We start from the raw sequence: 125,209 nt of genomic DNA, 5'->3' as shown, positions 1-125,209 counted from the left end.
ATTGGACGCGGCAAGCTCAATATCGAGTTTTTTGTGTTATATTGGATGGCCTTCGCCCTGCAGTGGATATAATCCAACTTCTGATGATGTTGAATTCGTTTTTATATATTTATGTATTATTTTACATACTGCAGCCCAATCTGATTAGCGGGAGCGAGGGAGGGGAGCATGTTTAAATAATGACAGGAATAAAAAACAAAAAATGCAGAGCAATCACACAATGCCAATAAACAAACTAAGAAAGAAACAAACGCAGAAAAACTTAACTATTGGGCCGTCTTCATGACATGAACGATATCAGCAGTGGCTGATTACGTAAACAAATTCATGTAATGGAAGATAGCGATATGAACAAGATAGCCTATTACATTCGTCGATCGTACGAGGGAAAACTGTGTTTAAATCGGTTGGTTCTAGCAAATAGGGACTGTGGTTTATCTTAAATTTTTTGGGTTCACTTCGGTTTCTGTTTCACACATTCCGCGTTCAGTTCCAGTTCTAGTTTCGAAACGCATCGCCGCTAAAAAGTTTATAACGAGCATCCATTACTTAATTTTGTGTTCTGCTTTACTTCAAGTATCTAGCCTGACCTGCTTTGGGACGTTAAACCCTACAAACCTCAAACCAAGCTTCAAGTATGCAAACTCATCCCTCTCTCATTTCTCTAGTTACTGACTCAAGTTACTGACATTCCAGTGGAAATTAAGAAGTAATAGGCATGTACAGGACATTTAGTGTGAAATGAGGATAACCGATGGTCTCTAAGATTAAACCCCAGCAGTCCAAGGCAGTGGTCCACTGTTGAAAATGTAGTGGCAAACAGTGGTATTACAGAGGCCCAACTTTGCCGTGGTTTGTACACATCGGTGAAGCCAGTCCGCGGCACATCGAACGTTGGACGAAGGTTCACGTGTTCCCCTCAACGTTGGTGTTACCGTTCTAAAATGTTGGCGATATTGTACCGGTGTATCCCATGCTTTCCCAGTATTGGTACAACCGTCTTTAGCATCTGGCTTCATTGTACCAGTTTGTCGTCCATTCAGACAATGTCGGACGGGCAGCCTTTTATAATGGCCTACATTGAACCAATTTCCCCCGTGTGTTCCCTTATGACCATGCCCGTTTTAAAAACTCTCTGTATTGGACAACTTCCTCTCGTCTGATTCCAACATCTGCCAAGCTGTTCTAAAAAACCACTGACAATGGACCTCGTTGTCCCTCGATATCCGATATTGCTTGTGCCATGCTAAGACATGGCTATATTTAATTCCAAAACAATATTTAAGGTAATTATTCAAACAAAACAGGGATCTATATTAGTATATTTTATACACGCGTATTAGAGCAATTCAATGAAATTTCCGACAACAGTATTTTACTTTTTCTTTGAGATATGGGTACCTCTATAGCCTTTTTATTCTACCATGAACCGCCGGCCACAGCACATGGCGCTACCTATATATTACCCGAACTTTGGGAGCTGTTTTTGAGAAACAGATGGCTGATCTCCGATGATGATGGCTGATGACCCGAGCCACCGTTTAAGAGCTCTTCCTGCATGCATTTCATGCATAACGAACGGTTTCTTATAAGTATTGGGTTACTTTGAATCGCCAACAGTTGAATAACAGTACGAGATGGGCATATAGGTTTCAATAAATACACACTGAATATTGAAAGGCTGTTCACATTCTAATGAAATAGCCAGTAATTGAAGCTTCCCTTCCCATGCGTGTTGTGCCAGCAGGCACTGAAGACATGTTCCTAAGTGTGAAAATGTTTTTTTTTTTTATTTAGAAATTTATCGCCGCCTCATTTTTTAATGCATTCTAGTTGCATGCAGTTTCCTCGTACTGATTGCTACAGAAATTTAGAAATGCAAGTTTCTCAGTGATAGGGGACTTAGCTGTGCGCCCTCCTACACTTTAAAATATGAAAATTTAGTCACCTCAACATGTAAGATATAGTACTGCGAAGCTAGGCAATGCCTATGAAATGCTCATGTTTATAATGAGACATGAATGGAACACCCATTGATATGATAATATAGGGAAACTCCTGTATTTCCAACCTTGGGAATGCCAACAAATTAGGGAGGTTATTATAATTGGGCTATGGCATGGACACGCCAATAGTAATCGCATATTGGCAGAGCCATAGTGGTTTAATGCAGGACAAATCATCACATGAAGTTTCGTCCAGTGTAAGAAAAAGTAGTAGTTCCTCTGGAGGCAATGTAGGCCTGATATTGAAACCCCTGTGTTCCAGCATTGGACCACAGGCGGCCCAATGGTGGTCGAAAGGAAAGCGTAGCAAGATGCGGCAGCAAATTAGGTGGGTGGATGAGATTAAGCAGCACGCAGGGGTGAAGTGGAAGAACCTGGCACAGGACACGGTTAATTGAAGCAAAAATGGGAGATACCTTCGCTCTACAGTCGCTATACTCTGGCTTATGATGATGACCTAATAAGCAAAGAAACTCCATTTGAGAGGTTTTAAATTGTGGTACGCCTTAGAGGATTACAGGGCTTTGCTTCGAGAACTGCTAGTGCAGTAGATTCAAAACGACTCAGAATTTTAATTTATTTACCATGTCTTTCCCAAATTCCAATTTTCATAAATTATTTGTTTATAAGCTTGGTTGCCTCCTGCATCCATTGTTTACGAAAAACTGGTTTAGAGAACACCAGAGGCGGAATAGGACTACTCCCAGTTTAATGACACGGTAGGACTGCAAGTTGCTCCTAGCGCTCTTATTTTCAACTTTTCACTATAAGCCTATCTTGGGTAAACTCACAAGAACAAAGGAAAATACTTTCACAATTCCAAGGGGGATCATCAACTTTTTGCGCTTAGTGTATTCCTTATAGCATGCAGCCCGAAAATTCACCCTTCTGGTAATTACTACCTCTGTTAATAATTACACTGATAATAATTGAACCAGTTATCAGTATTATAATAACAGAAGTAGTAATTACCAGAAAAATAAATTTTCGGGGTACATGCGATAATAAACGAATACACTTAGCATAAAGAGTGGATAATGATCCTTGTTATTGCGAATTTAGTTTCCTTTTTGAGCTTACCCTTAGGTAGGCTTACAGTGAAAAGTTTAAACTCAGAGCCACACATACGCCTACAAATATTTTATATTGCCAATTACTGTGAGTTAGAACGCATTCCTCGAAGCCACTGAGCAATTATTGCAAATTGACATTATGTGCGCAAACCGTTCCTTTCATGAGGGACAAATAAGCAAACAACAAATAACAGTTTTCGGAAACCTCTTAACGCGGCAATGGCACATTCTCATCTCTGTTCCGAGTTTTATTAGTCCCACATATTACACTTTTATTGAAGCTGATAAGCACAAACACTTTGTTATTAAACATGAAAAAAAAAGCTGTAGAAATTTTTTAAAAGTTTAAAGCATGGCTTTGCTGAAAAATTGCATTTCTGTTCGCAAAACACAGCAGCTAGAAATGAATTGGTATAGACACACATTATCGGGGATATTATAAGAGCTTGTTGATAAAGGCGTAGTCTGAGAGATAGTAGGCACCATTTAATGCAGCACCTTATGACCCCGAGAATTTTGAAAGTATTAAAAAGGTTATTTTTATAATACAGCGCCACAAAGATATGAGCCGCATATCAATTAAATAGTAATTAGCATTGTTCACTGCCTAATTTATATAATTATTTGCAAAAAGAAAAAATTAAACCTGTTGATTCGGTACGGGAAACCATACACCTCAGCCAGAAATTTCAGTAGCGCATTTATATTTCATTATGTGCAGCAAGGCGAAACAATTTTGTCCGCCCTCCTGCGATCCTTAGAACACCTCAGATTCTTCGGGAGAGAGAGAGAAAGAGAGTCTCTCTCTAAAGATTCACTCTCTTTTTCACTCTCGACTCTCTCTATACTTTGTAGAACAGGTAGGGCGGCAGACACGGAAGAGGTAGAGGGAAGCGTGAGAGGAAAAAGAACAGAAGGGGAGAGAGTGAGGGAAGGATGGGGGGAGAGAAGAGAGCGAGAGATTCTGTCTGTATTTTTCTTTATATCAAGGTTCTCTTGCTCTCCTTTTCTCTGTGAGAGAGAGGTCTCCCTCTCACTCTCTTTCTCATCATTAACAATCGTTATCTATCACAACTAATCTATCGGTCACTGTATACCAGAACTCTGCCGATATCCTGCACCTCTCGCATTTTTTGCGGACACCACTCGAGCTTTTAAAGGTTTCTGCCTTAAAAACGCATGCAGTATCGTACTTGACAATAGGCTAAGTTCACGCCATTATCCTAGTGATTGAAAATATTTGAAATATAGTCATCTCTTACGTAGCTTTTATGGGTTACGGTAAAAGAATATACTGAATAGGGGCCGTTCATCGGCGGTGTAAGCTGCGCAGTGGCGTTGGCCAGGTATTTTGGCTTTAGCAATTGTCCCTCTTTTGCGTGTTTCTGCCAAGCTAAGCAAAGCGCATGGACCCGTCGCCGGCTTGCGGACTGCCAGAGCAGCTTCCGACACTTCCGACAGGTAGCTCTTTTCATCGCTGCATCTGCCTGGTTCACCTGGGCACAAAGTTTTTGGGTACTAACTGCTATTTTTTCATCAAATAATGCCTGTTTTTGTTAGTGAAAAGCCATCTGAGAATTTTAAATTTTCTGCCAGCAGTTTATATGTGTCGCTTGTCTATGTCCATTCTGTCGGGCAGGAGGAATCTGACTAACACTGAACACCACTCCTGTGAATGTGAATGCCTCTTTTCTGTTGAAACATTACATGGCAGTCACTTTTTATACGTTACAGGGAAAGTAGCGAAAACAGCGGCTTGTTATTCAGTGCGCGGAAGTAAGCATGTCAGATTTCAACTTGATTCGCTCATTGCGAAGCGCACACGGCAAAAACAACAAAAGCCTAAACTCACTTGGTGGAAAATAAAGAGGTGGGCAATGGTATGGTATTTTTTGTGGTATGCTATTGCATGGTGTAGTATGGTAATATGGCATGAAGTTGTGTGTCTGGTGTGGTATGATATGGTGCGTGTGGTGTGGTATGGCAGGGCAGTTCATGATATTGTGTTTTGTGGTACGTTGTGCTGTAGTGTGGTACATCATGGTGTGGTATGGCATGATATAGTTTACTAAGGCACGGCACGGTGCGAGTGGTGTGTGTGGTAGGGAATTGCATGATATAGCGGTATGGTATGGTTTAGTATGGTGTGGTATCGTATGGTATGGAATGACATGGTATAGCATGTTACGGTATAGTAGGCATGATATGGCATGAAACGTTGTAGCATGGTATTGTATGGCATAGTGTGGGACTATGTGTTGGTTTCCAACACCATAATGCGAGAAACGGTATATGATATATGCAGGGCGTCATGGCAAAGCGTTCTACAAACATTTCGACCAACTGTTCATCTTTATAAGTAGCCACAGACAAATGGTTGGATGAAGGTCCGTTCACACTTGCGACTCAGGGAGGTTTTGCGACCGCTTTGGTCCGAAAGCGACGGTCGCAAATGGTTCCATTGGCCGAGAAGCGAGTGGCACTCCGTTCGAGCACGTCGAAATAGGAGCCGTGATACTCCACTGTGAAACACATTGAACCAGTGAAAGACACAGAAATGCAAGAGCTGTACAACGGACAGCGCTGGACTAACAAACTGAGATTTACCCGAAAGAACAACCGGTCGAGGAATCAAATGACATATGCCTATCTAATGCTCACAAGAATACAAGTAAGCCTCCATTCCACACAATATTTTGAGGACGATGACAATATTAGGCAAACTTTCACCTATTCCGCTTTACTATACCTACATGCGCACTGTTCTTAACAACACCACCTCTTTTGGTAAGTAATAGTGAAGTGCACTAATGCAGCTGTGACTGTCGGGCATACTAATGTGATAGGCCTCCACAAGCTCCCTTCCTGCCTACACGTGTTCTTCTGAATACTGATACGCTGTCAAAATCAAGAACGCAGCTTTCGTATTCTCTGCAGTGACGAGAGAGCGTATTTTTCTCTACGTATTTTTCAGTGAGTTCACGTGTGCACGTGTACGGTCATTCACGCATTTTCCATTCAACATTGCAAATACGTGAATGACCGTACACGTGCACGCGTAAACTCACTGAAAAATACGTAGAGAAAATACGCTCCCTCGTCACTGCAGAGAATGCGAAAGCTGCGTTCTTGATTTTGACAGCGTATCAGTAATCAAGAGGAGGGAATCTTATATATCACACCAGAGGCAGAATTAACGAAATTGCTGGCATACTGGACAGAGCTCCCATTGCAGAGGTGGGCATTTGACCTCAAATTCCTCGACGTCACCTCAAACTTAAAAAATATTTGGCGACCTCACACAACCTCACCCTCATAAATTGAGGTTGAGGTCCGCCAGGCAACCTCACCTACTTTTCAAGTGACCATTGGCGACCTCACTCAACCTCCCCTCAAACTCAAAAATGTGAGGTTAAGGTCGGGCGCTCGACCTTAATAAAAAAAAAAGAATCATTAAATTAAACCGTAACCTAAACAAAATATACATTTTTTGGTAATCCTGGGATATATAGCCATGCAAGAATTTTGTCGTATGAAGGCTTTTTTTACTTTTAATTTTATACAGCAAATAATATCCCAGATAAAAGCAGAAAAACTCCGGCGACTACATGTCCAACTCTGCGCTAAAGTGATAATCATCTATCCCTCCTCGCCTACCATTTTGTGGTCAGTTTCATTTTAAGGCCTACATCGGTACCACGTTACTACGCATAGGCCCATAATGCAATACAACAAGTTTATTCCATCTCACCCACGTGAATAAAAGATTAGTATTAGAAATAAAACAAGCAAGTTATTACTATATACAGAAAAGACAAATGCTGTTGACCCTAGTGACGATGACAACAATGACGATATGCTCTTTTTCTTAATTCGAAAAAAAAAAAAGATGATTGCCAAGCTTTTTTTTTAATACACTGTACATTGTCTTACGACCGAATGCATTAAATTAGGAAAAAATACGAATACAGTCGTACCTCGTTAGTATGGACGCTTTGGTTTCCGACCAAAAATGTCCATAAAGCGAGTCATCCCTAATAACGAGTCATGAATAAAAACGAAAAGTATATAATTAAGAAAAAACTCTAAATAATGGCTGCTGTGTTAGTTAAATTTGTAATTCAAAACAGCCGAGCTGTCGATGGTACCTCATTCTCCATGAATTCCTCGACTCGAAACGTCATGTCTGTTCTTAAACCTTGTCAGCCATCCTCTTGAGTAGCTGAAGTCAGTAATGCCCTGACAGCGTAGAATAATATTTCTCAGTAAACTTCACCCTATTTTAACGAACAAAAATTCCCTAAGTCATCTCAGGTAAAACCTATCAAGACTGAGGAGAAGGAGCGGTACGCATCCATAATGTTGCCGAGGCAGCGAGCCTTCTCTTGAAGTATTTAGTCGCTCACAACAGCACCATTTGCGCGCACATTCCCAAACCACATTAACAAGGCTGACTCCATTTCTTCGAACGGTGTAGGCCGCTGCTGGACTGTGGTTGACGCTCCTGTAGTATCGAAGTCCTGTAGTATCGACGCTACCGTCGACCTGGCGAGGCTGAGGCCTAGTTAAACTTGGGCCCAGTCCCTCACGGCTTGAATTGACTGAGATGGCTTTTGCCACTTATATTCACAGATTTCCTGCTTCGCGCCTAAGTTCAGCTCCGTTCTTTTGCGTTTAACTCCCGCCATGCTAAAAGTAAGACTAAAGTTGAGGGTTACAGGCTCCAGATTCTTTGCACTCTTTTTGCCTATACAGTTAACCTCCCTGTTTCCGTTCTTCTGATTCTCTCTTTTTTTTTTTGCCTTGCACTGTTGCTTTAAGGAAGCGAGGGAGTCCAGTTGGCAGGCTACTATACAAAGGGCTATCGAACAGACCTTTCTTGTGTCGTTTGTATGTGTTCCTATAAAAGAAACACTGCAAGCTGAAGTACAGTTTAGAATGATGGCTAGCCGCATAATTGGCTCAAGGCGAAGCCGACATGTGGACCACCTGGGGTGCAAGATGTGCAGTTCGGCAGCACAACAGTGACGAAAACCAGAAGCATGAGAAGGAAGGGCGTCCAGGACGGGACGCCCGGTCGCGCCTTTAAAAGCGAAAACAGAATTGCGCCGGAACTGCGTCAAAGCACTGTGCAGCCAATAGCGCGATAGCGCGCTGCGCCGGCTGCATTTGGCGAAGGCGCCGCGCGGTGCTGTTTGCGTGCTTGTCGCTCTACTTCGTGAGTATGTCATAATCCTTGCCGAAAAGCGTCAAAGACTTCATGGAACAACTTTGTGTTATGGGATAGAAAAACTTCAGTTCCCACCCCCAATTTGGCGCTTGTCTTTCTTTCTTACGCTTTTACCGGCCTCTCTGTTCACGTTCAGCAGAATGTATTGCAACCACATGTTGCTGTTTTCCTGACTGCAGCCTCTCGTTGAGGCGCTGCCGCTGCACCCAGAAATCTCCCGATTCCCTCTTTCCCTCCTTTCGGGGTCGTTCTTAGTTAGCTGACCCTCGGTTTGCTGTGTACGATCCCTGCCTTCCGCCTTCCTTTTCTCTTCCTCCTCCCTTCCTTTCCGCTCTTGCGCCCCCCCCCCCCCCCTCCTAAAACGACCACACGCCTGCTTTGGTTCTTTCCAACTCCACAGGATTCGTTCAGGCATCGGGCCGTATCGGCTATCGCATAGGTTCCCGGCCTGCGCACCCTTCTTTAACTTGCGTTCTGACGCCCCTGCTTTTTTCTAACGATGTCCATATTAACGAGACAAAAACACATGGGCCGAGTGGGCTGTGTGCATTCTTCCCCTGTCCATTGTTTACAGAGCAAGTTTCCATATTAACGAGGCACAAATACATTAAAAAGGTTTCGTCCCCAGAAAAACTATCCATAATTCAGGTCGTTCATATTAACGCGGCCCGAATTTTACATAACTGCCATTCATGAAACAACTAATAGTGAAGACAAAATCCCCAACAAAACAAACAAAAGAGGAAAAGACAGCAACACACCAAATAATCATAAAGCTCGGCCAACGCCGTGTAAACAAATGTACCTTCAGAAAATTTCGAAGAGGAATGCTGTTTATGTTATGAGGTCCCAACCGGCCGCTCCTAGGTGTTTGTTTATAATTCTGTGATCCCGTGGCGTATTCCAAAAATTGGCGAAATTGCCTCTATGAACATCCCGCTTACATTTAAAAAATCACAGAGGTCGGAACTGCTAGGAAAGAGGGTTAAAAGTGAACCACTTTGCTGTCGCGAACATCGGCTCACCCGTCCAATTTCGCCGGAGCAAAATGTCCAACTGCCACCCACCTCAAAAAAAAAAAAAAAAAAAGGAAACGATATAAATACTTGTGCGTCCGAACAGAATACTTGTTACCATTTCCCAGACAAGTCTGAGACGAGCTTCTTTGTGGTATTCACTTGTTTTCCTTTAAAGACGTAACTAATAAATTGCACGGGGGTGTCTCCGAAGCTGCTTCGCCGTAGGCACCGTACGTGCATCCAGAGAAATCATTTGCCTGTCAGTGTCGTATAGTTACAGCACATAAACGTAAAATAAAGACAAGAATAACAGAAAGGAGGCGAGCAAGCAGCCCGGAGGGACCGAGCTCCCTGCTGTGCACGCGCCCCTCCCTTCGCCGTCTGCTCCTGCGGTGAATGTCGAACTGTCACCAATACACACCAAAGGCAGTGGCGTATGTGTGTCAGCTCCGCTTTCAGACAGTACATCGTGCTATCTAATACTTGCAAAAAAAAAGAAAGAAAAACAAAATGACCGCGCCGGTAAGTGGAAAGGAGGGTTGTGCTACAGGCCTCTGAAAAGATGCCAAAGAAAGAGTCAAATATGAGAGAGAAGCCTATTCTCTGTTCGGCAGTGTACGAACCTAAATGACATTCAAGGAAAAATATATAAAGAAATACCATGTTGACAAAAGTAATGACAAATGTCGCACACTAAAAACAGAAGCGAACCGCGCTTCCCAGAGCGTATAGAAGGTTCGAGACATCGACTTAGTACTGCATTCCTCAGTGCTAGCATGTAATTGGTTTCATTCACGTATATCTAAATTGACTTTTAAAGGAAAAACGAAGGACTGAAAATATTATTCCGACATCTGACCACAAAGATTTTCTCCCGATTGATTTGTCCGTCTCGAACAGACGGCAGCACAAACGAGACACGCTCAGTTCGCAACACCAATTCGTCCGTCTAGACACCAAAGTGTCGAGCCGGAAACCATCTCAATACTTTCTAGCTCATAAAAACATCTAGGAGAACACTTTTCTCTTTTTTTTTTCTGCGCCTAAATAAGAGATTTCAAGAGAGGCCTGACATTATGAAGTTGAGAATCCCTTACTCTCCTCCTTCCTCCTGCATTGCTTGATTTCACTAGAATTTGAGAGAGCAACAAACGACCATAGCGGTGCAAAAGGTTTTTTTTCAATGGGCTTAACTGTATACAAGCCCCATATAATTTTTTTGCCTCTTCTATCTAAGCAAATGGTTAACATGCGCAAGCTTCTTTCCTGTATACCAGCTGTGTCTTATAAGCTGTGCCGTCCGTTTCATCCTGTTGCATGTTTTACCGCTACATTGGTTATATAAGGAACGCTAGCACCTTCATCCCATTGCAGTTGTTCGGGGTCACCCTTGAATCTGTTAGAAGAAACAAGCAGCACAAGACTAAAGAGAGGTTATTCTAGAGAATATCATAATATAATTTTGCAGGAGCGGAATATAAAACGATGGCGTACAATTCGAAAGCGGGGACCACGATATAATGCTCAGACGGTATTGTGCCGGTTTTCCTGGTTTGTTCTTGTTTTCCGTTTTTTTTCATCTGTCAGTATTACGTTCTCTAACAATTTCGCTGCACCATTTTCTGTTAAGTTTCCGTGTAATGTACAGAGGGGTCCTTTATTGAATGTAAGGCAGCAGTCGTCACGTTAGCGCCTGGAAACGGGCATTCACACTACAAACAGTTCTGCTCCGCGCCGTCTGCGCAAAGACAATTTGATTCGCTTTTTAGTTTGCATGTTTGTTTGCGGCATACGACAAAAGCACCGCGGGTCAACGTGAGTTATCTGCTTTGCGCGCTCCTGTGTGTTTAAGCCGGCGGCAAGCATCGGTACAAACAAATCAGAGGAAACGGGCTTGGTGGGCGGGGGGCATGAGGAGTTCGTGAAGTAAAAAATAAAATAAAACACCTCCTTCCAAGAAGAGCAGAGAGCAGCGTCCTCGGGCTGCGAACATTAGGGTGGAATACCGAAAGCTGAGCAGGGGCTGCGGCATCCGGTCGTCCGAGCGGGGGGTAACCGAACACCAGGAGTCGGCGGGCACACCGCGGCAGTACGCTCGAGCTCCGCGTCGAAAGGGGCGCTCTTCGAAGTAAGCCGCGGCAACAGCAAAAAGCCTGGACCTCACAATTTTGACCTCACACAATGACGACCTCACTCTACCTCAAACTCACGCGTGAGGTTGAGGCCCAATTTCGAGACCTCACTCAAAACATTTCGAGCTGTCGTCGACCTCACCTCAACCTCACCTCACTCCGTGAGGCTGAGGTCATTTTGAGGTTGAGGTCGACCTCATGAGATTGCCCACCTCTGTCCCATTGGTATCTTGCTTTCCTTTTTTGCTCTTGGAAATTTGGGAACACAGACCTGGAAGCTTATAGGGTTCCGAAAAGACCACTTTCACACCATGCCATTGTTTTTGCCGTTTTAGCTTATTGGAAATGCCATGAAGATAGGGTACAACTTCGACTTTTTTCTTCTGCAGCCTAGTACCTTTTGAGCCCCTCTTGTTCAAAGGTTTCGTTCTCTGCAGCAGAGACTTGACGACAGCTCGCAGCGAGTGATCCGAATAGCCTGCCTCACTAGGGCGAACGGTTTGTTGCCGAAAGCGGTCTTTCACTGCACGTGGGCAACTGTTCTGTCGGACATTGCTCAGGCAAAGGCCCACTATACCTTCTTAGAGGAGGCATACGCCAAACAGGCTTTTTTATTCTGGGTAAGTAGCTCCAGCACACTCAGCATTCGTTAAACGTAAAAGTTAATCTAGAAATTGAATCAAATTATGATCCTTCATTTTGTACCGGACAGTGAGTGCCCGTGTACAATTATTAAACACAATCATTGGCGAGGTTTGATAATTCTCTTCGTTGCAACCTATCTGACGAGCGTGTTCTTCGAGTTCTCAGATATGTGGACGACTTTTTAATCATTCTGAAGCTACTACCTAGTGACTTGCTACCAATAATCATTGCTGATGCGTTGAATGTGTTCAATGATTGTGTACTTGTACTGACGTTCACACACGAAATGCCGTGTCACAATTCCATTCGATTTGTACACTTAACTCTTACGTTTAACGATGACCATGTATGCTGGAGATACCAAGAACAACAAAAGCCCTGTTGCCGTAAGCCTCCTTCCACTCTATACTGACCAAAAAAGGTATAGCCAGCCTTTGGCTGAGAAACTTAAGAGCTGTCCACATATATCCAATGACAGCGTTCACCAACAAGCCATTCGTCCTAGAGAGGCAGGCTATGCGGATTACTTGCTGCGAGCTGTCGTCAAGTCGGTGCTGCAGAAAATGAAAACCGAGAATAGGAGGGGCTAAAATGGTACTAAGCTGGAGAAGGAAATAGTCTAAGTGGTGTCTTATCTTCACGCGGCATTTCCCATAAACTAAAATAAATACCACAACGGCATGCTGTGAAAGTGGTTGTGTCGGCACTCTTTCAATCTTTCAGGTCAGTGTTAGAGAATTTCCAAGAGAAAAATCAAAGCAAGCTACCAAACTAACGGTACTCCGTCAAGCATGCCAACAAATTTGTTAATTGTACCCCTTATGACATATATGATTCCCTCTGTTGTAGTAGGGTACATAAGGGTCAAACGAGCAGATCCGTGAATGACCGTGCACGCGAATACGTGGGAATGTGAACTCATTGAAAAACGTTGAAAGCAAAATAATCTTCCTCACTGCAGAGAATGTGAAAACTGTGTTTCTATCCCTGACAGTATTTCGTAATATGGCGAGGCAAAGAGCAGACAGGAAAGGGAGCTTGTGGAGGCCCAGCACATTAGGATGCAAGGCAGTGATAATGCATAGGTACACCGTTAGTATTACTCACCAATAAAGAAGTTTTTTGTTGAGCAACAGTGTGCACATGTGAGAAATAGTGACATAATAGTGAAAGCTTGCGTGCCTGTTTGCCGTGTTGAATCGAGACTTGCTTGTCTTGTGAGAATTTGGTTCACATATGTCATTTGGTTCTTTGGACGGCTGTTTCTAGTAAACCTCAGTTGTTAGTTCCGTGCTGTCCTGTGTGCTTTATTCTGTTTCTGTGTCTTTCGCTGGTTCAGTATGTTCAATTCATACCAACTAGCCCAAATGGTCACCAGTCTCCGATGTAGTGAGTGTGCGCTCTGCACGGCGACGCCAAATCACCCTAAACGTGATCCTCCGCATTTTAGCGGCGCTCGACGCCGGCGTGTTTGGCGGCACCTGACGCGGTCGGATGGCACCCGGCGCCGAATGTAGCCGTTTCAATGTCGCGCTGGAAGCACCGGGAACGCCGAGGTGTTGAAGTGAATACTTCACTGGCCGCGATGCAGCAATTTCGCCGTGCCACCAACTTGGAAGTTGGTGGCACGGCGGAATAAGAGGCTCCTGGAACATCATAATGACTGTGGGAAAATCAGCCACCCTGGAAATCTTGCGCAGCATTGCTTGCGATGGAAAACTGGCTGCAAACCATTATTCCACAGGACTGAAATTGTAGGCAAACAAAAGGAAAGAATTGAAAGAGAAATCGTAGAAGCCTTCCTTATTGAGTCAGCAGAAAAAGATACGTGTGTTAGTACATCATCTGTGGCTCTCACAAAAAAGGAGCTGGATATGATAGCTGCGCAGATGCGGAGTTGTGGTCGAAGTGATAACGTGCGTGATCACACGCATGAGTGATGTGTTTGTGATTTGACGAGAATGCTATATGTATATATGTACGTGTTTTGCCAACACGTACATATATACAAATATGTACAAGTACGTACAAGTAACAAAATTCCCATAAAGAAAGGTGTTAGGCAAGGAGACACAATCTCCCCAGTACTATTCACAGCTTGTTTAGAGGAAGTATTCCGAGACTTGGAATGGGAGCAGTTAGGGATAGGGGTAGATGGAGAATACCTCAGTAATCTGCGATTTGCTGATGACATTGCCTTGCTAAGCAACTCGGGGGATGAACTGCAAATAATGATTGATGACCTAGACAGAAAAAGTAGAAAGGTAGGCTTGAAAATCAATATGCAGAAGACTAAGGTAATGTCCAACAGCCTCGGCAAGGAACAGCAGTTTACATTAGGTAGCGAAATACTAGAAGTAATAGACGAATATGTCTACTTAGGACAGGTAGTAACTGCAGATCCGGACCATGAAAAGGAAATAACAAGAAGAATAAGATTGGGATGGAGCGCATTTGGCAAGCACTCGCAGATTATGACTAGCAGCTTACCGGTATCGCTCAAGAGGAAAGTATACAACAGTTGCATCTTGCCTGTACTCACCTATGGGGCTGAAACGTGGAGGATAACCAAGAGAGTTCTACTTAAGTTGAGGACAACCCAGAGGGCTATGGAACGAAAAATGGTAGGGGTAACATTAAGAGATAGAAAGCGTGCAGAGTGGGTCAGAGAAATAACTAAAGTTACCGACTTTCTAGTGGAAATTAAGAAAAGGAAATGGACATGGGCAGGACATGTAGTGCGAGGAGAGAATAACCGATGGTCGCTGAGGGTAACAAACTGGATTCCAAGGGAAGGAAAGCGTAGCAGGGGGTGGCAGAAAGTTAGGTGGGCGGATGAGATTAAGAAGTTCGCAGGGGTGAAGTGGATGCAGCTAGCACAGAACCGGGTTAAGTGGAGACATATGGGAGAGGCCTTCAGCGTGCAGAGTGGGTCAGAGAAATAACTCAAGTTACCGACTTTCTAGTGGAAATTAAGAAAAGGAAATGGACATGGGCAGGACATGTAGTGCGAGGAGAGATTAACCGATGGCCGCTGAGGGTAACAAACTGGATTCCAAGGGAAGGAAAGCGTAGCAGGGGGCGGCAGTAAGTTAGGTGGGCGTATGAGATTAGGAAGTTCGCAGGGGTGAAGTGGATGCAGCTAGCACAGAACCGGGTTAAGTGGAGAAATATGGGAGAGGCCTTCGCCCTGCAGTGGGTATAGTCAGGCTGATGATGATGATGATGAAGATGAAGTGTTTTGCCGATAAAAATAAACAGTTGTAAGTTTTGCGCTTCATTCGTGTGTCATCTTTCACTTGTCTCTGTCTATCAAGTAGCGCAGTATTCCCCAGTATGATCAACCAACTGGCTCCCGTGTTTGCATTGTTGGCTTTAGTCGTCGCGCGCTCGCAGAGCCATCTGGCATGTTATCACACCGCTGGGCCGATCCCCTCATTAAAAAAAAAAAAAAAAAACGTCTCCACCGGGAATCGAACCTCCATCCCTCGGACCCCAGCAAAACACTTTACGAACTGCGCCACAGCCAGGATCGTGGGAAGCGTATCTTATTTCCCGTCTAGCGTGATGATGATAGTAGCGATGATGGTAGGCTAGTCAGCGACGCATTTCGGTCCAGCATGTACTCAGCATAGTACGGGATAGGATTAGACTAGATTAGATTGGACTGGAATGGATTGGATTGTGCTCGACTGGACGAGGTGGATTGAATTGGACTGAAAAGCATCAGATTGTATTTGACTGGAATGAACTGTACTTCATTGGACTAGATCTGATTACTCTAGGTAAGATGGGATTAGATTGGATTGGACAGTTCTAGGCAGCCCAGCGCCAGGCACACATCCTTTCGCCACGTATATCGTGGCCTAACTGAGCTATGCCGCGCCCAAGTTTTTTTACCGTGACACGTAGGCTGCTAGCGCGCTCTTGGATGGATGGATGGAATATAGGAGCGTCCCCTTGGAAACGGGGTGGTAGCAGTAGCTATCATGCTCATTGTTTCCCTATAGCTTAATTATTGATTTAGATTGGTTAACTAAACCATCATTCTATTTAATAAATTTTTGTTTCTACATTACTAACATTATGTCAATTCTCTGCTTTTAAGCCACCAATCTCCCAGTCGTTTTTTGCTAGTTTCCACCGCCCGTTTATTCACCCGGCCACCGGTATCTCTAAACCCGCGTGAGCTTCAGGAACAGTGACTGCGCCTGCATCAACTTCCGGATAGATACCATTACATTCGAGTACAATATGTTCAATTGTTTCACTGGAGTTACCACATACAGCGCATGCGTCATCTCCATTGTTAAATTTCTTTTTGTAGCTTCGTGTTCTAAGGCACCCCGATCTAGCTTCAAAAAGTAGGGTACTGCCTCTTAAGTTATCAAAGAAATCTTCCTTCCTGATCTGCATTTTCCACTTTCGGTATAATTCCACACTTTCTTTTCCATCGAATTTATTCAATTTTTACCTTCTGTTTTTTTCACCTGTTGCTTAATGCTCTTTATTTCTTCCTTGTGACTAGCATACTTACTAGTTAGTTTCCCAGTTCTTTTCCTCCATTGTGAGTCAACGCTTTTTAAGTACAGGTATTTAAATACTTTAGCTGCCCATCTGTTATTATCCAATTTCCTCAGGCGTTCCTCATATAATATTTTACTATGAGCTTCCCGTACTTCGAAAGATGCCCAGTCCATATCTATTTGTACCGCCTCATTTGTGATTTTGCCGTGGGCACCTAGTGCTAATCGTCCAACTGGTCTCTGATTTATTTTTAATGTCGACTGTACCTCTGATTTTAGGCACAAAACCGCATTTCCGAAAAATAGTCCGGGCACCCTAATTTCTTTCCAAATACCCCTCAAATCCACATACCTGTTGTATCCCCACAATGCCCTATGCTTCATTATCCCGGCATTCCTTCGCCGTTTGGCCTTAAGTGATTGCTCATGCTTTCCAATGTATGTCAATCCTTCGTTTACCCATACCCCCAGATATTTATATTCTGCTACTCTGGGTATTTCATGGCCTTGTGTTTTAGGAAACTGATCAGTTGAGCCGTTGAAAATCATCAGAGCCAAACTTAACTGCGCTAAAACTGAAGCCCAGAGCGTCCCCTTCGTCTCCGCAATAATTAACTAAAGTTTGCAATTCTTCCAGACTCTCAGCTAGCAGCACAATATCGTCTGCATACATCAAACCAGAGAGGCGCTGCTCTAACGCCTTTCCACCTAATCTATATTACAGGTTAAAACCTTGGTTACTGTCTTGTATCCTCCGCTCCAGGTTTATCATATAAAGCATGAACAGCAGCGGTGATAGAGGACATCCTTGTCGTAATCCTTTGCATACTTTGACATCTTCCGTACTTCTTATCCCTTCCCACGTAATTTCTATTTTGTTATCCCGGTATATTTCCTGTAGGAATTCTATTATCTCATAACCGATACCTTCTTCTTTTAATATGTTCACAGGAGTTCCCTGCTTACGTTGTCGTACGCCCCGTTTATGTCAAGGAAGGCCAAATACAAAGGTCTATTTTCCACTCTAGATATTTCGATGCATTGGGTAAGCACGAACAGGCTATCATCTAAGCGCCTACCATTTTTAAAGCCGTTCTGAAGTTCTCCGAGTATCTTTTTACTTTCTACCCATGCTTGCACCTTTAATTCCACCGCCTGTATGGCCAACCTGTACATAACAGATGTTATGGTAATCGGCCTGTAGGATTTTATGTGAATACTTTCTCCTTTCCCTTTATAAATCAAATTCATTTTACTCGGCCGCCAGCTGTGCGGAAATTGCTTATTCGTTATGACTGTTTCCAGAGCTTTTAACAACGTTTCCTTAATTTTTGCACCAAGTTCATTAATCAGCTTGATCGGAATTCTATCTATTCCTGTAGATGTGGTTTTAGGAATAGTTATTTTTCTGCCTTTTTCCAGTTTAGATTGGTCAGTTCTAAGCTGCTTTGTATTCTGCTACCTTGTGTTGCTTCCTGATTTGCGGAGATTACCCTATCGTCGCTCTTAAATGACTCGGCTATAACTGATGTAATGTAGTTCACTGCGTTGTCTCCCTTTAAACAATTTCCCTCGTTATCTTGAATCCGATCCTGCTTTCTTTGATTCTTCTTCCCTAGCCAGCTTATATGGTCCCAGAATTTTCTTGCTCCGCCTCTAGTGGCATCGTGTATGTCAGCCGTCCAGCGATCGGTGGACTTCCTTATTTTACTTTGGACGAGGGCCTGTACCTCACGTTTCTTTTGTCAATATGATTCCCATTTTTGGTCGATTTCTTCCTGTGATACCTGTGCTTTCTTTGCCATTCGGTGTACCCTTGAAGCAGCCCGTCGTTGTTCAATAGCTTCCCTGATTTCCTTATTCCACCAGCTCCGTGGCTTCCTCTTTCCATTCCAGCGGTTTGCTACTTTAACCTCCTTAATTTTCCTCCTTATGAGTAGAACTACCTGTTCATAATCCCAGTATATGTCTGCTGCTATCTGCGCTATTTGATCGTCGTTAAATTTTGCGTTTACTTTTTATCTAAGTTCCATTTCTCTTTTCATCAAGGGCCCCATCTGCAGACTAATACGTTTATGATCACTTCCCAGACTACACTCCCCTTCTTCGTCTATTTCCATTTTTGTGACCTTGCTATAAATTTCCTGCGACATTAGACAGTAGGCAATGGTCGTCTGCCTGATGCGGAATTCTTCACGTGATTTAGCCTTCACATTTTGTTTCTCTATTTACTATAACCAGATCGTGTCGTTCACAGAAATCTAGCATTAGCTAGATATGTTCTTCACAAGATGATTTAATTCTTTGCCAATTTATTCCCTGGTGTATCAACATACCTACCCCTCCACCCTTTTTTTTCGTTCTCGTTCTGTTGCACCCTTCCTAGACGTAACCTTCTATAAACGGCGTATTTTCTAGATCCCTGTCATGAGTCTCGCAAAGAGCGTACACACCTGTTTTGTCATCCTTCAACTGCTGTTCTATCTCTAGCCATTTAGCTCTTTTTCTACCTCCTTGCATGTTTATGTAGCTGATCCTAGTGTTAAATTTCCTTTTGTACTTTTCTTTCTCGACCTCCTCGCCATTTTTTGGGGCTCAGCCTCCGTTATTACACTTTCTTCTGCTTAACTTCTAACTACCTCTGTGCACGGAGTCCTCGCGGACCCCCTAAAAAAGCTACAGCCCTACCTGCCAGGCGCCAGCCGATCTCTGCTCCCACCCTTCTGTTAAAATGAATGCCATCTCGCTGAAAAGCCCTACCCAAACCTGCTTTATGCACCTCACTGTTTACCTCAACCACTTCGAAACGCTTCTCCAGGCTTAACTTTCTTATGTCCTGATTAACTGTCACCACGTCCTTTTCCAGCTTTCCGTTCAATCCTAGCACCTCCGGTACTGTGCATACAACTATCTGCGCTTGCTGTGCTATCTCCCCGATATCGTCAACTCCCTTAGCTAAACTTTCCACCATTCCTGCAGCGTCACCATATAGGACATCATTTAGCCCCGCGGCTACTATCACCATACTGCGCTCTGCGGATTATTTCTCTTGACACCAGACGCCATCTGCCAGGCGCGCGCAGAAAGCGACCAGGGGACTGCGGGTCGCACGGGAGCCTGCTTGAATGTGTGTTTGTGAGCGAGATTTCATAATTCTCTCGCTAACGCGCTCTACCGCCTATGCATGTAGATGTGAGCTGTGCATCGCTACTAAAATTTGTTCCTGTTCCAGTGGGCTATAGCAATTCAATTTGAAGCGCACTGTTCCGTTGGTGACACAATATATAAGGGTAGCCTACCACGCAGGTTATGAACTGAAATGCTTATGCGCAGCCGTAGTGTTTCTTTTGTAGGGGGGAGGGGGCAAGCTATGTTCACATGTGTGAAAATCCGCACGTTTTTATTTACTTTTAATTATGCGCGAGATCATGTAGATTTTCGAACCTATTTTTGAACCTCGTTCCATATGGAGTAATATTTTACTAGATCTGCGGGCTTCGCACTGAACTTTGCTTAGACAAAACGTCATTTGAAGCGAAGAGCTTCACTACGAGGTTCGTAGCCGAGCTTCGCGTAAGCCGGTGCACAGAGTTTCCAGTTCTGCGCATGTGCGAATCTAGCATTTATATACTGCTGTTTCTTTGGCATATACAAGAATGTACGTGCAGGATAGGAAAACAAGCGTTTTGCTTGACATTCAAGCGCAACAGTTTGATAGGCGCTATAGAGTTCCAGGGATAAAATATTATCCTAATGTGGCGCTGTTCATAAATAAAGCGCGAAAAAATTTGACTGCCGTCAGCTTGTAAGATCAGGTGAACATAAAGCGATAAGTTTTTGATGCAACTGGCACACGCCATGCAAACAAGAAAACAGTCTAATTGCTGAGGTTCGAACTTGTTGGCAAGAAGAAAGAAAAGCGTCATACGCAAGAGTAATGTTCGCAATTATTCACAAATATTTTCACCGGGCGGGGAAAGTATTTCTGGCGATGCTATCTAGTGCTCGATGGCCAGCTGAATGTGGCTACCATGCAGGTGCGGCTGCGGCAATAGCGAGGCCCCGCAGCCCCTAAGAAAGCGCCCGCGCGGCGGCGCGCTAGTGAAGCGGCTAAAAATCTGGTCTATAGCAGAGATAGTGCGCACGCGTGCTCTCTTCCTTAGTTGCTCCTCGCCTTCTGCGCATGCGCCTGTCCAGCTGTGCCGCATCGTCGTAGTGGAACCATAGAGAAACATACTTACGTAAAGAGCGGACACTCGAGCCTTTTGGCGGCCGAGCAAGTAAGGGTCTAACCAACCGCGAGGCGGCGTAGCGATGTTCGCTTCCACTCCACCTCAAAGGTAGATAGCTTATCATACACACACTGGCCAAGGTATATATCTACCTTGCACTGGCTTGCATCAAAGCGTATGCTTTCCTTGCTCTTTTCATATAAACGTTGATGCTGAGCCGGTCATGTGCCGCCGGTTACGCCCACCTCACCGTGCTTTTCAATGCATCACCTCGTTTGGCCGGTAACTTTTCCTTTTGTCTGCAGAAATAATTTTGCTCTTTTTTGAGCTAAGAACGCTTTTAGCAAGTCGTTTGTGGCGCAACGTGAACTTATTTTGCACGTGTAACATAGAATAGGAGCCGTGACGCAACTTTTAGTGTGCAGTTACTGTATTGTTTCGGGCGTGTTTTTCTGAAGAACATGTGCATTCCTTTGATTGCGTAATTTTCTAAGGCAGCTTGAAGACAAAGAATATTTCGGTCACTCCGATGTATCTTAACACAAACTTTTATTCGGCAGTACATGAACTGTGTTTTGCGCATTTGGGATCGTTTTGTGAGTGATATTTACTTCGCTGTGTTTGCAAAATGCTTGGGCTTTTGCCTCTTCGTAAGCACCATTTTTACAAGTCGAAATTCTTGTCATGGCTAAAGCATTCTCGTTGGGGTCCAAAAAGCGCTGCTGCCTGTTCGAGGCCTGCATTTTAACGACATCTACTGCTTTTAGTCGCTAACAATGGATTCCCTGTAATACTTTGCCATATGGGCAGAGGGCAATTTTGTCCGCGATCATGAGTATAAGCATAGCATTGGGTTACTTTTATGTATTCGGTGTGGTGTGTTTAAATTTCTGAACAGCCTACTGATCAAGGCTGATTTATAGAAATTCCGCGCGGGCTGTGCCTGCATTTTTTCCTCCTTATTTGTGTCTACCAGTTCACAACTCCTTTTCTGTTGTTCTCACGGGTGATGTTTTAGAGGAAAAACACACAGCCGGTATGCGAAATTTCTTCATCGTGACACTGTTCCGCGTGCTTGAACATACCTTCAATCTTGTTGCTCTTTGTAATATGATCCAATTTATAAAGTGTGTGATCCAGTATTCTTCCTGTGCCATTCAATATGTAAACAAGAAAATAAACTTTTTTGTATGGAGCCACTGCCTCCTTGTGTGTCACTGAGAAAAGCGGCTCAATAGCGGCAAAAAAATACAATAACAGCAGCATTGATCGCATTATTCTAACCTGCATGAACTAATTCAGCCACGCTTATGTTCTGTGAGAACCTTGCTGGTATTTAATGTAAAGAGGTTGCGATCCGCTACTTTATACGTCCGTATGCATGACATCGTTAAAGCACTTGCGCGCAACTCCAGACAATGTAGTTGAATATTTTAACACCTGAAGGTCATTCAGAATTGAAAGTATTTCTATCGAAAGCGAAACCCAAACAGAGCAAGTCCCATGCCGAAAATCTCGGAGGACGAAATTAGCGGTCTGACCAGCCGCACGCGGCGCTGGCGCTGCTCGGCCACAGGGCCCTATGGAAGTGTCCGCTCTTTACGTAAGTATGTTTCTCTATGGTGGAACCGGTTTCAGTGTAGAGGGTGGGTCTTGCGCCTATCGTGGCGTCGTCGACTTGACATTTCCGACTTCGACAAGCGCTGAGCCCAGGACCGGTAACGTCCGAGCATAACGTCACCTTAGGACACTAAAAACTATGATTGAAAACTATGCGCAGCAGGGAAACGCAAATGCACGCTTTCTCATCGCCGGATGGCGTGTTTTCATTTGCCAAAATATTGATGCGGGGCAGAAGGCTAGCACAGGAAACCACAGCAGGTGAAGGGCAAGCGTCCACCTCACAGTAGAGCAAGTGTTCAGGCAAGTCTCAACGGTTTCTTCAGCTTCGTCTTCCTTTCGCGCCACTACTGTTTATCGTCCTCTTCTTCAACATCCAGCAACGCGCAGGGCATATATATAACAATATTTTTGTATTTTGTGTCACGATCTACGGAACGCTATTTCTGTTCAGTGATAAAAACTTTCATTCTTGAGACGCCGTTGACCCGCCTTTCAGACAATTAAACGAATTTAATAAAAACCACATACTTAAGCCATTCCTGTCTGTCAACTGGTAGATGACGTTGTCGCAGGGCATGAACAGGTCCCATGGCTCGATACGTGTTTCCGCCTTCCACTTCCGCGTCACGCACGTCAGTGTCACTGCAAACCAAAACAGCGCACGCATACTTCACTACGCAATCTCTCAGTTCCAGAAGCCGCTATTGCAGGGAAGAATAAAAAAGCATTCTATACACCAGTGAGGCCAAAAGGGAAACCGCAATGCCACGAAATTAATTCGTAGCAATGCCAATGACGACACATCACTGTACGTTACGGTGTACTGATAGTGATTTTTTGAGTTATGGTTATGCATAGACATGAAGTATTGTTGGTGGCTCGCGGAAGTGAGTAGTGAGTGAGTGAGATTTTGTGAATGAGTGACTGACGAGTTCACTTATCCAATGGGGAAGGGGGAGCGAGGGACGTTTAATGCTGGGTAGGCCCCCGCTACCTTCTAATTTTAATCTAGGACCTTGTCCACATGATCAGGGACTGGGGTGCACAGGGCTGCCTCCCAGGGCTCCATGGAATCGGTACTGAGAGATGTTCACAGAGAATGGCCAACACAGGCCCACTTGATGTGTTCAAGGTAGGTTCTGGGTCGGCAAAAATTGCAAACTGAGAAGGGGTATATAGGTGGGTGAATGAGGCGTCGGAAGCCAGGAGTGGGAATGTGGCGTCTTAAGCTGATGCCACAGAATCCAACCTCCTCCACCTTCTCTGATTCAACGTCCTCTGAAGGGTTGACATCTGTGTTGTCAGCTGTTTTAATGTAGGCACTGGAGACAAGGAGTCAAAAGGCAACAAAAGGGCCGAGGAATATCATACTTCAGCGATATAAAGCCCATAACTGGCACCGTAAAGCCATTATTGAAGTCTTGCAGCCCACTTTGACTTCGTTGTGAGTGGTGGAGAGGGTGCGTGTTTGGTACGCTCATCAAAACGACATTCCACATCGCCGATTTCAGGGTCAGCTCGTCGGCTTTGCCGCGGCGGTGTTCTTGTTAACTCAAGAGCGGACGGTGTGGTGCCTCTTCTTTTTGTTGGTTTACCATGAACTTATCCCTGGATTCATGATTAAACTGCGCGAAAAAACACGGACAGAGACAGAAAACACATACACACATAGAGCGCAGAACTTCCAACTTTTATTTAAAAAACGCTTCCAGCATGCCTTTTACACGCTCAAAACAACCACCACATGACACAGAAAAGTAGTATATGCATAGGCTCATCCGTGGCACCAGTTTTATGTAGTATTTTCCTTGCTTCTTAAAACAAGCGCTTGAGAAGTTGTCTCTCCGACCAACGCATTGTGCGGATATTTCGGTACGCTGATGATTATCACGTGATGTTAAACCTCTCTCCTAACTCTAGTCTGCCTGATTTAGTTAGTATTATCCTTAATAATTTCAAGTGTGAAGGAAAAGGGCTTGAATTGTCCAAAGGTAACCAAATCCAGTTTCTGGATAATAATCTAGAATTTACGCCCTCACATATCTGTTGGTCATACAACCCCAGAATGAACAAGCAGTTACTACCCTTTGACAGTGCACATTCAAAGTTGGTTAAAAGAGCGATTGTTCAACTTGCCTGCCGCTCGGCCCTAGAAAAGTCATGTGAGCACAGAATGGGTTCAAGTCCTAACCGTCAGATTGAGAAGATATATGCTGCTGGGTATCCGCCGCAACTCATAGTCTGTGTTTGCGAAAGTCTGCTACAGAGGATGAAGAATACGATCCGCCAAATGAACGAAGACCGAAAACCAGTGTGTGTTATGCCTTACCTGCATCGAGTGTCTCGCAATTTAAAGGAAGTTGCAGGAAGATACGGCGTCCGGCTCCTGTTCGCAGCGCCGTGTAAGCTCGCTAAACTGTGTACAATCATGAACCGAAATGATAGGCAGCAAAGATGCACCTCAAATAACAGCCTTGAGTACACTGAATGTGCCAGAGAAGTTATTTAACAGGTGCCATTAGCCTGTGGCAAGATGCACATCGGCCATACCGGGCGATGTTTCAATGACAGGGCGGCTGAACATGTTCGCGACCTTTCTACCAACTCAGGAGGAAATTTAGCTTTACATTCTAAGAAGTGCGAAAAAACTGATTGTCACCAGTTTTTTGAAAGCACAGAGTTCTTTTCGACGGCTAGAACAAAACGGAAAGAGGGATAATTGAGGCGTTCCTAATCGCAAAGAATTCGAAGAATTGTGTGAGCACACCGTTCATTATGCCTTCTGACAAAGAAATTTCGTATTTAGAAAGGAATACTTTAAACCGTTCTTTTTTAACCCTCACCTGTACTCTTGTTAATTGTTGTTTTCATCTTCTTAGATTTTAGACTGGATTTTTGCCTTTTACCTTTGTTTTTTGTCGTCTCCATCTTTCACTCTCAGTTTCCCAGTTTTAGCCTCGGCGGTTTTTTAGTTCTTGGTTCTTCTCAGCTTACGTGTTTTAGTGGCTATGCATCTTCATCGTTTCCTGCTATTACTGTCGGTTCCGCGTCTCACCACATTTGGCTGAGTAAGTTTCGCTAATAATACAGCATTTTGTTGATGCCCTCATTCGTCGTATTGGTAGTATCTTCACTTTAGTATTTTTTTTATTCTTCCGGTTCCCTGTCATCTTTTTATCAATGTTCAATGGTGCGTAAGCTTGCATACACCGGTGTAGTTTAGATTGGCGCTCTGGTGGATCCGCGCATCATGTACACGTATCTGTCAATAATTATCTGTTTTTAATCAAGGCTGTGTCATGTGGTGGTCGTTTTGATCGTATAAAAGGCAGGCTCGAAGCATTTTTTGAATAAAAGTTGGAAGTTCTGCGCTCTATGTGTGTATGTGTTTTCTGTCCGTGTTTTTTCGCGCAGTTTAATCATGAACGAGAAGCACCAACTATCCCACCAGAAAACACTTCTTGAATTATCCCTGGAACTGGTAGTTGCGGATCCCAGACCTCAAAGGAATGTGTGCTCCTGAAACATTCTGGAGATCCCTCTCGCATTCAAGAGCGAGTGCAAATCTCTCCCGATGGCAGGGTCAGATATCAGCGGTGGTATGTGTGTTAGGCTCTGATGTGTGAAGAGAAGCGGATGCGGTGAAACCCTTTCTTCGAAGAGTCTGGTACGCGTTCACGTGATCATAGCCGCTGATCCAAATACTGGAATGTTTATGTGTGGAGCCGTTCTGTGCAGCTCTACAGGTACGAGGAGGAACTGTGCTGGAGACTTTTGGCCCCGCTACGAGGTGTCAACTTCGCTCAAATCGGTGTGAGGGGTTGTCACTTGTCTAACAAGGCTATTTAGATGGGAGTCTCAGGGATTTGGGGGCCGGGAGAGAAGAGGTGTAATAAACAGACAGTAACCCCGTTCGTCTTAACTCCAAGTACATCGTCAAGGTGCCCGGCAACTGTACATTTACAGGTCGCTGGTCAGCGCATCCGAGCACGGAGGGTGAGGAGGCAACCTTTTCGAAGGCCGGCAGCACAACAGACCGTCGTCTCTCTTGATAAGCATGTCGGGTCACAGCTCGGAGAGCAGCTTTATAAATTTGTAATGCTATTGGGTAAAGTACTGTAGGTGTTGTTGAATATTGTAAAAGGTATCGTAAAGGCTACGCTTAAGGATTGAAGTATATGCAAACCAGTAGCGGTACGGGCGAAAGAGGCATAGTTTGAGGTAAATTGAGACCCTGAGGGAGGAGAACGGCCACTGTGTGGATTCCTGCTCGGGAGAGGTCAACTTATGGCAGCTAGTTAATAAATCTGCTAAGTACAACGACCAGCGCAAGATGAAGGAATTCAGACTCAAGGAGACCTTCATGCCAGATATACATGCTCCCTTCGTTGTGGCGTACGTGATCGACAGACTTCGCGGGAACCTTCCGCTTGTTGATCGACCACTTAAAAATCTCGCCATCTTCCCCGGTTGGTTTGGTGTTCGAACGCTGGAGGTGAGGATAAACCTAAAGCGAGCGAAAACCACAACGGTCGCGCGTTGTGGTTTCCGCTCGCTTTCGTTTATCCTCAGCTGCTCAAGCCTTTTGTTTTGGCCATGTATGCCTATGTGGACGCGATGCCTTATGCGACGCTTGCGGTCTTCACTGAAGCCTTCAAGGACGCTAGCAGGTAATCGGTTGTAGCCATTTATCAGCTGAAAAAAAAAAAATTATACTATAAGAGCAGCAAATCCGACGCAACTATACACCGCGTAAAACCTCCTCTTGCTCGTCCAGGGAATTCGATGGGCTAAATCGGAATGCAGCATCGTTTCTTACTAGAAGAATTACAACACAGAGCGAAAGTCTGAAGTGATGTGCAGGAAACTCAACACTGGTTCGTTAATAAGTTAATGTACAAAGCTGGATTAGGGGAATTACCCTAGCGAAAAACCGTATGAGTCACAATAACCTCATACAGATTTATCGTACTGAACTCGTACTTAGCTCATATAAACCTCATACAATCTCATATAGTTCTCAAAAGTTGAATGATATTCGTATGAGATGATATGATATTTGTAAGAGTTTAGTACGAGTTTAGTATGAGAAATCTGTATGAGGTTATTGTGACTCATACGGTTTTTCCACTAGGGTAAGGTTCAGCACATTGAATCGGGTGTGCGTTGAGGTAAGAAAAGCAAAGGTTTAAACATTTGGACCGGCTCACCGCTGATGTGTGTCTCAGCCAGCACTAAACTTTGGCCTGGGCCAGTGGAAAGCACATACTTCGGCCAAACTGAAAGAACATTGATGTCGAGGGGCAATAACGGACCATGCCCAGCTCGACAGTCCCTGCCAAAGTTAGCACGGGTCAGCTACTAAAATTGGTCTGAATTACCAGAAAAGTGACCAAATAAGTGCGACCAGTGAACTGGGTTTTAGCAATAGCTACCAGTGTAATCACATTAAACCACTGTGATGTTGAATACATCTAGCCCATATCAGAGGTTATGGATTTTCATCCAAAGAGAGACAAATAACAAATATTGGTCGGACGTGTAAGCTCCACCGTCAAGGGTATAGTGGGACATGAGGGTTAGTGACGCTAACCTGCAGAACCTCTTACTGATTATCGTTCGCATGCACGTAAGTGTTGGTTAAAAGCTCACAGGCTACACTTCTAGCCTGTCAGCCATGCTACAAGACATTTAACACGCCCCTGGAAATCAAAACCTGTGCTTAGGCTAAAAGGTAAATTATTCTGATTCTCACTTCTAAGGACCTAGGAGGTGTCACAGCTGCCTCCATGGCACAATAATCTGGCTTAAATGTCACTGTGAGCTGTGAACATTTGACCAAGCTTGCTTTGCTGCCCGCTTAATCACTAAAATCTTAATTTGTCGCTGTATTCTTTCACTTATTCACATTAGCTGCCGCATTAGGCCAAGTACACCCCGACATAAGCAAAAAGCACAGTTTTAATCAAGCATCACGAAAGTGCCCGCGTATTCTGCAGGTAGCGTTTGTGACTCGGGATGCAAGGGTACCGAGACATTCAGTGGCAATCTCAAACAGTTATCCAAAATTTGGCTGTTCCTAGGAGGCAATTCGACCATGTCATATATTACGCGAAATCACACAAACCGACCGCTCTTCACCGCCCGGCGATATCACGGTGGAAAGAAAGTTGCACCCTTTCCAAGCCTCACAGCAGCAACGCAAAATAGCTTGAACAAAAAAATGATTTTGTGTTAGCAATGTTGCACCGAAAGTCGGATTTTGTTATTGCTCTACTATCGGGAATAGGTGCAAAACATATGTGTCCACGCTGTCGTATGTGCACTTATCTAAATAGGTAAGCTGTCCTTCCAAGAGGTCAAAGAAGTTAAAACGTTTTATTGGTCAGATACCAATCTGTCAGGGTTGCTTTCTGTGCTTTAGAGCATGACGGATGGGCAAGCAAAGTGACAGTCCCATTAATCAGTCTTGTCGACGAAAAGTATTATATAGTGATGAATTTTGATTAAACAAGACTAGCTGCAGAAGGGACAAAATAAAAGCGTACTAATATGCCTGACATGGTTATGTACTCATCAAATTAGATGTGAGGCTTTCAATATAGTTAGAAAACTTGCCTTGTGCACGCAAGATCAGTCACAAATTTAAAATTCAAGATATAACAAGACATATTCTGCAGAGGAGAATGACCAATCCCGGAACATAATCGCTATCCTGTTGGAATCTTGGTATAGTGGCGTGTTACGAGGACAAATAGCATCTGTAATTATCCATTGCGTACGGCGGGAGTTTATTTCCAGACGAACTTAACTGGAAGGACTGAAGCACGAGTAGCAACAGTCACAGATCAGCGAGACCAGCCAGGCGCGCGCACAGACAACGGCCACACGGCTCGAGGCTCGTCTTCATCTTTACAATGGCCCCAGATACAAAAGGATCAACCTGGAGACTTAAGGAGACCACGGGTCATAGTAGGGCTTGATATGTTGGACGAGTACTGTTTCATGGTCGCGGCGACGAAGATCAGGAGACAGCGTGAGGCACTCTATAACGTAATTGACAGGTGATGTCCGCTCCAAGATGCGATAGGCACCATAATATTTGACAGAATTTTCCTGGAGATGCCCGGCGTACTCGGAGGTATCTATAGCCAGACTAGAAAGCCAGGCGGGAAAGGTGGGGCAGGTGGATCTTCGGTGTTGCGAGCTTGTTGGAGGCATTGGGTAGCCGTCGATCTGGCGGCAATCTTCGGTGTAATTATCAGCGTTCTAAACGGTGGTGCACTCAGATGTGTCAGGATGGTAGGGCAACACAGTATCGATGGGGATGGAGGAATGGCTATAATAAAAAAGGGAGAATGGAGACAATTCTGTAGTAGATTGTGTGGCAGTATTGTACGCAAATGTAATGTAGGGAAAGACAGGTCCCAGTTCGTGTGGTTCGAGCTCACATACATAGGCTGCATGTCGCCTAGAGTGCGGTTAAAACGCTAAGTGAGGCCATTTGTTTGAGGGTGGTCCGATGAATTACGTTGCACTCTCGGAGAATTGCTTGAATGACGTTGGACAAGAAGACACGACCTTGGTCGCTGCCGAGCTCATGAGGGGCGCCGTGTCTAAGGATAAACAGCCGCAGAAGAAAGAATGCCGCATACTGGGCCGTCGCGACAGGGAGAGCGGCGGTTTCAGCGTACTGCGTCAGGTGATCTAAACGAAAATAATCAATAATTTAACAGATGCCGTGTAAGGGAGGGTCCTGTAGAAATAAATGACAACACGGTCGAAAAGGCGAGGCGGACAAAGGAGTGGCTGGAAGTACGGTAAGCGGGCGTCTTGCGGCGTTGGTAGTAGAGGCACGAGCGCACGTACATGCCATGCCAGTAATATCGGAGGCTCGGGCATGTGTACGTCTTGAAAAGGCTCTTGTGACCGCATTGCATGTCAGTGTGAAAACATGACAAATGAAGGCCCGTAGGTGTCTTGGATTGACGAGGACCCAGCATCTCCACCAAATGTAAGGGGGGGGGGTTGTCTACAACTGAACTGAAACTGGAAGAACTGAAGCAGGCGTACAGCATTCACAGATCAGTGTGACCAGGCAAGCGCGCACACAGGCGAAGGCCACGCAGTCGTATTCTTTACAATGTAACATTTTAATTCTAAACCAGGATCCCTGAATTGAATTTCTGTCGGGCCAAAGGGTAAGCGCGCACAAATACATCTTAATACCATTAAAAATCCCGCAATCCTGTTAAGTTGGAGAGCACGAGCCACAGGCCGAACCACCAGCATGCCACTTGACTGCAGTGCTGCCTGCCTTGCACTTAGCTTTGAATGAGGCTCAGTGCTCACCAAGGAATTTGTCGAGGGGAAGCAAACACCGTAACACCTTAGCAACACCAGTTTATGAACCAGTGAACAGCAGTCATCTCCAGAAACAAAGCTTGCTTTAATTATTTCAGCAATGGCAATAACACAGAGCAATATACTGACTGCATTAAGGTAAATTTGAAGGTTTGCGTTGCATGCTTTTTTCTTTTTGTACCTGTTTTTGATGAACCTCGTGTCAGTGCTGATGTTTGGTTGGTTTGTTGGTTGGTTTGTGGGGTTTAACGTCCCAAAGCAACTCCGGCTATGAGAGACGCCGTAGTGGAGGACTCCGGAAATTTCGACCAACTGGGGTTCTTAAACGTGCACTGACATCACACAGCACACGGGCGTCTTGCTTTTCGTTTTCACCACTCAAGACACCGTGCAACGCGACGCATGCTTCATATGCGAAAAAACACTTTAGTCGCGTAAATTAGATCGCCTATTGTGAATGCAGAAATTTGTATCACATAGATACTGGCGAACAACGGATATGAACGTATGAAAGGAGGATATGAAGCGGGTCCTTAAACAAGAAAGCGTCCGTCTCTGTTTCCTAATGATATTGATTTTCATTGAGCCATTAACGAAGATGTGCCAACAAAGCTATGGAACACAGCATGTAGCTCCAAGCATTAAAAATCTGAGCCGTTTAGTCCATATCTACAAAATCATGAAAGAAGATTCAACACTGCATAAAAACTTCACCTACCCAAGCCACCAAACTGAAGGCACCCGAAATTCACTTGAACAATAAATATTGTGAGCAGATTGTCGGAACTGTTTGTGACTAATTTATTGTTCAAATAATTCCAGCCGCACAAAACACAAGTTACTCAGTCATTTGTACCCTGCACCGCACTAGGTTGAACCACCTTCCCGCACATATATATATATGTGTGTGTGTGTTGATGTGTGAAGGAAAGAAGCCAACAGTCGGCGAGGCCAAATATATATATATATATATATATATATATATATATATATATATATATATATATATATATATGTGTGTGTGTGTGTGTGTGTGTGTGTGTGTGTTGGTGTGTGAAGGAAAGAAGCCAACAGTCGGCGAGGCCAAGGAAAGCATTAGGGATTGTACTTTATGTCTTGTTATTAATTTTTACTTCGATAATGACATAAATTAGTAATCTAATCTGTTTAGGAGAAATATAATTAAACACAAAGTAGAAGAAAAAACAACGTGCTGATGGTGGGAACCGAACCCACGACCTCCGAATATCGCGTCAGGTGCTCTTCCAACTGACCTACATCGGCCGCTGTCCCACCTGCTACTTTCTTGGGTATTAATGCTGTCTGAATATGAACCTTGAGAGTGTTCACCAGCGCCACCCTCAACTATATCGGTGGACGTGGAACGTCCTGTGTTACCGCTAGCGTCACGTAGACCGTGACAAAGAGCGAGGGCGAAAGCTGTGCTAGAACCCTCTTATGCTACCTATGGCTTCAAGACTGCCAGAATCGAGACCCCCCGTAAGCTACAAGCAGAAAAATAAAGGGGAAATGAGGGTGCTCGTTATAATACATGAAGGAAAGAAGCCAACACTCGGTGAGGCCAAGGAAAGCATTGGAGATTGTACTTTATGTCTGGTTTTAGATTTTTACTTCGATAATCACATTAATTTGTAACGTGATCTGCTTAGGATAAAGATAATTAAGAAAGGGGATGTTTATTCGCAGTGCTATCGCAGCGGGACAAGGTGAGACCTACTAGCCCTTAAACGCCAACGGAACTTCCTCTTCTTCTGCCACACAATCCTTCGTTGTCGACAGTAGCGGGAAATGTATGCCCTACTCGGCTTAAGCCCACTCGGCATATTCATGAGTGGTGCGAGGCTGACACGGCTTCAAGCGGGCAACGTAAATATTTCGGTTTTGGCAGACAGACCACCTGATACGGTCAGGCGGTGTATTACATTAAATTAGTGATGAATTTGATAACCACATCTGGGCCGTTAAAGTGAACCCAGAGATTTTGATGTAGGCCACGGCGCTGAATTGGACGCCACAGCAAGACTAAATCCCCTAGAGAGTACGTAACACGCCGATTACTGGCATCGTATCGTACTCTGGAACTTTGTTGTGAGGAACCAGATCATAAGCGAGCGATTCTACGAGCTTCTTCGGCGAGCCAGGCGGTCTCAGCCATTCATGAATCTTCATGGCTTTAGAAGGGCAGTATAGTATCGAGGGATTATCATGGTGGTCTATCATACAGCAAGAAGAATGGACTGCACCCACTCATCTCATGGGTGGAGGTATTAAACGCAGGAGGGATGAAGGATAGTATGGTGTCCGAGTTCTTATGCTCTGTACCCACATAGATGCCTAGTATGTGTATAAGCGTTCTGCTGACGCGTTCACTCAGGTTATTTGTCTGGGGATGGTATGGCTTCGAATGCCGGGACGTTGCGGAGCATCAGCTTTTCAGCACCATCAGCGCTGAATTATCGTCCCCGGTCATTGATGTCAATTTGTGGCCGCCCGTGTCCTAAGTAGACTGAGTGAAGAATGAAAAGTGACACATGATGCGCTGTAGCAGATGGAATAGCGGCGGTTAACTGAAAATTATCGGACTAAATATATGCATGTTTTTACTTGTATTCAGTTTTTTTGAGCTTTTCAGGGTAGTGTAGATGTTTTAATAAAATTTCACAAAATCGGCTCAGGAAACAAAATTTTCCTAATTCGCAGGCCTAATTATTTCAGAAATAGGTTTATGGCAGGTTCCAAGGCCAGGTTCCAAGGTCAGCAGGTTTTGAATGTGGCCGCCCTGGAGCCTTGGTGCTATATAAAACAACACCTACAAAGAAAAGTGATGGGGCCAGAGCCTAAGCAGTGAGCATTTGGGTTTCATTGTAGAGAGCATGATTGATGTTCGTTTATCAGTTACCTTTTTAGTCTAGTGCTATGTATTTTGTGCACTTCATTTATAAATTTGTATTTAATTTGCCTTAATCAAAAAGTGCCTGCCACAGTCAGGGTTTGATCCCGCATCTTTGAGCGCAGTAATTTTGTGCCCTAACCTTTTTACCACCGTGGCTGGTCACTATTGGCTAGGAGTATTACTAGCTCGCAAGGCTCACTGTGTCTTCAATGCACCTTCAAACTTAAACTGTATACGCATGGGAGATTACGGCGAGGAGGGATGTGAAAAGGTGCGCGACGTCACCAGCCGGTAGGCAAACTCGCCTCCGCTCCCAAACTCACATATTCACACTGGCGACGGAGAGTTGCCGATAGTAATTCCACTGTTTCCAGCCTAACGCAGCACGACAGGAGCCGCAAAGTACACAGGAGCAGTAAACAACGCAAAATGAAATAAGTTAGTCCGAAAGGGAAGAGGCGCACGAAAGAAGGGTAGCGTACAGAAGACCAGGGTGGGGTAGATATTTGCTCAGACCCTGCTGCCCATTTTGTTTCTCTCTCGGGGACTCTGGGAGCTAATACGCCTGCTGGCCAAGATATGCCGCTGCCCAGAGGTGGCAGCTGCGACGTCGCGCAGACTCTTGAAGGCGTGACATGAATACTGTCCCCCTGCCTCCGCTTAGAGTGGATTTCTGCCGTCGTTGTGAATACTGCAATAAAGAGACTTGCATGCGAAATCTCAGGCTAAGCCAGATATATAGATTATTACCTGGGGACACTACCTGCATTTTGACTGATTGGGAAGCTGTCTGCATTGCTAAGAAATTGTACACAACTCTTCTCAAAGGTTTCCGTATTATGAGTGCGCGTTAAAAATGCGCTGCGGTGATGTCATTTCTGTGACGTTGCTGCAGTTCGATTGATGGAGGCGTCATAGAAGCGTTTTAAGCATTACTTGTTGGTTTATGGTGATTGTTCAAGTTCTTTTGCAGCTCAGTGATACGACACATGTATATACCTCTTTGCTGTCCTAGAAAACATCCTGAAAATTATTCGGAGTGACTTTCAAAGAGCAGCAACATAGATCGAAATTGAGACTACTTTACTTGTCACTTGAGTAATCGAGCCTGCTATCTTACCGGCTGGCCCCAGCCTCTACTTCCTGTCTCAGCCTCCACTGAAAGGCGGATGGCTGTTTCACCCCTGTACTGCATGCATCTGCCTCTCATGTCAGCACGCGTGTGCGCTGTAAATAGGCATTCTAAATGCAAGACTATATAAAGTTATTGAGCTTTTCAACAGGCTAGGGAGCAAACTACTGATCTCGCTTACACACGAAACAAATTGATGATGATGAGAGCGTGTGGTCTTTGGTGTGTGCGCGCGGTTGTAAAGAGTGCTTGGAAACTTCAAGTGGTTTTTGCAGAGACTCGCCCAGTAGTTGCACTAAACGTATTACACTTACACTACACCTGAAAGAAAACATGAATGTGCATTGCTCATCAAATAGCACACTGGAATGGTTTAGCGGCTTGAAGAGTACTGTGCCATATGACCATGTGGTTTTTTTTCTCACTTGAATTGTTCACTAACTGCACTGTGTAGTAAGTAGGATTGTGGGCTACCTTTGGATTGGCTTTTCTGTCATTATAATTTTTTATCTTGAAGTGCACCCCGTGGTGTGTAGGTGGAAATGAATCTGTATGCTAATTCTGCTTTACTATAATCTGCCGCCTTCTGGCTATAGCCATCCCCAAAGGCATCCATGCATAATCGTTACGAACAGTTTTTCTGGTGGTAAATCGTGCCTTGAGCACATCATATATTGTTGGCTGATGGCCTGTGGCGAGACATTTTCTGGTAGCAAGCTAAACAGGTGATGCTACATGTGTATAGTACTTTTCGCATAATTTTCAGCACGTCTGAAAATATATTTACTTTTCTACGGTGAAACAATATTGAGAAGAGCACTCTCTCATCTCATGAAGTGAAAACATTCATACATCCATATGTTTCCGTGAGCCCCTATTGAACCCACCCAAAAAAGAAAATAGAAATGAGTGTGTTAAAATTTCTACATGTTTGCAGCCGTCACGAATCAGCGGTTCGAAGGGGTGGAGTGACAGTGAAACTGCTTTACTGGCAAACTAGCAAACAGGACTGGGCACGAATGCCACCGAGAGCTTCAGTTTAATTACGTTGCTCTGTATACTAGCCACACATAGGTTTTAGTGCTTGTATTTAAAACGAGCCTTTCTATCCAATGTCTGTCTAGCGCATTTAAATGTGACATTTCATTCTTGGCTACCTTTGCTGCTGTGCTGTCTTGATATTTCTTTGGTAGTTGCCCACCGAGGTGGCAAAATAGCCTTCCTTGGCAGCTATCATATTTTCTTGGCTCTGTACAGCTGCGGGAATACACCAGGATACTGTGTTTTTGTGCAATTTTCAGGCTTATTTTTGAAAGCTTTTAAAGCATATTTGCTTTCATGTAACGCTAGCCTAAACTTCATTTTGCATTTCCTTTCAATTTGGTTTAGTGGTACTAGGGGTAGGCAGCGAACGCGATGGTTAGATGGCATTCTCGAGGCATTGCAGATGAAGCTATGTGATGTTAAGAAGATAGTGAGAGACCGGAAAGCGTGGCGTGACATGGTCCATAGGGTCACGAAGAGTCGGACACGACTGAACGCCTGAACTGAACTGAACTGAGCTCATGAGTGATGCTTGAACTGTTGTATACCCTGTAACTTTGTTAGTTACTTTCTGTAGAGTTCAGAGGGGAACTTCGTATTGCACACCAACCGGCTGTTGCCACTGGATCATAAAAGCCAGTTACAGCCACTGCTGAACTTGAAATGCAGATATGGTCAAGTTGTATAAATGGTCAGCCGTTACATGTAGCTCGTCTCAACATAGTATTGGGTATATATTCACGTGTTCCAGGAAATATTACCATAAAAAATCCTGTGCCCTTCTTGGTGACTGTGCCACAGAGCTGGAGAGGAGCCTTCAGCTCTACTTAAATGGGCCCACACGTTAATGCACATATTAATGTTTACTTATTATAAACAGTGTGGCTTTCTCTACTGGCTTATACTCTACTCGGGCACAGTGAACAATTCGAGTAATGGTGCATTACACTGTGTAGAGAGCATTGATTAGGACTCTAGAAGCGCTTTTTCAGTTTTGAGTGTGTTTTGTGGTCAGAGTTGCAGTTGCAAGAGAACTTCAGGCTCGTCGCTCTTAAAAATGTAGCCTGCAGTGATCCATATCAGCATAAAGCACAATAAGCACAATACCCTTGCTTTGCATTTGCTTTCATTTCCAAAGCGAGCAATGGTGGCATCTAAGCGTCGGTTTGCAGATGAATGTGAAGCAGAGCTTCATAGTTGGAATTCTGTTTTAGCTTGGGGCTCGAGTGTGGCTTCTCTAATTGCATGTGCTGACATTAAAGCGTAGCGCTCAATATATGCCTGCACATTAGCGAGTGCAGCCACAGATTTGTAAATAACATTTGGCAGTTACATGGCATTACAATGGGCAGTATAGGTTGGCATTACAATGGGCAGTATAGGTTGGCAATGGAAAGCACAACATCGCTCTTGAAGGACCTAAACTATGCGAATCACAGAGCAAGTATTCTCTTCTAGAGCTTGCTCAGCCCTATCCCACTCCGTCCTAAGCCTATTCACCTGCAGGAATTTGCCACAGATGAGCGAACCGGCCATGAATGCTGGATTCTCAGTAGCTTTCTTAAGAAACCTTGCACTTATTAAGCAAAGAAACAACAATGTAAAAACGAAGATAAATTACGTTTTTTGTACACGTGCCGCGCACCCTGTAGCGGTCACATTTATTGTGTATTCCCTTTAACATTTTCGCTATAACTTTTACTTTTAATGTACCATGCTTTGTGGCATGAAAATGTGTAGCGGGTGCTATGGCAGGCCATGGGATTTCCGAGCGATGTTAATTTTTGCACGACTTAGAGGAGTGGCCCACATAGCAAGGATAAGTGCAGAATGTCATTAGTAGCCCGAAATGTTTTCTTTACTAACCTTTGTGACCTCAAGCTATAAGCTTGAGAATGCTTCACCTGCTTTAGAGTGCTCGGCTACTGAACTAAAGGCCACTGCTTCGATCGTGGTTGTAGTGGCAGCATTTTGCTGGAGCTAAATGCACTCTCCCATGTGCTGTGTGTTGTGATTGCATTAAAAAGAATTTCAGATCTCTATATCTTCAGCTTGCCACTCTGCCGTCGTCATAGCACGTGTCGCTTCAGTATGTTAAACTGCACAATATAAATTATTATTGCATTGCAGCCTGATTATAACAATTCTCTAAAATGTGTTTACTATTGCAACTAGGCTTACTGAGAGATGTAATTTCTTGTATAAGTTCACACCTGCCAACTCTGCCGAATTGTGTGGGAGTCTCCCGAATTTCATTACGTCTCGCGATCGTACGCGCGTGACTTCAAACCTCCAGAAAAGTGACTGCCACAACACCCACTGTTCAATCGCTTTCACTCAAGGTACAACAAAGGAGAAAATGCGCACGCGCTTATAGGATAGCCTGTCTTTCCAATAACAGCTGAAAAATAACATGCCACGGCTGCTCGGTACCTTTTATAGGATTTTCAATGTGGTGCCTGAGATGCCGAACAATTACCGTAATATTTATAGTAACCACTGCAGTAAAAAAAAGTCAACACTGCATCACCGTAGCTGCTGCATGCACCTTTAAATGTGCATTATTTTTATTGCCTGTTTTTACAGACGCTCGATCTCTTGCTATTGGCTTTGATCAGTAAGCAACCGCATTTAATTGCTTCAATTCCTATCTCTCCGCCAGATTCATGTTGCTCCGAGTGTGATCATTTATTTTATCACGTGTGAATGATTTTGCCAACACAGTGGATGCTTTCATTTTTTTAGATGCGCATTGGGAGTGTTTTCTATGTAGAAATGATGGATTGAGTTGTATCACTGGTGCGAAACCCGACAGTTTGACACCCGCAAAAGACCTGTGTTCTGTGGTTGGAAGGGAAATAAAGAAGAGGATAATCAGTGGAAAATCCTGCCTAAAAATTTACAAAGAGGGCGCAAAAGCGAAATGCTCATCAGGGTGAGTGTTTTATTTCTTCTGTTATCTTGCTTCAGTTGCTAGATGATGCGACTATATATGAAGCACCTTAGTGTAATTTTGTGGCATACTCGCGGAAAATTGCGTAAACACTAAATATTTCCTCGTTCATTTATTTTGAGTGACGCACGAATTGGAAGAAAACGAAGTCATCCACACATCTAATGCCCATAGAGATTAGATGCGTGGATGACCTCATTGTGTTCCTATGTGAACATGAAATAGTTTGTAGAATATATTAATATGTTAAAAATCGACTTTTTGTACTGTTAAGCGGAGTAATACACATGCTCCATATCATATCATTAATTTCCCTATAGTTAGTAACTCCTCTTTTTTAAACTGTATCCAACCATAGCATACATGTGTCATCTCGTATGCCTACTTGTGAACAGGCTGCAATCGAATTCCTTTGTGATGTTGTTTCAGTTACAAGTAACAAATGACAGCTGTGGAAATACATGTGTCTTTTTATAACGTATAGCGCGAAAAATATATGCGATTATATTTTTATTCACCGCATTGCCAGAACAAGCCTGTTCGAAGAGACGAAATGAAAATAAATATGGATGTCTTCGGATAGGAGCAGTAATGGAGGTGCCATGACCATTTTCGTTTTCAATGAACTTTTCATATGTCGTGGGCTAATGTATTGACACAAAGGAATGACGCTTAGTTTTGCAAGATGCGCATAGTTTTCTGAAAGTAAAAACGTATATCACTGAGGATGAAAAACGCGGTTTTGTCATTTCAAAAAGTTGCAAGTTTAGAGACCAGCTGCTTGCGCACTAAAATTTTGTCACCCATTGTTTTTTAGTCACCACGTCTGCGTAAATATTACTTGTATAATAAGTGTTAAAAGCTTTTTTCGTTGATAAAGTTGATTTAGTAAAAAATCGCAAACTTTGCTTCAGGAGCAACACGCTACAAAAATGTTCATTTTCAACCTAACATACTGGCATGATGCGTTATGTTGTTTGCACTAAAACATTTTGTGTTTGTTACGCAGGTAATGTTAATTTAAGGCAGAACCTGGAGCTCTTAGCCGCTTGATGTGTTCTCAGCAACGCCACCAAAATTATCATGCTGCAAAGTGATTTGCTTATGATTGGAATTAAAACATTCTACACATTAAAAAATCATCTTCAAAAATATAGTTTTGTTATTTATTCTCAAAGCTAAAAATTGAATGATATTGTTACGTGGTGGCATGACAATAGTGATGGAACACGGCGACACAACAGAAACAGAACGACGTGATGACATGACAATGAAATATGCTTTAATGGCCAGCGGGCCTGGCGCGAACGCTCCGCCCCGCGCCACTGCCCTCTTCGTCATCTTTGTAGCATTACCCGGGGCCATCGAGTGATCGTCCCGATCGATTGCTAGAAATCCAATGCATGACGTGACGATTAACACAGACACAGGATTGGGACATATCCCTAGTAAAAAAACCCTACGAGTCACATTAACCTCATACATATTTCTCATACTAAACTCGTACAGATCTCATACCATCTCACACAGATATCATTCAACGTATGAGAAATATATGAGATTGTACGAGATTTGTATGAGCTTAGTATGAGAAATCTGTATGAGGTTATTGTGACTCATACAGTTTTTTTGCTGAAACGCTGGACACCACAATGACTGCGAAGATGGGAAGAATTCTTGCACCGGAGCACCAAGTCCAATCTTCACCGTTTGCCGAAGGCCAAGGCTCATGGACACGCCGAACGGCTTGGGCGGGGCTGCCGTCTTCGCTCGAGTGGTCGTGAGGTCGCTTCGTCGTGCTGTCGGTAGGGTCGGCTTTGGACTCTTTCTGGTCGTCGTGTGTTGTGGTCAGGTTTGGGGACGAGGTTGGGGACAGCGGCTGGTCGGGTCTGAGCAAAAAGGGCTGGGGCAGAGCTGGGCGACGATCTCCACGAGCTTTCGGCAGATGGACCCGGCGTACGGTTGGCTTCGACGGTGCGCAAGGCGAGGATGGGGATTAACCGCACCTCCAACCAAATGTTACGTGGTGGCATGACAATAGCGATGGAACACGGCGACACAACAGAAACAGAACGACGTGATTTTCATGATGATGAAATATGCTTTAATGGCCAGTGGGCCAGGCGCGAGCGCTCCGCCCCGCGCCACTGCCCGCTTCGTCATCTTTGCAGCAATACAATTAAGAAACAAGACTAAATACCACTTCGCCTAGCAATAAAAAAGAATGCAGGATAGAGAAGAAGTTCAGCCTTCACATGCCTTGTGCCATGAAATTGCCAGGAATAACGAATTAATACAATTTCAAGCTGTAGTGAGCCCTTGCCAAAAAGCAGAAAAAGGCTTTATAAGCACTGAAAAGCTTCTGAATATTACCTAAGATACCTGAATTATTCAGGTAATGAGATATTACCTGAATATTACCTAAGCAATATAATTAAGAAACAAGACTAAATACCACTGCGCCTAACAATAAAAAAGAATGCAGGATAAAGAAGTTCAACTTCACATGCCTTGTGCCATGAAATTGCCAGGAATAACGAATTAATACAATTTCAAGCTGTAGTGAGCCCTTGCCAAAAAGCATAAAAAGGCTTTATAAGCACTGAAAAGCTTCTGAATATTACCTAAGATAACATGTAACTGAATTCAGCATTACTAAATCGAGGTTTTGATGCTTACTTCATAAGAGGAAGCCATATAAACACATCTATAAAATAAATTTATATTTCTAATATTATATTTTGCAGAATTCAATATATTTACTGACTCATACTAGCAAAGTACTGTGAATTATTTCCAGAACAGTTGTCGGGCTAATTGGCTTGAATCTTGTAATGCCATCAAAGGCAATGCGCAAAAAACGACAACACGAAACAACGGAAACGACAAGAGGAGTGGTTGTCGTTTCCTTTATTTTGTGTTGTCCTTTTTTGCGCATAGCCTTTGATGGCATTACAAGGTTGTTTCCAGAGATCTCGAGAAAGTAGAAGTTTTGGCAGCTTTATATATAGTAATTAGTTCTCCTGCTTTTGCTATGTTTTGAATTTTCTCCGATTTAACAATATTATGCAGAAAAAACAATCCAGAGCTTCAAATTTCTCCAGGAAGAATGAACGGAACCTGGATAATGTAGAGAAATAGATTCAGTGCCAACATATTGTCACGAAGACAGGGATTTATGGGAATCGGCAACAGGGGCAGAGACACACAGTCAATAAAGAGGTTCACGGGAAACGGTAACACAAAGACAAAGGCTCAAGAGTCCACAGTCCTAGCTAGCCGAAGCGCGCGAGAGTCTCCAACTTCTTCGTCTTTCTAGTGCTACCTCAAACCGTGAGGTGGCATTATTCCCCCCCCCCCCCCCTCGAAAAAAAACCGCAAGCTCACAGAAAAAACTGATCCGGATGGCAAATACGACTTTCAGCGGGTGAAATACAACTTCATGCGAAACACATGCACTAGGTCAGACGAGCGCTGACGACGAGAACTCGGTACAGTTCCGTCTGGAATAACCTCGCACGTAACTTCTGAGAGGTGGCGCAACACTCTGTAGGGTCCGAAGTAACGATTGAGAAGTTTTTCTGACAGGTCTGGGCGCCGGACAGGTGTCCACACCCAGACTTTGTCACCAGGCTGGAACACGACATAGCGATGGCGGTCGTTGCGTGCATCTGTTACTTTGTTTTGTAATGTGATTACGGGCGAGCTGGCGAGCTTCCTCAGCGTAGTTGGTGAATTCTTCTGCGTCAGTGGTAAGCAGCTGGTCGTCAGCCGCACATGGCAGCATAGCGTCGAGCATGGTCTGTACATCGCGTCCGTATACTAGGGGAAACGGAGTGAATCGAGTTGTGTCTTGGACGGCCGTGTTATATGCAAATGTGACATAAGGCAATCTCTCGTCCCATGTTTTATGCCGCACATCCACGTACATGGCGAGCATGTCAGCTATTGTTTTGTTTAGTCGCTCAGTAAGGCCATTAGACTGAGGATGGTAAGCAGTAGTCTTTCGGTGATGTGTCTGGCTTAGTTGGAAAACTTCTTACAGAAGACGCGCTGTAAATGCCTTGCCACGATCAGTGATGACGTATGAAGGGGCGCCATGGCGGAGGACAATCTGACAATCTGAGCCACTTCGGAGGATGTTGCACGTGGCACCGCTATAGTTTCCGCGTAACGTGTCAGATAATCTGTAGCCACGATAATCCACTTATTGCTAGCTGACACTAGAGGAAAAGGGCCGAGAAAGTCCATACCAATTTGGTCGAATGGTACTAGCAGTGGGGGAATAGGCTGCAGGAAACCCGCTGGCCTTAATGGCGGTGTCTTGCGTAGCTGGCACTCGCGGCAACCTCTAACATATCGATGAAATGTGGCGGTAAGTTTGGGCTAGTAGTAGGCCTGGCTCACTCTGGTAAGAGTGCGTGCAAAGCCCAAGTGTCCGGCGGTGGGTTCATCATGGCAAGCATGAAGGATTTCATCGCGGAGATCTGCAGCGATGACTAGAAGATAGGCTCAGTCACTGTTGCCGGCGCTTTTCCTGTAGAGGATTCCGTCGCGCGTACAGATGGATGACAAGTTCTTAGAAAACAGTCGAGATATTGTAGAATCGAAACCCTCCAGATGATCGATCACAGTTTTGAGGTCTGGATCAGCCCGTTGCCGGGCCTTTAACTCAGAGGAACTGATAATGCCAAGAAAATGGGCGTCATCCGTACTGTCATGGGCCAACTCCACGGGTGATCGAGACAGTGTGTCAGCATCTTCATGTTTACGTCCAGATTTATAAACGATAAAGTAATCAAATTCCTGCATACGAAGATTCCACCGTGCAAGACGTCCTGATGGATCTCGTAGACTAGCCAGCCAACACAAAGCATGATGGCCTGTCACAACTTTAAATTTACGGCCGTAGAGGTAAGGTCGGAATTTCATTGTGGTCAAAACGGCGGCGAGACACTCCTTTTCAGAAGTTGAATAGTTTGATTCTGCCCGAGAAATGGTGCGGCTGGCATAAGCGATCACGTTTTCCTCGCCTTGCTGGTGCTGGACCAGAACAGCACCCAGACCCACGTTGCTGGCGTCGGTGTGAATTTCGGTGGCAGCGTCCTCATCGAAGTGTGCAAGAACGGGAGGGTTGTGCAGCCGTTGGCGCAGCTCGGTGAATGCCTCCTGCTGCTCGGAAGGCCAGGCATACGGGACGTCATCACGTATCAGGCGCGTCAAAGGTTCTGCAATCTTGGCAAAATCGGCAATGAAACGGCGATAGTACGCGCACAGGCCCAAGAAACATCGGACTGCTTTCTTCGTGGTAGGGATGGGAAAATTGGCTACAGCGGCTGTTTTGTCAGGATCAGACCGGACACCATCAGCGCTAACCATATGACCGAGAAATTTCAGCTGCTGATATCCAAAGTGACATTTTTCCGGTTTGAGTGTCAAATCGGCCGAGCGAAGAGCGTCCAATACCGTTCGCAGCCGCTTAAGATGTTGGTCAAACGTTTCTGAAAACACGATGACGTCGTCCAAATAAACCAAACAGGTTTGCCATTTAAGACTAGCAAGTACGGTGTCCAGCATTCTCTGGAACGTCGCTGGCGCTGAACAAAGTCCGAAAGGCAATACTTTAAATTCATATAAGCCATCGGGTGTCACAAAGGCAGTCTTTTCCCGATCGCGCTCATCCACTTCTATCTGCCAATAACCACTTTTTAAATCAATGGAGGAAAAGAACTTGGCGTTGCGAAGTCGATCGAGCGAATCGTCGATACGGGGCAAGGGATATACATCTTTTTTGTGATGTCATTCAGTTTCCTGTAATCAACGCAAAAACGCAGCGTGCCATCCTTTTTCTTAACCAACACGACTGGCGACGACCACGGACTTTTAGACAGCTGAATAACATCATCATTAAGCATTTCCTGGACTTGTTCCCGAATTGCCTCACGTTCTTTGGCCGAAATACTGTACGGCTGCTGCCGAATAGGTCGGGCATTAGACGTGCTTGGTGATGCGCTGCTTGGGGATTGAAGTTTGCCGGACTTTCGATGATGAGGCAAAGCACGGGGCGTACTTCAGCAGTAAGGCACGCAGGTCGCGTTGTTGACAGACAGAAAGGTCACTGCTAAAATCGATGTGGTCTAGAACACTAGGAGTATCAATAATCTCAGACGCAAAACATTCAGAAACTTTGTTTAACAGTTCGCCGAAAGCGATGGCAGTAGAGTGATAGAGGTGGCGACATTGATTCGTGAAGTTCGTGACGAGAAGCTCAGTGACCATTGCTGAGAATAATTAAGCTTCGAGCTGCACAGATGCCATGCTAAAATAAAAGCGAACGGTTGCCTTCAGCTATTATCGGCCCGTCACGAAGCCCGTCTCACACAACGCTCACAAACACGCTGGAGCGGGGAGGCACTGAAACACATTCGTTTGAAACTCGTAAGGCACACGTACGTTGGCCGTCGGTGGGGCTGGCACCCGCTTTTTCCGTTGAGAACGAGACCGTTCGCTGTTAGAGATCGATGATGGCTCCATATTCCCACAGAAACTCCACACCGACAATCAAATCACGAGAAAATTCCCGGAGAACGACGCAGCTGACAACGAACGTTGACGTACGAATCTGGATTCTAGCCGTGCACTGTCCAATAGGAGCAATTACATGCCCCCCAGCCGTGTGTATCTGCGTGCTGCACCATGGTGTCATAACCTTCCTAAGATGAGCTGCCAGTTTCGCACTCAAAATCGAAAAGTCTGCTCCGGTATCCATTAAAGCGCTGACGTAATGACCATCAATGCACACAGGGATGTCCAGCGATAGCCGGTCTCGTGAACCTAATGCTGTCGTTTCTGCTCCAAAATCCATATCTGTTCTCATTGGGGGGACTTCTTTGCGCTGACATTTAGCGGTCCCGCCCCCAGATGTCGCTTTACTCAGTTTTCCCGGTGGGGGCTTGGCGAGCGACCAGGCGGTGCTCGAAGGAAGTCACCAGTTGTTGAAGGGGATGGCCGACGTGGGGATGGAGACCTGGATTGTTGGCGCGCCATCCGGAGGCTCTCTTGTGCGAGGTTGTCTTCAATGTCACGAGGTAGTTGACCGAACGTGCGTCTAGGTGCGTTGGTGTAAAAACCCTCCGAGCCGAGTTCCCGATAAGGGCATCACCGGAAAATGTGACCAGGTTCCCCACAGTGGTAGCAAAGGCGGCGGCTCCGAGGGGCCCACCAGACGTTCGTTTCTCGAATTTTTGACCGCGGTGGCCGCACTTACCGCGTTGGTTGCTGTACAGGAATGTATTGCGTTGGCTGCTGGACGGACATGCACTGGGTTGGTAGTAACGTAGAAAACGGAGCTTGGACGGGAACTGGGCGTCGGAGACTGTCAGCGTAAGTCGGACGAGAATAATCAGGAACAGGGGAACTTTGAGCTTCAGCAACATGCCGAGATGGCTGCGTGACTTGCTGAATCTCTTCGCGGATTTTATGTGCGAGAGAATCACGCCTGGGTTGGAACGTGCCACAAACCTTCTGCAGTTCCTCGCGTACAATTGCACGAATAAGATCTCGGAGGTGATTAGTATTGCTTACAGCAGCTGTAAGAGGCTCGGCAACAGTCGTAGCGAGGATTGGGCTGCCGTAAACCACCGAGCCCTGGTGTAGGATCTTTTCCATGGTGACCGCCTCTGTAAAAATGAGGCAACTGTAGTTGGTGGGCTACGCACAAGACCAGCAAAAAGCTGTTATTTAACCCCACGCATCAGGTGGCGCAGTTTCTGTCTTCAGAGATGTTGGGATCCGCACGTCAAAATAGTTTCGTCATGTCCTCAACATACATCATGACGGACTCGTTTGGCATCTGTTTCCGAGATTGTAGAGCACGTTCTGCTCGTTTGCGCCTATCCAGTCTGACAGGCTCAAACCGTCAGGTGGCAATATTATTGAATCTTGCCAGAATTCAGGCTGAATTTGGTCATTATCAGGACAAGCACTCAGTGTTATATTCAATGTTTTATTTTTAAACAATACAAAGCAACACTTTTTAGTCCGTGGTAAGTTTGAGGTACTCAGGATCCTTGAGAGAGATTTTACTGAAAATCAAAGATTATCATTTCTTTAATGCAGCAAATTTGCCCTTTACTGCTGTTTTTCGCATTTTGGGCGATTTTGTTAAGTTGTGGAGGACACACCTAGTGGTAGGGAGCTCCAAATATTGCCTGGAATTAAGAGAATACATAAGAAAGCCAAAAACGATTTAATGCAACCAACTTAACGCATCATATGCCAATATGTAAGGTTAAAAACGTTATATTTTTGCAACGTGTCGCTCTTGAATCAAAGCTTACGATTTTTGCTAACTTAACTGTAAAAACAAAACGAATTTCTAATAGTGTTTGTAAATTTAAAACCTGCGTATACTTAGCGAGTAAAATACAGCAGATGACAAAATCATGGTCTCCAATCTAGCAACTTCCTGAAATAACAAAAACAGCATTTGTACCTCTAAATATATACGATTTTGTTTTCGAGGAAACTATGCCGTATCTTGCAAAACTAAGGTTCATTCCCTTGTGTCTAGATATTTTCCCACCACATATAAACAGTTCATTGGAAACTAAAAATACTCATAGGACCTCGATTAGGTTTCTTATATGAAGGCATCCATATATATGCTGTGGGAAAGCCAATATCAAGGGCGTATTTTTGAAATTCCATATTTCGAACGGCAGTGCCATCTAAGAAAATTTGAAAGCTAGACACGCCTTCGGTGTCGCCATCCCTCACTTTCTGTTACAGCTGCACTTGCTGAGCTGAATTGATAAGTTGAGTACTTGAGTGAGTTGAGTATTTTAGCCACGAATATAGCGCCGTTACGTACGCAATGTTAATTTTCCAGAATGGCCGCAATGACGCGATTCTCGTAGTACTTGCAAGTGAAATCTGCAAATCTTACAAATCTACCCATATATATCATCTCATGCAGGCTTTATTCAAGCTACATTACAGGTGCTGTGCCCGATAGTTTGAGCCAAGCATTAGAAATAAATTATTAGAAACAGGCGATGGAAACCGGTGACGCATTGCTGACAGCCACTCAGGACAGCGAAGTAAATGTTCATTTTGTTAGTAGGAAATTTAGGTTATTCGCTCCAGGTACTAAATATTCACTTTAGACAATAAATAGGACTTACAGTGGCGGTGAGCACCTTCAGGAACCACTGTTTCAATATTTGCAGTTAGAAACCTCACGTGTACCTTTTTTTTATCCGCAGAGAAATTGCAGGTTATGTAGATACCGAAACTGTTACCTGCCCATTCGCGCACCTCAATTATGCTGCTCTCAACATGATTTTTAGGGGACGAAACAACCTGCCGCTATGATGAGTAGCCCTATGCAGAGTAACGGTGATATGCTGGCGATAGTTGCTTCGCTTCGGCCCTTTGGACCACATGAAGGCGTGAGTTAGTGAGCGCGTCGCACATTGCAATGCGGATAAATACTACGAAACGGTAAGGATATAAATGAGGGGAACATTATTTTTTTTGAGCGTAGACAGTTCAAGACGCGGATGAGATGGTCATTCTGTTCATGGAAGGACTTCCAAAATATGACGACATCGTTCAGATACAAAGGCAAATGTCCCATTTTGAGCCGCACAGAACTGTGTTCATAAATCGCTCAAATGTAGCAGTCGCATTGCGCAGTCCGAATGGCATACCATTAAACTCATAAAGGTCGTCTGGCGTGACAAAGGCTCTTTTTTCATTATCCGCAGGGTCCACCGCAATTTGCCAGTAGCCAGATCTGAGATCAAGGCAAGAAACACAAGACGCACTAGAGATGCAGTCGAGGGCATCATCTATGCGAGGAAGAGGATAGACGTCCTTTTTTCGTAACAGAATTTAGACGTCGGTAATCGACACACAATCCCCACGAACCGTCTTTCTTGCGTACGACAATGACAGGGACTGCCGAAGGGCTAGATGAATACTATATCACTTTCTTCCCTAGCATGCCCTCCATTTGCTCATAAACGAGTTTGCGGTCAGATGGGGGACACGTGATATTGCTTTTGACGGATGAGGCGAGCCGAACAGATGTCGATAGTATGATGGGTCCGAGTTGCAGAGTGAGGTTGGTCGATCTGCTTGAAAAACGTCAAACAATCTGCTGTTTTTTGACATTGAAGACTGTTTCTGAGACGAGATCAAGTGCTGAAAAAAAAAAACGCCATAGCGCTATGCAAGAATAATATAGATATTTCCGTTCATCAATCGCAAACTCAACGAGCGCAGAGCATTGGAAAATACGATACGGCAAAATGCACTCCAGTGATGGTCAAATTCGCTCTCTTTAAGGATAAGCAATGGACCAATGATAGTGGTTCAAAGCTTAAAGAAACCGACATTGCACGGTGAGAAGAGATTTCATTCCAGACACGACTGGTCAGAAAGAAGTTAATAGAATTCGTTCAAACAAAAAAAGGTTCAGTATAACCTCAACTTCGATAAACTAAGAATAAATGATAACGTATACATGTACGACGCTGTGAACGACATCGTAACTTTGTGTTCAGAATAGAAAAGATGTAACTCTGCGGCCCGTGTCACCAGAAAAGAAATATTTAGGCCTTATCATAATAGCATTGCACATTCCCAGATCTCTGTATGCTTCACTAACATACGCAGCATCCTTCCCAAATGCATCGAGATTAGTTCTTATCAGGACAGCAGTGATTATGACATGTTAGTGTTAGCGGAAATGTGGTTACGTGAAGAGATTATGCATGATGAAATCTTGACTGATCTGTATGACCTCACTATCTTTCGTATTGATAGGAGCGCCAAAAGAGAAGGTGGGGTGGTGATTGCCGTAAGCATAAAACTTCTTTTCCAGTTGATATTCCTGCTCAGTTAGAAACTTTGTGGGTGTGCGTCACATCGCCGTCTTCTAAACACCTTATTGGTGTCTGTTACAGGCCGCCAGGTAGTCCCCAATCATTCGTTTCCGATTTACATGATAACCTTGCTGGAATAAAAGCTAAATTTCCAAAAGTATGCATTTGACTACTTGGTGACTTCCACTACCCGGATAATGATTGGTCTAGCCTAAGTTCTCAATCTCGCGACACCACTAACTTCCTTGAAATAACTCGCAATTTCTTTTCGGTCCAGCTAGTTAATCAGCCTGCCCCATGAAACAATACGCGAGACCTCGTATTCACGTCAATTCCAGACAGAATTAGCGCTCTTTCCTGCTGTGATAGATTTAGCGATCATGTGCTACTCGATTTTGCTATTTCGATGCCCTCATGTATACACGCCTTAACATATGAAAGCCTTTTTATTACATCTGACCTGACTCCAATGTAAATGATCTTGGCTTGCAAAGCTTTTGTGATGCATACCTACCAACATTTCCTCAGCGTTCAGTCAATGACAACTGACTACTGTCTAAACATCGCTTGCTAGATGTAGTACAGTCTCACATACCATTACGATCTTTTCGCATGAACGCTTCTAAACCCTGGTTTAACCGGACGCTGCTTGCACTAAAAAAAAAAGCAAACACGACTTTTCGAAGCTGCAAAATGCCTTTGCACACTGGCATCATGGCAGAAACACAAAATTGCCGATAAAGTATACTGCAGTGCCATTCGCATAGTTAAGCACAATTATTACTTCCACGACCTTCAATCACTTATGACGAAGAACCCTAAAGCATTTCGGAGAATTATATCGCCTAGTATTGCTTCTCCTCAGATTGCACTGTTCAGTGGCACTGGTCATTCAATTATTCAACATGAATGCCCTCTCACACTAAACAATTATTCTACTTCAGTATTCACATGAGAAGACCATTCATGTATTCCATCATTGGAAGATGCAAATTACCCATACACGAGCCCCATAGAGAATAGTACACAGGTATTGCAGCACTAATTAGCAATCTCAAGATATCATTTTCCGCTGGTGTAGATGATAATAATACAAAAGTTCTAAAGAACACGGGTATACCTTCAGGCACTATTCTGTTTCATATATTTTGTCAGTCACCGTCTTCCGGAGAAATTCCAGAGGACAGGAAAATTGGCGAAATTATCCCTATCTTCAAACCAGATGACAAAGGAAACGAACGTAATTACCGCCCAATATCACTGACATCTGTCCCTTGCAAGATCCTCGAACATATTGTTACGATGCGGCAAGCCGATGAAGAAAGACGACAGAACATGAGTGATGGCGATGGTAGATGACGTTTAATGAATTGCTAGCGGGCCTAGTGCAAGCGCTCCTGCCCACGCCACTTGCCGCTTCTACCTCGCTGGTCCGTAACATGACCCGGGGCCACCGAGTGATCTTCCCGATCGTGGACGAGGAAGTTTATCGATGTTGATGAGTTCATGGCGTCATGATGGGCGTGTTGTCTGGATGCTTGAAGAAGAAGAGGAAGAAAAAAAGAAGAAAATGACTTGCCGGCACCATGATTCCCAATGAACCTTGACGCAGGAAATTCTCAGGCCACACGTCGCCACGACCGCATGGCGGAGGTCAAGGCACGCACCGCATGGCATAGGCAGGAGAGGATGTCTTCCAGTGTAGTGGTGTCTTGAGTCGTGGGGTCGTTGGTCGGCATATCAGGTCAGTGGGGTCACATATGGTCGTTCGGGTCTCTCCTTGTGTCTCGTGGTCATGTGTGGCGTCTCGGATAAGTCCCTCTTTCGTTGTGTCTTATGGGCGGGGCGGGGGGATGGGGCGGAGGAACGGCAAGGTGTTGCTGGGTCCGGCAGGCTGGGGAACAGCCATGCGATGCCTCCACCCCTTCAACTGACGGCGCAAGAAGTTGCAGGGCGCCGAAGCTCCGGACCAAGATGACGGGGTGATGATGAAGTACCTCGCACCTCCAGCCAAACGTTACGATGCGGCAAGGTGATGAAGAAAGACGACAGAACATGACCGATGGCGATGGTAGATGACGTTTAATGAATTGCTAGAGGGCCTAGCGCAAGCGCTCCTGCCCGCTTCTTCCTCGCTGGTCCGAAACAATATCATTGTATCAGGCGTACGTGTTCAGAAAAGGCTTTTCATGTGAGACTCAACTATTAGAATTCACTGAAGAACTGCTATATAATTTGGACGAGAACTTTCAAACAGACTGCATATTCTTGGACTTCTTTAAAGCATTTGGTCGCGTCACGCATTCACATTTAATAGCCAAAATCACCTACCTTAACCTAGATTCATTAACGACCTCATGTATCAGAAATGTCTTGTCATCTCGCAAACAGTTTACTGTTGTTAACGGTCGTGAATCTCCACTTAGCGACGTCTTGTCTGGTGTACCTCAAGGTAGCGTCATGGACCCATAGCTCTGCCTCATTTACATATACTACCTGTCATGTAACATTAATTCACCTATTCGTTCGTTCGCCGAAGACTACATCATTTAACGCTAAATTCGGTCAGTTTCCGATCACCTAGAAGTTCAGAGAGACCTCGATCGCATAACCGTTTTGTGCACATCGTGGCAAATGTCACTTAACACCGAAAAATGCAAATAAATGACATTCAACCGGAAAACAATTCAACTCTTCTTTCAGTTAGCTAATAATACTTCAGCGTCCCACGCGAGTTCATAAAAAAACCTCGGCGTTCATTTTTCAAGTAACCTCTATTGGTCTACTCATGTACAGAAAGTAACAGCTAAACCATCACGCACATTAGGCTGTCTAAAACGCAATCTTCATGGAACTCTTGCCACTACCCGTAAGCTCGCCTACGAGAAATTTGTTCGGTCACAACTCGAATATGCATCTCTCATCTGGTCACCTCATCAGGTTTATTTATTCAATACTCTTGAATCGATTCAGAATCGCGCTGCGTGTTTTATTTCCCTAAGTTGCAACCGTAAATCGAGCGTCAGAAATATCAAATCTTCGATCTCTCTCTCCAGATTGCAATCACGAAGATTAATCGTCTTAATCTGCCTATTTCATACAATAGTCTACAGTCTCTACCATTCAACTCTGCCTCCTTAACAACCATTCCGCACCTCACGTCGTTTAAACAACCTTATACACTTCCAACGCATTGATGATAGAACCATTGCATTTAATCACTGCCGCAGGCTATCTGATCAACTGGAATGGTCTTCCGGAACACGTCGTAAATATATGGGATCCAACTCGTTTTAGGACAGAAATAAAGACCATTTTCTCAAATTACTTGCGTCTCATGAAACATTGTATATTGATGCTCCTACTTTTCAGTTACCAGTACTAACGGTCAATTATTTCTATATAAACGTGTTATTCATACTCCTGCCATTACGCCTATTAATGTAATCCTGCCTCACACAATACTCCGTCATTGGAGCTTGTGAGGTGATATGAATCATACAAAAAGGACCTGCCTGAGCATCGCCAGCGCGGAGTGCACGGAATCTTTCCGGAGCACGTTTCACATCTGAAACGATAAGTCTCTAGGAACCCCGAACCCCGACCCCTGTCTAGTGATGTGGCGTAGATACTTGTCTGTTATAAGGGCTAACTATGTCTGTGCCGCAGGGCAGCCCGCGGGCCGTCCTTAACTTTGCCTGCTTTTTTTGGTGCCGCACAGTACTTGACCGTCTTCGCGACGGGTTGATGCTTACCCAAACTACGGGCCAGGGAAGAACTGAACCCAAAGCTCTGAACCTGGAAGGCGTTTATGGGTTTTGCAAGGAATGCAGCGGTACAATGGGATCACTCACTAATGTTCCCGCCCCACTGCATTGGGAAATTGCCGTGGGACGGCATTACTTGACCTCATGGCGATCGCACAACCTCCTCCGACTTGGACTTCAATCTGTTTAGACTGGGACTGCGAGTTTGTTTTGCTTGGCAGTTTTCGTGCGAGTTTTTCTGTAATCGAACGAGGTGGATCAGAGAGCGCAAGACATGCGCAGTGGTGTGACGACGCGAAGGACAGTAAACAAGAATTCAACGTTCCCTGCTACCTCCTCTCAACCCGTGCTGGAACAGTCCTTGTTGTACGCGGAAGAGCCGCCTACAAGCAGCTCCGCGATATACCTGGACAGTCTGGTATCAAAGAAGACCTCAACGTCATCACCGCGTGGTGATGCTTATCGCGAGTTAACCTATGCTCCTGAGAACCAGAATCCGGAATGCCCTTCCCCCAGGGATGAAGGACATTTCAGGATGCTAGGCACGGCGTACGGCTTGCGATGGTCTAGTGCCCTGCGCCAACGAAGAAGAGGCGCGGAGGGAGCGCGGGGAGCGAGCGAGTGACAGATCCTGAAATGAATCGCCGCTGCGTGTCATGCTTCTCCGGGTCACTTGCGTGCTTATATGGATCTCTCTGGGTGTGCCAACCATCGCTGTACAATATTTACTTTAAAATGGCTGCTATTCAAGAGCCCATCCGCTCTCGTGATCCCTGTAATACAATTTTTAATTTTGTAATGAAAACGACTCACTATTTTGTAGAGAATAAACGCACTACATTTCCTGGGAATTCCTGGATAAAACGTGCCCGCTCACCGTATAATGCAAGAAACAAATATGCATACAACGCAAAAACTTTACAGGGCATAGTATATTGTAACACTTTTGCTAATCCTGAAGGACGCAAGCCCAGTTTAGCAATATATATATAGTATATAGCTATACATATATGCGAAAAACGACTGGTGCTCCTTAAAAAAATTGACAAAAACATCATTACCATACCAAAGAGGTTCTAATTGCATTTTACATACAAATTGTTGTATTTTGCTAATTATCTGAGTTTTTTTTGGTGCGCGATCACCTGTTTAGCCATTGCGTGGTGGGTGAAGTGAGAAGCCTCCAGCCTCGTGCGAAGAATTCTGCCTGCGTCAGTTGATTGTGAGGCATCATAAGGCAACATGTGACGGATGCATCAACAGCTGTCACTTTCGATCAGCAGAGAAAAGTGGTCGCGCTGAGTGTTCGCTGCCTGATGTGCAGTATGCCACAGAGAAGAATGCTCGCGCAGAGGAGTAACGCTCATGTAGCAGCCGCCCGTCACTAGAGAGAATATCTGCGAGGCACGGCGGCAGTGCCGGCTGGCGTCGTGCCAGGAGAGTTATACGGGGAAAATATGGCGCAGACTTGAACTGCACTTATTTATACCACACTCTATTGATTTGCCTTAGTGAAGTGCATTCCACTTTTATTTTAAACGTTTCCCAGTGTTGATAGATTTCGTGACAAACAGCACCAAGGACAGCTTGATGAATTCAAGGATGCGGCAGCAGGCGGCAGTGGCAAAGTACCCCAGTTTCAAACAAGCATCAGTTGCTAAGATGTGGACTTAGCCCTTTACACCGACTAAATTCCTCACCATACCTCAGCACATCGAAAGACTAAAATGTCGGAAAAACTGCGCTCAAATGCAGCATCAGCGTGTAATGCAATCGTCGGCCTTTTGTTGTTGGCGTTTCCTTGAAGGCTGTGATGTACATATAATCCCATATATTGAATTTTGCCCCTACGGCATCATCATCATTGCAGAACTGTCTGGGACACAAATTAAAAATGAAACAGAGTCATCAAAGAATAAAGACAAACACTCCTCCACCTCCCTGTCTACGATGACGACGCCGGTAAACTCCATGTTTTAAAATACTATGTTCCGGTATACTTTTGTACACCTGAAATTTCGCTATCGTCTTTTGGTACAAAACCACGTTTCCGTATTGTATCCTACCTGTTGTGAATTTTCTGTTTCGGTCGTGTAACGCTTGCTGGCGCTACTTAATGCAAACGAGAAATGCAAATTGTCATAGCAAAGCTGAGGATTAAGCAATGCAATATTCGCCTCACCCCTGAACTCGTAGGGCTCCGGCGTCGTCGTTTCTTCAATGTGAACCGCAGAACTGGGCTTCGTGGTCATCGGCGTCTTCTTGTTTATCGCGTTGACTGTAGAGGAAACAACAAAAGCGTAAAATCAACTATGCTGCAGGTTTATGCAATCAGCGTGACATGCTGTCGAAACATTGTGTGTGCGTTGGGAAATTCGGGGAACACGTCTAGGAAACTGAAGGGCTCGTTAAAATATGTATATGAAGAAAGAATACCCAGTCACCGAAATGTAAGACAACATGCAGGAATATTGCTCTTCAAATGACAACAGTACGCATTCTCCATTTAGGTGAAAACTAGTTGCCTTGAAATTGTAACAACAAATCAATAAACGTTTAATTTCTTGGAAAGCTATATAAGGTACTAATCTATAACTTCCGGTAACACCAAGAATTATAACATTATGCTCTCCTTGGTTTTAGTGAGCGGTCAAGTGTTCACAAGCGCATTTTGAACAAAACGTTTTTCTGTTTGTTTCTATTGTTTTCTGTATCCACTAATTTGTGCAACTCCACCCGAACAATGTAACGAGGAAGGATTTCTAACGCCTGAACAATGCAACGAAGAAGGATGGTTAGCCCCACTCCGGCCTCGATGGCACAATGGAACGGTTCTGCAATATTTCATCAAAGTACCTGAACAGCGGCTACTGGCATATTCAGGTGGACGGAAGAGATCACAAGATGACCGCAATAATCTCTCTGGAAACAATTACAAAGGTACAGAGTTCGGTAGCATCTCTGTTAATGAACGCAGAAATATCTCATTAGCCGTTCTAAGATTTAAATCTATCTTGTGTTGGATAACAACCAAAATAGTCTGTTCAGTCCAAATATAAACCAATGTGAATGGTGAAGTACCCGCAAGGTTAGAAGAATACTAAAAATATTTTTGGTTCACGAGAAGCCATGTCTGTTATGAAGGCCAGCTTGAAGTCTTACCACAAGCATACTGTTAACTGCCTGTCCTTAGGGGGAGGCAAAATGGCGGTATAGTTGTGGGAGGCTTCAGCGCCGAGGTTTCGTTGGCACTTACCGACTACGAAGCCTAGTATTGTGAAGATCACGAATGCCCCAAAGACCGCGCTGATGATGGTGATGTGCTGGCGCATAGCGTTTTTTTCCGCAGCTCTGCATGAACATGTAAAAAGATCCAAAATATTAGCACTCCTTAGTATAACAGCTCTCGGAAGCATCATCCGCTTGCACTTAGGGCCGACACTCGGGTACTTCAGATGGGCCTCTTCATGAACTACTGCATTTTATTTTGAGCCTCTTCATGAACTACTGCATTTTATTTTGATTACTGATTTAATCAGAAACTTTGAGTGAAAAAATTAGGTTAGTAGTTAGATTTGACTATTAACGTATAAAGAGCAGGTTATCCGGCTGTTTGGAGAATCACTTTGTTAGGGTGCAAATAATCATGCGTCTAATGCACTCGTATGTTACGGTCACTGTAAAGCGAAAATACTTTAACTTACAGTACTCTACAACCAGGACAATCTTAGACTTCAATCAAGCAGAAGTGAAGAATATTTCTGGAAAAGGCACTCTACTACCTATCGTATATCATGTACATACCACCAACCAGTTAAAATATTCTCGGAATATAACCAGCCCTTGTATATTGCATTCATTGATTACGAAAAAAACATTTGCAGTAGAAACCTCGGCGGTGATGCAGACAATGCAAAATAAGGGTGTAGACAAGCCGTATGTAAAACTACTGGAAGACATACATAGTGGTTGTACAGCAACGATAGTTGTGCCCAAAAAACTAACCAAATTCTATAAAGAAAGGTGTTAGGCAAGGAGACAATCTCCCCAGTACTATTCATAGCTTGCTAAAAGGTAGTATTCAGAGACTTGTAATGGGTGCAGTTAGGAATAACGGTAAAAGCAAAAAGTTGAGCGAGTTGGTACAAAATAAAGCAAAAAACAGCGCGGCAACAGAGACAAGAAGACGGGACCCAGCGCTGGTCCCGGCTTCGTTTCACTCTCTTGTCTGTGTTGTTGCGGGATTTTTTGCTTAATTAGGGATAACGGTAGACGAAGAATACCTCAATAATCTACGATTCGCTGATGGCATTGCCTGGCTAGATAACTCACGGGATGGGGATTAATTGCGCGGGATTATTGATCACTTAAACGGAAAGCACGAAAGTAGGCTTGAAAATCAATATGCAGATTTCTAAGGTACTCTTCAACAGCCTGGGGAAGGAAGAGCAGTTTACGTTAGGTAGCGAAGTACTGGAAATAGAACGCAAATATGTCTACTTAGTGTAGCCAGTAACCGCAGATCCGGACCATGAAATGAAAATAACAAAAAGAATAAGATTGGGATGGAGCGCGTTTCACTCGGCGATTATGACTAGCAGCTTACTGGTATCGCTCAAGAGCAAAGTACACAGCAGTTGCACCATACCTGTGCTCACCTACGGGGCTAAAACGTGAAGGCTAATCGAGAGGGTTCTGATTAAGTTGAGGGCAACGCAGAGGGCTATGGAACGAAAAATGATAGGGGTAAAACTAAGAGATAGGAAGCGTGCAGAGTGGGTCAGAGAAATCACTAAGGTCACTGACATCCTAGTGGAAATCAAGACGAAGGAATGGGAAAGGACAGGACATGTAGTGCGAAGAGAGGATGACCGATGGTCTCTTAAGGTGACAAACGGATTCCAATGGAAGGTAAGCAAAGCGGCGGGCGGAAGAAAGTTAGGTGGGCGTTGGAGGTTAAGAAGTTCGCAGGGTCAAGTGGATGTAGCTAGCGCAGGACCGGGTTATTTGGAGGAATATGAGAAATGCTTTCGCCCTTCAGTGGGTATAGTTTGGCTGATGATGATGATGATGATGATGATTACACTATTACTGGACATTCCTGAAAGCGGTGTACAGGCTACATTGATTTAGGTGTAGCGAGAATGTAAATTTCAGATTGCACGTCGCATATATATCCGGAGTCCTTAAAGCTTTAAATTTATTGAAGATTTTTGTAAAATAAACAACAAAGATAGCTCTTCACTTACACAGCTTCAAGTAATTTTTATACAAGGCAACTCGCAATTAACAAAGAAATATACACGTTAGAGAGGGAGCTCATCGTAGGCACTTGCGCAAGTCACGATGACAAGAAAGGAAAAAGATTCTTCAGAGTGAATCATTCATTGGAAAGTAAACAAACATTGCGATGAACTAATAGGCGGATTAACTATCGAGTAGGCAGGCACATGATCTTAACTTATAGGTAAGGGGACGCCAAGGACAAGGAAAATTTGAGACCATTCAGCTTACTATCTTTTAAGTACAATGCATTTACGAAGGCAATCGGCGATAGGATCAGAGCAATCTTAAATACTAATAAACCAAAGGACAATCTTAAATTCGGAAGCGGTACTCCACGAAAAAGCATTTGACTCAGTAGAAACCTCGCCAGTGATACAGGCATTGCGAAATCAGGGGGTAGACGAGCCGTACGTGAACGTGCTGGTAGTTCTGCACAAAGTAACAAAATTCCCATAAAGAAAGGTGTTAGGCAAGGAGACACAATCTCCCCAGTACTATTCACAGCTTGTTTAGAGGAAATATTCAGAGACTTGGAATGGGAGCAGTTAGGGATAAGGGTAGATGGAGAATACCTCGTAATCTGCGATTTGCTGATGACATTGCCTTGCTAAGCAACTCAGGAGATGAACTATAAAGAATGATTGGTGACCTAGGCAGGAAAAGTAGAAAGGTAGGCCTGAAAATCAATATGCAGAAGACTAAGGTAATGTTCAACAGCCTTGGGAAGGAACAGCAGTTTACGTTAGGTAGCGAAGCACTGGAAGTAATAGGCGAATATGTCTACTTAGGACAGGTAGTAACCGCAGATCCGTACCATGAAAAGGAAATAACAAGAAGAATAAGATTTGGATGGAACGTATTTGCAAGCATTCGCAGAATATGCAGAATATGACTAGCAGATTACCGGTATCGGTCAAGAGGTAAGTATACAACAGTTGTATCCTGCCTGTCCTCACCTATGGCACCGAAACGTGGAGGCTAACCAAGAGGGTTATACTTAAGTTGAAGACAACGCAGAGGGCTATGGAACGAAAAATGGTAGGGGTAACATTAAGAGGTAGGAAGCGTGCAGAGTGCATTCCAACTTGAGTTCATGCGTTACTCAAGTTAATGACATTCTAGTGGGAATCGAGAAGAAGAAATGGGCATGGGCAGGGCAAGTAAGGCGAAAAGAGGATAACCAATGGTCTCTTAAGGTAACAAACTGGATTCCAAGAGATGGGAAGCACAGCAGAAGGGCGGTAGGAAGTTAGGTGGGCGGATGAGGTTAAGAAGTTCGCAGGGGTCAAATGGGTGCAGCTAGCACAACACCGTGTTAACTGGAGAAATATGGGAGAGGCCTTCGCCCTGCAGTGGGTATAGTCAGGTTGATGATGGTGACTCTACCCTTGATCCTATTCACACTATAAAATAGGTAATAGAAATGTGCTCACAATATAAGCAGCACCTATAAATAGCATTAACTACGAGAAAGCATAATTGACTCGATCGAAACGTCAACAGTCATGAAGGCATTGCGAGATCAGGGGGCAGGTCGCCCGTATGTGGAAGTACTGGAAGATATCTGTAGTGACTGCACAGCCACCATAGGTCTGCACATTTAAAGTGATAAAATATCAATTAGGATAGGTTTTAGGAGAAGAGACAAGGCCTCCCCAGTGTTTTTACAGCTTTCTGGGAGGGTGTATATTGAAAGACATGGAATGGGAGCAGTTAGAAATCAGTGTCGACGGAGAATATCCCATTAACTGCCAATCGCTGGTGACATCGCCTTGTTACGTAACTCAACGGACTAATTGTAACTAATGCCTGATTTTCTAGAAAGGAGAAGCACAAATGTAGGCCTAAAGATTAATATGCCGAAGACTAAGATAACGTTGAACAGCCAGGGAAAGGAACAGCAATTTAACATAGGTAGCAAAGCGCTGGAAGTGGTAGGCAAATATGTCTACTTAGGCCAAGTAGTAACCGCAGAACCCGACCACTAAAGGGAAATAACAAGGACAACAATAGTGGGATGTAGCGCGATTGGAAGGTACTCAAACATTATGACTAGCGGCTTACCGGTATCAATTGTGGGGCCTAGCCGCATCTTTGAATGTTTTAAAGCGGGCGTGCTCTTTCCTATGGGGATTGGTATTTTCCCGGGCAGCGCGAGTGCGCAACAGCGAGCTGCCAATTTTGAAGCGACACGTTATCGGTGTGAAAACTAGGGTAGATAAGCGCGTCGGAAGCAAGGCTCGGGGCTTTTGCCCGTTTGCAGTCCAGCGAGTGGCGGCCAGCAAACGTCACGGGCCAGCGGGATGTGCACGGACGACGGAACGAAGGCCTGCAGGGCTAAGACAGAAGCAGTGCCTGCAGGAAAGGCATAGGCGTATTTGCGTGAGTTGCTGTTATTGAAAAAGAAATGTTTCTCGTACCGCCGTCAGCCCTTTGGCCCTATCGCTCGCCTTATTCGGCGCGTAGTGTGTTTGTCATGCCGCGGTAAATCCCTGATCCTCGTTTCGTTTCATTCTTGGTAGTCCATTGAGCGCACCTGGACAGCATGCTTCCAGCGCAGGGGTGCCCGATGTTTTCTTTTTATTGAATGCCTTCGTGTTTACCGGGAATAAACCGGTGTTTTCAGTAGAGACTGGACTTGGCACTCGTTGCGCGAGGCGACGGCTAGCGAACTCGTTTCTTAGAAGGCGAGGCCTTCACAATCAAGAGGAAAGTGTGTAACTGTTGCATCCTACCGGCTCTCACCATATGGCTGAAACTTTAAGGTAAACGATAAGGGTTCTATACTTAAGTTCAGGACAACGCAGATAGCTGGAATGGAATATGGTAGATGGAACGTTAAGTGATACGAAGCTTGCAGTGTGGGCCAGACAAATAACACATTACTGAAATTCTAGTCGAAGTTACGAAGAAGAAATAGTCATGGACAGGGCATGTAGCATGAGCAGAGGACAACCGATGCTCCCCAAGAATAACCGATTGAATTCTAAAGGTACGTAAGCGTAGCAGGGGACAGCAGAAAGTTAGGTGGGCGGATGAGGTTAAGACATTTGCACGGGTCAGGTGAATGCAGGTAGCACAGGACCATTTTAATGGCAAGTCCTGCAGGTGGTAGTCCGACTGATGATGATAATGATGGTGATGATGATGATCATCCAGCAAAATGCAGCACAACTGGTCCTTACAAAAGATGGAGAACAAACATGTTGCGTTAATTGCGAAAAGCTGTATCCCAACGACGACAAATGACAATATTACCAGACAAATCATGGAATGAGCAATAAATTTAAGTGGTAAGGTAGCTAGTCAGGACGCTGGAATACATACGAATAAGAAACTCTGTTTAATGAAAGTGTAAATGTGAAAGCATCTAACAACACATCTGGAAGAAAACTGGTAGAATTATTAAAAAAAACTAGATTATAAAATATATACATAGGGAATTTGGTTTGGTTTGGTTTGTGGGGTTTACCGTCCCAAAGCGACTCAGGCTATGAGAGACGCCGCAGTGGAGGACTCCGGAAATTTCGACCACCTGGGGTTCTTTAACGTGCACTGACATCGCACAGCACATAGGGAATTTGGCACGGTGTGCAATGAAGGGAGGCAACGTGGAAGCCAAAGTTAGAAAATTAACCTGGAGCAAAAGATCACGTCTGCTGACGATATGGCAGTGGGATAACCTACAAGAACAAAGCTGAAGTAAGGCAGCCGGTGATTGTTACGCGGATTTGAAGAGTTGCACAAGCACAAGTATTGATAAAGCACAGAGGAAGTGGTGCGCAGGAAATGTGGAGCTGGCGAGAAAAAGTCGCCAAGTAGCAAGTCGATCTTGAACTGACGGTGAACGAGAGACGTCATGTAAAAAACACTGGCCGCGATTAAAATGCACCTATCAATATCTCAAATGTATTGGAAGCCCAGCAATGTGAGACCATTTGTCCGGTGTACAATTGAAGCACTGCAGTGAATGGTTTGCGAGAGGTATATTCCGGCATTTCAAATATGGCACAACCACAATTTTTTTGTCTAAACAAATTTTATTTATCTTTAATTCTCAAATATTCCCTTCCTGATGCATCTATCAGTATGTTCTATATAGCTCAACTCCGTTTTACTGATATAGTTCTCGTATGAATCGCACAGATTCCTAATAACCAATCCGTACTTATGTTAACCTGTTGTTTTAGATTCAGGGCTAGGTCGTATGCCCCAAGGAGGACTGCAGTGGCCCGTCTCTTTATCGATTTCCATATCTTGCCCAAGGGTTGGGGGCACGATAGAGCTGGAACAGGCCTCAAAGAATGCCTTCGTGCCTGATTTCGAATGCCTCAGCTCACACATAGCTCGTGGTCGTAGTTTCATTGGTTTGATGCCTCTTGTGTTTTTGCACAACCGAGCGAATAAGTCCTTCCACGTCGTGCATGTCTCCATACCTTTCAGATTCGCCTTGCTGCACAGTTGGTCCCAGTGGAAATTCTTGTGCCAGCTTGTACAGACCGGAACCAAAGAGCCAGCGTTATTACAGAATCACTGAATACAACACAGTGACAGCAGAGAAGGTGTTGTTTTGACGCGAAAGCTCTTCGTCCTCCTTACAGCGGAAAACAGGGCACCGGCACGTCGAGAAAGATCAGGATTACTCGAATACGTTCGTCGTCACACGAGATCCAGTGGAAAGGGTAATCAATCATATGTGTTTAAGAGAAAATTTACGGAGGCTGAGATGGGAATTGGGCCCGGGAGCACTGGATCCCGTGTCCTACACTCTGCAACCTCATTTGTATGTAGGTACTTGCGTACGCCTTGGTGAAAGAGGGGCTGCATATCTTTATAGGTGGGCTTAAACGCCACTACTTACTGCTATATTCTAATGGGCACTTGCGAGTTTTCTGATTCAGTAAATTAGATAGCCTGCCTCACAACCCTTAACCAAATCCCTAAACTACGAAAGATTCGAACCAACAGCTTAAATTATCACTGCTGAGCTTGGACACACCAACAAGAAAGCACGCAGCAGAATACTGAAGCGCGGGACATAAGAATCAATAGATGTATTATTGCAGGTATTCAGGGAAGCCAGGAGCGAGTGCATGTTTATGAGCAGTGATGAAAAAATTACGTCGAACCATGCACACCACATAAAAGAACGAAGACGACTGTGTCTTGCCTTCTTTTTATGTGGTCTGAATGGGTATGTGCAATTTTTTTACCAATTGTAGCATGCAACAACTACCCCAAAAAGAGGGGGCATTGTGAGAAGTATATTGGCGCGAAGGTCATTAGCGCTAAGGAGTGGTACCCTTAAAAGCGTAACTTAAGTTTCATCCATAATTTGTATTTATTTATGGTCACCAGCAGCCATCTATATGAGAACCTTATTTAAGATTTTGTTTTAATAAAAAGCATAGCTTTCAGCGCAATGCGAAGGTTCATGTGCCGAACATGATCTGAGTTGCGTATTCGAGTATTCTGAGACTTGCGCTATGATGACCATGTGTGCGTGGAAAAGTGACGGGAGTCTGAAAAGCGAGTTTAACAAGGTGCCTAAATTTCTGTACCTTACGGCATCCGCACGCATCTGCGTCTTTAGACCCGGCGGAAATTCTTGCCCCATCCTGAAAACTTAGTCGCATTGTTCTTTTATAGTTACTTAGAGCAACGCATTCACAACAATGAGTCCTTTGCTGATTGAAGGCCGCTCCCACTTAAATAATTTTTGAGAGGGCAGCTATAAAACGAGAAGCAGTGCAGTGACAATAACGTTCTCAACTACTTTCATCATCTGTGGTACCATCTAGAGAGACGGTCATTATTGTATCTCTTCACGTCCATTTAGGGTCTTTGAGTATGCGGCATAACAGCAAGTACATTTTACTGTGACAACGTTAAAATACACTTAATCAACTGGTAATAAATCATAAGCAATTATTATCAATGGAAAGTACGAACAAATACACTGTTCACACAGTCATTTTTTAATGTCCTTCCAAAGCATTGCTACTAGGTGCATGACAGCTCTATGCACGATGCCAAAAGCTAAAAAAAATATACATTTCATTCATGCTTTAGCGCCCAGGTTACACAAAGCATTTAGATAAAGAGTCTTGACTGGAAATAGCAGGTCACCAAAGGGATAAAGTCCGTTAGCGACAATCAGTGATTTAATCGTGGATAAAGGCCGTTAGCGAAAATCAGTGCTTTAGTCGTGTACAGTTACTTAATGAGTGAAACCAATTAAAAGGCCCCTCGCGACAGAACATAAAGTTGACTTTTCATAAATATGACGATCACTACGAGAACACAAAACCGGGACGCATAGGCTAAGCAGTGCTGTCCATATTTTATATAACACAATACTGAGCGACATGCAAAACGTTTCTTCTGACTGTGAAGCTACGAGTATGTTTCCCACTACAGTAGCGCGGGTTATGGAGCAGCTAGTTACGGTTGTTTCCTGCTAGCCATTAGACGTGTTTCATTGTCAAAGGAACAGCCAGTGGCTACAGACGAAACAATGTTGATTCCAAGCCATCATTCGCGCAGACGTGAGCTTGAGCTGCCCCGACAGAGGGACATAAATACTTACGTAGTTGTATCTGTAGGAAGGAAATAAATAGATCAATCGTGTGAGAAGCATGAAACCGTTGAAATAAATTTAAAGACAAGGCGTTGCCTATAATTTGATTCCTATTAGAGAGGTTAATTTATTTAGCCATGCATAAACGAAATATATTAGACACCTCATCTCGTCTAGTCTTCGATGTTTTGTCTGCGCTGCGCACGATTTCGAGAAGTTTATACTATAAGGATAGTCTATAACAAGCCTGTGACAGTAGCTGTTATCTATGAAGAGGTTCTTACAGCAGAGACCTAAACTCTTACATATATAGCCAACTACCATGCGAGCAACTGCAGATATAATATATATATATATATATATATATATATATATATATATATATATTAAGGAAAGAAGCCAACAGTCGGCGAGGCCAAGGAAACCATTGGAGATTTTACTTTGTCTTTATATATATATATATATATATATATATATATATATATATATATATATATATATATATATATATGTATATATATATATATATATATATATATATATATATATATATATAGATATGAAGGAAAGAAGGCAGCAGTCGGCGAGGCCAAGGAAAGCGTTGGGGATGGTATTTTATGTTTTTTTTTTAATGTTTACTTGGATAATTACAGAGACTAGTAATGTAATCTGTTTAGGGGAAGATAATTAAACACAAAGTAGAAGAAAAAACAACGTGCCGATGGTGGGAACCGAACCCACGACCTCCGAATAACGCGTCCGGTGCTCTTCCAACTGAGCTACATCGGCCGCTGACCCCCCTGCTACTTTCTTGGGTATTTATGTTGTCTGTATACGAACCATGAGAGTGTTCACCAGCGCCGGACGCGTTACTTGTTTTTTCTTCTACTTTGTGTTTATATAATCTTTCCCTTAAACAGATTCCATTACTAATCTCTGTAATTACCCAAGTAAACATTAAAAAAAAAGACGTAAAGTACCATCCCCAACGCTTTCCTTGGCCTCGCCGACTGCTGGCTTCTTTCCTTCATGTATTATAACGAGCACCCTCATTTCCCCTTAATTGATCTGCTTGTAGCTTACGGGGGTCTCGGTTCTGGCAGTCTTGAAGCCATAGGTAGCGTAAGAGGGTTCTAGCACAGCTTTCGCCCTCGCTCTCGATCACGTTCTACGTGACGCTGGCGGTAACAAAGGACGTTCCACGTCCGCCGCCTTGGCTGAGGGTGGCGCTGGTAAACACTATCAAGGTTCGTATACAGACAACATAAATACCCAAGAAAGTAGCAGGGGGGACAGCGGCGGATGTAGTTCAGTTGGAAGAGCACCGGACGCGTTATTCGGAGGTCGTGGGTTCGGTTCCCACCATCGGCACGTTGTTTTTTCTTCTACTTTGTGTTTAATTAGCTTTCCCCTAAACAGATTACATTACTAATCTCTGTAATTATCCAAGTAAACATTAAAAAAAAAAGACGTAAAGTACCATCCCCAACGCTTTCCTTGGCCTCGCCGACTGCTGGCTTCTTTCCTTCATGTATTATAACGAGCACCCTCATTTCCCCTTAATTGATCTCTCTCTCTCTCTCTCTCTCTCTCTCTCTATATATATATATATATATATATATATATATATATATATATATATATATATATTGTAGCTTGTGCAACAGCAGCCGCTAGGCGGCTGCTCATCGAGAGTCTCGTACGCGGACTCGAAGAAGTGGCCCCGTGGCGTTCGAGAAGGAGCTGAAGTCGGCTGCTGTCACTCGGTGCTCTGGACCTGCTCTCCTGTACCTGCTAGGTCAACCCCCTACTGAAAAAAAAGTCAACTTGATGAATTCTAAAGCAGAGAGAACGAAAATATGAAGCAAGAAACATGCCGTAGGCAGTGCGCTAATTTTCTCGAGAAAAGTACGGCTTCATGCGCACGGCACGGACAACCTCGGATTTCTGCTGGCGACGTGTAGAAGAAAAGCCGTCCGGAAGCACTTCGTACGTGACGTCGCTCAGCTGACGGAGCACTTTGTATGGGCCAAAGTACTGCTTCAGAAGTTTTTCGGATTGTCCCCGACGTCGAATCAGAGTCCAGAGCCACGCTTTGTCGCCCGGTTCGAAAGTCACTACACGGTATATATATATATATATATATATATATATATATATATATATATATATATATATATATATATATATATATATATATATATATATATATATAGCCGACTGTCGGCTTCTTTCCTTCATGTATTATAACGAGTACCCTCATTTCCCCTTAACTGATCTGTATATATATATATATATATATACAGATCAGTTAAGGGGAAATGAGGGTACTAGTTATAACACATGAAGGAAAGAAGCCGACAGTCCGCGAGGCCAAGGAAAGCGTTGGGGATGATACTTTGCCTTTTTTTTTAATGTTTACTTGGATAATCACAGAAATTAGTGATGTATTCTGTTTATGGGAAATATAATTAAACAGAAAGTAGAAGAAAAAACAACGTGCCGATGGTGGGAACCGAACCCACGACCTCCGAATATCGCGAATATATATATATATATATATATATATATATATATATATATATATATATATATATATATATATACAATGAATGGCACACAATGCCTGCTTTCGTCGCCTGTGGTCATACCTGTTACTGTACTTCCTCCCATGTGCCGTGTTATTTTTTTTTTTACTTTCCACCTGCAGGTTTAATCACTCCTCATCTGCACCTGCATTTTACCTCAACAATACCATTGTACTTCCCTCTCTTTTTTAGGTTTTTTTTTCTACTCTCCACCTGCAGTGTATCACTTCCCATCTGCACCTGCTTTTTAACCATACAATACGATTGTACTTCCCTCCTGCTAAGCCCCCTTTCCCTCTTTGCATCTCCGCTACCTGTTTCTTTTCCGCTCTTCGCGTTTAAATCTACCCGCATCGCTTACATTCGTACACCTGATGAAGGCCAGCGTCTGGTCGAAACGTCGAGTCCAATAAATGTTTCTTTAAATGAAGCGTACACTTCGCTCTATAGTTTTTAAAGCGGCCTAGCATGTTAAATGTTCTCGCATCCTATATATATATATATATATATATATATATATATATATATATATATATATATATATATATATATATATATAGCGTGAGCCTCGTCTGTCGGGGCCCCTAAGGTCGCAGGAGGCGATTCTGCAGGACTTGATTCTTCTCTGCTTCCGTCGGGGTCTGATGAGCGTTTTCGGATCTGGTTGACATGACGTCAAACGACTCCGTCCTCAGTAGCCACAGTGACTAGACGGGCACCACTCGTCGATTTCACTTTGCCTGGTGTCCACTTTTCACCTACGCCGTAGTTGCGCACATAGACGGCGTCTCCCGGGGTGAAGTACCAACTGGCGGAATCAGTCTCTGAATGCTTGGGCATTTCGTAGTTCTTGGGAGGAAAACACATATCTAATTTTGTACGCAAACGGTATCCCAGAAGAAGTTCGGACGGAGTAGAGCCTGAAGCTTGTGGCGAATTTCTGTAGTTACAAAGAATTCTCGCCAGAGCAGTTGCCAACTACACGCCCGGCATTTTCTTCAAGCCCTCCTTGACTGTTCTTACGGCCCGTTACGCAAGACCATTGCTCTGGGGGTGACAAGGCGGGGTACGAATATGCTCGATTCCATTTTTCTGTAGGAATACCGCAAACTCTAACCCAGTAAAGGGTGTACCGTTGTCGGTAACTATGGTGCGGGGAAATCCAAACCTGCTAAACAAGGTTCTCATGAAATCGGCAGTGGCTTTAGCGGTTGCGCGAGATACTGGAATGGCTTCTATCCAATTGCTGTGTGCATCGACAATTACCAACAACATTTTGTTTCCAATAGGCCCTGCATAGTCTGCATGCAGCCGTGACCACCTCTCTCTTGAAATCGGCCAGCTGACAGGATTCCTAGGGGGCATGGGCAAAGCCTGCACACAGCTTCGACAATTCGAGACCAATCTACAAATATCTTGATCTAAACCGGGCCACCAAAACTTAGCCCTCGCCCTTGTCTTCATGGTTGACGCACCCTGATGAGACTCGCGTAGCATCGTCAACAGTTTCTCACGCGCCGCACTTGGTATCACCACACGATGCCCCCAGTACAACAGCCCCTTCTCCACAGACAACTCATGTCTCCTTTTCCGGAATTCCGCCACTTCCCTGCTGTCACCTTCTACGACGGAGGGCCATCCGTTAGTCACGTACCTGCATATCTCTTGCAAAAGCCCGTCAGCTGCCATGAGCGCTTGAGTCTCTTGGTTGGAAACCGTTGGTTGGTCCCGTTGGTCGATTATAAGCACCATTTCCGACAGATCTTCTGTTTCCGCTTGCGGCTCCTGCAGCGGTTGAGGCAAACGGCTTAGAGCGTCAGAAATTAGCATCTGTTTTCCAGGTTTACAAATGAACTTGTACTTGTATGACCCTAGCAAAAGCGCCCAGCGCTGAATTCGGACTGAAGCCATGACAGAAGTTTGACGATCCTGTCGGAGTAGACCTAATAAGGGGCGGTGGTCCGTTACAAGTGTGAACTCCCGTCCCAACAGGTAATCGCGAAACCGTGTCACGCCAAACACCAGGGCTAAAGCCTCTCGCTCAATTTGGGAGTAGTTTCTCTCAGCTGAGGTGAGCGTCCGTGATCGGAAGCCAATTGGCCTGTCTTCACCATTTATTCGGTGGAAAAGGGCAGCACCGACACCATAAGGTGAAGCATCGCATTCCAACGTCAACTCCAGCTGCGGATTAAAGTACGTTAGCACTGGGGCTGAACGCAAAGCATCCTTGGCCTTCTTAAATGCCGCGTCTTCTTTTTCGTGCCAAACCCATTTTGCACCTTTTTCAAGAAGGCTGTACAGGGGTGCAAGCATAGTAGAAAGATTTGGCAAAACTTGTAAAATGTAACCATTCCCACGAAGGATCGCAAATCGGCAACATTTCGCGGTAAAGGGGCTAGCCTGATTGCATCCACGTGCTTCTCGAGGGGGTGTAGTCCTCCAGCATCAATACGACGACCAAGATACGTCGCCGATTGTTTTGTTCGCCGAACTTCCACTTGTCGTAACGAAGTTTGATACCGTTCTCGCGGAAACGATAGCACCGCTTGCAGGTTTGCGTTATCAGCATCGCTGCTCTCGGCTACCAGGACATCGTCTAGATAAGCCTGAGTCCCTTTTAGTCCTTGCAGCACCGATTCAATCTTTCGTTGGAATATCGCTGGCGCTGATGCGATGCCAAACGGAAACCTGTTGTAGCAAAAGAGCCCCTTGTGTGTGTTTATCACTGCTAATTTCCGCGAGTCTTCATCTAGCTCAACCTGATTGTAAGCATCGCGAAGGTCTAAAGTACTGAATTTTTTTTCCTCCACATAGATTCGCAAAAATGTCGTCTATGACAGGCAAGGGGTACTGCTCAACCTCGCAAACAGGGTTTAGTGTAATCTTAAAGTCCCCCCAAATGCGCACTGTTCCGTCTTTCTTCCGAACTGGCACGATGGGCGTTGCCCATTCAGAATGAGGAACTGGTGATATTATGCCAGCCGAGACTAATCTGTCAAGCTCTTTGGACACTTCATCACGAAGTGCAAAAGGAATTTTCCTTGCCTTAAAGAACTTGGGGTTTGCTCCGGCCTTGATTTGCAGTCGGGCTGGCGGACCTTTCATGAGACCAGCGCCTTCAGTGAACAGGTCGCAGTTTTGCTGGAGCAGCATCGGCACGTCCTTCCAGGCTTGCTTTGATAAGGAAGGCTTCGAATACATGGTCAGCACCTGAATGCGTTCGTCCGTCAATTTTTTTAGCAGGTCCCGACCGCAAAGACTGGGGCCATTGCAGTCTAAAACAGTCAGACTGCATTGTACTGTGGTACCTTCATAGGAAACTGGCATGGTCAGTGTACCGAGGAGTGGCAACTTTCCGAGATAGCATGAAAGCTGTACTACCGACTTTTGCAGCTGCGGCCATTGATGGGAGTGCACTTGGTAAATGCGTTTGGGAATGACGCAAACAGGGGAGCCGGTATCAATATCCATCATTATTTCGATGCCATTCCATGCAAACGATTTTCTGATGGGGGGTATAAGAGAGCGCGTGGTGGTCAAGGACCAGATTTGTGACGCGCTACTATCACTCTCTTCGGTTTCTGTCGTCTGTGCTGTTAGTGCTAGCGTCCTGCTTGTCTCATTTGCCGCACACATTCGCGCTAAATGCCCTGGCCGTGCACACTTAAAACATTTGCGCTTGATTAGTCGACAAGCCTTTGTATTATGACCATGCTTACCGCAACATTTGCATTGTTGCACGCCCTGTGACTTCGTGCGCGATTCGTATTGGCCAGAGAGCTTTAGCAATCTCGCTTGCTCTTGGTCAGTAACAATCCCTTGCGAATCGCGTTCAGCGCTCTCGGCAGCGAGGGCAAGAGCCTCGGCTTCTTCGAGATTCAGATTTTTCTTCGCTAACAGCTGCTTCTGCAGATTCTTGGATCTGACACCACACACAATACGGTCCCTTATCATTCTGTCTAGCATAGTTCCAAAATTGCAATTGTGTGCCATTTGCCGTATTGCCACAATGAATGCATGTACAGATTCCCTTTCTTGCTGGCAGCGATGGAAGAACTTGAAACTTTCAGAGATTTCATTCGGTACCGGATCATAGTTGCTGCTTAACGTCTCCACAACTTCTTTGTAGGTAAGGTCGTTAGGCTTTCGCGGTGCTACCTTCCCGTTCAAAATTTCTATTGTTCTTGTTCCAAGCGCCGCTACCAGCAGGGCTCTATTCTTAGCATCGTCTATCAGATCATTCGCTTCGAAATAAGCTTGAGCCTTGACAAGGTACGGCTGCCACTTATTTTTTCGTCTTCGAATTCCGCTAGCCTGTGCGCCATGGCTGATCCTTTACGGTGGGTTCCTTCTGCTTGGCTGTCGTGCTTGGGCGTATTGCTGGCTTCCTTGCTGAAGCAAATCCTCGTCGCCACTGTTGCGATCTACCGGCCAAAGGCCGGCAGCTACGCGCTGAAAACCAGGCAGATTCGCAGAGCGAAAAGACGACGCTTTATTTCCGGCTCGGAAATATATAGAGAAGAAAAGAAAGGAGGGGAAGAAGGAAAGAGGGATTATCGACGCATGCGCTGGTTATCTGCGGCATTGTTATCTGCAGCATATATATATATATATATATATATATATATATATATATATATATATATATATATATATATATATATATATATATATATATATATATATCATCATCATCATCATCAGCCTGATTATACCCACTGCAGGGCGAAGGCCTCTCCCATATCTCTCCACTTAACCCGGTTCTGTGCTAGCTGCATCCACCTGACCCCTGCGAACTTCTTAATTTCATCCGCCCACCTAACTTTCTGCCGCCCCCTGCTACGCTTTCCTTCCCTTGGAATCCAGTTTGTTACCCTCAGCGACCATCGGTTATCCTCTCTTCGCACTACATGTCCTGCCCATGTCCATTTCTTCTTCTTAATTTCCACTAGAATGTCGTTAACTTGAGTTATTTCTCTGACCCACTCTACACGCTTTCTATCTCTTAATGTTACCCCTACCATTTTTCGTTCCATAGCCCTCTGGGTTGTCCTCAACTTAATTAGAACTCTCTTGGTTAGCCTCCACGTTTCAGCCCCATAGGTGAGTACAGGCAAGATGCAACTGTTGTATACTTTCCTCTTGAGCGATACCGGTAAGCTGCTAGTCATAATCTGCGAGTGCTTGCCAAATGCGCTCCATCCCAATCTTATTCTTCTTGTTATTTCCTTTTCATGGTCCGGATCTGCGGTTACTACCTGTCCTAAGTAGATATATTCGCCTACTACTTCCAGTATTTTGCTTCCTAATGTAAACTCCTGTTCCTTCCCGAGGCTGTTGAACATTATCTTAGTTTTCTGCATATTGATTTTCAAGCCTACCTTTCTACTTTTCCTGTCTAGGTCATCAATCATTATTTGCAGTTCATCTCCCGAGTTGCTTAGCAAGGCAATGTCATCAGCAAATCGCAGATTACTGAGGTATTCTCCATCTAGCCTTATCCCTAACTGTTCCCATTCCAAGTCTCTGAATACTTCCTCTAAACAAGCTGTGAATAGTACTGGGGAGATTGTGTCTCCTTGCCTAACACCTTTCTTTATGGGAATTTTGTTACTTTCTTTATGCAGAACTATGGTTGCTGTGCAGCCACTATATATATCTTCCAGCACTTTCACGTACGGCTCGTCTACCCCCTGATTTCGCAATGCCTGCATCACCGCCGAGGTTTCAACTGAGTCAAATGCTTTATACCAAATATATATATATATATATATATATATATATATATATATATTGTAAAGATGAAGTTCCAATCAGGCGGACAGATCGCCGAGAAAGAGGAAGTGTCTTTTTTGGTGGACAAGCTGTCTACAAGCTGAGCCACCCCCGTCCCGGTCTTACTCGCTACCAGTGCCCACTACCAGTGCCTGGATACCCGCTTAACACTTGGTGGAGGCCGCAGGATTTCTCTTCTATTTTCTCGCTCTGGAGCTCCGCAGCAGCCGAATTCCGACCGCCATGACTGACTCCAGCACCAACAACACCGGCCCCGCTACCTCGGCCTCTTCGGCCTCTTCAATTCCATGCTCCGGGGTGCTTCGACAGCAGGACCCGCCGTTTTTCAGCGGTACCGACGATAAGGACGTGGAGGACTGGCTTTCGTCGTATGAGCATGTAAGCACCCACAATAAGTGGGATGACGTCTTGAAACTTAACAACGTTATCTTCTACCTTACACAAGTGGCAAAGTTGTGGTTCCCCAATCACGAGGCTGACATTCCAACTTGGGCCTCGTTCAAATCTCGCTTTGTGGATGTCTTCGGTCGCCCTGCGGTCCGCAAGCTTCGCGCCGAACACCGTTTGCGCGAGCGGGTGCAGCAGACAGGAGAAACCTTCACTAGCTACATCGAAGACGTTTTAGATTTGTGCCATCGTGTAAATGCATCGATGACTGAAGCCGAGAAGATTCGCCACATCATGGTGGGCATCCACGAAGGCGTTTTCAACATTCTGTTGACAAAAGAGCCCCGTACTGTAATTGAGGTTGTCACAATGTGTCAAAGCTACGACGACTTTCGTCGGCAACGCATCGTCCCTCGACAACCTGAAGCCACGATCGCGGCTATGTCTGACGCCCCTGTCAGCCCCACACTAATTCAAGAAATCAAAGAATTCGTACGGGAAGAAGTTGCACGGTAATTATCGCTAATTCCTAACGTTCCGCATTCCAGTTCACACCTGGCTCCGACCATACGCCAGGTTATTCAGGAACAAGTTGCCGACGCACTTCCGCCCCCTCGACAACCAAGTCTTCATGCCGCTCCACTGACAGCTCCGCTCATTCATACCGACGCTGTCCCGACGCCCGCACACACTCCACTGTCGTATCCTGAGGTTTTCGCAAGACCGCCACCTCCAACGCTTTTTACATCGTACGGTTCACCTCAGCGGACATTTTTCACCCAGCGCCGTGCGCCACCTACTCTACGCCCTTGGCGCACATCTGACAACCGGCCCATTTGCTTTGCATGTGGTCTCCCTGGCCATGTTGCACGCCTGTGCCGCCGTCACCCAGCCCCGTACGCTTTCGATCAGAGCCCGGTCAACTACGCGCAGCCGCCGTCCCATTTCCGTGCGTCCCCTCAGCCCTCGTCCAACTTTGACCACTTCTCGAATGACAACCGCTCAACCTCTCCGCGCCGTCGCTCTCCGTCGCCGATGCGTCGCCGTTCTACCTCGCCAATGCCGGAAAACCACTAGACGAAGTTCCGCAGGCAAGAACTGCGCTTCCGTCGACCAGTGAAAGTCCTGCTTCGCCACCGAACAATTTAATTGAACTTACCATTGAAAATATTTGTACTCTTGCGCTTGTAGATACTGGTGCTGCTGTGTCGGTTAGTGTCGATAGAATGTGCCGCTTGTTACGAAAAGTTGTTCTGCCATATTCTGGGGTTTCATTGCACACCGCCACTGCTCTGCACAGCGAACCGATCGGTACCTGCACGGCTCGAGTCACCATTCAGAACGTTCTCTACGTCATCAGTTTTATCGTTCTCCGTGACTGCTCTCATGACATTATTTTAGGATGGGACTTCTTGTGTCGCCATCGTGCGCGTAATTCATTGCGCTCGTGCCTAAGTAGAGATTTTTCCGCTGTGCAGCGCACCGACTGCCGCTAACGTTCTTGGGGAAGCCAAATGCCACGTTGCGGATGCTACTGATATCCCGCCTTCATCTGTTGCGATTGTGCCTGTAAACTGTCCCTCTCTTCAAGACTGTACAGTGCTCTTCACCCCATCTTTCCTCTTCGTCTCGCGACGCTGTCTTCCCCTGCCCTGCGCCGTCCTTGCTGTACGAAGCGGATGCACCGAACTGGCCATTACTAACGATTCGTTCTATCCACTCACGTTGCAACGTGGCGAGTGCGTTGGGCATGCTGAGCCTGTCCAATCAGAAAATTTTGTGACCGTCCCACCCGTTTTCTACACCTGTGCCGACACAATCTCCGACAACGTCAGTGCCCTTAGCCCACCTCGTTCCTCGTCTCCTTCATCGCCTCTGGCTACCTTCGACAAAGCCATCGACAGTGCTCTCGCTTCAGACCAACGCGCCAAGCTCCTCGACTTGCTGAACCGATTACGAGCTTCCTTTGACATCCTGCAGCCATCCTTGGGTCGTACATTAACTGTTTCCCACCACATATATACTGGTATGCACTCCCCATTACGCCAACGCCCTTATCGTGTATCAGCCTCGGAGCGCCGCATTATTGATGAGCAAGTCGACGAGATGCTCAGTAGGGGTGTAATTCAGCCTTCCAGTAGCCCTTGGGAGTCCCCGGTCGTTTTAGTCAAGAGGAAAGACGGGCCTATTCGGTTCTGTGAGGACTACCGACGCCTTAATGCGATCACACGAAAGAACGTCTATCCGCTACCACGCATAGACGACGCGCTGGACATTTTGCATCGAGCGGAATTTTTGTCTTCAATCGATTTACGTTCTGGCTACTGGCAAGTTCCGATGGCTGAGGACGATCGCCCCAAGACAGCTTTTGTCACCCCCGACGGGCTCTATGAGTTCAACGTCATGCCATTTGGCCTGTGTAATGCGCCCGCCACATTTGAACCCATGATGGACAATATTCTCCGCGGTTTGAAGTGGCACACATGTCTCTGCTACTTGGATGATATTGTTGTATTTTCATCCGACTTCGCGACCCACCTAACTCGCCTTGAAACTGTCTTTCAATGCCTTAGCAACGCCGGTCTGCAGCTGAAAAAGTGCCATTTCGCCGCTCGCCAACTTACTATTTTAGGGCATTTAGTGTCCAAAGATGGCATCCTTCCAGATCCATCTAAACTTCGCGCTGTCGCTGAGTTCCCGAAGCCAACATCTATCAAGCAATTACGCAGCTTTATAGGCTTATGCTCCAATTTTAGGCGTTTCGTTCGGAACTTTGCGACCATCATTGCCCCTCTGACGCGACTTCTCAGCGCTCACAAAGATCTTTCTGCCTGGTCGCCGGCTTGCGATGCTGCTTTTACGAAATTGCGCACGATACTTACCTCACCCCACGTATTGCGCCATTTTGACCCGGCTGCTCCTACTGAAGTGCACACCGATGCCAGCGATGTCGGCCTCGGCGCTGTTCTTGCCCAACGAAAACCCGGTGTTGATGAATACGTTGTGGCGTACGCAAGTCGAACTTTGACCAAAGCCGAGACCAACTACTCGGTGACAGAAAAGGAATGCTTGGCCATTGTTTGGGCGCTTCAGAAATTTCGGCCATACTTGTATGGGTGCCCATTCGATGTTGTTATAGACCACCACGCTTTGTGTTGGTTGTCTTCACAAAAAGACCACACCGGCCGTTTTGCCCGCTGGTCGCTTAGACTACAAGAGTATGATATCCGAGTCATCTATCGTACAGGGCGTAAGCACTCCGACGCAGACGCTTTATCTCGCTCGCCAGTGTCGCCTGACGCTCCGTTGTCCCCTGCCTCCAGCTCCGCCTTGTCTTCCTTGTCCATCGACGACATGCCATCAGAACAGCGCAAGGATCCGTGGCTTACATCACTAATCGATCTTCTTACGAACTCGTCACTTTCACCGGCTCCTTGCGCCCTTCGTCGTCAAGCGCAGCATTTCGCCCTTCGTGACCGTCTCCTCTATCGACACAGTTATATGCCAGATGGCCGTAAGTGGCTGCTCGTCGTACCTCGCCACCTCCGTAGTGATATATGCGCATATTGCCATAATGATCCGCAGTGTGGTCATTTGGGTGTATTTAAGACTTATGAACGGTTGCGACAGCGGTTTTACTGGCGCGGTATGTACACCTTCGTCAATAAGTATGTGCATTCATGCATCGATTGCCAGCGTCGCAAGCCTTCTCCTCTCCATCAGCCGGCTCCGCTACAGCATCTTCCGTGCCCGTACCGACCATTCGATCGTGTTGGCATCGATTTGTATGGACCTCTGCCATATACACCTGAAGGGAATCGTTGGATCATCGTGGCCGTCGATCACCTTACTCGCTATGCGGAGACAGCAGCACTTCAGGATGCCACCGGACCCAACATCGCGTCCTTTCTTCTTCATCATTTCATTCTGCGGCACGGGTCCCCTCGTGAACTTCTAAGTGATCGAGGAAAGTTTTTCCTATCCGAGGTTATCGAAGCGCTCCTACGCGAATGTCAGACCATCCACCGGACAGCCAGCGCGTACCACCCTCAAACCAATGGCCTCACAGAGCGCTTCAACCGCACACTGGGTGACATGATGTCCAAGTACATCGCCTCCGATCACTCCGATTGGGACAAGATTCTCCCATTTGTAACCTATGCCTATAACACCGCCGTTCAAGCAACTACCGGATTCTCACCATTTTTTCTGCTGTACGGGCGTGAACCTTCGTCTCCACTCGACACCATCCTCCTCTACCGTCCTGATATCTCAGAGTACACATCACTTTCAGCAGCTGCCAGGAACGCTGAAGAATGTCGCAAGCTGGCTCGCTCGCTTACTTCGGACGAGCAAGCCCAGAAGAAAGCGCACAGCGACAGTAGCCACACTGTGCATCAATTCTCTCCCGGTGCTCACGTATGGCTCTGGGTCCAATCGACACCACCAGGTCTGACCAGCAAGTTTACTGCCAAATACCACGGATCATATCTAGTGCTCCAACAGACGTCTCCCGTCAATTACCTAGTTGAACCGCTAGCCGCTTCCACCGACCTTCGTCGCCGTGGGCGTGAGATTGTCCACGTGGACCGTTTGAAACCCTATTACGATCCCGCTATCCTTTCGTCTCCTTGAGTCGCCAGGATAGCTCCTCTTTTCTGCGGGGGCAAGATTGTAAAGAGGAAGTTCCAATCGGGGGGACAGATCGCCGAGAAAGAGGAACTGCTTTTTTTGGCGGACAAAAGCTGTCTACAAGCTGAACCACCCCGTCCCGGTCTTACTCGCTACCAGTGTCCACTGCCAGTGCCTGGATCCCCGCTTAACAATATATATATATATATATATATATATAACATTCAGAACATACCACTAATGTTTTATAATAGTTCCGTATTCATACAGCATATGACTGTAAACGCAAAGACTGTCAGTAATATAATTTCAAACCAGCACACATAAAGCTTCTCCTTTGGACACGGTAACCTCCCTTTTGTAAATTTCTGCCTTACTACAGGACACAAGATGGTCCCATTTCATTGGTATCTTCCGTGAAAAGCTTAGCGCCAAATACGCGAAGCCCCAAAACACAGACACACATCACAAGCGCTAACCTACTCCGTTTATTTCGAAAACAGCAACAACGACTCGACGTGACGTGCAACAAAATTGGGCACATGCGCCAAGAGTCGGAAAAGAAAGGAGAACATAACGAAAACAAAGGTGAGCCGTACAAGCGGACAGCAGATAGGTTACTGATTTTCTGCGATACCTAATTAGGCCATCCCTCCTTCATTCCTCAAGACAGACGACATGCTGACATTGTTGACTTCTAATCGGAGTAGGTGTAGCTGCCTTAATTTCACAAGTTAGCTAGAAGTTGCTGCTTTCCACGATAAAGCATTTATCGAGGTACAGCAAGCGACCCGTTCAAAGATTTACGCACTATATTTACCACAACTGAATTACTGACTTGTTCAAATATCAATAATATTCCTTACTGCACTAATTCATTATTAACAAGTGCAACCATATAACTTTGGGATATCTTGAACTGCTTTAAAATTTCTGTTGAACTTAATTTTCCCAACCAAGAGAGTATTATATCCTCAATTTAGGGTATAAACCAGTCTATGTAAAATAATTTCGCAAACATTTCAGAGAATTGAAGCGCAGACAGTGCATAATGAGTAATAGAGCACAGCTGAGAAGCAAGCTGCTTTCGCTATAAACTTTCGGAAAAGGTTGTACTGCAGAATGGGAACAGACAGAAGCCAACGAGGTGTAATAAACCACCACCCATCTGAGAAACCTTAGAATCAAATGGCATTGCTCGATGGCCATAGCAGACGTTCATAAAATGGCTCGAAGATGAAGCTATAAATTGTCCAAGTTGACTGTTTTAAATCGGTAGTGTTTTCGTAGCCAGAATGGATGCTAAAAGGCGGTAAGAATGGACAGAACGATACACAACGGCCAGGCAAATTGCTGTCCAGAAGAAAGACATATAGATGGACAGCCCATTTTGTTCTACTCTGAACACAGTAAAAAAAATTCTACATCCAAGTAAGTCCAGTGTCTCGTGCATCCGAATGGGACGTCTTGAATTTCGGTGCACTGAGTTCCGCTGTGCAGCCGGTACACTGCATAAAACGAGGTTCAAAGCGCTAAGCGAAAAATGACGACGACGACCTCTTCGTGTGCATGCTTCTGTGCACTAGTGTGTGTATGTTTCTGTCGGTGTGTGTGCGCGTCTGAGTGTGCATGTTTATTTCGACTGAGCAATTGAATCTAACGACTCTTAGATTTTCTGTGCAGTCTCTGAAGTGGCCTGTGTGTTTCGGATTAAAAATGGTTTGCTCACTGTTGTGCCGGTGGGGTTATCACACAGTAGCCCACCGTCAACAGGGTTGTGCCAAGGAGTTGGTAACGCAGCGCTCGTCACCCGTTTCGTGAACGAGTGCTGTCAGCTCCCTGGGCGGTAGCGATGAATCCGAGTCGGCGTTGGTGAGATGAAGAAAAGGCTTTATACACTATTTACATGCATTTACACAACAAGATCGGCTCTGTGGCCGAAAGCTAACATAGCCATACGCGACTGTTCTCGCGCAGCGACGGCCGGGGAGATTCCGCCGCGTCCGCAGTGTCAGGGGGCGAACTGCTCCCGAAGGACGCTCGTGACGAACTCACACTCGGAGTCTCGAACGGAAGCACTTGAGACTCCGTTGCCGAGAACCGTTGACGTTCAAAATGGTCCAATCCGACGGCAGCACTTTCGCAGGGCCAATGGGAGAGCTTGCTGCGCTCTCGCTTCAAATATGCCGCGGGGCGAGAAGGGGTTCACCGTCAGGGCCACGGCGCGCCGTGCTGTCTGGACGTTCAGCGCATGTTGAAACACGTCGCTTCTGTCCCTTTGGTACGGCTCGCCTCCAGTGCACTGGTGCTTTGCAGAGAAGTATCCAGAGTTTGTGAAGGAGGCGTTCGCCAAAGAAGTTTGGCGTCCGGCTGAATTTCTGGGCGGCTTTGGCCAGGCACAACAGCACCCCCGCCATCAGACAATGCGCCGGGAAGACGAGCTGCTCGCATGTGGCTCGGATGCCGGGCGCGCTCGTTCGCCAGGTTCCTCCAAGCTCACGTCCAGTGTCCGGGCGCCAGGTAGCCTCACGTGCCTCGGGTTCCACTCGCCAGGTCAGGATCTCTGCCGACAGCCTTGTTGCCGGGGCACGCCGATCAACTTCGCTTGGGTCGCTCCGATGCCCTTGCCACTCGCCACTGGTAACAGTAGATTTTTCTGCGGCTTGCGAAACCGACCGACAGCAGGCAACACCCAACTCAAGCAAGTACCCTCGGTCACCCGTCAAACACCAGACAGAGGCAAAATTTCAAATTCAATTAGCTAAATTGTTGTCCCCTTTTTGCTCCCACTACAACAAGAGACAAGTGTATACGATGCAGTACACAAGGTTCAAACAACAATTTTTAACATTAGTGGTACATTAAATAGCAAGGAAAATTATTAATCAGTAATGGAAAAGAGTCTCCTTGAAATCACTTTGGCCGTAAACCACAACTGAGGAAACAAGGAGGTCATTCAATTTTGCCCCGATCTGCCTACAACATTACCCTTAGCGACGAAATGCTCGTTGAAGGTAGCTATATGTCTCGAATGCATGGCTCTAAGCATCCCACTTCGCATTGTGCTGCTCTCTTCCGCAAGTGGCAGAATGCGTAGCAGTATTCGGGCGGTTTGGCTCTCCTTCCTCCGCTACAGCCTCGGCTGTCCATTTCTCTACGAGACCTTTCTTTCCACTTTGTGCGTGAAAGAACAGACGAGCCCAAGTTGCTCGCTTCGCTGAACGATCTGTCTCGTTCCTCACGCTTGGCGCACCAATCGCGCATTTTCTCAGCGCGGGTGCATTTGTGCCGCTGGGATCGCCGCTTCTTTTCCTTTCGCGATCGTTTGCGTTTTCTCACCTTTCGGTGACAGCATTCTTTCATGCACCTGCCTTTCCGCTCATTTCGGCGGCTGCACTTGAATGTTTGCTTTCCTTCTTTTTGTGCCAGCTCTTTCAAGCTGCCGGTAATCGGAGCTAGTATGGCGCCGACATCGTCGGAGTGCGGCGCCGCGCCTGCATCGCGGCCAGCAGCGCATGACTCACTGCCAGTCGCGTCCGAACAAGGCTCGCTCACGCCAACCTCCGAGCTAGGCATATCCTCTGCAGGCTCGCCACTCAAGTTACTCTGATCCGCCGGTGTGCCGCATCGCTCAGCGCTAACCGGCGCACGATCAAGGTCGTCCGACAGCAGGGGCGTTTCGGATCGCGTGAGGTCCCTGTTCGCACTAGGGTTGTTTTCGCCAACACAATTGAGCGCGTCAGGACAGGAAGATTCACGGCTCCTATCTAGTCGCTCGCTGTCGACTTCACAGGTGTGATTCTCGACAGCGTCTGCGTCATGGGTTTGCCTTAGCTGTTCAACACTCGTGGGCTGCGCAATTTCCATGAGCGCAACTTCGTTTTTCTGTGTGTCATGATCTACGTCGACTCTGACTTCGGAAATTGCCAATTTGTCGTCTCCTAGCCTGATTACATCTCCGCCACGCTGTACAACTGCTGCTTCTGAGTTGTCAGGCGGTTGATTTACTGCAAATTCCCCACTCTCGATTGGTGGAATCGGATTGCTTACAGCTACGTGAGGCGGCGTGCAGGACGGTGTCACTGCGGATTTCTCGCCGATGGAGTCGGCTCCAACCGTCTCAGCTGCCAGTGGCTCGACCAAGGTAACCCTAGACACTTCTGTTCGAGACTCGATCGACTCGCTGCTGCTATCGCGTTGCTCGGCCGCTTCCCCAAGCTGTGTCTCATTCTCTGGTGCAAGTACAATTTGCTCCGAGACTTCCTGACTGTCTAGCCATTCGGTTATATCGGCTTTCAACTGATACGCCAAATCAAAGTACGACTTGTAACAATGTTTCTCGCTCTCATATCTTTTTCGAAGATCCTGAGGCGTTATCTGATATCGTATCAGCAATGACTCTTTTAGTTCATCGTAATTTTTGAAGCGGTCGCCAACCAATCGCTTGATTTCTTCCGACGCTTCAGCGGAGAGAAGAGCGACCAATTTTTGTGCCCAAGTATCTCGCTCGAAGCGCTTACTTTTGCAGACACGCTCGAAATCTGCCAAGTACTCTGCCATATCCTCGGCGATGAGGAACGGTTGCAGACCCTCCCGCGACTTCGAACTGTTACCTTGAATGGCAATTGAAGCTTTATGCCTTTCAACACTTTTTCCGTGTGCCGAAAGCTCGAGCTGCATAAGCTTTTTTAAGCGAGAAAACCGCTGTTCGCGTTCATTGCGCTTTTGGAGTTCTAGCCTTTTGGCTTCCTCCTCCCCTTTTCTTTCTTGAATATCATCCCAGGCCTCTGCGGCTTCCTCAGCCGTCACGTCCTCGGCCTGCATGATCTCAAGGATTTCCTTTTTTCTTTTTGTTGAGCCCAAATCGATACCCAACTCATCACAAATTTGGAGAAGTTCTTTGACCTTGTAACTCTCCATCTTTTACACCGGCCTCTTGTTGATTGCCTTTTTAGAATAGTGTACTATACGTTCGCTATCTCGCTCCTAGCAAGAGATGCGCAAGCCTTTCTCACACTGATTCCCCTCTCAGCATCGGTTTTCAAAACACTTCCTGTAGGCTTGAAACACGCAAGGTTAACACAATGCTACGCTCAGCCTTTCTCTAAGCTACCCTGTGTGTTAGAGAAGTCTGGCGTTTGAGGGAAACTTCAGGTACTCACCGCGCCGAGGTGCCTGACGCCGGTCGAGCCCGCAGCTGCCATCCAATGTTGTGCCGGTGGGGTTATCACACAGTAGCCCACCGTCAACAGGGTTGTGCCAAGGAGTTGGTAACGCAGCGCTCGTCACCCGTTTCGTGAACGAGTGCTGTCAGCTCCCTGGGCGGTAGCGATGAATCCGAGTCGGCGTTGGTGAGATGAAGAAAAGGCTTTATACACTATTTACATGCATTTACACAACAAGATCGGCTCTGTGGCCGAAAGCTAACATAGCCATACGCGACTGTTCTCGCGCAGCGACGGCCGGGGAGATTCCGCCGCGTTCGCAGTGTCAGGGGGCGAACTGCTCCCGAAGGACGCTCGTGACGAACTCACACTCGGAGTCTCGAACGGAAGCACTTGAGACTCCGTTGCCGAGAACCGTTGACGCTCAAAATGGTCCAATCCGACGGCAGCACTTTCGCAGGGCCAATGGGAGAGCTTGCTGCGCTCTCGCTTCAAATATGCCGCGGGGCGAGAAGGGGTTCACCGTCAGGGCCACGGCGCGCCGTGCTGTCTGGACGTTCAGCGCACGTTGAAACACGTCGCTTCTGTCCCTTTGGTACGGCTCGCCTCCAGTGCACTGGTGCTTTGCAGAGAAGTATCCAGAGTTTGTGAAGGAGGCGTTCGCCAAAGAAGTTTGGCGTCCGGCTGAATTTCTGGGCGGCTTTGGCCAGACACAACATCACCGACTGTATAAGCTTGCTGATATGTAAAATGTTATTCTAGCCCTACATCGGGTGCGAGATTATGCTTGAATGTCCCAAACCAAAGGGGCTGTGAGCAGCGGAAAAGTGAAGGGATTCGGTTAAATTCGACCACCTGGCTCTCATAACGTGCACTGACATCATGGCGCAGGATTTGTGCTTTCCAGCATCAGCGCCTTTACGCGTGGCCCCTACGCAGTTACACAACCAATAAGAATATAGAGCGCGCGTTCTTTGGGCCCGTGTGCTATGAGGCGTCAGTAAAGGAATCTACTCGATTTGCTGAGCTGTTAGTCCGACCCTAAACATAGTGAAGGATTTCTTTCGACTGAAATTTGACACTAAGAAAGCAATTCACACAGAAAAGAGTCTCTTTGCGGCAAATTGGTCTCGACGAGCGTTCTGTCCAATTTCGCTGCAATATTGGAATGGTGTTGGGTGTATGTTTGCGAGAAAGTACGCCGCAAATACGCTGATTGTCGTGCTTATATACGTTTTATTTACACTAAAAATAAATTCGCTTTCTTCGCTACCCCACATCAGTTCTGCACCTTAATTCAAGGAGCGTTTTTGACCCGCGTATTCTCTCCATGTGTAAACCCCATGCATCTGCGCCCCTCACTTTGCCGTCTCATGTGCAAACCTTTATTGCACGCGCCCCTCGCCCACGACGTGACAAGTTTCACTGCACAGCCGCGTTAGTATTATATGTAGAGCCAAGCAAGGGCAAAAAAAAAAAAAACGTTATATGCTGTCTGGCTTTAAAAGGACTGTGAATTTCTGTGCTCATCGAAGCCGAGGAGCAGTGTGGTACCGTCACATACCTTAAACTACAAAGTCCGCTCTTTCCAGAGCAACTAAGCCACGAGAATGTACCTTTCGTAAGGCGCTGCTCTGAGATCGTACCAGTGCGCGCGCTGTTGCTCATTTTGCTACAGATCATCATCATCATCATCAGCCTGATTATATCCACTGCAGGGCGAAGGCCTCTCCCATATTTCTCCACTTAACCCGGTTCTGTGCTAGCTGCGTCCACGTGACCCCTGCGAACTTCTTAATCTCATCCGCAAACCTAACTTTCTGCCGCCCCCTGCTACGCTTTCCTTCCCTTGGAATCCAGTTTGTTACCCTCAGAGACCATCGGTTATCCTCTCTTCGGACTACATTTCCTGCCCATGTCCATTTCTTCTTCTTAATTTCTACTAGAATGTCGGTAACTTGAGTTATTTCTCTGACCCACTCTGCACGCTTTCTATCTCTTAATTTTACCCCTACCAGTTTTCGTTCCATAGCCCTCTGGGTTGTCCTCAACTTAAGTAGAACTCTCTTGGTTAGCCTCCACGTTTCAGCCCCATAGGCGAGTACAGGCAAGATGCAACTGTTGTATACTTTCCTTTTGAGCGATACCGGTAAGCTGCTAGTCATGATCTGCGAGTGCTTGCCAAATGCGCTCCATCCCAATCTTATTCTTCTTGTTATTTCCTTTTCATGGTCCGGATCTGCGGTTACTACCTGTCCTAAGTAGACATATTCACCTACTACTTCCAGTATTTCGCTACCTAATGTAAACTGCTGTTCCTTCCCGAGGCTGTTGAACATTACCTTAGTCTTCTGCATATTGATTTTCAAGCCTACCTTTCTACTTTTCCTGTCGAGGTCTTCAATCATTATTTGCAGTTCATCCCCCGAGTTGCTTAGCAAGGCAATGTCATCAGCAAATCGCAGATTACGAGGTATTCTCCATCTACCCTTATCCCTAACTGCTCCCATTCCAAGTCTCTGAATATTTCCTCTAAACAAGCTGTGAATAGTACTGGGGAGATTGTGTCTCCTTGCCTAACACCTTTCTTTATGGGAATTTTGTTACTTTCTTTATGCAGAACTATTGTTGCTGTGCAGCCACTATGTATATCTTCCAGCACTTTCACGTACGGTTCGTCTACCCCCTGATTTCGCAATGCCTGCATCACCGCCGAGGTTTCAACTGAGTCATGCTTTTTCGAAATCAATGAATGCTATGTATAAGGGCTGGTTATATTCCGAGCATTTTTCTATCACCTGATTGATGGTATGGATATGATCGAAAGTAGAGTACCGTTTCCGACATTCTGCTTGATCCTTTGATTTATTGCAGTGTAAGGTTGTCCTGATTCTATTAGCGATTATCTTAGTAAATACCTTATACATAACGGACAGTAAGCTGATTGGTCTGTAATTTTTAAGGTCCTTAGAGTCCCCTTTCTTGTGAATGAGGATAATGTTTGCATTCTTCCATGGTTCCGGTACCGTCGTTGACACCAGGCACTGCGTATACAGGGTGGCCAGTTTTTCTAGCATGATATCGCCCCCCGTTCTTCAGCAAATCTGTAGTTATCTGATCCTCTCCAGCTGATTTCCCCCTTTTCATAGTTGCTAGTGCTTTCTTGACCTCGTCCTTCGTCACTGGTGGAACGTCTAACGGTTTTTCCCTACCGCTAATCTCATTACGGTCCTGACTACTTTGGCTACTGTAGAGATCTGTATAGAACTCTTCGGCTACTTTGACTATCTTGTCCATATTAGTGATGACGTTGCCCGCCTTGTCCCTTATCGCTTACATCTGGTGTTTGCCTATGCCCAATTTCTTCTTTACCGCTTTAAGGCTTCCCCCGTTCTTTACAGCATGCTCAATTTTCTCCATGTTATACTTTCTTATATCGCCCACCTTGCGCTTATTGATTAGCTTTGATATCTCGGCCAATTCCATCTGGTCTGTTGGATAGTTGGCGTAAATGCGAAATGACAAGTAACGTGCACTAAGAGTAGCAAATATGAAGAACCGAACACGTCAATGCACGCGAAGATGTCAGTATAGACCTATTATGAGTGAAAGCCTTCATTAAGTGAAGGCAATAGTTTCAGAAGAATGATCCGATCAAAGCGGCAGGCTTTGCACGCCTGACACCAAATAAACCAATTTTTGCAAAGCAAGACGTTGAATTATGCCTTAGACTTTCGGCGGATGAGTCAACACACGAGCTCTGAACGCGTTTTGTGTCTCGGCCGAATTCGCAAAACATTCCCCGGATACACCAGTTGTCGCTGCAATTTCCTGGCGACGTAGTGCTCGTTTCGTCATTTCGACACGTCCCAGATTAAGCAAACGCAAAGCTTCAGTATCCAGTTATGTACCCCTTCGATGCCTTATCCATTGGCAAGGCATTATCGCTTGCGTGCGGCCTCAATAACCACTTTGTCCTCCTCAAATTGCATGATAGAAGAGAACTTCTCTATGCTAATTTCTTGCCGCTTATAGATGCCTTTTTTGTGACTTCCGCCAACAGTGCCGCCGATTGTTTTGGTGCCCCTTACACGATAATGTTGAAATAAAGTGACGTATACATTTCCAATCCACTAAAGCCGATGAAATAACGAATTCGGGCAACTGATGGCAAAGTAAAGAGGGTGACGTAAACATGTTCACAAGAGCAGACGCGGGAGCTCCTTTATAACCGCCTTTATGCTTTTTTGAACATTTTTTAGATCATTTAAAGATATTAAAATAAATATTACTGAAAATAAGTACAGTAATAATTAAACTAGCACAGATCACATGCTTAGCGGTCAAGCGTCCCCTAAGGGGCACCAACGACCCTCCTTGGCGTCGAGTACACGTATGGCATAGAGGGGACCTTGGTTCACATCCATATGGCAACCCATTTTTTTTTGCAAGTTTTCTCATATGTGGGCTTTGGAGACGACAGCTGTGACACCTTTCCAACTGCAGGAGCTGCGCACGAAGTGGATGGGTATATAACCACTCCGAATTTTCGACCGAAAATTTTTGAAATTAAGCTTGTTTCTTGCTGTGGCTAGTCTTTCCAAAGCGCTTCCACTACCGTAATCCCGGCGAACGTCATACCTCGCACTACCATCGTTCCCACCTGCTCACATGCCAGCCACATTTCTTGACGTAATGCAGCCGTTCGACACCTCGACCTCGCTCCCACCCATTGATCGCTAACAAGTTTATTTTTACGAACGCAGTGACGACTATGCATCCCACCAAATATCGCCAGCATTGATACTGCCCGCTATTTTCTCGAGACGCTTAAGCGCTGTTACATACGCCGCTATGACGTTCGCCATTTTCAGGCGAAAAATGCACTCCTCGCTCCCTTGTCCTCCTCTAGCTCCCGGCCAACCGTTTGGGCTTGCACGAGAAACTGCTGCTTCGTTACATGGGACCCGACAAGGTGTTGAAGCAATTCAGAAATGTGACCTACGAAAGAATGGCTTCGCATCCCAACCCTATCTTCCACAACTTTCCACAAATATGTAGTGCATGTCGCCCGAAGTAACCTTTACAATTCCAGTTCAGATGTGCTGTACGCACGAGGTTGCGTTTCTCCAAATTTAAGTTGGGGGTGGGGGGGAGAAGGTGTTAGGTACAGAGTTGCGAAATGACGAGAACGTTCTTGGCGCTGCGGTGCGAAAGACAGCGACGCTGAAGCTTTTCTCCATTTTGGAGTATGTTCCGCACGGTAAACTGCATTACCATCACGAATTCGCGCGTAACATTACAAATACCGATTACCTTGCGTTTCCTTTCTACGCACGTGTTTCGCGTTTTAAAACCAGTAAGAGCCTGTTTTACATTCCTAATTTACGGTGTTGAAGACACCGATCTGACCAAAAGAAATGTTACTCAGCGTCAAAAAAGGTAGTTACACCAATACACACATTGGGACGGACGCTGAACTTGAGGTGCTTACATTTCTAAATAAGAACGACACCGATCGAGACTTATTGTAAACACTTTCTTTAGGGCATTCACTCCAAACATGGCGCACAAACAGGCGTAGGCGTTATCGAAAAGCGAGCATTTCTCAATGTTAGACAAGAACAATTTGCAGATCGAAGGCGCAGTTTGCAGTAGAAGACAAACTACCGTGTTCTATAAGCTCGAATGCGTTCAAATCATCCTCTGCCCTTAACGTGATGCGGCAGTATTTTGCCTGGGATATTCTTCCGACAGCAGCACACACTGTGACAATTTGACGAGATAATAAAACGTAGACGTACACAAAAACTGTGCTATATTCCAATAAGGCTGTAAATTTTGAAGCTATGCTAGTTTAGCGAAAGCGTTCGTGTCCTGTGTCTCGTTTATCGCCTTTCGGGATACTTTGATTCCAAGTAACGCGGCCTCTCTTCGCGTTGTATGCTGTAGAATGATGTGTGACATAGCCCTCCACTGAGGTGAATGCGTGTTACTTTTTCGTGGACAATGAAAGCAAGTAGTACTGATCACAGCGTTCAGCGCTCCTTCTACGTGAAGTGTCTCACTGAACACTGTCGTTTCTCTGAGCTTTCTAATCTGCGAACCATCATGCCGTGAGCGAATGGGGCGGCTGCATCAACCAAGCTAACATAAACTGCGCGAAGGCGCGCTTCTGCTAGCGTATACGGGATCTTGGAGCTCACCGATAGTCTGGCATGATGTCCCGACTGGTAACTTCTTCTGCGTTGAGAAGCCACGGGAGACGCCACTCGGAGCATCCTTCTTTGCGTACTGCCCAGGAATCACGCCTGGCTCGTCCTTCTGATTCACCGAAGAGGCGACGTTGGGGGCATCCTTCTTCGCAGCCATTTTGAGTTGCTATTAAGTCACGTTTCCCACAGCGCTCGTGCCTTATGTCTAGTCCTCCTTCACTTCTAGTCTTGTTTCAATGCCAGAAAAAAGGAGCAGAAGTTGGATGCTCCCTGCAAATTAAGTTAATAAATAGGAAATATTAGTTAGGATTATAGAAACTAACAAAATGAATTATTAAATATTAATAACTGTTCTCTAAAGTGCTCCTGGATACATGGCTCCTGGAAGCTTGCCAAAGTGGGTCGACTACTCAAGGTTCAATCCTTGGCTATATTACTAACAATATGAGACCGATTTATTTTTCATATATTTTGGTGAAAACTATAGAGCGCATAATTCATTCGCGCTTGTCTCGGTTTATTTCCAAAAACAAAATTCTTTTTCCTAGGGAGATTCGCATCCCTCCAGAATGGTCAATATGGTCTGCTCACATTGACCTGGAGAAGAGAGCAGAATTCCTTTGGCTTGTCGGTTTCGTGCAATTTCTGCTCTAGACTCTTTGAACATTTCATATACTTACGACGGTGTTGATCACATACTACTAATGTCTCATTTGAGAAATTGGCAAATTGCGAAAAACACGGCCGCCTGGATTCAAGACTATTTATCCAGAATATGTTTTGCTGTCATAAGTGGGGTCTTTCATCTCGCAGATATTGTCCCGGCTGACACGGGACAATATTGCTACGTGGTGACAAGCAAAAAGACGGCACAACATGGCGACAGGATGAACGATGATTTAATGTCTGGCCTAGCGCGAGGGCTCCTCTCGTGCCACTGCCAATCTTCTTCGCAACACTTCCCGGGGCCACCGAGCGACCGTCCCGATCGGTTCGTTGAAGTCGATGGTGACGTGATGTTGTAGATGTTGAAGAACAGATAGAAGAGAATGGTGTGCTTACCGTCACGATGACGATGAACAGGATGATGTTTGGTTGATTCGCCTCCCCTGGAGCTGTTCAACCATCCGCCACCAGAGTCCATGGGACCGTTGGCTCTAGGTCGCGACGGGCAGCTGGGCGGAGGTTGCGTATACATGTCCGGTTCCTTTGGGTCCTTCAGGTCTTTCGGGTCCTTCGCTTGAGTTCTGGTTGGTTTGTCTGTTTTCCTTGTCTTCAGATCCGGGCTGGGGACTTGTCGGTGGTAGTTGGTCAGGTCTGGGCTGGAAGGGCTGAGGCGATGTCCCTGGGCCCTCGGTCGATGGTCCCGGCTTACAGAGGGCGTCGACGCTCCAAGGCGAGAATGATGATGACGTACCCCGCATCCCCAACCAAAATGTTACGTTGTGAGAATCAAGAGGACGACACAACATGGTGACAAAAGGAACAATGATTTAATGTCTGGCGTAGCGCGAAGGCTTCTCTCGCGCCACTGCCGATCTTCTTCGCAACAATATTATAAATAAAGAGACGCTCCTCAAGTTTTGGGTCTGTCTCCTCTTTTATTCAATATCTTTCTTTACTCAATAGCTTTACGAGACGATGTTCACCTGCACGTCTACGCAGGTTATATTGCCTTCTTCTCTTCACTCGGAAATATGCAAACCTTATATCATACCTTGCACAATTTCCTAAATGCTCTTGAACCCTGGCTCTAGATACTCTTTCTTTTACTCTAAACGTGAAATAATGCTTCATTGTAGTTTTTCCGACCAATCAATTTGTTTCTATTTCTCTTTCATACCAATAGGAGCATTTTGTTCAGACTACTACTCTTAAGTACTTGGATGTTATTTGCATCTTCAGTGGGTTGGAGATCTCATATTGAACATATTAACCATAAAGGGGAGCGTGCCTTGGCTCTACTTCGTCGCATCAGCGACAGGAGATATAAAACGATACGAAGACATTTTGGCTTCCATACGGAAGCCTTGATCCCTCAGCGGAAAGTAGGAAGTTTATTTTTTTAATCGATATTTATTACCTCAGGACATGAGTAAGGTATGAGATGAGGGATGAATATATGATAAATGAATGGAAAAAAGTTGGCTGATTTTAAGAAGTCCAGGAATGAGCGATGATAAGGTCCCTGCGTCCAAGCCACATATGATGCAGAATTGGCCAGCTGAAAGGCCAGCTATCCTCGGGTTCCGGATTCGTGTTGGTTTGAGTGCTGGGCAATCACACAGCAAGTGGTGGATGTCGGCCTTAACATCTTCGTTTCTACAGATCGGGCACCCTGGGCGGGGATATAACTATGATCACGCCCTAGTGACAGCTGGTGTGAGGGCAACACCGACCCGGATCCTCCTAAGCGCAACCTCCTCTGCACGGGTGAGACCGTGGGGAAAGGATACCACACGCGGAGGGATAAGTGCACGTGTGCAGCGCCGGAGGTGTTCCTTTCTGGACAAAGGAGGGTAGCGTCGTCCACTTCAAGGAGCCGTGGGATTGATGCGTCTTGGTTGCCGAGGCGGGTCGCTAAATCAGCTTAACTTTGCTAAGGCAGCAGGTCCCGTGGGACCCACTCTATGCGTACTGACTGTGGGATGCGCACCGCAAGATGGTGGATGTCTTGGCAAATTTTAGGGCAGCGGCTGGCACGTTAGAGCAGACGTAGTGCTTGAAGTGCGTTAGTGCGGATGACAACGTGGGCTGCAGGGAGCATGGTTATGGAAGCCACGGTGCCGAGTGCCTCTTGAACTGCCACGAGCTCAGCGCAGAAAGATGTAAGTGGTTCCGAAAGCTGAAACGTAGTGGTCTGATTCAAGCTATGTCTCCGTGGACAGTAGATCGCTGTTCTGGCTTCACAGCCTTGCAGGCTTCCATCAACGTACACTACTATGGAATCTTGAGGTTCGTTAAGGATACCAGTACGAGGTGCGAAGTTCGCCGCAGTAGTCGCCCAAGGCATCTTGCGTACGTAGGCGGGAACGTGCCTGCGTTGTGGTTAAGGACTCTTTCTGTTTAGAGTATCAAGGATTCCAGCTATTGACGTGATAGCCAATTCTTTTCTCTTCCGATGAAGGATGCTTCTTCCGAGGCTATTTGCGCGTCATGGCTTCCGTGTGTTCTGTAATGCATTATATGCAATCTTCTTGTTTCTGACATCGTTCTTGGGGTCCCCCAATTCCCTTCCGAAGTTCCCACTCTCACCGTTATGACAGTATTCACAATCTGCACAGGAACGCCTATATATGACGGCAGGAAATTTTTATTTCTTTATTTTGTCTAACAGCTGTAGCTTGTGCGTCAGCGTGCAAGCAGGAACAAGAGCGACGTGCACACCGTAAGTGCGCAGTACGCGAGCCAGAGATTAGCTCAGCGCAGCAAAATGACAAAGGACCGTGATAAAGAACCTCTATCGAAGCATCGCATCTTCTGAAGACGTTGCAGATCTGCACTGAGAAAACATATTTTCTTTTCCGGGGTGCAGTCTACACACGACGAGTTCATGGTACCACTATGGGCGCATCTATATATGCAAGAACCGCAAGCTTTACCATGGAAGCAATAGAAGCTCGCGCACTGGCTGCCTTCGAACCATTCCCAAAGTTCTTTCTACATTACATCGACGGCTGCTTCTGCATTATCAAAAAGACGCATTAGATACTTTCTCAGATCACATCAATAGCATGGAAGATTCCATTCAATTCACTGTAGAGGGGGAAGCTGCTGGCCGTCGTCTTTTTCTGGACGTTTTGATGCAACGCTGGGGAAACCGCTTCTCTTTAAAAGTTTGCAGAAAGCATACCCACACCGGCCGGTATCTTAATCTTAATTCTGTTCACCCAGTTTGCCAAAACGTTCCGTCGTGGCTTCCATTGTCCGACGTGGCAAAGCTATTTGCCCAAGACCAGACGATCGGGCTGTTGAACTACGGCAAGTGTGCTGAGATCTCAGTGAGTGCGGCTACCCTAAGCACTTCGTGGATTCCGTTGTAATCATGCCCTTCAAAAGCATTTTGTCTTCCTTGCCGAGACTGGACCGCTATTCCATATGTGCCGGGCGCGAGCGAGTCCTTGGCTGGCGTTCTGCACACTTAGGGTGTGCACGTCGCTCACGTTCCTGCTTGCACGCTGAAGCTCGAGTTGGCGAGCGTAAAGACAAATAAAAAAAAAAAAAGAAATTGAAATTTTATGGCGTCATCTATAAGAGTCCCTGCGCAGACTTTGACTACTGCTATATCGGCGAGAGCGGGAACTTCGAAAGACGATTGAAGGACCACCAGAACGATGTCAGAAACAAGAAGATTGTATCTAATGCGCTTGCGGAATGCGTGGATACCACGATGCACAAAATAGCCTAGGAAGAAGCAATCGTCATCGTAAGAGAAAAGAATTTGCTGTCATGTAGATTCCTTGAAATCTCTGATAATCCAAACACAAACAACCTTTACCCACAACACAGGCAATATCCCGCCTGTGTACGCAATATTCCCGGGGCGATTACTGCGACGCAATTTGGCTTCGTACTTTCCACTCAGTGATCAAGGCTTCTGTACGGAAGTCGAAGCGTCTTCTTATTATTAACAACAACCTTTGGTTGACGTTCCTCGTAATACAACTGCAAGCTTTTTGACATTACCTGGGCGTTGCTAGTTTTGCAGCCTTAAAGGGGTCATGGCACCGATTTTGGACTATAAACTGTGGTTTGGAACTTGTTCCTGATGGGTCAATGAACTATATATCGGAAATTTAAGCCCCACCGGAGCTGCAGATATTATTAAAACTAGTATTTTGTTTCTTCGAGAACGGCTGGCTGACTTGGCCACCGGCGACATAAAGTGACGCCGCGTCGTCTGCTGCATGTTCTGTGCACGAGCAGCGTCAACCACGGTTACGCGAAGGCGATGTGGAGGACTAAACACCACTCATGCCGCTAACCGCGGTTACCGCAAACTGCTTTTCGATCTCTGTTAGCGCTTTTAACTTAGGCAATAGCGCGGCGTCTTTGGGCATATTCAGGAGCACGTCGGCACCCGAGTACGAAAGCCGCGTGAGCTGTCTCGCTCGAACATACACTGTACACTGAAACACGTCTCAAAAGCAATGCATGAAATGCGCATAGAGTGCGTCCGACAGCACTTTTGTACACACTTCGAGTACCATCCGACATCACAGAAGCGTATAGTGTATAAAGTGCGGCGCGCTGCACCTAGGCACCCAACTCTCTGTCCCGTCTAATCGTTTGCGCTGCTCGTTGCCAGGCCCAGGCCTGGCCCAAGCTGCATTATAAAAGTAGACGATTAAGCTCATGTGGCAATGGGGCCAACCGTGAGCGCGGCGGGTGACGGCGCTCTGACCGTCTTCTTCTAACCAATCTCACGTTAATTTGGTGCATGATGACATTTATCCCAATTATGCCAATTCGTTGCCAGTGTCTACCTTGGTTTTCATTTTAATGATCACTTGCAACATTTTTAATTCATATGTAGGAATTGCCAACGATGATGCACAGCATTGGGAAAAGCTGGGGATGGGATTTTTCCTTTCCAACTTGTTTGGGCCTTTTCACTGCGCCTTCCTGATTATACCCCCCTATTTATTGCGGAGTGTTTTCAAAAATATTACAGGCAACCAGATAGTGTGTTTAGATCAGTGCAACGTTATCCTGGTGACGGACGCTCTTACAGTATGTACTGCCGTCTTGTTCGACTGTATCTTCTTTGAGTCACCGGTTTTAGGACCTCTCGCCGTCTCATAATCGTGAATTTAGACTTGTGTGAGTTCCCGGCCATTGTGGAATTTCAGTGAACGAATCCACGGACTATCTTGCGCCAGATTCCTTGAAACCTCGTATCCTGTCAATGACTCTACACGTTTCTTTAGAGGTGGGGGCGAGATACAAACAACTTTTGATTAAATCCTCAAATTCGGCCTTTTTATATTTGACGACTCATGGCATGTCAGTGCCTTTCTCCTCAGTTCGAGGTGTGTTTGACAAGTTTCAATTGTAGCATTCCTCCCTTTAACTTTGATCTTCATATATCTGGCTATTCTCCTTCAGTCATGTGTTCATTCAGCAATGAGCACGAGATGTTGGACTATATTTCCAATCCTGTCGCCGTTTCGCCTTTCTCCGAGAACTCTTCCTTGAAATTCCTCGCAACATTTGGCCGTGGCTTAGCTCATCTATACCAGGATATACGTAGCGAGAGGTAGGATTCTTTGGCTGAGCTTGCTGTGGTCATCTATGTTTAGCAATGGCAGTCAGATCCTCTTCTGTTGGTTCACGTCGTCTAAAACCCTTGCATGGGCACCATTTCGGCGGTTACGCTCTGTCTGTTACGCTCGGCTGCATAGAATCACTGTTTGGCAAGCCGTTCCTCTCTCTACTCGGGTGTTTCCGCTTCTCTCTGCCTTCTTCCTCTCATTCTCGCTTGCTGCTGCTTTGTGTCGCTTATCCGTGTGCTGTGCGATGTCAGCGCACGTTAAAGATCCCCAGGTGGTCGAAATTACTACGTAGCCCTCCACTACGGCTCCTCTTTCTCTCTTTCCACTTTCACTCCCATCTTCTTCCCTTCCCTTACGGCGCGGTTGAGGTGTCTGCGGAAAACTAGTGACAGATATCGCACCTTTCCCTTCCTATAAATCGTGTGACAGAGCGTGTGACAGATCCTGCAGGTTTCCTTTTCTGTGAGCCGATTTATTAATATTATATTACCAATTTGTTATTATTATTATTGTTATTAATAATATTAATAACATTTTTATTGTTAAGGTTTATTTACAGAGTGATTCTGTACCTTAACCTGGTGCGCTAACCAACAGATGGCGAGCTTCCTCTTCTTCAACCTCTATCCTGGAGAGCTTCTTTTTGCACTTCCTTGTCCTCTTCTGTGCGCATGCATGCCTGACATTTCCCCACTCGCAGACGAAGCTCCTGGGCTGTCAGTCAGAGTCCCGAGAGTGGCAGCGCTTCATTTTTGCGACATGAACTAATTATTGTGTTTTCCGAGAGGGGCGACCTTGTGAACATTGGCGAGACACGACGTAATTCAACTCATTGATGCGTTTGAGCACAATAAATGGGCCTGTGTAGTGCGACAACAGCTTCTGGGACAAACCACGCTTGCGGAGAGATGTCCAGAGCCACACTAAGTCGCCGGGAAGGTAGGGGACATCCTGATGCCGACGATCGTAGCGCTGCTTAGAGTGGTCCTGCGAGGCCAGAGTGCGTGATCGGGCGACCCGACGAGCCTCTTCAGCGCGGCAGAGGGTGCTCGAAACAGAAGGCTCGCTGTCGAGAGAAAACGGCAAAACGGTGTCGAGAGAGCGTCGGGACGGACGGGCGTATAGGAGGAAAAATGGACTATAAGAAGTTGTATCATGCTTCGAGGTGTTATAGGCGTAAGTAATGAATGGAACCACGTCATCCCAGTTCTTGTGCTGCGAGTCAACATACATCGCAAGCATATTTGTCAGTGTCCGGTTTGTACGTTCAACGAGGCCATTTGTCTGGGGATGGTATGGCGTAGAGTGACGCAACTGGCAAGTAAACTAGCCCAGAAGCTGTTCCACAACATCTGCCGTAAACTGGTGGTCTCGGCCACTAATTATTACACGAGGAGTTCCACGACGAAGCACGACGGCGTGAAGAAGAAAGAAAGAGACGTCAGCGGAGGTGGCGGAAGGGATGGCGGCAGTTTCACAGTAACGCTTGAGATGATCAACGCACACGATGACCCAGCGATCGCCTTTGGACGAGCGGGGAAACGGGTCTATGAGGTCAACACCCACTTGCTCATATGGTGTGGTCGGTGGTGTCACCGGATGTAAGTGGCCCGGCGGAGAAGTCATGGGAAGCTTGAATCGCTGGCATTGCACGCAAGAGTTCACGTAGCGCTGAGTCGTTCGACGCATATTTGGCCAGTAGCAACGTTCCTTAATGCGGGTAAGTGTCCTGGCAAACCCCAAGTGCCCAGCTGTGACGTTATCGTGCATAGAGTGTAGAACAGAGGAGTAGAGGCTAGCCGGATCGACTAGCAGAAAGCGTGCACCGCAAACGAGTAATTGTTTCGATACAGCAAACCATCGCGAATGCAGAAAGGGTTCGCAGATGCCGGATCACGAGCTTTTTCAAAAAGTGATACCAAGTATTGATCTTTTCGTTGTTCTCGCTGGAAAGTGGCAAGATCCGGAAATTGTACGGAAACGGCGGCAAGATAATCGTCAAAGTTGTCATCGCAGAGGGTAGTTGAGAGAGGCAGTCGCGAGAGGCAGTCAGCGTCAGCGTGTTGGCGGCCACTTTTGTACGACATTGTAAAGTTGAACTCCTCAAGGCGTAATGCCCAGCGGGCCAACCGACCGCAGGGGTCGCGTAGATTCACCAGCCAGCAAAGCGAATGATGATCGGTGATGACTGTAAAGGCACGTCCACAAAAGTACGAGCGAAATCGCTGTACGCCAAAAACGACGGCAAGGCACTCTTGCTCAGTCACGGTATAGTTGCGTTCAGACTAGCTAAGGGTGCGACTTGCGTAAGCGACAATGTGTTGGTGTCCGTCATGCCGTTGTATAAGCGCAGCACCCCCAGCAATGCCACTTGCGTCAGTCTGGAGTTCAGTGGGAGCTGTCGGGCAGAAATGACGCAGTATTGGCCGCAAGGTAAGAAGAAACTTGAGCTGGCGAAACGCAGAATCACATTCAGGAGTCCATTTCAAAGGAATATCCTCCTGCAAGAGGCATGTGAGGGGGTAGGCTACTTCAGCAAACTTAGGGATGAAGCTTCGAAAGTAAGAGCAAAGTCCAAGGAAGCTCCTGAGTTCTTTCAGACTTGGGCTTTTTGACGCAGCTGACAGCTTCAATCTTCTGTGGGTCAGGCCTGACACCGTCTTTGTCAACCAAATGCCAAAGCACAACGATCTGGCGTTCACCGAGGCGGCACTTCTTAGAGTTCAGCACGAGACCCGTTTTCTGCATGCCGTTAAGGACCACAGCTAAACGGCTGTTATGCTCGGCGAAGGTCCTCCCGAAAATCACTACTGTCATCTAGGTAACACATGCAAATATGCCACTTCAGTCCACGCGAAAGAGTGTCCATAAATCTTTCAAAGGTAGCCGGAGCATTGCATAGGCCGAAAGGCATCACGCTAAATTCGTATAACCCATCGGGAGTCACGAATGTCGTCTTCTCCTTGTCTTTCGGATGCATCGGTATCTGCCAGTATCCGGACCGTAAATCAACAGATGAAAAGTAGGAAGCTGAATGGAGGCAGTCAATGGCATCATCAACACGCGGGAGCGGGTAGACATCCTTCTTGGTGACAGTGTTGAGGCGGCGATAGTCGACACAAAATCGCCAGCTGCCATCTTTCTTTTTCAAGAGAATCACAGGGGCGGCCCATGGGCTAGATGATTCTTGAATAATTCCTCTTTGCATCATATCACGGACCTGTTCGGCAATTATCTTACGTTCTGAAGGTGAAACACGATATGGTGTCTGTCTAATCGGGTGTGCAGATCGAGTGTCGATCATGGGATGGGTGCGGGAAGGCGGAATCAGTGGTGGCTGATCTCGAGCAAAGTCGAACACGTCCGCATGTTTCATAAGGACCTCCATTAATATTCGGCGCTCGTTGGTGGGTAGCGATTGATTCATCATGGACTGAAACTGGGAATCAGCATGATCGGGACGTCTAGTTGAACGAGCAACGCCGTCACTGAACGCGGCGATGTGCATAGAAAGGCGTTCTTCTTCAAAGTCGGCGAGTTTCAAACCACGCGGCAATACGGCAGGTTCGTTGGTACGGTTGACTGTCCAAAGCGTGGCACGGCCCTCGTTCACTCGAACAACGCTGCGGGGCACCAACACACTCTTTTTGGCACCGAAAAGGGAAGCGGGTTCCACCAGAGCACCGAAGGCATTGGGAACCACGCCCGAGGACACAACTGAGACGAAGATGGCGGACATCGCCGGGACGACGGTATCCGCGAAGACAGAAAACACTTGGACAGCCCGCAGCGATTCTTCTATGAGGGCCGATCGAAGGCTGGGGCTTAGTGATATCTCGCCACTGTTGAAGTCGAGAGTTGCGCCACACTGCTGTAAAAAGTCAACTCCTAGAACAATGCCGTGCGTAGAGCTAGGGAACACCGTAAATTCAGTTCTAAACTCGTGTCCAGCGATCACTACATTTATATAACAAATACCAAGTGGAACCAACGATTCTCCCCCTACACCTCGAAATATGACAGTTCTATCTCAACCAAACATAATTTTGCGGCCGAGATGGTTTTTAAAATCTAAACTCATCGCGGAAACTGTAGCACCCGTATCCTATAAGGCCCTAGCACAAACACCATCAACTAACACTTCCAAGCGGTTCTTCAACATAACGACCGGTAGAGGAATTGGCAATATCGATGACCTGGCGACCGCACCTCCATCGGCCGCACACGCTAGTTTCCCGGTGGCGGAGAAGAACGGCGGGAGAAGGCGAACGTCGGGAGCGGCGGGCAGGAGGAGTCAGGCTGCGGTCAGAAACTAATGAGTCGTTGCGTGCTGGTGCGTAGCGGTAGGAGCCGGAAGGAGGGGGATAAGGCGGGTCACGAACTTCTGGACTCACGGTAGAACGGCGATTTGACCATTGGCGCTGGTAGCGTGGTGCCGTGTTCCGGCGGCGGCAGAATCTGGATATGTGGCCAAGCATACCACAGCGGTAACAGACTGGTGGTTCACGAGCACGGTCCAAATAATAGTCCCCGGTAACAGGATCCAAACGATCAGCAAAGTACAACCGCTGGGGTTGTAGCGGAGGAGGTGGCGCCCTGTAGTGGGAACGAGCTGGGGGAGCAGGGCCGTATGAGTCGTTTCGGTGGTCACGGACGGGACTGTGCGCATGCGTGACAATGTTAATATTATTATTGTTATTATTATTATTATTATTATTATTATTATTATTGCGCTCTGCCTCTTGGCGTCGCCGCTTCCAAGCCGCTCTTTTTGCTTGTGCATTTTCCCGTTGTCCTGGCTCGTATTATCTTCGACGCACTGCGAGGGCAAGGCACGCCGCTCCATTTTCTGACTCATCTCTTGGATAGGCATTCCTCTCTTTGCTCCGGTGTCTCCGCCGCACGTTTAGCTTTCTGTTCAATTTTCGTACGTTCAAGGGCCAACTGCCAGGCGAACCCCTCGGCGAACGACGAGTTTAGAGTTTCCAATCTCTTACGCCGCTAAGCCTAACTTCCTTCAACATCGCTCTCCATGGCGAACTCCAGGCTACGGAGCTCGCTTGATTGTGTGGTTGATTGGGGAAAGAAAATGGGGCTGCTGACTGCCGGCGGAGCCGGCACTGCCACGGCCAGCGTGCGAATAGTGGGAGAAGGGGCAGGGTAAAATGATAGGCTTCACCGCCCCACATTGATACGTGCGATGCTACTTCCTCGCACGTGCCGCTGCTGCTCCAGAAGTGGCGGCGCTGATGGAATGACGTAACCCGACTTCTGACGGCGAGCGGCGGCGACGACGGCGAGACTCGCAACTGCGAGCAGTGACGTCACTCGCTCTTCGAGCATGCGCAGTACTGTCGTCCCAGAACCACGCGAAGTCAGCGAGTACGGCCTGTGTAGCTCATGCTACAAAATTTACCTACATCCACGACTGTTACAAAATTATTTTTCTCGCTACTCAGCTGGGCTTCAGGAGCGGGGTAGTTCACTATGCGGTACATAAATATTTAAATATCTGTGGTGGGATTCCCTACTAAGTCTACGAAATTAGTTGTTTCTCCTCTTCGTATCCTTATTGAGTTGAAGCTATTTCATTTCTTGTGTTCTGATCGGTAGGTTTCTTAATATAGTATTGCATATTTCTCTGTATTAAGTTTTTTTATCTCATACCTAATTTGTCTCGTGTGGCTAATCTCTTTCGTGGGAGTGGGCCGTTATCTAAGGGCACAGCAACAACAACATGAAAGCGTTCTGCACTTTGTTTTAAATGCAGTTTTTTTTCTAAAAGCTTGCCACAAGGCATAAATGCAGTTCGCACTAAATGTTGCGGACAGTTGAATGCTGATATATTTTCTTAATTTTCCTACTAGTGAGGGATCAAAAGGTGTGTGGTGGTAGGAATTTGCGAGGTAGGAACTTGCAAGTTCCTTGAGAGCAGAAACTTGCATTCAAGATTGCGTTGGCGGCCACTGCTTACAATTTCACAGTATGTAATAGTGGTGGCTAATTTACTCGGGTAGAATTTTGAAAGCCGGTAAGAATGGCAACGTAAAAAACGCATGATTACAGCTGCACGTTCTAGGGTGCACAAACAGCGGCGGTTTGAAGTGGTAGATATCTAAACTTAGTTGAGAGATGCAAAATGCCTGGGAAAGGGTGACCAAGTTCGAATCAATCGATTGCAGGAAATCATTCTTCTGAAGGATGTGGCTGGATTGGCGTAATGGGGTTTTGCGTCCCAAAGCCGCTAAGACTGTAAGAGTCGCCGAAAGAAAGCGACTGGAGGAATCCGAAAATGTTCACCCTGAATACGGCCCTAGTAAAAATGAAGCGAGGAGCGGCATCGGGAAGGGATCAAATCACAGTGAAAACACATGCCAGTCTACCTGATCAGCATACTCCACGCTTCTCGCTTAGAGCAAATCCATTTGGCTCGGCAAAACGCCACTCCCAATTGTTTGAAAGACTGCACTGGTCACCTTTTGTCCGACAACACAGACAACCTTCACCCCATCTCCCTTACTTCTTGTCTGGGAAAATCATCGAGACGATGGTGTACGAAAGGCGGTCGCAGTTTCGAGAGCAAAAATTTTTTTACAGGTACAATGTTCGTGTTCCGCCCACACCGATGCGCACAGGTTGTCCGGTTTCAACTGGACCAGTAAATTCTGAACCTGATCGGTTATCCCTTATCGATGATAAGGTAGTACTCGCTTTGGTTTTGACGTGGGCATTCGATAACGTCACCCGCGAATTTATTATAACACATCTTTCCCGAACAGATTGCGGTCAAAACACCTTTAACTATATTAGGCAATTTCTCACTGACCGACAATTATATATCCCGATTCAGGGCACCGGACATGGCCTATGCGAACTAGGCACGCGAGTGAACCCGAAGGGAGCGGTCCTCTCGCGATTCCTATTCAATCTAGCTATGATGAGACTTCCCGCTCCGCTGGCGAGGGTCAGCGGTATCCAGCACATTCTGTATGCCGACGACATCACCATGCTGGCTAATCACGGCTCGGTAGGAGAATCGGAGGCCAACCTGCAGAAAGTGGCGCACATTGTAGACAACTATGTCCATCGTTGCGGCCTTCAGTGCTCCCTACCCAATTGGAATTTGTGCACATGCGCCCTTCATCAAAGGGCACCACTAAACTCGACTTCACACTTCACAGTGGACCCATACCCGAGCACGACGAGATCCGAGTACTGGGCCTATTTATTCACATATATCGTAGAGCTAACACAACACTGGCCAAATTGCGTAAGGTGGGGAAGCAGGCGGGCCGCATGGTCCGCCGGGTTATCGTAAAGCGCTACCTGACTGTCGATGTACACGAAGCCCTGACAATCTTCACCATGAGGTTATCCTGGAGGAACTCGCCAAACGCTTTCCTAGTACTCGTGCTTAAATCTGGATCCGCAATTTTTTGACATCTAGACCCATTTAGCTAATGGCAAAGCTCCGGGTTGGGTGCCCGAAACCTATTACTTGGTCACCAACCCCAGTATGCAGATCCATCTTCACATCAGAGGCAACACCATCACCTCCTCAAATGGTCAAATCCACATTCTCGGCCTGCCCATCTCAAGCTGCAACAGTCCCCAGAAATGCGTTCATCAGAGCACAGCTACACACTATTCGTCGCCTGTCCAACCGGCACGGCGGTGCGCAGCAACAAGCCTGCCTGGCAATGGCCCGAGCAGCGGCGGTCAGAAAAATCCTCTATGGCACACCCGTCCTCCAACTGTCGAAGACTGACTTTGCTAAGGTCGAACGCCTTTATCGCGCAGCACTACGCACTATTACCGGTCTACCTAAGCACACTCCTATAGCCGAACTTGAGCGTTTGGCCGCTCTTCCACCACTCGCTACCATCGTTTCCAAGTCACAGGCGCGTCATCGAATACATTCTAGAGAACACTGTCCAAGGGCGTCGCCTGCTGGCCTGGGATGAACAGCGTAACGACAAAACACCAGTCCTATATGCATCTCGTCCCCTTTGGGAGACGCCAGTAGTCACCCGCCTCCATCGCCGACCTATAAACCGTGATTTTGTCATTCCCCGGGAGCTCCTCGCTGCTCATCACCGAGAAGAGCGAATCCCTGATACGACTGACATATACACCGACGCATCTATTGCAAGCGAATTGCATCTGTGGGCTGGGTATGTGATTCTAACCCTTCCCTTTTAGGTGCTTATGCCTTCCACTTACCTCAAGGTACCCCCCCCCCCCCTTGATGCTGAACTCCTAGCGATTTGGGGAGCTTTTCAGGAGTGCCTTGCACCGGAACTGGTTCAATACGTATTCTTACTGATTCCTATGAAGCTTACAAGGAAATCGCTACTCAGGGTTAACAAGATGCAACTGCTACGGCCATACAGCGCCTCCTTAAACGCCACCAACTCGCAACCAGAACTGTCGTTATTCAGTGGACCCCAGGTCACTCGGAAGAATCAGGGGGCAGTGCGGCGGCACACGCCGCGGCTGTGTTGGGAGGTGGGATGTCCACATTTACTTCCCCACCCCCTTGCTTCATCCTCACTCGACCTTGCTCGGGCAACACACCCCTTCTCTTGGCCTTATGCTCTATACTCGGACCAGTCTTCGTAGCCTCAGTCAGCATCGCACGAGGTGGTCACACCAGACCCACCTTTTACGCGAAAAACCCACCTCACCCGAAGTCAAGAAGTCGTTTTGAATAATAAGCTCATCGCCCATGCGGCTACACGCCACGTATTATGGCCTGCTGGGGTCGGTATACAGAAGAAATGATTACGTGCCCCCCTGTACGACTATACCGCGCGGCGGCATATCTCATCTACTCTGAGATTGTCCTGCTTTTTCTACTGGACGCTCCGAGATCAAGTACTAACGCCTGAACTACCATTCCATTCTTGAAACTGATGCCAACACACAAATGATTTTTGCCAAGTACGGCTCGCTTAGTGGCCTGGTTAGAGCAATATGATTCGAGTGACGACCTAAACAATGAAGATTCTGTCTACTCCCCTTTACCATATTCACGGCCATGAGCCTTCCTTTTCAATAAAGGACATTCTCGCTCTCTCTCGAACAAGCGCGGAGGGTTGCGATGCAAAGATGACTGGCGCCTGGCGCATGCATTTGTAACCAGTCGAGTCCTATACTGGATTCATCTCCTCTACCTTAGCAAATTTGATGAGAATGCAATAGAAGTCACACTCTGTAAAATATACAAGACTTCCCTCGACTTACCCAACACCTCCAATCAACGCCTACTTCGCCTGGGGATGGTGACACCTTTATTGAACTGCGAGAAGCACACTTGATTTACCAATAGAGAAGATTGTCTAAAACGCTGTCTGGTCGCCGTCTCCCAGCACGACTACACATCCACCATTCAAAACATTCGGAAGAGCGCGCACATATCTCAACACAGTGGAGATATGCCTTGCACGTATGCCCTCTTCCAGTCAACGTGACACGAGAGGACCAGCGTGCCAGTCTTGTCTCTCGGGGGAAGCATTGGCTCGTCCCTACGGACACAAACGTGGAGTGTTCTATGTGGACGCCTCCGGCTCGCACCATGGGGGTTGGTACACGGACGTAGTTGTCCAACAAAACACTCTAATAAACGCAGTCACTTTTCGTGCACACTACATAAAACACGCGGGAGAGGTTGCCATCGCTTTAGCCGCCACACATCAGGGCTCACGGGTCATCATGACCGAATCGAGGGGTGCCTCCCTTACGAAAATGCCATATCTGGACTTATAAAAAAAATCCAGATCAGGTATATCAGGAATTGGGCAGATATGGTATATTAGGACAGATCTAGGCCAGATAAGGCATATCTGCCCAATTCCTGATTTCTAGTACCAGATAAGGCATATCTGGTTGTATATGCCTGATCTGCCCAATTCCTGATTTCGAGTACCAGATAAGGCATATCTGGTCAGATAGGCCTTATCTACCCAATTCCTGATTTAAAGATCTAGCCCGCATGGCATGTAGGTTTTGAAATATAGATCTATATATCTGCATATCAACATAACACTTTATTACAACACACACAAGACAATTTCAGTATTCCAGCTAAACGCACGCTCAATCAAGTTTGCCAAGGCAAACCTCAATTTCCTCTTTTATTTCAAACCATACAGGAAAATAGCTTTGAAACCACAGGTTTTCTTTTTTCCCTGCCTAAATGGAATCGCTCAAAGACGGGCCTGAATTACGTGTGTATACCGAGGGCCAAAGACATGCTCATCCGTTAGCAAATATTGAGATTCTACTCATTTAGGCGCGATACTGTAACAAACTAATGGGATATCTGAACAGAATAATGTCTACACGAGAAGCTGAAGTGAAAGACATTAACCTATTAAATTAGATATTACATTTTTATTCTACTCTTTTACACACAGAGCTTTAACCAATAAATGCTTTTAGTTTGAGCTGGTTTAGTTGCGAAGCTAAATAAAATAAACGGCTAATAATCGAACTAGACTATTGAAAGGGAATTTAAAGGTTTGTCGATACCCGGAAAAGGTACCGCTAAACCGCAGGCCGATAAAACACACTGCTGGGACTGCTGATAATACCAAAACCTTAGCAAAGTACATATAGGCTGTCAGGAAGTACTGTTGTTACCTTAAGCAGAGACCGCAGTGCAAAATAAGCGAACGCGCCTAACTCGTGGTTGATTTTGAAATTAAGAGAGAAAACAAAGAAAAAAGCATGTCCGATGGCATTTGTCATGACAGCGACAGCTCTGCCCCTAAACCAAATCAAGCATGAAGCTACTTAGGTAGTGCGAATAATAATAATAATAAACAACAAAGGACCCTATCCACCCACTGAAATTTGTTAAAATTGCTGGAGCGAAAGACAAATTAGCAACGAAATGTACGGAAAAATATCACATACTGGCAATTACCCTCCAATTTCCTGATTGGAAAATTTTTCCATCAAAATAATAAAGTGAACAATATCCCGAGGTCATGGCAAGTGCTAGTTCCCGACAAGAAGTCTCACGCTCACGGTTTTGGTGATCGGGCGTGAAGATGAGGCGGCACGATGAGGGTGCGATCCGACGCAATGGTGAAGATTTAACCGGGCCACCCAGGGCAGAAGCCTCGAAAAGCTCAATCGACCATCAGGTTAACTGCCAAAGCTGGGGAGGCAGCTTCTCCCACAGTGGGACACAGTAATTTCCTCTGTGCCGACAGTCAGACTGAAGCTCTTGTAGGTTTGCTGTCGCATTTTTGTTACATGCACACAGCTAATAGCGAACAGGCGCTGGCACACACACACCAGCATACACAACATGCAGCATGCCCGCCAGCCGCACCGAACTCCGATGTCTGCCACCGCTTAAGGAACGAGACAAGTGCTTAGGCGCACCGAGTTGAAAGGGGAAGGGGAAAGAAGCAAGCACACACAAAACGGAGAGCTCGCGGCCTACGCGGTATAGAGCGTGACAGCGAGGAGGAGAGATGAAATGCGATCCCGCGACGCAGAGGCCGCCGCTGTTTGAGAGGGAAGAGGGGAACGCGGGAGAGAAGGAGTCACTGCCTAGCCAGTGCGGCCCTACACACAGCAACCGCCAGCTGTCTCTGAGGGTGAGTCACCATCTAGACAGCTCGGAGGGGGCCGTATAGTGAACCGCCATCATTTTCTTGATATTTTGAATCGCTCAACTTAACCGACCATGCGTTTTTGCACCGGACTGCCGCCGCATTTTAAATGAAAATGCGAGTTAGTAGACGGAAAGAGGAGCATGTAGCCATAACCCAGCGCCCTCCTGGATTAAGGAACACATGGTGTAATAATTATAGTGCAGCGAAATCTGCAGAATATTTGAAATATTAGGAGTCGTAGCTATTTTCTAAATTGGATACAATTAACACTAAGCATGCAGGCCATGCTGAGTAGAAAAATTGAAGCTTGACCACATGATGCCAATATTGAATATTTGCAGAAGGTAGACGAAAGCCATATACTGCTAATATACAATCACTATGGCGCATACATAATTAAGGCCCTGATGAGGTTATATAAAGTCCTGTTGATGCTAGGCATATATGGCCCTTGTCTGTCTATATAAGGTATTGACGATGCCATATATGCCCTTTATCAGGCCACATAAGGTCGCGAGGATACCATATATGCCCCTGATCAAGCCATATAAGGTCCCGTTACCCATTCAGATATGGATTATATGTTGCATGATATGGCAAAATCTGAGCCATATAAGGGCAACATTTTGCGCATATATGACCTTATCTGGCCCAGATAAGGTCTTATTTGCTGCCCTATATATTTGTATCTGGCAGCATATGTTCCATATCTGAAGCAGATATGGGATTTCCGTAAGGGCTGCCGCAATATACGGCAGGGGTATATTGCAAATATTTTACAAAAACAGCGAATATCATAGTGCCCCCACGCATCGAACGATTATCTGGAATCCGGCTGACACTGGCCTCGAAGGAAATGAAACAGCCGACTCCGCCACCCGCGTGGTCACTTTTCCTGCACCAACCTCATCTCCCACCGATCCGGACTTCGAACTCAATTCCACCTACACTCACAAACACATATTTCTATTCTGTCAATCCAGCCATGCAAACTATCATAAGCCCAGCAAGGGCCTCATAGAGGCGGAGGAGCGCATCCCTTACGGAAATGCCATATCTGGACTTATAAAAAAATCCAGATCAGGTATATCAGGAATTGGGCAGATATGGTATATTAAGGCAGATCTAGGCTAGATAAGGCATATCTGCCCAATTCCTGATTTCGAGTATCAGATAAGGCATATCTGGTTGTATATGCCTGATCTGCCCAATTCCTGATTTAGAGTACCAGATAAGGCATATCTGGCCAGCTATGCCTTATCTACCCAATTCCTGATTTAAAGATCTAGCCCGCATGGCAGGTAGGTTTTGAACTATAGATCTATATATCTGCATATCAACATAACACTTTATTACAACACACACAAAACAATTTCAGTATTCCAGCTAAACGCACGCTCAATCAAGTTTGCCAAGGGAAACCTGAATTTCCCCTTTTATTTCAAACCTTGCAGAAAATAGCTTTGCAGCCACAGGTTTTCTTTTTTCCCTGCCTATATGGAATTGCTCAAAGACGGTCCTGAATTACGTGTGTATACCGAGGGTCAAAGTCATGCTCATCCGTTAGCAAATATTGAGATTTTACTCATTTATGCGCGATACTATAACAAACTAATGCGATATCCGAACAGAATAATGTCTACACGAGAAGCTAAACTGAAATACATAAACCTATTAAATTAGATATTAAATTTTTATTCTACAATTTTACACACATAGCTTTAACCAGTAAATGCTTCTAGTTTGAGCAGGTTTACTTGTGAAGCTAAATAAAATAAACGGCTAATAATCGAACTAGACTATTAAAATGGAATTTAAAGGTTTGTCGACACCCGGAAAAGGTACCGCTAAACCCTAGGGCGATAAAACACACAATTCTGGGACTTCTGATAATACCTAAACCTTAGCAAAGTACATATAGGCTGTCACGAAGTACTGTTGTTACCTTAAGCAGAGACTGCAGTGCAAAATGAGCGACCGTGCCTAACTCGTGGTTGCTTTTGAAATTAGGAGAGAAAACAAAAAAAAAGGCATGTCCGATGGAATTTGTCATGACAGCGACAGCTCTGCCCCTAAACAAATCAAGCATGAAGCTACTTAGGTAGTGCAAATATTAATAATAATAAACAACGAAGAACCCTATCCACCCACTGAAATTTGTCAAAATTGCTGGAGCAAAAGACAAATTAGCAACGAAATGTACGGAAAAATATCACATACTGGCAATTATCATCACATTTACTGATTGGAAAATTAATTTTCCATCAAAATAATAAAGTGAACAATATCCTGAGGCTGGCAAGTGCTAGTTCCCGACAAGAAGTCTCACGCTCACGGTTTTAGTGATCGGGCGTGAAGATGAGGCGGCACGACGAGGGTGCGATCCGACACAATGGTGAAGATTTGTCCGGGTCACCCAGGGCAGAAGCCCCGAAAAGGTCAATTGACCATCAGGTTCGCTGCCAAGGCTGGGGAGGCAGCTTCCACCCGCAGTGGGACACAGTAATTTCCTTTGTGCCGACGGTCAGAGTGAAGCTCTTGTAGGTTTGCTGTCGCATTTTTGTTACATGCACACAGCTAATAGCGAACAGGCGCTGGCACACACACACACACACACACACACACACACACACACACACACACACACACACACACACACACACACACACACACACACACACACACACACACACACACACACACACACACACACACACACACACACACACACACACACACACACACACACACACACACACACACACACACACACACACACACACACACACACACACACACACACACACACACACCAGCATACACAGCATGCAGCACGCCCGCTAGCCGCACCGAACTCCGATGTCTGCCACCGAAAAGGAACGAGATACCAAGTGCTTAGGCGCACGGAGTTGAAAAAGGGAGGGGAAAGAAGCAAGCACACACAAAACGGAGAGCGCGAGGCCTACGCTGTATAGAGCGTGGCAGCGAGGAGGAGAGATGAAATGCGAGCCAGCGACGCAGGGGCCGCCACTGTCTGAGAGGGAAGAGGGGAACGCGGGAGAGGAGGAGTAGCTGTCTAGCCACTGCGGCCCTCGACGAAGCAACCGCCAGCTGTTTCTGAGGGTGAGTCACCGTCTGACAGCGCGGAGGGGGCCGTATACTGAACTGCCATCATTTTCTTGATATTTTGAATCGTTCAACTTAACCGACCATGCTTTTGTGCACCGGACTGCGGCCGCATTAAATTGAACATGCGAGTTAGTAGGCGGAAAGAGGAGCATGTAGCTATAATCCAGCGCCCTCCCGGATTAAGGAACACATGGTGTAATAAATTAAGTGCAGCGAAATCTGCCGAATATTTGAACTATTAGGAGTCGTAGCTATTTTCTAAATTGGATATAATTAACACTAAGCATGCAGGCCATGCTGAGTGTAGAAAAATTGAAGCTCGACCACATGATGCCATAATTGGATGTTTGCAGAAGGTAGACGAAGGCCATATATTGCTAATATACAATAACTATGGCGCCTACATAATTAAGGCCCCGACCAGGTTATATAAAGTCCTGTTGACGCCAGGCATATGGCCCTGGTCTGTCTATATAAGGTCATGATGATGCCATATATGCCCTTTATCAGGCCACATAAGGTCGCGAGGATACCATATATGCCCCTGATCAAGCCATATAAGGTCTGGTTACCCGTTCAGATATGGATTATATGTTGCATGATATGGCCAAATCTGAGCCATATAAGGACAACATTTTGCACATATATGACCTTATCTGGCCCAGATAAGGTCTTATTTGCTGCCTTATATATTTGTATGTGGCAGCATATGTTCCATATCTGGAGCAGATATGGGATTTCCGTAAGGGATACTCCACCCAAAACACCAAAAATTTACGGTTCCCGGCGGATTTAAAATACTTTGCTCCGTTTGGAAGGGAAAAATGCCCGCACTGTGAAGAAAAGTCCTCTGAGATTTTCTACACGCGGTTGGCACGTAGAAACCCCCCCCTCTGCTCCCCCTCTACCCAACACTTCCAGGGCGGACTAGAAGGCGGCCCTGCTCGGCCGCTCTGACTTGACAGCACAACAAGCCTTGGCCATGCATGCATATAATAATTTACATGCACCTAACATGAAGCCTTGATTATATGAAAAACTGTAAATTACAATATACAAAACAATACAAAATGTCTTTACAGCACTCCACCCTCTACAATACACAGCCTAAAATGAAAAGTTTTTCACACATTCAAGTAATTATAGTATTGTACTTGTACAGCTCGTCGCCATATCTGAAAGATGGCACGGCCTTGCCCTTACGGAAATCCCATATCTGCTCCAGATATGGAACATATGCTGCCAGATACAAATATATAAGGCAGCAAATAAGACCTTATCTGGGCCAGATAAGGTCATATATGTGCAAAATGTGGCCCTTATATGGCTCAGATTTGGCCATATCATGCAAAATATAATCCATATCTGAACGGGTAACGGGACCTTATATGGCTTGATCAGGGGCATATATGGTATCCTCGCGACCTTATGGGCCTGATAAACGGCATATATGGCATTGTCATGACCTTATATAGACAGACCAGGGCCATATATGCCTGGCATCAACAGGACTTATATAACCTCATCGGGGCCTTAATTATGTAGGCGCCATAGTGATTGTATATTAGCAATCTATGGCTTTCATCTACCTTCTGCAAATATTCAATATTGGCATCATGTGGTCGAGCTTCAATTTTTCTACACTCAGCATGGCCTGCATGCTTAGTGTTAATTGTATCCAATTTAAAAGATAGCTAGGACTCCTAATATTTCAAATATTCTGCAGATTGCGCTGCACTATAATTATTACATCATGTGTTCCTTAATCCAGGAGGGCACTGGGTTATGGCTACATGCTCCTCTTTCCGTCTACTAACTCGCATTTTCATTTAAAATGCGGCGGCAGTCCGGTGCGCAAGCGCATGGTCGGTTAAGTTGAGCGATTCAAAATATCAAGAAAATTATGGCAGTTCAGTATACGGCCCCCTCCGAGCTGTCTAGACGGTGACTCACCCACAGAGACAGCTGGCGTTTGCTGCGTGAAGGGCCGCACTGGCTAGACAGTGACTCCTCCTCTCCCGGGTTCCCTCTTCCCTCTCAAACAGCGGCGGCCTCTGTGTCGCGGGCTCGCATTTCATCTCTCCTCCTCGCTGCCACGCTTTATACTGCGTAGGCCGCGAGCTCTCCGTTTTGTGTGTGCTTGCTTCTTTCTCCTCCCTCTTTCAACTCCATGCGCCTAAGCACTTGTCTCGTTCCTTTCGCGGTGGCAGACATCGGAGTTCGGTGCGGCTGGCGGGCGTGCAGTATGTTGTGTATGCTGGTGTGTGTGTACCAGCGCATGTTCGCTATTAGCTGTGTGCATGTAACAAAAATGCAACAGAAAACCTACAAGAGCTTCAGTCTGACTGTCGGCACAGAGGAAATTACTGTGTCCCACTGCGGTTGGAAGCTGCCTCCCCAGCCTTGGCAGCGAACCTGATGGTCGATTGAGCTTTTCGAAGCTTCTGCCCTGGGTGGCCCGGCCAAATCTTCACCATTGCGTCGGATCGCACCCTCATCGTGCCGCCTCATCTTCACGCCCGATCACCAAAACCGTGAGCGTGAGACTTCTCGGGAACTAGCACTTGCCAGCCTCAGGATATTGTTCACTTTATTATTTTGATGGAAAAATTTTCCAATCAGTAAATGGGATGGTAATTGCCAGTATGTGATATTTTTCCGTACATTTCGTTGCTAATTTGTCTTTCGCTCCAGCAATGTTAACCAATTTCAGCGGGTGGATAGGGTCCTTCGTTGTTTATTATTATTATTATTTGCACTACCTAAGTAGCTTCATGCTTGATTTGGTTTAGGGGCAGAGCTGTCGCTGTCATGACAAATGCCATCAGACATGCCTTTTTCTTTGTTTTCTCTTTCAAAAGCAACCACAAGTTAGGCGCGTTCGCTCATTTTGCACTCCAGTCTCTGCTTAAGGTAACACCAGTACTTCCTGATGGCCTATTGTACTTTGCTAAGGTTTAGGTATTATCAGCAGTCCCAGCAGTGTGTGTTTTATCGCCCTACGGTTTAGCGGTACCTTTTCCGGGTATCGACAAACCTTTAAATTCCCTTTCAATAGCCTAGTTCGATTATTAGCCATTTATTTTATTTAGCTTCGGAAGTAAACCAGCTCAAACTAAAGGCATTTACTGGTTAAAGCTCTGTGTGTAAAAGAGTAGAATAAAAATGTAATATCTAATTTAATAGGTTAATGTCTTTAACTAAGCTTCTCGTGTAGACATTATTCTGTTCAGATATCCCATTAGTTTATTATAGTATCGCGCCTGAATCAGTAGAATCTCGATATTTACTAACAGATGAGCATGTCTTTGACCCTCGGTATACACACGTAATTCAGGCCCGTCTTTGAGTGATTCCATATATATGCAGGGAAAAAAGAAAACCTGTGGTTTCAAAGCTATTTTCATGTAAGGTTTGAAATAAAGGGAAATTTAATTCAGGCTTCCCTTGGCGAACATGATTGAGCATGCGTTTAGCTGGAATACTGAAATTGTCTTGTGTGTGTGTTGTAATAAAGTGTTATGTTGATATGCAGATACATAGATCTACAGTTGAAAACCTACATGCCTTGCGGGCTAGATCTTTAAATCAGGAATTGGGTAGATAAGGAATATCTGACCAAATATGCCTTATCTGGTACTCGAAATCAGGAATTGGGCAGATCAGGCATATACAACCAGATCTGCCATATCTGGTACTCGAAATCAGGAATTGGGCAGATATGCCTTATCTGGCCTAGATCTGTCCTAATATACTATATCTGCCCAATTCCTGATATACCTGATCTGGATTTTTTTTATAAGTCCAGATATGGCATTTCCGTAAGGGTGGAGACCAAAGAAGATAAATTAGTTATACAAAGCAATGGAACACAAGAGGGGGTCGAAACCCCATTCTCCAAGTGTTTGGCCTAAGATAACCCCCGTACCAGCAAAGCAAGCACCCACTGTTTTACCAATGAGTACCCACACCACTGAGGATCGGTCCCCAAATGCTCAAACCACTAGGCTGCAACTACAGTCAAGGGATGCTATGCGTTCTGCAGTATTACCAGTGTCAAAGATTATGGAACTGAATGTCATTTAAATGGTAGTCGGCACCTGAGACAGAGTAGGTATTCCCTGATTCTGTTATGGACAGGGAAAAGGTAGTTATAGAGTGTGTAAGAAGGATTTTACCCTTGCATAAACGTCTGCCACACCAAGAATACTCTCTTTATGCAGTCTACCAAAAAGCAGAAGTGTTTGTCTCAGGAAAACAAAAAGTCTTAAGCATTATTTCAGCAAGTCACTCAATGTGACGGCTATCACGCAAACCAGCACACCTGAAAACTTGATGCTCTAAAAACAATTGTGGGGACACGCAAGCTCAGCATTTGCCTCTATGACACTACAGCTTTTATGTCTCCTGTCTGAAGACTCTCGTTCGTGTGAATCGACTTTGCTACTGTTAACACCTAGTCTTTATTCTATGATGCATATCAGTAGCGTGTACGTGTAAGCTACTCAATTATGTGGAAGTCCACTTGTCCAGATACCTATAAAGCCCGCTCTAACCAAGCTGTACGGATGCGTTTTGATGGCCTAAGGGCTGCCGGTATTGTTACCCAGAGATCCTGCAAGGTTTATCACCTTACTCATCCATCTCAAAGGAGGAGCAGAGACGTTACATTGAGCACTCGGCCTTGTCACCTGCGTGAAATGTGCCCAAGATTTTTCATTCACAACGTCAGTTTTTTGTGCAGAAGGGAGGCTTTAACGTTGCTGCATAAAAAAAAGCAAGAAGCCAATAGCTGAACTTCTACGCTACAATAAACTCTACTGGTTCACAAGACATTTGACCACGGTGACAACAGCCAAGTTATAGATGGCGCTGTGGCAGACGCTGTGCCACAGAAACAACAGATGAATGTGGTCAAGATGAAATGAAATCGCATTGTTCACAAATTGTTCAATACATCAGGAAAAAGAATGGCTCACTTATAGATGCAATGATGTCTACTGTGTTCAAAAGGATTGTACCTTCAGAAGGTTAACTTTTGAATGCAATCTTCGTAAGAATATATTGTGGTGTTCAATTTTGGCTGTACACATAGCAGACGTGCAAAATATGGAACACATTCCGAGGGTTAAATGCAGACAGGATTCCTGATGCTGATATAACAGGAAAGCATAGGCATACTAGATAATGCAGAAAACAAATGTGACAACATCACCATCATCAGCCTGATTATACCCACTGCAGGGCGAAGGCCTCTCCCATATTTCTCCACTTAACCCGGTTCTGTGCTAACTGCATCCACTTGATCCCTGCGAACTTCTTAATCTCATCCGCCCACCTAACCTTCTGCCGCCCCCGGCTACGCTTTCCTTCCCTTGGAATCCAGTTTGTTACCCTTAGCGACCATCGGTTATCCTCTCTTCGCACTACATGTCCTGCCCATGTCCATTTCTTCCTTTTAATTTCTACTAGAATGTCGGTAACTTGAGTTATTTCTCTGACCCACTCTGCACGCTTTCTATCTCTTAATGTTACCCCTACCATTTTTCGTTCCATAGCCCTCTGGGTTGTCCTCAACTTAAGTAGAACTCTCTTGGTTAGCCTCCACGTTTCAGCCCCATAGGTGAGTACAGGCAAGATGCAACTGTTGTATACTTTCCTCTAGAGCGATACCGGTTAGCTGGTAGTCATAATCTGCGAGTGCTTGCCAAATGCGCTTCATCCCAATCGTATTCTTGTTATTTCCTTTTCGTGGTCCGGATCTGCGGTTACTACCTGTCCTAAGTAGACATATTCGCCTACTACTTCCAGTATTTCGCTACCTAATTTAAACTGCTTTCCTTCCCGAGGCTGTTGAACATTAACTTAGTCTTCTGCATATTGATTTTTAAGCCTACCTTTCTACTTTTCCTGTCTAGGTCATCAATCATTATTTGCAGTTCATCCCCTGAGTTGCTTAGCAAGGCAATGTCATCAGCAAATCGCAGATTACTGAGGTATTCTCCATCTACCCTTATCCCTAACTGCTCCCATTCCAAGTCTCTGAATACTTCCTCTAAACAATCTGTGAATAGTACTGGGGAGATCGTGTCTCCTTGCCTAACACCTTTCTTTATGGGAATTTTGTTACTTTCTTTATGCAGAACTATGGTTGCTGTGCAGCCACTATATATATCTTCCAGCACTTTCACGTACGGCTCGTCTACCACCTGATTTCGCAATACCTGCATCACCACCGAGGTTTCAACTGAGTCAAATGCTTTTTCGGAATCAATGAATGCTATGTATAAGGGTTGGTTATATTCCGAGTATTTTTCTATCACCTGATTGATGGTATGGATATGATCGATAGTAGAGTACCGTTTTCGAAACCCTGCTTGATCCTTTGCTTGATTGCAGTCTAAGGTTGTCCTGATTCTATTAGCGATTACCTTAGTAAATACCTTATACGTAACAGACAGTAAGCTGATTGGTCTGTCATTTTTAAGGTCCTTAGAGTCCCCTTTCTTGTGAATGAGGATAATGTTTGCATTCTTCCATGGTCCGGTACCGTCGATGACACCAGGCACTGCGTATACAGGGTGGCCAATTTTTCTAGCACGATATCCCCCCCCGTCCTTCAGCAAATCTGTAGTTATCTGATCCTCTCCAGCTGATTTCCCCCTTTTCATAGTTTCTAGTGCTTTCTTGACCTCGTCCTTCGTCACTGGTGGAACGTCTGATTATATTTCCCTACCGCCAGTCTCATCACGGTCCTGACTACTATTGCTACTGTAGAGAGCTGTATAGAACTCCTCGGCTACTTTGACTATCTTTTCCATATTAGTGATGACGTTGCCCGCCTTGTCCCTTATCGCATACATCTGGTTTTTACCTATGCCCAATTTATTCTTTACCGCTTTAAGGCTTCCCCCAATGTGACAACAGGATAGTGGTAAGTGAAACTAGTACAGCTGTCACTTATGAGAGCGAATGGTTATACAACTCAGTACTAGCACAAGGTACAAAATGTTGAAAAGTGATGATGAAACAAAATTGTCCTTGAAAGTGCATAAGCATAAATGAAATGAAAGTAATTGGCATGAACGTTATGCCCCTTCCTAAAGTTCTCAATTTAAAGCTCACAAAGAACAATGAAGATAAGGCTACAAACGCAACTAAAAGAAAACAAAATAATGAAGCAGGTATACAGCTGCAATCATTCGATAAACATCTCGAGTGATGATGCCTTATTCCAGTGACTTAGAGCATGAATATGTAAACTTTACCAACCGTCTTTAAAGAATATTGTGTGTGCTGGAGGGCATGTGGCACCAGCAAGAATGTGTCAAGAAGCAACTGGCTCAGTTAGCAGCCAGATAATAAGGGTATGGAAGGTCTACACGCGACGCTATCATGGAGGGAGATATTTTATGGAACAAGATCTGTTGCAATGCACATAAAGAGCGAAGCATTTTGTAGAGCTGCAGTCAAACATTTATGAAGGACAATCTTATCAAAACTTTTTATTTCATTCCTGCACTTGTGCATCATTACTGTGACTATGGGTTACATAGTGTAACATGAAATGTCAAGTTATTTGTCTCCTACACAAATGAATGCATTCTTTCCCCTGCGAAGCCACCTTCAAGAATTTTTGCCAGTGGGTGCACATGTACATCAATATCAGTTAAGTTCAGTTCAATCGTTCAGTCGTGCCGACGCTTCGTGACCCTATGGACCATATTCCGCCACGCTTTCCGGTCTCTTACTATCTTCCTAACATCACATAACGTCATCTGCAGCGCCTCCAGGATGCCATCTAACCATCGCGTTCGCCGCCTACCCCTTCTCCGGTGACCCTCAGCCTTTTCCAACATCAAATCTTTCTCCAGCGAGTCCTCTCTTCTCATCAGATGACCACAGTAACTGAGCTTTAACTTTAGAATTTGACCCTCCAATGAGCAGTCAGGGCTTATCGTCGACAATATCGACTGATGTGATCTTCTGGCCATCCAAGGAACACTCAAGCGTCTCCGCTAGCACCACAATTCAAACGCGTCAGTTCTTCGGCGGTCAGCCTCCTTCATAGTGCAACTCTCGCATCCATACATCACAACTGGAAAGCCCATAGCACGAGTTATACGGATCTTGGTTGGCAGTGTAATGTGTCTGCTCTTTACTAGGCGGTCAAGGATAGCCATGGCTCTCTTTCCCAGAAGCAAGCGTCTCCTAATATCATGGCTGCAGTCACCTGGTAGCAAAACAGAGAAGTCAATAGTGGCCTTTGTAAAAAAACTGAAGAATACAAGCATGTTCATTGATAGCAAAGCCACACGAATGATGCAGAGGGTAAACAGGTTATCTGGGATCTTGTTTAAAATCACCAAACAGCGTCAATAATTATTTGCAGTGCAAAGTGAAAATGGCACATTTCGCAAAAGTGTTATCTAAAATCGCCAAAATGGGTCGACAAGTTGGCGGGGGCCTCATTTTTCGTGCATACAACAATGAAAGACAATGAACGCCAAGTAGGTGCACAAATTATCCTTGGGGAAACTAGTCGATTGCTGTTTAACTACATGCAGCATATAAAGGAAGCAATAAAAAACAAGCATAAAGGCAACCAAATACAAAGAAGCACAGCTCGCTTCACTCTGCAGTTTATGGAAAAACACAGTGGGAACCTCACGTTTCATTCTAGTAGCACACAAGATAGCGGTAACGAAATGGACTCTGCTATGGTAATTGACTGCATACACATCCACCAGGGTGCGCGTATGTCATATTCTCACTGAAGTAGTAAATCGCAGACTGCCTGCTTGCCACAAACACCAAAGTGCATTCTGAAGTAGTGGTGCCTGCACGCACTACTCAGAATTGCCCTTTTGGAGGTAGATTAGTAGTAGTAGTAGTAGTAGTAGTAGTAATTGTTATTTATTGTATATACAAAAGGAAACAAAATATGTTAGCCAGCCACGGTATCGGCGATCTGATATCTGAAGCACCTGAACTGGGGCGGCGGAAATAAAGGGATAGCGAGGAAAAGGTAGAGGAAATCGAAGAGGCGAGCGATAGGGAGAAAGAAATGGGTAGGTAAAAATAAAAGAAATATATACACTATGGTACAGTATACAGTAGTTTGCTTGAGGCCCATCCGCAAATGTCTTGGGTCACTGAGCACTCGGCACATCGGTCAGGCCTCCGCAATGGCTCTGCGTCCAAACTGTTCACTACGCACGCACTTGCACACGGTACAAAACACTGATGGCTGTCGTGGGCGAACGGCCGTTATTGTGCGAAATAGCACACGTGAGCATTCAGTCAGAGCGCGCACTATCTGGCGAGTTGAAATAGGCGGGTCACCAAGCCCGCCTGTTCGATATACTCACACAGGCTCACGTGTGTTCGCTCGCGAACGCGCGCACGGCCCGGCGGCCACAGGAGCACAGCTACGCTGTCCGGGATTACCCCCTGCGCTCTGTAAGCCGCCAGAAACTCACGTCATGGTTCGGCTAGCGTCGCGCAGTGCAGTAGAATATGTTCGAGAGTTTCTACCGCGCCACAGTCGTCACACACGTCACTGGTGGCAAGGCCGTGGCGCATCCGTCATTCCCCAAACCACACGGAGGATCATTGCGCGGTGCAACCGAGTCAGCGAGCGGCCGCTAACACTGTGATTGCGCTCACCTTATGGGATGCGTGGGTCGGGGTGCTGCGTCCGGAGTTGGTCGTCAATTACCGCACGCACGTCCTCCAAAGCGAGTTGCTCGTCGCTAGGAGGGACTGTATGCTCTTTTCTCTAAAGCTTTTGACAAGGTAAACCACGCACTACTCCTTCATAAATTAAGCTTTCTAAACATCGACCCTGCTGTATTTAACTGGATCCGCGCTTTCCTCATGTCCCGTGTACAATTTGTAAATGCTAATAAAATCAACTCACCTTCTGTCCCAGTCCGGTCTGGCGTTCCGCAAGGGTCGGTTCTGGGACCACCTTTATTTTTGATTTACATAAATGACTTGCCTTCCTGTGTTTTTTTCGAGAATTTGCCTTTTTGCTGATGACTATGTCTTGTACCGTAAACTTGCTGATAATTCTGATGCCCTATTAATCCAGGATGACCCTAATAATATTAGCGAATGGTGCAGTAAATGTTGCATGCAATTAAGCATTAACAAACGCAAATCAATGTGGGTATCTCGAACTAATGTAACAAGTCCTATGTACATCCTTAATAACGTCCCATTAGAATCTGTAAAGTTATACCGTTACCTTGGTGTAATCGTTACTAGGGATCTAATCTGGAAATCGCATGTCAACTCCGTCATCGATAAAGCCAATCATACTCTCGGACACATTCACCGTAATTTCTCCCCTGCACCGTCATGATTAAAATTAATAATGTATACAACATATATTCGTCCACAATTCGAATACGCCTCATCTGTTTGGGACCCCGGTCAAGCAACACTCATACACTCCGTTGAGGCAGTACAAAATCGCTCAGCCCGGTTCATATTAATTAACTATCTAAGGACAGCCAGCGTTACTAATATGAAAGCATACTTACATCTCCCGCTGTTATCGACTCGAAGAAAACTATCCCGCCTCTCATTTTTTCCTAAAATATGCCACCATAACTCAACATTGCACTCCTTATGGGTTCAACCACCATCCTACATTTCATTTCGCCGTAACCACAGTCAAAATGTAAACATTCCACACTCAAACACAGTTTCCTATTCTAACTCGTTTCTTCCCCGCACCTGTAATGATTGAAATAACCTGTCTGCATCCCTAACAAGTATAGCTGAAGAAAAATTTAAATCCGCGCAACAAACTTTCTTTCTTGCCTGGTATTAAAACTTATTGTATGGTTATTTGCTTATCTTTATTGTGTACTGCTTTGCTTATTCTATCTTTATATTGTCATTTTTTACACATGTGCCGTCTTCCTAAATTACCCCTGTACCTCGTTGTTCTTTTTTATGTGCTTTGTTTTTCAGATATTTTTGGGCTTATTGTATTAACCTTCTGTTTTATATATATATAACCTGTATGCGCACATCCCCTCTCTAACATACATCTCTACCCTGAGGGTATTTTAAATAAATAAATAAAAATGAGCTACGGTCGCGAGCTCGTCGGCACGTTCGTTGCCCTCTATGCCGCAGTGCCCGAGGATCCACTGTGCTCGTATAGCGCAGCCGCGCTCCGCCAAGCGCTCGAGATGCGCAGGAATCTGACACAGCAGCGGAGTTCCCCGCCCGGTGGTTCGAAGGCGGCTAAGGGCAGCGCGGGAGTCACATAGCACGGCACACCTGGGTGGCGGCGGAGTCAGTTCATCCAGGCCTGGGCATATGCCCAGCACCTCCGCCATGGTGGAAGAACCCAGGAATGACAGGTGCAGCTGTCTGTGCAGTTGCAGGGCGGGGATGGTTGCCGCCGCTACTAGCGAGCAACCATCTCTGGCCACGGAGCCGTCGGTGTAAACGAGGCGGTGGTGTTGCAGTTCACCGTAGATGATAGCTCTGGTCAGCTGCTGCACTGCACAGAGCGGCGTGGTGCGTTTCCCCGCGATTCCGACAATCTCTCGCTGAACCTCTGTAGCAGCGGGCAGAGCGAGTAGAGGTCGTAGTGGGGCGTTGCATTGGTGAGCTGCTTGTACTCGAGCAGCGCCGCTCCCATGCGCGAGTGGCGATGATGTCGCAACAGATGTAATTGCGGGCCGCCGTCCTTTGCGCACTGCAGGCGATCGATGCCTGCCTCGGCTAAAGTAGCTGCGCATTTAGAGTTCTGAGGAAGGCCGATGCAAATGCGGAGCGCCTTGCGATGCTCGACCTCCAGCTTCTTCTAGCATGGTTTGCGCAGTTTGACAAGCGGTAGCGCGTAGAGTACTTCCCGCACAGCAGCGGAGTTGTACAGCTGTAACGCAGCTTGCTGGGAGATGCCTTGGCCTCGAGCAGTGAGCCTGTGTGCGGCGGCGGTGGTTCTCTTCATCTGCAGGCAGGCCTTGGTTACCGCATGTCGGAAGGAAAGGCGCTGGTCTATGTCAAACCCAGGTACCGCTCCGAACGTCGCCACGGCAGGAATGTGCCGTTCAGTGTGAGCGGCGGTGGTTGCTTTCGCGAGCTCGGAACACAGGCCATTGCGACGGACTTCCGCGCTGAGCGAGAGACCTAGGCCGTGCAAACAGTCGCTCACCGCCGTCATAGCTGACTGCAGGCACGCGCACCCGTGCTGTCTCGCCCGGCAGTTCCAGGCACCACAGAGCAATGTCATCTGCGTATATGTAGATGTACACATGATGCCGGCCGCCTGCAGGCAGGCAGCAGCCTGGCACCACCGACATCGCCACATTGAACAGAAGAGATGACAGGACAGAGCCCTGCGGCACGCCTAGCACGCCTGCGGCACGCCGGTCGAGGCGCCGAGAGAGCACCCCCCACGCGAACGCGCATAAAAAAAAACCCGGCGGGGCACGCGAACGCGCATGGAGTACACCCGAAGGAATGGTTCCTTCACAGACAACCGCGCGAACGGCTCACCGGGAGAGGGGCACTTCTGACGTCGCGAAGATGGTGGCCACGTGCCTCTCTCTTTGCCACGCGGGGCAGACTGGATTCGTGGCAGCATGGCGGTCTCCACAGTTTGAGCACCGCGGCTTGGCTCTGGCGCATTCCGCACTTGGATGTGGCCCGCCGAAACGGGCACAACGCTCCATGGCGCGCCAAGCTTCGGTTACATGGGCCAGGCTAGAACACCGAGCACACTGTAGCGGGCGAGGACGACACGGTCGGACCTGCGGGACCCGGCCGTGGATGGATATATGTGGCGGCGGGGCAGTAGCGGCGAACCTGAGCCTCAGGGTGCTGCCGTCCAATGAGGCCGCTTTCATTGTCACAGCAGAGTCCACCGCTGCAAGGAGCTGTTCGGCCGTGCGGCGGGTGTCGACACCAAATATCAGCCCGCTGCACTCGTTGAGCGGGGCTGGTTCCTTGGCCCGCACGGGCAGGCCACGGATGACCATTGTGGCCAAGAGGGCATTGAAATTGCCCTCGTCGGCCACGTCCACGGCCAATACGTTGCGACGCGTGTTCACGCCCGCTGCTAGCACGCCAGGACGTAGATGAAGCTCCTCCGCCAGGTCCCAGCCTTGTTCTCTGGTGAACCCAGTAGCCCGGACTGCAGGGCGGAAAAACACCGTTTTGTGTGGCAGCGCGGTGGGGGCCACCACAGCAGACGCAGCCCTACGGAGGGCCGCCTTACGGCGCCGCTGGGCGTTGGTTGTCTTGATTGTCGAACGCACCAGGTTAGTGGGGTCCACTGCTGCCGCCTCGGCAGCGGCCGTGTTGGGCTGGTCTCCGCCGTGGAGCAGGTGCTGGAGGCTGCCGGTCGCTCCTGCTGCACCAAAGACATCGCTCCAGCAGGACTGGATATGCCCATGACTGGAGCTGCTTCCACTGGGACTGCAATTCCCTCCGGTGGGGTAAAGCGGGAGTAGGAGCCAGAATCAGGGGGCCGGTGGGCCTCTTTCTTGCCACCTGGCTTCCTCTAGACTGTCAATGTCACTTTGTCTGGGGCTGGGCGAACGCCGCCTCTTGCGCAACACGGAAGAATTCATTGCGGAACCTGCGTCTTCGTCTTGGGACGCCATGTTGTGCACTGAAGTGGGAACTACAGTGTCTGGTAGTGCCTTTCCTGTTTCTGGCGCGCCGCGCGAGGCTTGATCGGGGACGCATACGTTTTTGTTTTTGTACCTTCCTGTGTTTCATTGGCATGAAGCACCTAATACAATGCACACTGAGTTCAAGCACAACACAAAAAAGCGAAGTATACAACAAAGAGTGACAGCTCTTAGCGAGGGCCACAGCACTTGTAGAATACACTGAGTATGTCTGCAGGTGGTAGACAAAAAATTATAGCATCAAAGAAAGCTGAGATTGGCTCTTGCACATGCTATCAAAAAATTTAGAGATGGCTATATCCCC

The 125,209-nt window shown here is 46.0% G+C and overlaps 1 pseudogene; it reads right to left on the bottom strand.

Annotated features, from left to right (window-relative positions):
* Positions 1 to 5,485: 5,485 nt before the first annotated feature.
* Positions 5,486 to 72,331, bottom strand: LOC146192222 (uncharacterized; annotated as a pseudogene).
* Positions 72,332 to 125,209: the final 52,878 nt, after the last annotated feature.

The sequence above is a fragment of the Amblyomma maculatum genome, chromosome 4, assembly GCF_055883805.1.
Source record: "Amblyomma maculatum isolate TAMU_Amacu chromosome 4, ASM5588380v1, whole genome shotgun sequence".
In the NCBI taxonomy this organism is placed as follows: domain Eukaryota; kingdom Metazoa; phylum Arthropoda; class Arachnida; order Ixodida; family Ixodidae; genus Amblyomma; species Amblyomma maculatum.
Note: the sequence above shows the minus strand (reverse complement) of the source record. Positions and strands in the feature narration are given on the sequence as shown.